Here is a 144179-nt window from a genome sequence, read left to right as displayed (position 1 = left end):
AATGAAATGAGATCCACCAACAAAATAAGAGCTAAACTGGACTCCCTGAAAAGGTTTTTGTATATGCTTAACCATGAACATAGTAATCTTTTTAAATTCCTCGTTACTACATCCATATCTATATATTTATTTCAACAATGTGCATATTTATTTCTCTCCACACTGACCATATAATATATAAGTAGGAAAATACCCCAAAGGACCTTCACTCCATTGCTTAAACCTTGTATTCTCCATCCTTTTGATTAATTCTAGTACTGTTTTCAGCATGCAACATTGCACCCTAAAACACTGTTAAGGCTAGAGTTCTTAAATGGTGAGATAACTTGCAATGGATAAAAAGGTGGCTTGAAGATTATGTGCATTCATTACAAATATCCAGTGGTCAGATCTCCAAAAGTCTAAGGAATGGCCCAAAGTTGATGGAATGAATCAGTGGGGGAAGAAAAGGAGGATGGGAAGGATCATCAAGAGAGTCCCCCTTGATATGGAATTCATCCCTTTAAAAGCGTAGGTGACATTCATGGCTTGCCCTGAATTGCTATTTCATGATCCAAGATGAACCGGGCCGATTTGGCTTTGGCTTGGGACAAGTTAGATCAAGCCTATGGCCTTAAACATGTCTATGCTCTCACACTTCTTCTTAACAACAGATCATTTGTTAAACATCTTTCAAGTGAAGGCTGTCCACACCAAGAAAGCCACCTTTGATGGGATGCAGGGGTTCCATATTTTAACCTAAGGGAAGTGATTTGGTTCCTGTGAAACCAACCTTGAACAGTGAACTGGCCATCCTTTCCGGTTTCTATATCCAGTCCTCAGCTTCCATTGGGTTTGCCTTGATGGTTTGAAATAGTCCTATCAACTCGACCATTGGGTTCATTTCCATTCATTTAAATTTCATCTAAATGAAGGTCCCCATATCACTTCATTATTTACCTGTTCAAAGCAATCTCCCACTTTAGCATTTCTGTTCTGGGCTATTTCAAAAAGGAAGGGAATTGCTCTTCTAGAGTAGACTCTCCACACTATCTGTCAGTCCAGAACCTCCTGAATTTTTGCTCCTTTGAGAAGCTGAGAATTGGATCACCTTATTAGGTTTTAATTTTGAGATCATTCATAATGGCTTCAATTACTTTCTAATCCTTCTAATAAATTGCATTCAGAGTTCAGAGACTGATATATCACCCAAACCTTTTTATACACAAAACCTAGATTTTACATAAAGAAAGGTTTCCATTATGAGGATAACCTCAACATCACCTAAGAATTTATAATTGGAAAGGCTCACATTGAGCACCTTGGGTTGATTCTTAGTTGATTTTCTAAGGCTGGTACTGCCAAATTTTCAATGAACTTTGAAAATGAAACAATGATATATTACAAGGAAAACTACTGATAATAGAAGACCAGTTGATACATCCCAATAAAAGACCTATCTCTTGCCACCAAGAACTTTGAAAATGAAACATCCCAAATTTTCAATGAACTTTGAAACAATGACCGTATTTTCAATGAACTTTGAAAATGAAACAATGACCAGTTGATACATCCCAATAATAGAAGACCAGTTGATACATCCCAAATTTTCAATGAACTTTGAAAATGAAACAATGACCAGTTGATACATCCCAATAAAAGACCTATCTCTTGCCACCAAGAACATTGCTTGGAATTGTCCCTATAACAAGTATACATGTTAGTCATTGACCAATGACCGTATTTCAAATTACAACAAGAAAAATTTTGATAATAGAAAAGCTATTCAGTTTCTTGTTATATAAACTGTGTGGTCTGCATTAGAAAATACTTGTTACCATATTTAGATAAAAACTAAAATGGAGAAGGGAGGAAATTCCAACAGAATTCAACTCAATAAGGGCTTATCCAACTATAGGGGTGGGAAGGGAGGGGGGGGGGACTAAAATAGCCCAAGGCAGAAAAAAATTCAGTTAATAATGGGATTGATTCCTTCTAGATGTTGCCTTTCTTTTTGACATGTTATCCCAAGAAAATGTGGAAATTTATGATATTAGTTCTATTCCACGAACATAACACTTCTTTTTAACAACAAACTAGGTGAGCAGTATGGGTAAAACAATTTTAGTGGAGGCAAATAAGTAATTGTGCTCTCTTTATATATTATATCAAAACAGGTATGTATAGATAATTTGAGATCAATTCAAGAGTATGTACCCGTAGTTCTCAAAATTAGCACAATACCAGGACCCCTTAAGGCTCAGTTTGTAAAGAGTCCAAATACAAATATGTACAATGCAAATACATACAAAATAATACAAAATACAAGGTGTTGCACTCTACATATTTGCATTTGTACTCCTTCCAAACAAAGCCTAAGCAATTGGAAATTTTCTAATTTATTAAAAAGTCAAAACTGAATAAGATACAAAGATAGAGCAATAGATCTACTTGTTTTCATCCCTCTCCTTCTCTCTATCAATATCTGTCAATCATCCAATCCCTCTATATCGGATTTTCTTATCAGAAATTCCTAATCTCATGATCTCAACCAGATCTTGTCCTTTTTTTTTTCTAATCAGGGCTGCTATTCTTGTGATTTAATTATTTAATGGCCTAATTTGCAGTTTAATTGTTTACAATTGGAAGATAAAGGCCATTACCCAACGTTGGTCCTAGCTATCTGGGGTCTTGGGAGGGGTAAACTGGATGTGGTCCTAACCTCTGGCATTTTTTGGACAAAGTGGCCACTCTCAGACTCCAGCTTGTGTTCCAGCCCAAGATTTTACCATTACAACAAATAATGGTTGTGTTTATAATTTCATAATAGTTTTTTTTTTTGAAAGAAGTTCATTGATTTCAATAAAGGAAAGAGGAGTACACAAGAAGGTGTACAAATACAAAGCAGGGGCCAGACCCCTGAGAATTACACATGAGGAAAATTATCACAGTACAAGGACTCCAGAATGACTCCTAATTTTGCTAGACCATCTGCAATAGCATTTAGATCCCTTTGGATCCAGTATAGAGAAGCGTTCTAATGATCCAATAGGTCCCTTGCCTCTGTTAAGAAGTGACTGAGTCTCCAAGGTCCAGTCTCCTGTTGACCTAACCATCTCATAGTATTTGCTGAGTCACCTTCGATGGAGAAGTTCTGAATACCCAGTTTGCTAACTAGGTGAATCCTTGTGAGAGCTGCCAACACTTCTACCTTTGTGAAGTCAGCAATCCCAATCGGTCCACTGTATACCCAGCAGGTGAGACCATTTTCATCTCTTAGGATTCCCCCTATGCCAGCCGCTCCAGGGTTACCAAAAGCACTACCATCAAAGCTTAGAGTCCAAGTTCTTTCCTTTCTTAATGAGGGAACTCGGGGGATGGGATAGAGGAGGAGGAGATAAAAAAGTTGTACACATTTCTGTTAAGGTCGTTAACATTGATTCCTGTGAACTCCTCTGAGCTGGAAGCCCACAAATTGCAGTGATAAGAGATGTGGTTGATCAGCTCACCCTTTGATTGTCTTATTTTCAAACAGTCGATTGTTGCTTTCCTCCCAAATTCCCCAGAGTACAGCATGAAGTATTATCAACCAGTAAGTATTACCTTTCTTGCTCAGACCTCTTCCTTGCCACTGACAAATCAGATCCTGAAGGTGCTTAGGAGCCACCCAACTATAGCCAACTAGCTGTAGGAAGAAATTCCAGATGTTGCTGGCTACCTGGCAGTGTATGAAAAGGTGGTCATTTGTCTCTCCCTCACGGAGGCATAGGATACAGACGTGAGGGGAGATAAAAAGCCTTCCAAGGTTTTTCTTCTGCAATAACTCACAGGTGTTTACTCTATGCAGACAAGCCTCCCAAACAAAGAAACTCATTCTAGAGGGAACAAACATGCACCAGATCTTCTTGAAAGGGAAGCCAGTCTCAGTTTCCTGCAACTAGAGCTTCGAAGAAAGACTTGGACGAGAACTCACCTCCAGGGTTGGGTTTCCAGATTCGGGAGTCTTGGGAGTTTGGGGAAATGTAGACTTCTCTAAGAGAGAGGAGAAGGTCATTAAGCTCACTGATCTCCGGATCCCTTAAGGGTTTTCTGACACTCAGATTTATGTTGCTTTCATTGGGAGAAATAGGGAGGCACTGAGAGATGGTTGCACCTTTGTTTAGGGTAAGGTTGTAGAGCCTAGGATAAGATTCTGCTAATGTGGAGTTGCTCCACCACAGGTTCGTCCAAAACTTTATTCTAGATCCATTACCCACCCTAAATCTTATGAAAGAAAAAAAGAGGTTGTGAATGGAAGTGATACCTTTCCAGGGATTTGAGGAAACTGATCGGTTTGAGCAGAGATAGCAGTCTCAACCGTTTGCATTTAACCCATACTTGCTGGTGATGATAGTTGCCCAAAGGGAGTTTGATTCAATGGGGAATATCCACAACCATTTTCCTAGGAGGGCAGTATTCTTCTCTTTTAGGTGTCCGATTCCCAGCCCTCCAACCTCTTTTGGTTTGCAGACCCGACTCCAATTCACTAAATGCCCTTTTCTAACACCTCCACCTTCCCATAGGAAATCTCTTTGAAGTTTTTCGATCTGTGATCTGATTTTGGAAGGGATCTGAAACACTGAAAGAAAGTAGACGAGCATGTTTACATAGAATACATTTATTTTGATCAACTCATCTTGCTAGGACAAAATGCATAGGCAAACCTAAGATCCTCCAGTCATCTGCTTAGCAGACCTCATCAGGATTTGCAATATTGGACAACTGGGGCCTGAAACTTAGTGGTTGGACTAGTTGTGAGCAAAAGAGAAAAGATCTCATTTCCTTCAATGCCTTATTGATTGTAGTACATAGATCCATCACAAAAAAAAAAAAAAAAAAAACATATTAATTGTTGATTAGGTGCTGAACATATTAATAAACCACTCAAAGTGCAACCCTGCAGTACTAAACATTCCAGAAGAAGGTATAAACTTTTAGTTTAATAACAACACATGCATATTCACAATAAGGAGATTAATAAAAGAAGCCATAGTTTATACTTTATGACGTTTCCACATATGAATTTTCTTGGTCTTAGAGATAATATCGCATTCATACATAGAGTGTTTAACAAAAATCCTTGGAGAAAGGTATAAATAAAAATAGTTTTTCTTAAGAGAATTTATATTCATTTGTCTTCATAAGAGAGAAACGTGGAAAAAATTAAAAGCAGATTGACAAAGTATGGATGATGATAATAATATAATTTACAATACATTTGCAGTGGATAACTTACTTTTTCTTTATCAATAAAAAGGAAGAGATTCTATTAGATAGTGACAGTAAGAAAATATACAAGAAACTAGTGAAAGATGGCAGAAAATGTGGCCACACCACAAGGAAAGAAAAAAAAAAAAAGAAATAAGCTGGGATAGAACCAAACTATGCCAAAAAGAGACTACGGTGCAAGCACATGGTAGTAGAAGACCCACAAAACAACTCTGCTCTAACTGTGACACCCCTGAAACAGAATCAACAATGGAATTATCCAATCATTATCATCATTACCCAAGCCTTATACCAACTATATGGGGTTTACTACATGAGTGCTGTTAACACCATTCCATTATCCATTGTTAAATTATTGGTGCAGCATGAAAAGACAAACCAGTATCCATGATAATGAGAGTTCGGAAACAGTTTTAGTGCCTGAATACAATGTCAGTTATGTGTACAATATCCCACATAAAAGTATAACATCAACAAAATGGAAAAATACAGACACAGGATTTTCAGGATAAAGTCGTCAGTCACATGCTAGTGTGGTAGCAGATAACCAGGAATTTTTGAAATAAGATACCAGCTCCCACAATAATAAACAAATAAATAATAAGTTTTTATGATCTATTATTGGTAAAACAACATACTAGAGAAAATACCGTCCCAGATATCAAATAAGAGTCAATAAACAAATAAACATACTAATTTATCTTAATGTTACTAAAAGTATTGCCTACTTGTGTACATCGTCTCTTCCGGAAAGCATGTAATTGTGAATACTCTGTCATACCAACCACATGATTGCAAACCTGGATAATGGAATTATCCAATATTGCCTTCCAATGGAACAAATTTTTAGACCTGGAAGCAAAGACTTCGTGCTTCAAAACATCGTCTCTTCCGGAAAGCATGTAATTGTGAATACTCTGTCATACCAACCACATGATTGCAAACCTGGATAATGGAATTATCCAATATTGCCTTCCAATGGAACAAATTTTTAGACCTGGAAGCAAAGACTTCGTGCTTCAAAACTTCATGAAAAAAAAAAAAAAAAAACCCTCAAGAGACCCTGTTGACTGACAGATCCAAAATATGACTTAAGTATGAGTTGCAATCCACAACAAACCTCTTAAACTCAGAGGTTGTAACCTCTAATCACCTTAAACCCTGAAAATTTGTTGTACACATGATAGATTATACAGCTTAGTTTAGTGTTATAGCATGTTTTTCCATTAGCGCCAAGACCACAAATCAATATCTGATGTTTCAATATCTATCTATCTATCTATCTATCTATCTATCTATCTATCTATCTATCTATCTATCTATATATATATATATATATATATATATACCAAGAAAGAAACAACGTCCATGGAAATGCACACCACATTAGATTCTGCCACCTTGCACAGTTACTTCAATCATTTAACGAACACAAAATTTAATCAATCAAAACAAAAAAGACTAGTAATGATCAGATGCTACAAAGTAAGCTCAACACAAAATTAGGCATCCAAATAGAACATCAAGGGAAGAATTAAATGAAACAATGACTACACAGGCTTATTCCTTCCCTGCCTTAAATGAAACAAATGACCATGATAAATATTGTGTTTCTCCTAACGATGTATGACTGTTTGATTATAGACTAAATGATTCAATTGGTTCGTTGGCTGAAGTTTTCGAACCAGATACATAATTTGTTCAGGTATGAAATATTACAACAGAATAAACCATTTTGGATCTCATTTATCTTAGTGAAACATCCAGTTGGCACTCCAGTATCACAATCTCAGTCATATTTAAATGCTAAAAAGTTTCCTTTTTGAAATGCATGCAAGGACAAAAGACGAATATTGATAAAAAACATGTACTCCAGTTCCAGTCAGTCAGCTCCAATTTGAAGCACAGGTAGAACAAATTGTTGCCTTGGGATTATTTCAAGTAGTTCAGCATCATCCATGATTTTATTTTGACTAGGACATTATCCATGAAGTTTAAATGACTTTGGTGATTATTCTGTTACAGTACAAGGAAATCACTACTGAAAACACATAAGGCATAGAAAATGGAATGACTAATGGATTGAGGTTGGAGTTTCTTTGCCTTCCCTATTTCCTCATTGGTTAAACCTTGGTTGAGTTTTCAAGGATTGTATTGTCAATGTCATATCATCTATTTTTACTGCCAAATTGAACTGCATCACAGGGCAGCATTTGCAGTTTACTTCTGAATTTGAAATGTGGTTCGACATTTCCAGTAGTTCAACATATGCCATCATAGTCATTTCCCTAACCTTAACCACATCACTAAGACCGACCTATGAGCTAGTAAAAAATATTTAGCATGCCTTCTACCTATTAGCTATTAAAGGTCCAAAGTTAACAGCTGTCTCATTCTTATTTTCAAAAGTTCTCATTAACAGCACACCAGTGAATGGCCAACCAGAATCATTATATACTTGAGCAGGGTTAACAGTTGTTTCCTCTGCTTCAGCTAAATCTGACAACTCTGAAGTAAACTGCAGCTAAATCTAGTGTTTTGCTTACAATAAATGGATTACTTCTAAGTTTAGAATTTCAAGAAAACTGAAGTTTACCCATTATCTTAAGCAGGGTTACTTCTGAGTTCTCAGATTAGTTTTGGGTTGGCAGATTTAGCTGCTAACCCTGCTCATTTTTCTAGTTCTCATTGTAGTTGTTTCCTCTGCTTCAGCTTAATCTGCCAACCTGAATCATAATATACTTGAGCAGGGCTACCTTGTGTTTTACCCATTATTTTGCTTACAATAAATGGATTAATTCCAATGTGAATTGTATGAATGACCAAGTACAAAGGTTTAAACTTCATCAATGCATGGATATTGGAAAAAAGAAGTTTCCTTCAAAACACTACAGAGATTCTTAATCAGATCTTAGTCATTTACACACCATTAATTAACCACAGAAAAGGCCTAATATAAACAAAAAATAATTTGATGAAAACCCATTTCTCCCATTCTAACAAATCATTCTTTCAAGTATTACAAAGAAGAAATAATAAGGAAGCATGGGAATATCTTAAGTTCACCTATAATAGAAAATTCAAACAAAACATCATAAGAAGCAAACCAGGCTGGCCTAAGTAAATCTCTTTTCCTAATTATTTCTTTCTATGCCTCCTTTTTCTCTAGACCAGAAGGAATCATACCAATCCATAAGCCATTGGCAAACCAATTGAAGATTTTATATGGGTAGCTAGCAATCATAAAATTAAAACAATGGACAAAACTTTCTGGTTGCTTTTCAAACTCCTAATAAACAGACAAATAAATAAAATGATTGAATTGAATCGAACCAAAAAAATCAAATTTCAAAGCTTCATACATTTGCCAAATTTATAACTTGGTCCTTAGACCATGTACAAAAATAATAGAAGAAAAGGAAAAACTACTAATCATGTGGCCTTGGATGCATCAGGATATCAAAGTCACTGATAGTCCACTCTACAACTTGATCAGGGTTCATGAAAACCTCTGTACCAACGCCAATAGAGTCCCAAGACCTATCTATAGGCACAGTTCCTGCATCCTGATAGAAAGGTAATGTGAATGCCAATTGTCCAGCCTTTAGCTTCCACTTCCTTGAATCACCGATCCATCCATCTCCTTGCTTCTTTGGGAATCCATATGATTCCCAAACCGGATGAGGTAGTATCTTAATAATCTCCTGTGGCATTGGATTGCTGTAAGGGTCGCATAGTTGGTATAGCTCTTGAAGGTGTCCAGCATTGCTAGGTGCACAGTAACTATGGTAAGCCTCATATGGAAAGTTTGCTGTGTCATTACGATATATGGGAGGGGAACCACCACGAGTAATGTGATATGGAGGACATGCTTTTAAGTTGGTAGGGCTACACAGTGCAGTTGTGTTTGAACTGAGGATCATTCTGAAGTATCGATTTACATCAATTCTACTATTGCCTTCACATCTAAGACCATCATTCCGCCAACAGCTTCTCATCTCTAGCAAGTTGAATTGGCTATTTGCACCTCCTCCCTTGAGCACATTAAGTGTGAAAATCACTTCAAAGTCTGGCGAAATTGTAAGCTGCAATATCAGAACAAACCAAAAGAAGTTAAAACTCTTAACTAACTAAAAAATATCATTGCAAATTACATGATCAATATGATCAGAAATCAGAAATTAATTATAGAAAAAAATAGAAAGAAAGAAACCAGCACAATGATACTTACATCCTTAGTCATTCCTCTGGTACCATAGCCAAATTTTCCACCAGCAGTATCAGATTTCAGGATGAGCTTTAGTGATGGATATTTGTCTGATGTCCTCAAAAAGTGATGAAAAACCCAACTCTTATCCTCTCCAAACTTCTTTTCCCATGACACAGAGTAGTAGGAAATGTTACGTGTTACTCCTTTACCAAAATCAACATCCAAGTCATAGGTGCCAAAGAAACTCCCTCTAAGAAACTTCTCCTTCCCAACAGTTTGCAAGCTGGTATAGTTATGGAACATAAGTGGCTGATTCATACACCCCTTTCCATAACATGAGAATCCATCTTCTGAATGTTCAAAGGGACCGACCTTCCTGCCTTTACTGGGGCACAATCCAGCATGTGTGTCTAGGTTACCATTTCTAAGAGTAATCATCCAGAACTGATAATAGTCAGAAATAAACCTCAGGTCGTTCCCATGTACCTCACACTTGGAACCAAGATACAGTTCCTTCTGAACAGCATACAAATCTGGGTCATTAAGATGAGACAAATCTTGTCCCCTGAATGAACTAGGAAAAGGCTTTCCAACACTTAATCTGTTATCGGCTTCTGTGACTCTATGATGAACAGAGAATGTCTTAGGATGGACATCAAAGCAATCAGCTGCAGCCGGGCTCCCCATCTTAGGAGCTTCATGTCCAACCTTGTTACAGTAGTTCCATGAGTCTATGGCCAATCTAAGGTTAGAATTTCTCATACCAGGATCTCCCACAACGGAATATTCAGGTCCAGGCCACTCGTAATCATCTAATTGACCGAAGGAAACAGTGAAGGAAGAGATTGAAAGGAAAGAAAGAATAGCTAACACCATAGCCATTTTGTTTGTTGCAGACGCACGCACTGCAGATAAACAGAAGAGAAAGAGAAGTCAGTGTAATGAAACAGAAAATGAATAAAGAGAAATCACTGTAAGAACATGAATAAAGAGAAAGAGAAACGAAGGAAGGGAAAAGAGACTTACAGTAACGATTTCTCAGTGTTGAATCGAACGAAGTGTAGTGTTGATGATGCTGTATGTATGCGAATGAGAGGCAGAGTCTATTTACTATTTATAAAACAAGAATCCTACTTAGAGTAGGATTATTAGTAATAACGTGTACTGGATGGAATTCTTAACCGACTTAACTAACAGAGTAACAGACTGCAATAATAAGAAATAAGAAAAGCGGTCAACTAACAAAGTGAGAGGCAGAGTCTATTTACCATTTATAATACAAGAATCCTACTTAGAATATGATTATTAGTACAAACGGCTGCTGGAATAGAATTCTGTTAACCGACTTAACTAACAACTAACAACGGCTGCTTTCGTATGGCGGTTACTAACGCCTCGAGTTCCCACACCGACCAAAGCTCTTTGTGAAGATAGTTAATCTTATCTTAATCATTTAGGGCTGTCACTGGTCGGATCGGGTCTAATTAGAACCAGAACCGTCCCGGTTAATAGTCCCGACGGTTATATTGAAAACTATATTTTTTATTAAATAATAATTTAAATTTTAAATGTTGATAATATAACCAAAATAAAATTGATAGAAAAGTATTAAATTACTTATATATATTAATGAATTAAATAATTTTAATTAATATTATCTATCAAAATTATCATGTCAAACATAAAACAAGATAAAAAATTATAAAAAATCAAATATTTTGATAACATAACCTTAACAAAATTGATAGAAAAATATTTAATTAATTGTATATTAATAATTTAAATAATTTTTAACTAATATTATTCATCAAATTTATCATTTCAAACATAAAACATGATAGAAATTATAAAAAAAAATAAGAAAATGTTATATATTCAAAATTCAATCAAATAATCAGTTTCGGGTCTGAATTGGTTCAGGACAGGCAAGTGTCAGAACCGGCCCAATTATTAACCGGGACAAAACAATGGAACCAGACCCCATTATAATTGGTTCGATCTATTCAGGTACATCGGATAGACATGACCCATTGACAGTCCTATCTAAAGAGAGCTATCTATTGACTAAAGGGATAAGTAGACTGCACTCTCCCTCAGAAATCTGAAAAGATAGCCCCCTCCTAATCTACTAGTAGCTTCCCCCTATAAACTTTATCCTGCCCATGGATTTGGCATCAATCCACGGTCAGGATTCATTCCACCTGTATGGTGGAGCTAAGATTTCTAGGGATGGACTGAACAATAAAAACCCCTTGACTAAAAGGCAACGGGTTGAATGTGAATCCCCTGATTTGTCAGGTTATAGGGTTGGGTGCAATCTAAATCCCAAGTGCTTAGGATGTTCGGTTAGTATCCAGGTCTAGGGCTTGAGGAGGTCCTGTTAATAATTCTCTATGGGCCAATCTTCAGTTTTGATCATGTAGGGAGATGCATTCAAGTTGAATTTGCATTCTATCACCCCTTGGGTCAATCTTTTACATTGACCCTTCAATAAAAACTTGCCACATCATCTTGAAGAATCTAGGTATAAGTGGACTGCATTCCACAGAAATCTAAAATTGTAACCCCCTCCTTGTCTACTAGTAGCCCCTTTATAAATTGCATCCTGCCCATGGATTTGGCATCAATCCATGATCAGGATTTAGTCCTCCCCTAGAAATCTTATTTCTGCCCTAGGGGTGGATTGAACGATTAAAACCCCAAGAATCTATGGCAGGGATAGTGGTGTTCCAATCTTGCTTTCATCATCTTGAACAAGATTTATGATTTGAGATGGATGTCACAAGTAGAGGGTCAAATACCATCTTCACTTGGATGGAGTGGTTCGGTTGTCACTACTCACCAAAAGGAGATCAACTTCGGTCAAGGCAAGCCCGTGCTCACACCGTCCCAACAACCTCTTTCAACCTTGCATCGGGAATCTCCCCATGAAATAAAGCACATGAGTAGGGAAAATTCCCAATACAAGACTGTAAAGGCTGCTCAAACGGGCGTTGCCTTGATGGGAGCCCAAACTCCACCAAAAGTGGAGAAGAAGATGATTTCTTGTGTTTTAAGAGGATCTTCTCCCTTCAAATACACCACTCTCTTTGATACACCTAATTTGTAATTACTATGGATGTCAAAGGGCTGGGTTAAGTGGTAAACCTGCCTTAATATGGTTACATGTAACATTGTAAATATGGACTTTGTTGCTGCTTGGATTAACAAGGAGATGAATGTAAGACCTAGGGTTTTGGCAACTTGTGGTCATGGAAAGGTGTTAGAGGCATTGGAGTTATGTCCCTAGGGTGGTGTCTTTGATACTAAAATGTAGAGTGTTCTCATGTGTTGTACCTTGGGGTTCTGTGCCCTTATATAATTGATATTAATAATCATTTTTAAAATAAAGTTAATAATGAGAAATTAATAAAAATAATGGTAATAACTAACTAATAATATATTATTATTTTAATAGTAAATAATTAAATGATAAAATACTTAATTATTATTATTATTGAATAATTAAAACAATAATAATAATAATAATAATAGTTAAAAATAATGATAATAGAAAAATATTAAATAATTAAACAATTAAATGTTAATAATATAATGAAATAATAAATAAATAAAATAGTAACTAATTATTACTATTTTAATAACAATAATAATATTATTGTTAATTTAATAAATAATAATTATTATTTTAATCATATTTATTATTATGAAAATAATATCTTATTATTCTTATTCTTATTATTCTTATTGTTATTATTATTATTATTATGTTTTAATATAATAATAAGTATTATTATTGTTAATTTAATAAATAATAATTATTATTTTAATCATATTTATTATTATGAAAATAATATATTCTTCTTCTTCTTCTTCTTCTTCTTCTTCTTCTTCTTCTTCTTATTATTATTATTATTATTATTATTATTATTATTATTATTATTATTATAAAGTTTTAATATAATAAGAGCATGTTACTAATAATAAATGATGAATAAAATGCACAAAGGGAAATTGGGGGATAAATAATAAAAATATTGTCATTTAGATGTTTGCAATCTAAAAAATAAGAGGTATTAAAAGAATAACATGATGCCAAGATTCTTTTGCTTTTAAGATATGTACTAAAAGAACAGTGAAAGTCATTTGCTTTGAAGATATTAGAGATCGAAAACAAGTTAAAACAACAAGACCTTGAATATATAGGCTATGCTTAATTACAAATGCCATACAACCCTTTTATCAATTTTGCTTAATTTTTTTTTCTAGTAAACCAAAGTTGCTTAATTGAGTGAGTAACAAAAAAGCTAAATAAAAGAGGGTGTAAATTACAAAAACACCCATTGTACCATGGTCAGTCAGTGATTTACCCTTGAACATACACTTTGGGACAAATACCCTTGACTATTAAGTTAGAGGACGAAATGCATTAAATTATCAAAGTATTCACTTTAACTTTTTTTATTTTATTTAAGGTTCGACTATGATATGGAAAAGATATGATATCTTAAAAATTTCTGACCAATCAAGTGGTATCATAAAAGTGGTAGTCAATAAAGTGTTATTTATCAAAATTCATGGGTGGGTTTTGATTGGTCAAAACTCTTCCGGTACCATGTCTTTCCCGCATCATAGATTTTCCCTTTTATTTTTCTTGCCATTTTACCTTAAACCATAATTGATCCAAAATACTTTCATTTTTTCCAAACGAAACCAACTAGAATAACAATAATCATTTTATTTACATACAAAAAAGTTTCTTTAAATCCTTGTTTATTTTATTGACATGAATGTCTTTATTCATCTAAAAATATAAAAATTATTCATTCCTTTTTCTAATAAATCAAGAAAAACCAAATGAAACCTCAAATACATATATATTGAAAAGAAACCTCTACCATTTTTATTTAAACTAGTAAAAGTGCACGCGCGTTGCATGTGACAATATCAAATGATAATGATGATAGGCAGCAACCAAATGACCTTATTGATTGAACCATTAACCTATTTAACCAAGAAAATGGGCTATGATTAAGACATTAATTCATTTTTTCTTTGTATTTTAGCCATTTGTATCTTTACTAACAATAATTCTTATTTTTCAAATATATTTTTGTTTAATATGAAGAACATATAATATTAATGCATGTTCAAATTTTTTGCTATAAAATTTATAAAAATACTATATTTTTATTTTTTATTATTTAATTTATGAGATAATAAAAATTACTCATTTTCCAAGAGGAAATACAATTCTAATATATTATTTGAATATTGGTTTTTAATAATTATATATATATGAGATTCGATTAGATCTTCAGATCGAATCGAATTCGAATTATCCTGATTCAAATCCAATCCGATCAAACCACTTGCATACAATGACTTATTTAATTAAATCATTGAACCACTTGACATGGTTAGTAGGGTCATGTGCTATACATTAATTCTCTTTATTTTTTATCCCATTTCTATCATTAATGAAAATAATTCTCATTAATCACATTTCTTTTATATGATAAATATATAATATTATAGAATGTACCCAAAATTATCTATAAATTTCTACATTTTTTAGAATTTTATGTATTTTATTGTTTAACATGGATAGTTGAACCAATAAAAATAATTCTTATTTTCACATTTATTTTTACACGTGATAGTATCAAATGATGATGATGATGATAATAATAAACAACCAAATGACCTTACTAGTTGAACCGTTAATCTATTTAACCAGAAAAGTGGAGTATGATTAAGACATTAATTCATTTTTTCATTGTATTTTAGCCATTTCTATCTTTACTAGCAATAAAATTCTCATTTTTTTAAACATATTTTTGTTTAATATGAACAATATATAATATTAATGTATATTCAATTTTTATAATATTTATAAAAATTATATATTTTTATTTTTTATTAATTAATTTATGAGATAATAAAAATTACTTATTTACCAAGAGAAAATTCAATTCCAATATATTGTTTAAATATTGGTTTTTAATATTGTGGTCAAATCAATTATTTATATATATAGTATATATATATTATTTATATATAGTATATGTGTTATTTATTATTTGTTTATAAATATTTTATTTATATTGCATTTTTGTAAACTTTTTATATGATGGAAATAGTTAAAAAAATACTTATATTTTTGTTTGTTTATTTTAATTATTATATTTCCTTTTTATTTTAATAATTTATTATTCAAAAAAATAATCGGATCGTATCATATTCGGATATCCGACATCTTGATCAGATTCGGATTCGAATAAATATTTATGAGATCTGGTCGAGTCTTTGGATTAGTTCAGATTTGAATATACACTAATTCAAATCTAATCTGATTTGATCTCTTTGCATCCCTACCAAGCCACTTGCCTACGATGACCTAACTAATTAAATTATTGAACCATTTGACATGGTTAGTCTGGTCATGTGTTAGACATTAATGCTCTTTATTTTTTGTCCTAATTTTCATCCCACTTCTATCGTTAATGAAAATAATTCTCTTTAACCACACTTTTTTATATGATGAATATATATTATACAATATACCAAAAGTTATCGAAAAATTTATATATTTTTAGAATTTTATTATTTAATAATAACATCATGTGTTGATTCATTTGACATGGATAGTTTAACCACTAACCCACCATTTGGATGGAAAAAACCATTTTGCTTTTTCGATTGATTTTAAATCATGTATTCCATTTTCATCATCGATAAAAATAATTCTTATTTTCACATTTATTGTTGTTTAATATGGTGAATATATAACAATAAAATTGTATCAAAATGCTTTATACAAAGCTTATATTTTTCTTTGAATTTATGTATGTATGTATGTATGTATGTATGTATGTATGTATGTATGTATGTATGTACATATGTATGTGTATATTTAATATTCGTTACTTAGTTATGACATCATAGATTGACCCATTTGACTCGAAATATTAGATCATTGACCTACCTACCATCTAGATATGGAAAATGGTTTCATTTTCAAATTGGTTTTAAATTTTGCATTTCATTTATATCAATGATAAAATAATTAATGTTTATCATACTTAATTTTGTTTATATTATTATAGATGTGCCCAAAATTGTTTCATATTTTTTCTACCTTTCTATTTTAAAAAATTTATTTTTAATTATATATCATAGGATAACTTATTTGACCTGAAAGGTTGAATCACTAACACATTCCCTAGATAAGAAGATGGTTTAATTTCCCATCGGTTTTAAGTTGTATATTTGATGTCCATCATTAATAAAATTATGTTTATTTTATCATATTTATTTTTTAATGTGACAAATATATAATAATAGAAACGTGTCCATTTTTTTTAAATTTGTTCTATTTTTTGTATTTTTATATTTATAAAATTGTATTATTTATTTATGACATCATGCAATTATCCATTTGACCCAAATGGTTGAAGTACTTACCCACGACCTAGATAGAAAATATGATTTCATTTCTAGGTTTATTTTAAAAGTATAAAATTTCATTCTATTAATAATTATTGCATATGGATTTATTAGTAGAATTTAATCATGATAAACAAAAGTATTTTTTATATTTCTAAATTTGTATTATTTATTTATAACATCATGAAATTATCCATTTGACCCAAATGGTTGAACTACTTACCCACCACCTACATGGAAAATATGATCTCATTTCTATGTTTATTTTAAAAATATAAAATTTCATTATATTAATACTTATTGTGTATGGATTTATTAGTGGAATTTAATAATGATAAACAAAAGTATAAATGTTGGATTCAATGAGAGAGAATGTGATTTATTTAATGACTTAAATGTGAGACTTAATGAGAGGTAATTGAATGTACTTAATGGTATTATTTTAATTACATTGTCTGTCATTTTAATGGAGATGAACTAAATTCTAAATGAGGGGTATTTTAGTAAAGAAAAATTCCATAAGCCAATACCGCCTCATTCACACTTTTATAAGTAGTATAGATAGATATAGATATAGATATTGGATCCAATCAAAAATATAAACTAATAGAACTTCAATATTATATTTAGAAAATTAATCGAATCATAAATCGTTCAAATAAATAATAAAAGGGTAGACTTATTCATGGGCCAAGCTTTGTCAATCAAACATAATACATTTTGGCCCAAGCCCGAGCCCGAGCCTGACCGGACCATCGGGCCTAGGTCTTGAGCCCGAGCCTGACCCTCATATAAAGCTCGAATAGAAATTTGAAAATAATTTTTTTCTTTTTTTATTCAATAAAAAATGTTTTATTTATATTAAAAACCTTCAAAACTCAAAAATTATAAACATCTCACTATTACTTGAAAAAACAAAGAGAAGAAGAGCAAAGAAAAAATATTGTATATATATTTTTTATTAAATAAAATATATATTTTATTATTTAATATATAGTATCATGTTGGACTCGGCTTTAGGCCGAGCTTTTTCGAGAAAGCCCAAACCCAACTCGAAAAAAAGTCGGGTCCAATGCTTTAGGCCCGAGCTCGAACCCACAGGCCTAAAATTATGGCCAAGCCCGACTTATAACGGGCCAGGCCGAGCCGAGCCGTCAGGAATCTTTGTGCTCAGGGGGTAATTGCTATTAACGCATATTTTGGGGGGAGTATTTTATAATTTACCTAAAAGAGGGGAGTGAAACAAACAGGCGGGAAAGGCTGAAAGAGAGACGAATACGAACAGACAGAAGTCACAGAACCAGAAGCGAGAGACGGAGAGAAATGAGAGGAGGAGACATCGGTGGGCGGAGACGCCCAAAGGACTCTTTGCAAGATCGACTTCTGATCGAATTCCGATCGACACTTTCCATTTAAGCACCATTCGAAACCGAGACTCCGACGCCAGTTTCTGCAGCAGCCGCCCCTCCAAATCTTCCATCGGGATAGGCCGCGCCACCCCCGGCCCCATTACCGATCGCGCCCATCAGGCCTCCGCCATCCGCGTCATCAACGCCTATCTCGCTTTCCACTCCTCCTCCACTGTCCTCAAACCCCCTCTCCCCTATGCCAAAGACATCACTGACACCATTCGCTTTCTCTTCACTCGCCTCGATTGGCCCTATTTCAAACTCGAAGAAGATCTTCCTCTTCTCCTCAAACACCTCAATTGCCCCTTCAAACTCAACAAATCCGCCCTCAAAGCTCCCGGCACTCTTCACTCCTGGCCTTCCCTTCTTACCATCATTCACTGGCTCGTCGAGCTTGCGCTCTACAACGATCACATCGCGTCTTCTTCGACAACGACGACAAATTCACTCTTCGAGATAATAGGGTTCTTACTCACATCGTAAATAGTTACTCGCTCTACATCCGCGGCGACGATGATGGTGTCGAAGCTCTCGATAATGAATTCAATAGGCAAATAGAACAAGAGAGGGATGCCGCGGCTGAGAAAGTTAAGTCGTTGGGGAAAGAAGTGGCTGATCTTGAAGCCCATCTTGAAGCATTGAGGTCGGGGCCGTCCGAGAGGGAGGTGCTCGGAGAGATAAATCTATGCTGGAGAAGGATGTGCAGAAGTTTCACACAATTGTTGAGGAGCTCACTAACGCAATTGTGATGGTGGAGAAGACTTTGAAGGATTAGGAGAAGGAATTGGACGCCAAGCTCCAGGAGAATAAGAGGATTTCTGAGGAGAATGAGGAGACGAAGAAGAGGGTTGATGCGCAGACTGTGAATGCTAGGGATGCGGAGAGCATGAAGAGGAAGCTCTAGGCTGTGGAAAGAGATATTGCGGAGACAGAGCTTGCGAGGAACGATTGGGAGAAGTCCTGGGACCTTGATGCCACTCTAGCACATAAGCTTAAGGAACTTGAGAACCTCTCAATTGAATGCAATCATGCTCTTAGGAGGTGAATTGCTGAGATTTGCTTGATGATTTGCATTTTGAATTGTTTTTGCCAATTCATCTCTAACTAGTGTGCTGGAGCTGCGTCAATTATTTGATTTTGAAGGTAAATAAGTCAGAAACCATTTTAGTTTTAATTTTATAATCGAAACATTTTGGTTTGTGGGTTTCCTGAGTATTATTTGAAATTCCATTCCATTATAGCTTTTAGGGCTGGTTTATTCCTTGTGTAGAAGTTAACATGAATGTTTTTGTTTTCATTTATTTTTGAATTTTCTGCATCAGCATGCATAAAAAAATACACGTTCTTGAACTGTGTTTTTGTTTTGAATATCAAAAACAAGTTGGTTTTATTTCAAAAAAATTTTCATATTTTTAAAATAATCAAAATGATAGTTTTTAAAACAGAAATGGATTTTGTAGTAAAGATATTATATAATTCATTTCTTTTTGAAAGGTAAGGTAAAATTTTTATTCCATAGAGAAAACACAAGGTACAATAGATTCCAGGATACAGAAAGACTAGTCTGAAATCAAAGATAGATATTATATAATTCATGTAACATGATATTAAATAACCAGATGAAAACATAATCTTTAAATCAGAAATTTAACAACATGTTTTGGTTGTGGTTGAGAGTCTTGAGACTTTGGGAACAAATCCCGCCGACACTAGGGTTGGGGGGTTATTGGTAGGCGGTAGGGGGACAGGCTATCCCTGTTATGTAGCCCCATCAAGAAATAAAAAAAGAGCATATTTTGGTTTCAGTTTTGGAAACAAAGAACACATATAACCATGAATCTGTTTTCTGTATTTTTGCCTTTTTCTTGGTTTTGAGAATCAATTTATTTTCAAATCGGATAGTTTTGATTTGTTTTTGAAACTCACAACATGAAAAACAATCCACATTGAAGAACACTTCCTTCATAGCTACAACATTGTTTCCTTTTTGTCATTTTCCAGGCTAAAGATCGGAGGCAATTATCAATATGCGGAATGCCAAAGGATCAACCCCTGTTGAGGTGTTGGGAATTGACTACAAAGGAAGACTAAAACCTGCCCTTAATGAATTTATGGATAACATAAAGAAAAGCTCCAAGGAAAAGTTGGAGGAATTGATTTCTCTTCAACAACAGTCTGTGGAAAATGCTACTAAGATCGAGGGCAAAAGAAATCATCTTTCAGCCCTTCAATCTAGGATTGATGAGGTATGTGATTGGGATTATACAACAGGGCATGGTATTTGTTTGTTGATGTCATGAAAATTTTCCTTTCGTTTTGTTTAATAGATGCTCAAATTTGTTCTGGTTGTATATTTTGGAACCAAAAAAATTGCAGGTAATTACCTTGTACCTTTTGTTAAGGCTGCAATAGTTACATGATCTGTCTGGTTCCAATGATATTGAAGCTTTTCAAGTTCTGTGGCTTGCTTCATTATTCTGGATTGTTGGAACTTTGAAGTTAAAATTTCGTTTGCTGAAGATAGGAAGAACAAAAAGAAATAAGATGTATATCTACTTTAAGTAAAGTTGAAGGAATGACACAATGTCCCATTTTTTGAATTCTAACATTATATACTTGCAAAAAGGGGTCTAAAATGTTGCTTTTGTTGCTATAATATTTGATACAAAAAATGCATTCATCTTGTACATTAGATATTCATTTATGTCAAGTAAGCAAAGAGATAAAAGGGAAATGTTATGTAAATGCATCCTCAAGAGTCCATTGAGTGTTGGATTCTGACGTGTGCTCCACACAAACATCTTTTCTTTTTTTGGAGATTCCATGCAAGACTGGTATACCCCTCGTCTACCTATCTTTATTTATACCTTTCAATAAACCCATTTGCCTTGTATTTTACCATAAAATCCCACTTGTAACCAAAATGGTCCTTGTCCTTAGAAAGTTCAAACAACTCCCACTTCTAATTTTTAGTTAGAGCATTCATATCTTGTTTCATTGCTTCCTTTCACTTGTTTTTAGATCAATAACAAAACTTTCATTAGAAAAAAGGAAATACAAAGGACTAGGGTGGGGTAAACTCTCTTAACTCTCCCCAAGAAATAAATACATAGCTTCCTTTCACTTAGGATGAGATGTAGCTTTTACAACACTTTCAGGAAAGGAGATAAAAGTAGGTGCAAGTGCAATATAAATGAAATAAAAGATTAATTAAAAGGAACTTAGTATGGAGTAGGCAATACTGATATACCTTTATGCAAAGCAATAGGAAGTTAGGAACATCCAAATCACATGGTTGTGTATTGATAAAAAAGGAATATGATGGTTGTCACAGATCAGCAACATGAGACACTTTGACCTTCTTAGGTTCACTTGCAATTCATTGCATGGCATGATTGTAGTAAGAACAAAAATGAGGATGTTGAGAAATATTTTCTGAAATAGGCAAAGGTGATGACCTCTCTTCCCCAATCTTACAAGTCTCCCCCTAAAGACAGAAAAACAAGGAAAATACTAATACAAGTGATAGTCATAGTAACATAGGATTTCCTAGATGTAGGATCAAAACATCTAGACCCTTTCTGAATGGAGGGATATCCAATAAAGCACCATCAATTGCATCAGATAACTAATTATACATGAAAGAATGGAGAAAGCAGAACTATCAGGAAAGAAGTGTTGAAGTATGGATTTTAATTGAGGGATCCTGGATGGCATGCAATTTATCAGGTCAATAGCATTCTAAACAACATTCCAAAAACGAGAAGGAATGTGAGTTTCAACATCACTTCTAGCTACTTCTAGAACCTGGATTTTTTTTTTCCTTTATGCTACTTCATTTTTCTGAGGGTAGGAACATAGATAAATAACTTTTTAGTTCACTGGATATGAAGTTGTTTCTCAAAGGTTTCCTTGGTAGTAAGTTTATTGCTTGGATACTATGGTTGGTTAGTTGGGAGGCTTCACATTGATGATCTAAAGGAAAATGAACTTAAATAAACCAAGAAACACAGACATAAAATATTTGCATGGGGTCTAACTAGACCGGGCTCTGAAATGTAAAACCAATTTATAATTTTTGTTTGTATTGTCAGCTGGTTGCTCTTCTTGGATGTATTTGTCTCTACTGTGTAGTTGTCAAGGCAATGCCTAGGTGACAAGGCACTCATGGAGGGTCGCCTTTCTTAATTGCATACCTATTTTGTGTATACTGCTATGCTATGAATGAAACACTTATATTCTTTATTTTTTGAGATTATAATTATAACATTGACTATTTTTGAACTAAAATATTCATTTTGTGGGTCTATATGCTAGTTGTTTGTAATTATTTTCTTATTGGTTAGGGTTCTATCAACACACATGTTGGTGTATGCTGTCTTGAACCCTCACAGACTTCAAATCCTGAACCAATAAGCAAGGAAGAATGTAAAATTTTGTCAAATCAACACATTCTTTATCTTTATCACTATTTCACTATCATCTTCTTTCCCTGGGACAAAAAGAGGGGCTCAGCCCCTATATTTTCTTTCTTTTCTTTCTTCTTTTTCTTCTCATGAATATTTGAATTTCTATGCTTTAATATGAAGCTATAGGATAATTATTAATGAAAGATGATTGCTGGTTTCTATGGAACCTAGGGAATTACCCTAGGATTCATGAATTTTATTTAAAAAAATTCCATCACTTAGGTGACTAGGCAACAAGGCACCCCCGTCACCTAGCCTTGTCTTGGCGGTTTGAAAACAATGCTCTATTGTTTTTTCCTGGATTGTTTAGGGACATTTTTTTTTTGATTATGAATACATTTTGTAAATTCATCAGCAAATGGGGGAAAAACAAATATGGGTGGTACAGTGGTTAAAATCTTTGGATTTATTCACAGACTTTACTGTGGATGATCTGCTGAGAAAGTGGAAAGAGATTGTTAGCTTTGCCCAGGTCAAAGCGGGTCTAAATTTGTCTTGGATCCCTCCCCCCACTGGTTTTATAAAGCTGAACTTTGATGGCAGTAGTAGAGGGAATTCTGGGCAATCTGGCATTGGGGGAGTGTTCAGGGATGAGAATGGGACTGTCGCAGCCATGTTCTCAGGCCCAATTGGGGTAGGTGACTCACTCAGGGCTGAGATCTTTATGGTCTTGGTAGGTGTTCAAAGGGCAAAGGAAATGAACATTTTTTTTTATTAATAACAATTTCATTAATTTACCAAAAACGTTACATAAGGAAGACAAACACACTTATCTTCTAAAAACAATAAAGGTCCTCGAGAAAAACAAAAGAATAGGAAGATACAATAAAGTTACAACTTAGCCCAAAACATTGAATCCCTTTCTGCCCCTTGTTTAGCTAAACCATCAACTAAAGAATTGGCTGATCTTTTAACCCAACACATCTTAACTTCCATCTCTCGCACCGGCTACTTAAATTTCCTCCTCAGATTGCTGTACTTCCATAGACCATTGTTGTCTACATTCAGCCACCCTATCACCACCTCCGAATCCCCTTCAATTAGGAGTTTTCTGATGTTCATCTCCTTATCTTTCTGGACTCCTTCCATAACTACAAAGATCTCAACTCTAAGGGAGTCACCCACTCCAATTGGGCCTGAGAACATGGCAAAAATGACCCCATTCTCATCCCTAAAGACACCCCCAATCCCTTATTGTCCAGGGTTCCCCTTACTACTCCCATCAAAGTTTAATTTCATGAATCCAGCAGGTGGAGGGGTCCAATACACACTCATTACTAACTTGGTTTGTGTGCATTTTGCTATTTCACACCACTTCCTCAACATGTCATCCATCGTGTAATCTGTGAATAGTTTCAAAGATTTCAGCCACTAAACAACTCTAATATGAATGATAGCCTTTAGTTCTTCCACCCCTCTCTTAGCTTCTAAAAATATCTTGAAATTTCTTTCTTTCCATAATGTCCAACATACTGTAACCCTCAGTCCTCTCCACATAGTCTTTCCCCTTTTCCTACGCCACCTGAAGAAAGAAGGGGAAAAGAGGCCCTGTAGATCTGATGGAGGGTTCCATCTACACCCAAAGAGGGGAAAAGCCCATTCGCAAATTGACCTCGCAAAATGGCAAGACACCAGTAGATGAAAACCAGTCTCCCCATCCGCTTTACATAAAACACACCAATGGGGTGACAAGCAAGTATTGGGTCTCTTCTTTTGGAGTAGATCACTAGTGTTGAATCTTTCCATATAGGCTTCCCAACAAAAACTATCAACCCTAGGAGGGATTGCTCTGCACCAAACCTCATCAACGGGAAAAGAGGGGGTTCCAGGACTGGTGGACTAGCTTAAGACTTTGAAAAATGAAGCACAAGAAAAGAAGCCAGTGGGGGTAAGGGTCCAAATTCTAGAGTCTGCCCTTGTGGGGTCTAAGACAACGTTATCAAGGAGTTCAAGAAGGCTTGAAATATTGTCGAAGTTTGAATCCCTCAAAGCCCTTCTTAGACCCAAATTCCACCCAAGCCCAGAAGTGGAAGATGATGGAGTGATGAAGGATGAAATTGGCTCATTTTTAAGATTAGATAGAGCATACAAAGAAGGAAACTGATCCTTTAAAGGGGCATTCTCCACCCAAGTTTGTTCCCAAAATATTATGGAGTTACCGGAATTCAGATCATACCTGATATTAGGGGAGAAAACTAGAAGCAGATCGTGAATGGCTTTCCAAGGAGAAAAGCTTGTGGTCCTAGTTTTGATTCCAGCATCCCAACCATTGTGCTCCAGCCCATGTATACTTGCCACTATTTTAGCCCATAGATTCTTCTTCTCCAAAAGGAACCTCCACAACCACTTCCCTAGAAGAGCCATATTCCTTCTTCTAATATTCCCAATCCCCAAACCACCACAAGTTTTACTCCTAGACACTACCTCCCAGTTGACTCTATGATCCCTCTTCTCCTCTCCCGTCTTCCACAAGAAATTTCTCATCAACTTCTCCAATTTGTTAGACACCTTCACTGGGATTTTGAACACAGACAGGAAATAGATGGATAAATTAGCAAGTGTGGCCTTAATCAACGTAATTCTTCTACCAAGAGAGAGGTAATTCTTTTTCAAAGAGACCAATCTCTTTTCAAACCTTTCCACCACTGGGTTCCAAAAACTCTCCCTCATAGGGTTATTGCCTAATGGCAACCCTAAATAATTCAATGGCCACCCTGAAACTTCACACCCCAACACTTCTGCACTCTCCCTGATCTCTCCCTCCTCCATATTCACCCCCACTATGCAACTTTTCCCAAAGTTCACCTTCAAGTTTGACATTTGCTCAAACAGTTGTATCACCACCTTCAAGTTCCTGATATAGCTCACATTACCACCTTCACAGAACTCTCTACCCTCTAATGAGTGAGGGGGGTTTCCGCCCTCCCAACTCTCTACCCTCTAATGAGACCTCTCGAGTCTGTTTTGTGAATCAATTTCCCCAGAACTTCCACAATTAGTATGAACAAGAAAGGAGAGAGGGGGCCTCCTTGTCTTATACCCCTACTGTTTGAAAAGAAATCTACCACTATCTGATTCACTAACACTGAATAATGACAATTCTGGACACAACCCATGATCCAATTGCACCATCTAGCCCCAAACCCCAATTTCATCAAGACTTTCCTAAAAAATTCCCAGTCCACCAAGTCATAAGCCTTTTCCAAGTCCAACTTACAGACCACTCCCTTCTTTTTATCCTTCTTAAAGTTCTCCACACTCTCATTAGTAATTAAGATTTGATTAGTGATTTGTCTTCCACTCACAAAAGCTCCCTGATTTTGTGCGATGATGTCCGGAAAAACCTCCTTCAGCCTCAAAGACAACACCTTAGCAATGATCTTATACAGGCTATTCACCAAGCTAATTAGCCTAAAATCCTTCGGGTGCGAAGCATCTTTCTTTTTTGGAATCAAAGCTATAAATGTAGAGTTTACACCTGGATTGATAATTCATCTCTTGAAAAACTCCTCAAACACCAACAAAAGATCATCTTTCAAAATATCCCAACAGTCCATAAAAAACATAGCCTCCTTGATCTCTTCCAAATCAAACTTTCTTTCCAACCTTCTCCTGTTTTCCACCCCTACATCTGGCTAATCCAATCCTTCTACCCATGCCCTTCTACTTACCGGCCTTCTTAGAAGGGATTTAAAGTGCTCCACATACGCCCCTGCTATCTTCTCTTGTTGTGTTAATTCAACTTCACCTACTACCAATTTGGAGATAAAATTCCTCCTCCTTCCATCTGCCAAAGAGTGAAAACACCTAGTGTTTCTATCTCCTTCCTACAACCATTTACACCGAGATTTTTGCCTCTACCTTATTTCCTCCTTATGCAACTAATCCTCTAACTGTCTTCTCAAGCCTCTCCTGAGTTCCTTATCTTCCTCTCCAAACTCTCCCCTTTCTTCTTTAGAGTCAAGGTTTTCATGTTGATCCATCAGAGTCGTCTTTCTTTCTTCTATCCTCCCAAACTCCAAAAGATTCCACTTCTTGATCTTTGCTTTCACAAATTGTAGTTTCTTATGGAATCTCATCCCCTCCCATTCTACCATTGGGTTACAATCATACCACCACTCCCTTACTTTATTGGTAAACCCAGGATGGAGTAACCACATATTTTCAAATCTAAAGGGGGTGGGTCCTCCATTCCTTTTTTCCTCCTTGCAAATTACTATGGGCCAATGATTCGATGTCACCCTTGGGAGAGCTCTAGAAGCCAAATTTCCCCAGTGTTCTTCCCAATCCAAAGAGAACAGGAATCTATCCAACTTAGAGCAAATGAGTCTAGATTGGAGATTTGACCATGTAAATGTTTTGTGGGTTAGAGGAATCTCTTTGAGCTCAAAGGCATCCACAAACCTATTAAACTTCCTCATGCTTTTTGTCACCCTCTGATTAATCTTATTGGTTTCCTCCGAGTATCTAATCACATTGAAGTCCCCACCCCCACACCATGGCCCATCCCACAACCCTCTAACATCTGCCAATTCCTCCCACAACTCCTTTCTCTCTCTGTAGTCATTTGGTCCGTATACATTTGTAAGGTCCCATACATAACCACCCTCTTACTGCTTAAACTTCATGGAAACCGAATACTTTCCAATCAGCTCTTCCAGGTCTTCAACCACATTCCTCTTCCACATTGTTACAACCCCCCCAAAGCACCCCACGAAGGAGCAGCCACCCAGCTAATCCCCCTGGCTTTCCATACACTCCTTGCCTATCTGTTATTAAACTCCATTTTCTTGGACTCCTATAACAGAATATTATCTGGGTTATACCTCCTTATCACCTCTTTTATTGTCGTTCTTTTCCTTGCACTCCCTATTCCCCTCATGTTCCAACTAATTATCTTCATTTCCACTTCTTTCTTAACTCCCTCTCCGCCTACCCACTACTTTCCCCCTTTTCTTCTATCTCCCGTTACCCCAAACTTCTTGTCCCCTTCTACATCTCTTTTTAGCCTCTTTACTTCACTCAATTTCCTCTTCTGTAAACCTTCTTTCAGCACATTCAGGTCTTCCAACCTACATCCTAACTTCCCCACAAATTCTGCTATCGTGTCCTTATTCACCGACTCCTCCACCCCTATCCTTCCTGCATTTTCCCCTCCATCTCTGCCCCCCTGCCCTTCCCTCCTCTCCTCTGGTCCCACCCCTCTTCTCACCTCTCCCTCCCTTCATCATCTCCTGTTACCTCCCTCCTGCCATGTTCTTTCCTCATATTCCTCTCCCACTCTACCCTCCTTCCTTTCCTTCCTCTCCGCTGACCCCTCCCCTCTTCTTTCCTCCCCATCCCTCCTCCAAGTCAAAATTCCTTCCACTTCATTAAACACTCTTTCAATGATTTCCCACACTTTTTCATTCCTATACCTCCCCTCTCGCATCTCCCTACAGTCCTTCATTCCTCTCTCCACTACCTCAAATAACCCACCATCTAGCTTGGTTGCATATTCATGGGTTACAGGACAAGGATCTGGAACCAAAGACATAGGAAACACATTAGTATCACAAATCGAATTCACTTGGTTACTTGGGATTGATGGAAAGGTTGGAAAAAGGCTGTTCTCGGCCTTCCCCTCTTGTTCCAGAGGTTGGTAAACGTCTATCTCCCTAAGTTGGTTGGAAAGTGCTTCTGTCCTTTAGTCACCCTGGTGATCTTTCCACTCTACCCCTGATTCACCCCTAGAAGGTGTGTTCCTGCTTTGCTTCAGGTTCACCCGATTTGCCCCTTTTGTTGTACCTTGCACACTCTGGAGTCTTGGAGATGAGTTACAACCTTCACCCTGAAATAAGCTTGTAATATTCCACCCATCCATGTCACCTCCAGCATAGTCACCTTTGTTGTTTACACTGCCCACGCTGGTACTATCATCTGCGCTATCGTCTGAATCTTCATCCTCCTCACTGCATTGCACTTTTGCACCCAGCCTTCATCCGCCTCTTCCCTCTCTTTTGCTCTTTCCCTTGCGTATCTTGGATTCGACTTGTCTGAGGATCGTCCCAGGGAGCTATACTCCTCAAAGTTTCGGCATGGGATCCACTGAAAGTTCCCCTTCTCCAACTTCTGCTGCTGCGAACAACACCCATCCACTCTCGCCAATTGGGACGATGATAGACCAATTACACTGTTTAGTAATGGTCTTTGGTGTGTCCCCTTATCCCCGACCCACGTGACAACTTAAGTTATCACGTGGGTCATTCGAAAAACAACTCTGTTCGGTATTAGGCCCGCCCGACCCACCCGCGTGACCAATTAAGTTGTCATGTGGGCCCTTAAATGAATGGCCCAGTTCACTCTCCAAACCTCCCGACCCACCCACGTGACATTTTAAGTTGTCACGTGGTTCCTTCCAAGACTGTACTGGTTTAGACTTGAGCCCGCCCGACCGCCCACCACCTTCTCCGGCTCGGACCAAGCCATTCTGCTCCCAAAAGCCATCTGCTTCTTTGCCACATCAGCATAAGATGAAAAGCCCACCCTAATTTTGTTTAATTCAAATCCATTTGAATTGATTTCCATAAATAGGTTGTATGTCGTTTGGTTTTCCCCAGCCGACACATTAACCCCAGATTTAACCTTCATCTGCTCCACCTTTTCATTGCCCACCCTCTTCCCTCCACGTGTCCACCACCCTGCCATCTCATCATCTTCAACCTTAGAAACTCCTTCCCACCACGACCGTTCGACTTCTGAAGCCACCCACACCTTGTACCAGGCTTCATCTGAACAAATTTCAAAGAACCTCGGCAAGTTCTTGTGTCTAACACCAGCAACCTGTAACTCCACTGCACTCAGGTTTCGTTTATCAGCCTTCACCAAAATACCTCCCAGGCTCTGCACTATGTGCTCAAGAACAGGGTCTCGCCAGAAGTGAAATGAAAGGCCTATTAGCTTCAGTCAAACACACCCGTCTTGAACTTCGACTTCATTGCAGATTGGGCTCTAGTTCTGAACCTGTATCAGACCTCCATCCACCACAACTACTTTAAAGCTTAGTTCCTAGTTGCCCACATCAAGCACGGCTTTTGTCTCCGCAAAAGGGAACAGCATTGCTTCATTCCCAGTACCTAACTCTCCTGCAACTGTACTCGGAACCTTCTTCCAGTCTGTCACCCCTTTATTAGCCACTAACACCATTCTTTTCTTCCAATCATCCTTCCCTGCTCCTACCAGTATTCTTCGATGAATAGAAGAGCAAGCAACCACCATTTCAGGACTCAGATGGCCTTGCACTTCTACATTCCCAGAGGTACCAATCGATGCTGCCTCCTCCTGAGTTTTTTGACCCTGGTCTTCGAACTTTTGATCAGTTGCCTTCCCTCCATCCACTCCCTTATCTTCCGAAGCTACAAGGTAAGACTGCAGCACCTTCACAATAGCCATCCACCCTTTCTGCAATCCCCCTTCTAGCACATAGATCATTTGTTTTCCATTTGTTCCAAAAAACTCCACCACTGTGGCGAACCACCCTTTCTTGTTTCTTTTCAATTCTGTTACATATTTCTTGCCTGGAACTGACATGGAGTTTTTCCAGCCATTCACCTTACTAGAGTTGATAGCCCCATCCACGAAGCCTTTTATCCATGCTATAATCTCCTTTGAGACCAACATTGTCGCCCTATTATTCTCTCTGATTTTCAATGCATCCTTGCTTTTGGTCCTTTCCTCTTCGAACTTGAATGTCTTGGCTTCGATCGACACCTCATACCTCCATCTTCCTACTACTCTGAATCCTCTCTCGCCCTCCATCAGAAAATTAATGCCAAAGTTACATGAATGTTTCACAATTAATGCAAAGGAAATGAAAATTAGGAGGCTTGTAATTGAAGGAGATTCGGAGGTGGTAGTAGGGTGGCTGAAAGAAGACCAGGCTGGGTTATGGAGCTACAACAATGAAAAGAAAAAATTCAAGTGGCTGGCTAAGGACATAGAAATAAAGTACAGTTGGGTGAAGAGGTTTGCTAACTCGTTTGTTGATAGATTAGCCAAGCAAGGGGTGATTAGGGAATCTATATTTTGGGCGCAGTTGTAATTCTGGGTCTTTTCTTTTTGAGGACTCTAGCTTTTGTTGGGGGAGTTAAGATAGTTTATCTACCCTTCATTGTAATTAATTATTCTATTTGATTAATGAAAGTTTTGTTATTGATCGGGGGGGGGGGGGGGGGGAGACAAAGACTTAAAAGAACTAACAAAAAAAAAAAGAATAAGTCTTGCATCCTAGGGAATTACCCTAGGATTCATGGCTTTTATTTAAAAAATTTTAATCACCCAAGTGACTAGGTAATAAGGCACCCCTTGTCACCTAGCCTTGTCTTAGTGGCTTGAAAACAATGCTCTATTGTTTTTCCTGGACTGTTTGGGGACAACTTTTTTTTAATTAAAAATACATTTTGTTAATTAATCACAAAAGGGAAGAAACAAAGACTTCAAAGAACTAACCAAAAAATGCATTAAGTCTTGCATCCAAAGCCTCAACTCATTATTTGAAAGAAAAAAAAGGAACTGGGGTTACTAGATTGATATGCCAAAATTTGCTGAGGTGGAGCATCCAATAATTAGACCCTGCTAGCTTCAGGATCAATGCCAATTGTCTTCCTCATAATTAGGTCCTGTTAAACACTATGACTAGGAAACAAAGTTACACAACAATTAGATCATTCTGTAAGACCACAGAAGAACAAAAGATTAGTAGTCAATTGAGGAACATGAAGACCAAGAGATAAAGATGGATAATTACCAAATTTGATGTCCCTTGGCCAAGATAGGGGCAAGAGATCCATTTGCTATGGTAACCTTGTCCCTGCCAAGGCACAATTGATAAGAATTGAAAAGGGAGGACTCACCACTTAATGGTTGGAAGCACTGGAATTGATTATCTAGGTGGATGAGAATGAGGAGAAAATGCTATATTAGCAGTGGCAATGATATTTGAATGAGCAAAGGTAGTAGAGGGATTGGAACAGTGTTTTAAAAGCGTAAGGCTCAAAAAAGGTGCAGGGGTCAATTTGTGCTTAAGGCACAAGGCGAGGCACGTACCTTTTTAAGCAAGTCGCAAAAAATAAAAAAAAAGCCCAAAAATTCAAAAAAATGCATAAATAAAAATATTAAACATAGTATTAAAAAATATAAACTTTAATTTCAAAATAAATGTTTTAAAAAAACTATTATCTAATATTAAAATACATAAATATAACATGTAAAGCATATTCAAATGAAAATTTAAAAATAAAATCAAATATATAAAACATTTTCAAGCATATAAAATCCCCAATCTCTTTTTTTCTCAATTGCATTACTTCAAGTAGCTAATGTGATGTAAAACATATTACATTCCTGATTGTACGAGTCGCCTTTGTGCCACGCCCCTCGAGGCAATCCCAAACAAGTCCACGTTAGGTCTTAAATTCTTAGTCCTCACACAAAAAATAATGATTTTATAGTTTTTATTGCTTTTTAAGAAGATATTTTATTATGATGAATGAATGAACAACATTACCAAATAGGGGGTTCTTGAAATGCGCCTCGCCTGCCAAAGTTATTGCAGCTGGAATGGAATTATGTAGAATCAACCATTTACAACTTGGCAATACTTTCACTTCAACCTTGGTTATCATCAGTTATTGCAGCTGGTTATAACAAATGGATGGGGGAAACTGTGACATTTTTTCTTTGGTGCCTTTGACCATAATCTGGGCCTAGTAAGCAATGGTGATTCTACCGAAATCTGACCATCTAATCACTGCTGATGCTGAGGAAATGTTTAGCATCTCTATGTTCTTCCCTTTTTAGTCCAATTAGAAGGCTTCTCTAAGTGGTATGATTTCTCTTGAGTCTTGTGTTTATCTCCTTGTAAGAGTTTTTTTTTTGAATTAAACTTAGCAGTCATATTGACAGAATAAATCTGCATGTACGCTAGCCGCCAAGCCAGTGTGGCAGATGTTTTAGTTTGAGGCCTTGAGGGTTGACTATACTGAGAAACATAGCTCCATGTAATTGACTTCAATATGTATTTTCTTAGTAGTCTAATTTGACCAGTGAAGATAAACTTTCATGCTTAATTAGAGCCAGTAGACATGCTATAGTCTCAAGTGCAAAATGCTAATTGGATATCAGTTTATTGGAATTTGGCATGGTTGGTTGATCGATATTTGAACTTTTTTGAATGCCACTTGAGTCCTTTCATTATTGTTTTCTAGTTAACAAAGAAACAAAAACAGCTTAAGCATCCTGACTAACAAGATGAAGCCTAAGGTGCTCACTGACTCACCCAAAATTAGAGTCCTTTTATGCTTTCTAGGATTCTGACACAAGCCTATCTGATCCATGGGGGGATTGGAGGATTGTTGATCTCTTCTAACACTACTCTTATGGAATTGATGCCCATAGGTGGGAGTGAGACATGGCACTTCCCACTTCACCAATTAGCTTCATTTTTATTAATACCAACCTGGCAATTGACAATTGTAAGCTTAGTGCCTGGCCATATAAACACATCAGATTATCAGTATGTTTCGTTTGGAAAGCTAGAAATCAATTTGCCTTCAAGCAGCAGAAGTCAAGTTCTCTGAGGCTTGCGCACTTAACTAAGGTGTTTCATGGCATAAATTACAACTCCGATCAATATATATATATATTGTCTAGAATCTTAGTTTTTCTCCAGGATAAACACCATTGAGCCAAGCCCTCCTTTGTTGCTTTTGTTCTGTTACCTGTCCACAATGTGTCTTCCCCTATTCAGGCAGAAAGTACAGTTGTTTCATCAATGTCCCCATTGAAACTTTTCCTCCTGTAACATGGAAAATAGGAAAAGTAAAATGTAAGAGAGATGCTATTTCAAATGAACATAGTGTGGAATAAGAATAATGATGGTATATACCTGATGTGAATTAGGAGGAACAGTGCACCAAAGAGTGTAACCCCACCAGAGAGAGAGAGAGAGAGAGAATTTTTATTTAAAATGTTGACTAATAAGGGGCTTCTATGGCAATGCTTTGAATGGCTAATTGGTCTCCCATCTGAATTAAAAATATATTGCATGTTGGTCACTCCATCTGTTATCCTTGATGTATTTACTTGGGGCTGTGGGATGATTTTAAACTCAAAGACCTAATAGAACCCTTGTCAAGGCGATCCCTAGGCAGGCAACAAGGCGCCCTTTGAGGCTCGCCTCACCTAATCGCCAAACAGTTTTGTACTATGTATTATAAAGTACTTTTTTATTCTTTATTTTTTGACATTATAATTATAAAATAGGCACTATTAAACTAAAATATTCATTTTGTGTGTTTATATACTAATTTCTTTTTATTATTTTCTTATTTGTTAGGGTTTAATCAATATAAACATTGCTAAATGCTGTATTGAACCCCCAAAGACTTTAAAACCTGAACCAATAAGTAAGGAAGAACTTAAAATTTTGTCTAATAAGCATAGGACTCAACCTTGTTGCAGAAGGAAATATTAACATCATTATGCCATTATAAGCCACCTCCAGAACCAACATTACCAAGGGGCATAAGGTTACAACTTTTTTCACTCCCTGTGCTGTTTCTGTTAGTTCTGCATTCAATGTCTCATGAAAGCAAGATGTTGACAGAAAATTGCTTGAGTGCATTCTTGTATCCACATTGTTCTTTATGGTGGAACTAGATACCTTATTTATAGCATCAGCATGTTTGAAGATTGCATCATCAAGACAAAGAGCATCTATTGAAACATGCACTGTTAAGATAAATAGCATGTGGTGGCATTGGCATAGGTTCCAAAGGAGTAATAACTGTTCTCCAATTTGATATAGTAGCTATTCCATACCTGCTTTAAGCATCCCATATGGTCTGACTACCATTGGTAGGATCAGATTGGCTTGATAAGATATTTTTTTATTGGAAACAATTACTTTCAGTCAATGTTTAATAAGATAATTACAAGACAAGCACCCCATTTAAGGAGTGTTAACCCCACATAGGGAATCCACTATTACAATGCAGCTCAAACAAAAAAAAGGTTCTCCCCTCATTGATCATTGTTTCACTAAGCTATCAGTCAAACCATTGGCTTACCTTCTAACTCATCTAAACCTTACACCAATTTCCCTTGTTAGACTCCATATTTGATATTTCTCTCACAACTTGTGCACGAGTCTAGATTCCCAGATTTCCCACCTGCACCCATCCTATTACCATCCTTGAGTTGCCCTCCACAGCAATCTGTTGGAGGCCCAACTGTTTAGCCAATCTCACGCCTTGAAGGAAGGCCAATATCTCATCTCCTACTGAGTCTCCCACGCCTATAGGCCCCGTGTATAGATTCAAAATTCTTCATTCTCCATCTCTTAAAGCTCCCCCCCACCCCCGATGGCCCTGGATTATTGATGAAGCCCAAGATGATATGCAGGCCCAAGTGGTGGCCCAAGATCAGACCCAGACACGTAGACTCGATGCCCCTATCCTCCGATCAAGTTTGTCTATTATAGAAGGCCATGCCATCAGAAATAACTTTCATCTTCTCTTTCTCTCTCATATTGTATAAATAGGAGGAATTTCAAATGAAAAAGGCATGTGACTTACCATTTGATCACTCTCTTCTTTTCTCTGTCTCTCTCTCTTTTAAATTACCCCTGCGGTAGGTAGCTCCTATCAAATTGGTATTAGAGCCTTCACTAGCAATATCTAATTTGAAGTTGAGATTCAACATAATCTAATCAAATTTGGATAATTCAAATATCATAATTGGTTGAATTTGGATATCCTATTCATATCGTTTATGTAATCAAATCAAATTCGGATATGATCTGATTCAATTCAATAAATATCCAAATTTGGTTGATTATTTAATTCTTATTATATAATATATAAACTATTTAAATTATATAAATAATTTATATATATTTATATATTTTATATAAATAAAATATTTATTAATTACCTAAAATAATTAATTGGTCAAATTCGAATCTTATCAAATATTCTAATATATAATCGAATTTGAATTTGAACATTGATTTTCAATATCTATCGGATACTGAATTTTCTAATCGAATTCGAATTTGAATATTGTTTAATTTGATTTCCATTTACACCCCTAGGAAGATCATATTGACAAGTTAGAGGTGGAATTTCACAAGGTGCCAGGATACCTTTGGGAGATCAATGAGGTTCTTCCCACCATTATGACAACTCAATATAAGAAGATTTCTTCCTCTTCCATTTGTGACAACATAAAGGAAAGCTCGAGCTAGGGAAGTGGAAAGCAAATCACGAACAACTTCAATTAAATAGTTAAATTAGACTTTCTAGTAATTACCAACAATTGCCAAATTTCCTAGAGGGTTTTTTGCATAAAAATTAACAAAATTTGTTGTATTGGAAAAATCAGATACGTTTCAAAATAAGTTGCAAAAGTCGATAGTAGGAAGAAAAAAGTTTTTAGTTGGACCAAATTGCCCTTGGTTTAAAAGTTCACCACTCTCTCTCTCTCTCTTTCTCTCTCTAGGGGATTCTTCTTGCTTTTCCTTATCCTTTTCTTCTCATTATTTCCTATACCTCTCTCCCCCAATCTCCAATTTATCTCTCCCATAAGCAAACCTACTTCATGCCTCTTCGTGCCATTTTTCCATGCCTCTGTTGGTTATTAATTCGCCTCTTTATGCTCAAAGGATCGATTTCTTTGAAATAACATGTTATGCTGTTGAGGGCGTTCTATCTTTCTATCTGTGTGCTCATTGTTTCTAACTTCTTAATGGAATATAAATCCCACACCACCTTGTATTGGCAGAGGTCCCATCTGACGTGAATTCATTGGTAAAAACCACCCTTATTGGATTCTACCTTTAGCATAAATTTTTGTAGAAATCTTAAAAATGATGTCAATACAGGTCAAACAAGTTGTTAAAACTTTGGTACAAGAAATCACTTCACTTGTGCATTATTGCGTGGAAAAGTTTAGGCATTCGGTTAACAACTTGACAACAAGCAGTGCTTCAAAGGGAAAAAAATTTAGGCATCATCCAGCAATAAACAGATCGAATGGTGTTTTACAAGCTTGGCAATAATCTAGTATTATAAAGACTGGATGGTTGCCTGTAGTTTTGAATCATCAATTGCGATTGCAAATATCTATCACTTAGGTGACAATATAGTATTTACACTCGCAAATTCATCTAAAATTCAACAGACCACAAGGTTTTATATAATTCTCACAACTGTACAGACCATTTGGTATAGTGGAGACTAGATGGTGTTTTACAAACTTAGAAACCATTCGTCATTACACATGCTAGATGATTGCTTACAATTTTGAGTCATTAATTATAGTTATAATCATCAATTACACAGGTGATTTAACACATTTAAAACCAATTAAATCACATGGTTATATATGATTCCCATAGACGCATAGACCATCCGGTATGGGGAAGACCGGATAGTGTACTATAAACTTAAAAACCATTCGAGATTGAAAAGACTGGTAATTTTGGAACAACATTTATAGTTGCATACATCTATCTCTCGGATGGTTTAGTTATACTTACACCATCAAATGCACCTAGAACCCAATAAACCACAAAGTTTTGTATGGTTTTCACAGGTATATAGATCATCTGGTATAGTGGAGATTGAATGGTGTTTTATATATCTAGAAACCATCTGGCATTACACAAGTTGGATGGTGTTTCACAATACTAGTCTAGTGAATGAGGAAGCTTCATCTTCCTTGATCATTTGAGATGAGCAGCATGTGCCTTTCACGAATTAATGAGGCAAAACATCCTTTACCGTTCTAGTAGTCTCCCTGGCTACAACAACATGCAAAGTTGTGAGACAACGATGAACTTCTAGGCTTTTTACTCTCTAGTAAGTGTAGAGGGTATTCTTGTGGGAGATATTTGTGGTTGACTACACGAATCCTATCTCCCCATTGTAAAGGGCTCAAGCTATGCTTTTTGCAAATATAGAAGCCTCCAACTTCATTTCAACATACAAGAAAAATACAAATAAATGATAGAGAAATAAACATATGCTCTATCAAAGTAAGAAAAAGGAGATACAAAGAAAGATCTAAGCTAATGGGTGGGATTTTAATAAGGGGCAATTTGGTAAAAAATAATAAGCTTTTTATACAACTCACTATTTTTGCAATTTTTTTTCCAAAGGTATATGATTTTGTCAATAGTTGTAATTTTGTTAATTTTTATGCAAAAGCCCTTTCCCGGATCTTTAGAGCCAAAAGAATTTTTCTTTTTGAAAATAATGAGACCCTAGCACCTTCTTTTTGAATATAATCAGATCCTAGCACATTAGCGTGTACTATTATCAGTGGAAACCAGCTGGCCCTCTAATCTAGAGCTTCCCATGCCACTGGGAAACCATACAAGTACCCTCACTATTAGTAGCTTGGAAATAGAAAAGATAGCCAAAGAACTACTTGATATGGACATAGCTCTAGTCCTTTTTTTGCTCTACTACTCCTTGTTAAAAAGAAATACAGTACTTGTTGGATGAACTAAACACACACAACATAACAGTAAAAGATCTAAGCTATCACCAAATCAGACTTCACTACAATAACATTTAGAGGCATTTGTGGTCTGGTGATCCGGTTTAGAGAATATCTCATACCAAACCAATAAATTATGATTTGAAAAATTCTCAAACCAAATCAAACCTTTTTATTACGGTTTTGTGTGGTTTCTAATATGATTTGAGGACTTTAGACCTGTTTATATTCACTTGGACTGGTATAGAACAAAAAAATTAACTAACTGAAAGGGGTGAGGGCATCGAAGAGAAGAGAGATATATCAATTCAATTATTAATTAAAAGTTAAAATTAAAATTAGAAGTCTTTAGTATTTAATCTTTATTATCATTTTATAAAATAAATATATATTTATAATTTAAAGCTTAAAATGTTCAGTATTTTGTTATATATATAATTATATATATCATTTATATTATATTAATGCGGTTTATGGTTTAGTTTGGTGTATAAAGTTTAATAAAACAAATCAAATGATAACACGCTTGTTCAAAACTTTAAAACCAAATTAAATTGTTTTTTTTTATTATAGATCGAAATCAAATCGCAAATTCAGTTTGGTTCAATTCTGTTTTACAGTTTGAACCATACAATAAACACCCCTAATAACATTTTTGGTCCATTTGGGCCAACCGATTCTCCCTCTCTACTTTTTAGTCCATTATGAATGAGGTATTTTGCCCCTACCTACACCAATATATATACCAGAATTAGGCCTAATCTTGGGCTTATGTTTCAAGTCTGGAACTTGACCGAGCCCAAGCCTAGGCTATAGCCCTTAGCGCTTATCATGTGCCCGATTTGGCTTGACCCATGTCACCCTTACACCCAAAAAGGCCAGTGGGTCACTAGTTCAATTGTCCCTAATAACACTAATAACACTATTGAATTTAATAACACTAATTTAATCGCGTTTGTGTTCACCAGTTTGACTATCCGATTTGTGTTCATCGGTTCACTGGTTCACCCAAAAGGTCATCAGTTCACCGGTTCAACTGTCTGATTTGTGTTCTACAACACTGTCCCTAATAATACTATTAAATTTAATTGCGTTGGGTTAGAATGAATTCGATTGATCCAAACCCAATTAAGGGTGGATTTAAGTTGAGTTGAACTGAATATTTGGCTATTCGAATTCGGTTTGTTGAAATTGTGTTAGGCTTGAACTTAAGCTCGATTTCGAACTAGAGACTTGAACTTGAGCTCGGCTTGTTTTAAAGTTTGCAAGTTCGAGCACGATTCTGTTTAAACTTGATTACAAACCAATTTTTTTCTAAAAAATAAAATTATACATATAAAAACATTTTTTATTTTATATAAAAATTATTTATTATCATACATATAAAAAATAAAATATTTTATATAAATTATTATTATATATAATAAAAATTTATTTATTTATTATATTAGACTCGACTAGCAAACGAGTTTCGAAAGCTTTTTTGACGAGACAACTTCGAATAGGTCGTGAGAAGCTCGGCTCGTCGGCACCCCGGGTCATTACAAAAACGACTCGTTGACATCCGTAACTAACGCATGTAGATTAGATGAGACTAGAACGAGCGAGCGAGAGAGATGGAGACGGGTTTCGTGGTAGTTGAGAAGGTCCAAGGCAAATCAACTGTCACTCGTTGCTTCTCAAAATATCCCCTCAAATTCATAATACCCAGAAAGGTTCGTTTCGATTCTTTTTTTGAAAGCGTTGATCATGATTTTATTGGTCAATCACTAATCATCAGAACCATCTGATTTTCTCTACCCTGCTGATGGGTCTTAGGCGGGCTCCTCCAAAGCTGATGTTGTGTGGATTTACAGTCTCACCTATGGTGGGGGCATAGTTTCTGTATGTCCCTTTCCCTCCCTCTCTGTCTCTGTCTCTCTCGCTCTCCCCCTCCTCTGTTTCTCTCTCTAAATAGTATATTTTAACTAATTTTCTTTCGTATTGGGTATAGGGAGACTACATTTCATGTAGGCTGACTATCGGAGATGGCTGCAGCACCGTCTTAACAACGCAGGCTTCCACTAAGGTTTAGTGTTTTTATCACGACTTTAGTTGACTTTTAGTTTTCTATATTGATTATATGTCAGATATACGGTTCTAAGTTGGGTTTCCTTGTTGCATTTCCTCAGATCAATCTTATTTTTTATTCCTGAATCTCTTGATGGCTTGTTTTAATTCCATTAGTTCATCTTTAGTTGCTGGGATTTTCTGAATTTTTCTGGGTTATTTTTCTTTAATTATTTTGAAATCATAACTTAATCCTGGTTCAGGTATACAAGTCAGTGGGGTCGAAATGTTCGGAGCAATTCTTGGAGGTAAAATTTTCCTTAACCTAATTGAAAAGGGAAGGAAGCACAATTGTTCCCTTTCATGTTTTGTAGATTCATTATCGATCAAAAAATGTTTTGTAAATTCATCTTTGATTGTAAACCAACTGGTTATTAGAGATGTTTATCAGTAATGGTGGCAAATTTATGCCATGCAGTAGGCGCAAATTGGAAGCAATGCTCTTCTGGTTGTCATTCCAGATCCAGTGACATGTTTTTCTACAGCAAGGTACCATCAGAAGCAGGTCTTCAGAGTGGTTTTAGACTCAAGCTTGGTCATTGTTGATTGGATTACAAGTGGGCGCCATGAGAGGGGTGAAAAATGGAACTTTGAGTTCTATAAGAGCATCAATCACATCTTCCTAGAAGAAGATCAGCCTCTATTTCTTGATTCCGTAATTTCCTTATTTTCAATAATGCTTATGAATGTTATTACTTCTTAAGTGGTGTTTGCAGTAACAATTTTGAAGTTCTTGTATGTCTTCTTTTCCTTGGGAATTGATCATTTTTGTCAAATTTAGATTAGATTCTAGCAATAAACTATCACAAAAGAGATCGTTGAAGTGCACTACATAAGGCCATTATTATGTCTAAAGTTTCTGCTGTTTTTTATGTATTTATTTTTTGATAAGTAAGTTTCTGCAGTTCTTAGTTAAGACCTTCTAAGAAGAAATCATCATCCACATTTCAGGTTCTAATATTAAGCATTAAGCAATTCTTCTACTAATAAAATTAGAAAAAGAAAAGCCATTCTTCTGGTTTGATACCTAATGAAGTGATAACATAATTCTTAATCTTACAAAGGTAGTAAAATATGTCTGTGTGTGCATGCTTGTGTGGGTGTGTGTTTTGGTATTGTGACCATTTCTGAAAGAAAAAGTATGAGATCCAAAACCTTACTCCATCCTGGAGATTTAACTTTATAGATTCACATCCTTTCATAGCTTGGAACGAACACTTTTGAAGCTTTCAGCACTGCTTTCAGAAATGTTGTCTGTATTGTTTCTTGTTCTTAGCAAATGATGTAGTTCTTTTTTTCTATTTTTTTTTTTACTTCTGAACAAAATTAAACGGGAAAGGAATTTCTTCAAAAAGTTTTTATAGTGCGTTTCTCAAGCTTTCTTGCAAGCATCCAACCTTCCTTTCCCTTCTACCAGCACAGGCACAATGTAGTGGTGCACAAGGCGGGAATACAGGATGATACGATCTACAACCTTCATCTTGCAACTCAAGGGCTATAAAAACTGACAGTTAGTGGGGACATGGAATTGCCCATCAGGATAAATATGCATCTCTTGAAATTACAAACATATCTAACAATGATGAGCTAATATGTAATATCTCCTCATTGCAAGAAGCATAGATTTATTTAAAGTATCTATTGGCATCTGTGCCTGATTAATGGGAATGGTCCATCCAATGCATCTTAAATTCAAGGTTCTTGTTTTATTTCACAGTATTTTGGAGTTTAGAAATGTATTTCATTTCATAAGGCTTTTCCTATATAGCTTTATTTACTGAAGCAGGTGCTACTAGAGAAAGGAGGTTTTACCAGTATTGCTGAACGCATGCAAGAGTACCAAGTCATAGCAATGTTTATACTCATGGGGTATGTATCTTGTACTTCTGTTTCCCATTTTTTTTGTAAGAGAACTTACATATTTTTATAAATGATTTTCTTTATTTTATTAAAATTGAATGGTGACATGCATGATGCATTCGATTCTCATTTTTGCGTTGATGTAGACCCAAGTTGAAGAATGTTCAAAACCAAGTACAAGAAGATGTGAAGAGAATGATGTCTGACCAATTCTATGTTCCTTCAGGATGCCGCACGATAGTGGATTCTAATCATGTGCTAGCAAAACCAACCTTAATTGCTTCTTGCAGTACATTTGGTCCCAAGGTACATTTTGCATGTTTCTATGTCTTATAGGATCAACTTTAACTGTACTAGAACTTAGTTGCTGACTCATTTTGACTGGTGGCAAATGCAAACTGAGTTGGCATGATCACTCTCTAGTAGTCAAGTATAAGATTTTTACTATCTTATCTTTAGTGCAAATATGGCAATCTGAAAACTACTCAGATCATCCCTACAAAATAATCCTTTTTTAAACATGTTAATTGGAATCAAAATAACCCATTTTTTGTCAATTCAATTTTGATGTATTTCATTCAATACTTGAGTAATTCATTAAGATGATTAAGGACTATTGATTTCTACATCAGTGTTTTTTTTTTTTTTTTTTTGCTTTTTTAAAAGATGACTTTCATTAATAATAAAAAATGGGGCGGGGGATGTGACAAAATCTCCCATACTTCAACAGTAATATTAATTTTAATAATACTGTTGGGATCGATCTAAAAGCTACTCAGATCATCTAGGCTATAAAGCGGATGCTTGGCTTGGTTTTGGTGCAGGTCATAAAAGTTAAAAAAGAGTTGAAGGGGGATTTGGAGATGACGGTAAGAAGTGGGGAAATCTGTTGGAGACAAAAATCAAGGTGTAAGTGGTTAAAGGAGGGGGATGGCAATAACAAATTTTTCCATCTATTGGCAAACGAGAGGAAGAAAAATCTGATTCTAGGGTGGCGATTGATGGTGAAGAATTCAGTGATAAAGGGGAGATTGAGAGCATTTTAATCTCTTATTGGCTTTGTACACCAAGGTGTACACAAAGGCCTATGGTGGAAGGGTTACAGTGGGAGAAACTGCCCTCAGAGGTGGCGACAAGGCTTGAGGAACCTTTCTCTTTGGAGGAGATTAAGAGGGCTGTTATGGGTATGAGTGGTGATAATTCCCCAGGTCCGGATGGTTTCACTATGGTTTTTTACCATGAGTGTTGGGATTTGATTAAGGAGGATCTAAAAAAAGTGTTTGATGAATTCTATGAGAGAGGAAAAGTGGGAAAAGGAATGAATGCAACCTTTGTGTCGTTGATACCAGTGTGTAGGGGCTGCCTCTACAAATGTGTTCAGACCTATTAGCCTTAATTCAAGTCTTTACAAAATAGTGGCTAAGGTTCTTTAGGTGAGACTGAAATAGGTTCTTCATTGGGTGGTATCCAAGGAACAAGGAGCTTTTGTTAGGCATAGGCAAATTTTGGGTCAAACCCTAATAGCTAATGAAGCAGTGGAGGATTTTAGAAAATCAGGGAAAAAAAGGTTTTGTGTTCCAATTGGACCTGGAAAAGGCTTATGATCATGTGGACTTGAATTTCTTACGGCGAGTGATGGGCCAAATGGGTTTTGGTCAGAGATGGATAAGCTGGATGATGGGGTGTTTGGAGACAACTCACTTTTCAATACTGATTAATGGCTCCCCAAAAGATTTTTTCAAGGTTTCGAGAGGTTTATGACAGGGGGGCCCACTTTCTCTAATGTCGTTTACTTTGGTGGTAGAGATTTTCAGTAAACTTTTAAAGAGAGTGGATGAAAGGAATATCTTCAGGGGTTTTAGAATTGGGAGGGAAAGCCAAGTTGTGTCTCACCTTCAGTTTACAGTTGATACCTTAATTTTAGGTCAGTTTAGGGGGGTTCAAGATTGTAGGACTCTAAAAAAGATTTTAGAACTAGTTGGGAGAGTCTCAGGTATGAAAGCCAATTTGTGGAAATGTGGTATAGTGGGTCTTAGCCTGGAGAGTGTGGAGCTGGAAGAGTGTGTTGAAGTGTTGAGTGGCCAATTAAATTTCTAGGACTGCCCTTAGGCGGTAACCTAAGAGACGAGTCCTTTTGGGAGATCATTATTGAAAGGTTTGAGAAAAGGTTGGTGTCTTGGAAAAAGAACTACATTTCCAAAAGGAGGAGAATTACTGTGATCAAATCTACTTTGTCTAATCTCCCAGTCTAATTTTTGTCTGTGTTTAGGGCCCCAGGGAAGGTGGTGAGGAGGTTGGAGAAATTCATTATAGATTTCTTGTGGGATCCGGGGGATAGGGATAGTAAGAGTAGACATTTGTTGAATTGGGAAAAGGCGAGTAGTTCTAAAGAGCAGGGTGGTTTTGGAAATTGGTAGGATTCAAGAACAAAACATGGCTTTGTTAGGGAAGTGGTTGTGGAGATTCCCAAAGGAAAGAAAGGCTTTATGGCATTTGGTGATCAAAAGCATCCATAGGTTACACCCAAATGGTTGGGATTCCGGGTCTGCCAGGGGAGCAACCTTGAGATGCCCCTAGAGGTTGAGATTCCCAAAGGAAAGAGAGGCTTTATGGCATTTGGTGATCAAAAGCATCCATGGTTACACCCAAAAGGTTGGGATTCCGGGCCTGCCAGGGGAGCAACCTTGAGATGCCCCTAGAGGTCAATTCTGACTCTATTGCCTATTTTCATGCAAAATATAAGGTATGATGTGGTTTCAGGGAAAAGCGTAAGGTTCTGGGAAGATACTTTGGGGGGGGGCTCTCCTTTTTTGTCAAACCTTTCCAAGAATTTATAGGCTGTCCAACTATAAAAGCAGTTTAATTGTGGATTTGCTTACTGAATGCAGACAATGCTTCAATCAGGCTAGTCGAAGGTTGTGGCTGCAGGGGGTTCGACTATGGATGGGTTTGTGGCTGCAGGATGATGGAGGAGAATGCTGAAGGTTGAAGCCAAGGAATTTCTGCTTGAAGAGCTGAAAAACAAAGGAGGGGCGAGCTTGAAGATTAGGGAAGGGAAGAAGGCCACAGTGCTGTTGCAAGGTATGGAGGTGATTAAATGGTTCAGGGAGTATGTGAATGAGAAGGAATTGAGAACTCAATAAGGGAAGAGGTATGTTGTAGAATGCAGAAGAAACAGTAAAGGGGGTTATTTAGCTTTTTCTGAATATTTCGAGAAAGGAAGGAGGCAACTAGTCTGCTTTCCTGAAGGTAGACAGGGACTTGGATGGAAGAAAATCAATGGAATACTGGAAGAGTTTATCCAACATCTGGACACCTTGCGTTTGGATCTACTGAAGGAGAATGGAAAAACCAACAAAGTTTCAACTGAAGATGAAGACCAGGTCCAAGAGCTACTAGCCTTTGGACAGAACAGGCTGGTTGGCTATTCTAGGAGAGAAGAGTGGGAAGATAAATGTGTGGAATCCGGTTAGCAACTGGAGGAGAGTTGCAGACCTGCTAGTATTACAGATGATGTTAAAAGGGTTGTTTATTCTAACACCTTTTGAGAACAGTAAAGTGGTGCTTGATCTGACTGAAGATAAGTTAGAGCTCTCAGCTATCAGTTTTCAATCGGAATATGGTGCGATTACAATCTCTAAGTGGAACCCTTCATCTAACTCTAAAGAGTTCTTCACTGAGGACGAGGTGGTGGTATGAGTTCTAGGTCTGCCCTTTCATTTGTGGAAACAGGAAGTGGCCGCATCCATTGCACTGTTATGTGGTGGTCATCTTGCCAGAGCCTTTTGGGGGGACCTTCGATCAGCATCTCTTCTATTAAATGGAGTGAAACCAGAAGACATACCCAGAAAAGTGGAAGGCTGCTTCTACTCAGTTTGGCTGGCCTCCTCCATAGAAGCTACATTGTGGAGGGAGACTCGCAAGGAAGGGGATGAGAAAGTAGAAGAAGAGGCCTTACGTGGAACAAGGAGATTGGTAATCTCAAAGGTTGATGAATCCTTCACCGATTTGTGTAAGCAAAAACTGGAGACTTTAAAAGAGAAGGGGTAGATGGGTGGTCAACTACGTGGAGTGCAAGTTATCAGAAGGGAGGGTAGTAAATCTTATGCTTAGATGGTTAAAGGCGGCAAGAAGGATGTTTTAAATTTAAGTTATGAAGGAAGATTAAAGGTTTTAGACCAGTTCGAACCAAAAAAAGGGTGAACCTGAGCCGGGTGTCCTGGGCATTGAGTGTGAAGTGGTAAAGTCTCACGTGCCAATGCAAGTAAGCACGTGGGCCTCTAAAAATTGTTGGGCGTGTTAATGAAACCAAGGGTGGGCCGTGTTCTCAACTTAAGTCAGCCCAAATCAAGTCTCAATTAAAGAGGGCACTTGACTCACTTAAGTTACATGTGAATGGGAAGGGGGAGGCTCCAATAAATGGTAAAAACCATCTATTATCTTCTCCTTCAATCTCCTCTCGTATCCACACGCCAGTTGCAGGTTTGGCCACTTCATCGCTGCAATGGTTTCCGACCAAGAAGGTAAACCATCTTTCCCTGGATAGGAGGAATCCCAGAAGCATAAAACGGTGGGATCTAGACCTTGTTGAAGACAGTGATTACTTAGATGAAGAAGGTAGTGGTGTTGAAGATGCGACTGATACAGAGAGTTTGGGAAGTCTTGACCTGCAAGAAAACCTAGACATGCTCCAGGAAGGAAGTTTTAACACAGAGATCCTTTTTCTAGAAGGAAGCTCTCAAGAGGAAGATGCGGAGGTGAGGACGATTGGAATTTCAGCTTCGGCAGCCGGGCGTATCACCCCCCCTTTCCATGAGGGAGCAACTCCAACCTCTCAGACCATAAACGGAATCGGTACAAAGTCACAGGACTCTCCGATGATCTGTGAAGATAGGCTAGGAAGGAAGGAGAAGGAACATGCTTCTCCAGTGGTAAGAATAGACAAAGGTGAAATATTAACCTTAACCACTTCATTGCAACTGCCAACTAAAGGGATGGACGGGGCACCACCAGTAATGTCTTAGCCGCAAGCCTTATTTGCTCCTCTTTCTCCTACTTAGCAATTAGGTATGGGTGTCCATTCGGTTTTTGCTATTGATCTGTGTGTTCAACCTGTTGTAGATACTCTAATATCCCACTTGGGGCTTCCGTTAGGGGCAAACCCTAGGGAAAGTAGTTTTTGGTGTCCAATGGTGGAGAGGTTTCAAAAGAAATTGACTTCTTGGAGGAAAAACTATATTTCTTTAGGGGGAAGAATCATGTTGATAAGAGCCACATTAACTAACCTACCAACCTATTTCCTATCTGTGTTTAGGATACCACCTAGGGAAGCTAAGAAGCTAGAGAAGGTGATGAGAGATTTCCTCTAGGATCTGGGAGAAGGTAAGAAGGATCACTTGATAAAATGGGAGATCGTATGCCAGAATAAAGAGGAGGGGGGATTGGGGTTAGGGAATTTGATTAAAAAAATAAAGCACTCCTGGGGAAGTGGCTGTGGAGGTGGACAGTGGAGAGAGAGAGGCTCTGGCATGAGGTGGTGGGTAGTATTCATGGTTGCTTTGATAATGGGTGGGATGCTAGAGTATCACGGCAGGCAACCTTGGCAACTCCTTGGAAAGTTATTCATGGCATCCTTCCTTAGTTTCTTAGTTTTGTTAGATATGATGTTTGTAATGGTAACTTTGTTCTTTTTTGGGAAGATACCTGGGTTGGGGAGGCTCCATTGAAGGACCTCTTCCCTTCTTTGTTCCTTGTTTCAAGGTACAAAAAGGAGTCTGTCTCAAAGTTTTGCTCCTTTATGAATAATCCATTAACACCGAATTGGGATTTTGGGTTTCATAGAGGTCTAAGGGAAGAGGAAATTGTGTCCCTAACAAATCTGCTAAGCCTACTTGATACAGTGTGTTTGGACCCTTCTGAATCCGGCAAACGGATCTGGACACCCAAGCCAAATGGATCCTTCTCTTGCGCTTCTTTCTTTAAATCCATTACTCAATCTAACCCCACTCGGCCTTTCCCTTTTAAGGAAATCTGGTGTAGGCCTGTTCCCCCTAAGGTTTTGGCTTTTTGTTGGGAAGTGCATTATGGGAAAATAAACACCTTAGACATTCTACAAAAGGGAAGACCTTATCTTTGTCTTTCACCTTCTTGGTGTATCCTTTGCAAGTCACATGGTGAGGACTGTAACCATCTACTAATTTCTTGTTCATTTACTGCAGAGTTATGGGAGTGGCTCTTCTCATTGTTTGGGTGCAGGTTGGTTAGGCCAGCGGATGCAAGTTTGATTTTTGGTCCTGCTTTCCTCCCTTGGTAGCACAGTAGAGGAAGAATTATGTGGAGGTGTGCAAGAGCAGCGCTGCTTTGGTCCGTGTGGGAAGAAAGGAATACTAGAACATTCCAAGAGAAGGAGAGAAACTTAGAAGAGATGAAGGACTGCATTCCTCCCTTGGCAGCACAGAAGAGGAAGAATTATGTGGAGGTGTGCAAGAGCAGCGCTGCTCTGGTACGTGTGGGAAGAAAGGAATACCAGAACATTCCAAGAGAAGGAGAGAGACTTAGAAGAGATGAAGGACTGCATTCTAAATAGGGTGAACTTATGGCTAAAATCACTGGACTTATTCCATCATTTCTCATTTAGTGATATTTGGAGGAATTGGTTAGCAGTGGCTAATTGTTCATCTAGAAAGACTAAAGTGAGTTTGACTTGGGAACCCCCTCCTGAAAATTTTTTGAAGCTGAACTTTGGCGGAAGTAGTCTTGGTAATCCAGGTCTGTCAGGGGTGGGAGGGGTACTGTTGAATGAGGCTGGGAATGTGGTTCTTATCTACTTGGGGCCCATAGGAGCTGGAAACTCCACTAGGGCGGAACTTGCAGCTGCTATCCAAGGAGTACAGCTAGCTGTGCGGATAGGTGTGGAACATCTGATAATAGAAGGGGACTCCAAGGTGGTAGTGGGATGGCTACAAAACCCGGACTCTATAGTGTGGTGTTTTAAGAATGAAATTAAAAAATTCAACTGCCTGACAAGGAGCTTGACAGTGAGAATACAATGGGTGGGGAGATCTGCAAACTCTATGGCTGATGGTCTTGCAAAGCAAGGGATAAACAGGGAAAGCTCATATTGGGCTCAATTGTAGATTGAATCTGTTCCCTGTTTTCTGGTTTCTGTTTTCTGTTATCTGTTTTCTTTTGTCTTTCTTCCTGCTATTAGGAGAGGACGCAGCTCGTGCCTCTCCATGGGAAGCTTGTAATTGCATTAATTCTCTATTTATGAATCTTATCTCTTTACTCATAAAAAAAAAATTGTGGATTTGCTTCCCTTTGGAGAGAATGGTTCAGCATGAGATTTGGGTCTAAGAAGGCCATTAAGGGATTTTGAAACAAATGAGTTGGTCTCTCTTGTAACCCTTCTTGAAACCTGTGTTTTGTCTTCGTCAGGGAATGATGAGAGAATTTGGATCCCTAATACAAATGGTTGTTTCCCGTGTGGCTCCTTTTTTCATTCCTTCCCATTTCAGAAGCTCAATCTTTCTCGGTTAAAGAGGTGTAGGGCTGCCCGATTCCCCTAAAGTAAATTTTTTTGTTGGGAGGCTGTTAACCAAATCATCAACACCCATGAGGGACTCCAAAGGAAATGGAAACACTGGACTCTCTCTCCTCATGTGTGTGTTCTTTGCTGGAAGAGCGGGAAAAATACAAACCATCTACTGTTACGTTGTCCCTATGCTTCTAGACTATGTCAGCTATTCTTTTTGCTGTTTGGAAAAACTCGGGTGGCACCAGATGCAGTAGTAGATCTTTTCAAGTAAAAATTTTTTTGGTGGCTCCACTCAAAGACAAAAGGTTGTTTGGCAATGCATTCGTGGGGCGGTGCTATGGGGTTTATGGTGTGAAGAAATGCAAGGATTTTTGAAGAAAATTGTAAACCTGTAGAGGAAGTGTTCGAACTTACCAAAGGGTAGCCCACTGGGATGTGATGTGTGGGCCTTTTAAAGGGGTTTCTATCAATTATCTGCTTAGGGAATGGCAGGTGGTGACAGAGTTTCAGAATACTCAGCAACAAAGGATGGTTGTTTGGTCCCCTCCTAATCTAGAGGTGCTCAGACTCAATTTTGACGGTTGCAGCCTTGGAAACCCAGGGCCCTTGGGGGTGGGAGGAGTTGTTAGAAACCCTGAGGGCAGTATCATTTTAAGTTTCTCAGGCCCGTGGGACAAGGAAATTCCTCTAGAGCTGAACTTTTGGCCTTGGTGCAGGGATTAAAGTTGTTGGTTAGGCAGGATCTAAGGAATGCAGAAGTTGGAAGGTGACTGTCAAATGGTTATAGCTTGGATGACAAAGCAAAATCAAACTCTTTGGAAGCTCAGATCTTTAGTCAGAATGGCTCAAGCTCTAGATGCTGACTTGAATGCTTCATTCAAGTGGGTACCTAGGAATGCCAATATTTTGGCCAATTCTCTGGCTAAGGCTGGGGTTGGGGAATCTTGCTTAGATTGGGGATGCCCAGGACTGGCTACTAATGTGTAATTTGTAATCAGTGCTGTTTCTTCTTTGTTGTTTTTTCTTTTTCTCTGTTGTCAGATGTGGATGGCCTCTTGGGAGGCCCAGTTTTGTATGCTTCTTTGGCTGTACCTTTGTGTGCAGCTTGTTTTTAATGAATTTTCTCCGTGTTATAAAAAAAAAAGAATCTTTATCCTTTACTTTTACATGTGCATAGCACATGCCCTTACACTAGTCTCCATAAGATAATATGCTTAAACTTGTCAATTTGACTCAAAAATCAAAATGACTTATTCTTGTCAGTTCATTTTTTATATATTTCATACAATACATGAGTGATTCATTGAGATTATTAAGACTATTTGATTTCCTGACCAGTGTTCTATTTTTAGTTAAAAGAGTTGCTAAGAGGTATGACAAAATCCCCCATACTTTTACAAAGTTTGAAGTAATATTAATATTTAATAATACCATAGGATTTCCACCTATTTTGGTTTTCATTTGTTTAATAATTGCAGCTAACCATGACAATAATATGGATCATAGTCCAATTATGAAACAGCAGATATCTGAATTATATGCTGGGTTATTGGTTCTTTTTCATGCAGGGGATAGGTATGGTTGTTCGAATAGCTGCCTTGTCTACTGAATCAGTTTACAAATTTCTGCGGCATCAATTAGCTAGTCTGGAGCCCCTGCTTGGGGCATCTCCATATTACCAAACATGTGTTTAACCTTCAACTATTATGATTGTTGCCGTAACCTTCAACTATTATGATTGTTGCCAAGCATTGTTGTAAGTTTAATCTCATTTTTTAAATGCAAATATATTTCTGCAAATTTTTGTTTCAAGTCATTACAAACGTTTGTTATGACGTTATGATCAATAATAACGTTGACCTTTATGTTTACTTACGTGCAATGTAACTGTAAGGGCCATTACCCAATGATACCTCAGCTATCTAGGAGCTTTGAAGGGGCAGATTGGATATAGACCTAACCTTTGGTGATTTTTTTATGAACAACATGGTCACTTTCAGACTTGAACTTGTGTTCTTAGATTTGTGCAATGACCCCTAATGTGCAAGAAATCTGTGACATTGAAACTGGTAGATCGATAGGAATTATCTGTGCTTTATGTTTGTTTTTCATTTAGTTACTGTAACAACTTCTGAAGCAGATTAGGCAAAAAGAGAAAAAAAAGGAAGGAATGGAAATGATTGATAAGTTTTCCCTGCTATAGATAAACTGTTAGTTTTAATGGTTGAAAGCCCTCTATATCTTATATATTTGCCATGGTGAAATCGAATTGACCTAGCTTCTAATCCTATCTCTTATTGGAGGAGAAATCAATTGGTTGTAACCTTTAAGGAGAATATCTTAAATGTCATAGAAAATAGTCAGGTTCAGTGAATCTAATTTAGCATTAGACAGTAAATTTTATTTTCTGAAAAAATGAGATTGGCTACAGGACTGGGGCACAACTATTTTATGTTGTACCAAGGATTTACTTTGTCCAAAAAAGTCATAAGTATTAACTAAGTCATGACTTAATAAAAGGATGCTTCAATTTTTCATTGTACAGTTTTGCATTATGTCAAATCTAGTTAGGAAATCATGCTCGTAAAAGAATGGACTTTCTAACTCTTTTTTTTTAAGATAAATAAAAAAAATTTATTAAAATGGGAAAAAACAGGATACAAGGAAAGGTAATAAGCAATCACCCAAATGAAATGAAAACACCGAAAGGACAACCAACTAAAGCTTAACACCTTTGTATGCCAAACCCCCAAAAATCCAATAACCTTGACAACCAAGCTCCAAAACAAGCAAAAAGCACCGACATGAAACAGAAAAAGAAACCTCAAAGCAAAAAAACCATACAGCACCCAAAACAAAACAGAACCCCCACCCAAGACCCATAGCTACAAACCAGACCCACAGTGGGATTACAAACTACTTACTAGTTTTTTTATTACAATCTTCCTGGTTTCTTCTGGCTGCACTTTTGTTTTTCCTTACTTTCTTGTTGGGTCCAAGGCCAAACAAACCTCCTTTTATTCTTGCGAAAACCTTTGAAGCTAGATCCCTAATATTGTTAATAATTTGATTTATAAGGAGTAGTGTGGATTGTTTATATATCAAAGGCTTATTGGTCCAAAATAATCACCAGAAGTGTCTTTTAACTTAGGAATGGTTGAGCTTCAGGGTGCTTTCCTTGAGGCAAAGCCTCATATTCCATTTAAAACATTCAACTCCACGTGCACAAGAAAACTTAATTTGGAGTAGGGGTGATAATGGGCCAGGCTGGGTTTTGGGCCTATGCCATTAAATACATTATACTTAATATGAAATAATTTATATTATGTGTCATTTTCACCAATACGTTCTGTTTAATTCCATATCCATTATTAAATTATTGGCGTTTAAATCATTTCTTACTACTACCCATATCCTTTTGCTCTACCCCTTGCTTTTCTAGCCCCTTCAACTTGTAACAAATCACTTCTTATGGGTGCTGTTGATATTCTTCTATACACATTTCTACCACACTCATTTTCTGGACATTTTTTGATCAATAACTGTTAATTTTATTAAAATAGAGATGATAATATTGATTGCAAAGTTATAAAGCAGTCAATGAGAGATAAACTCTTTTATCTCTCCCCAACATCTCTTTCTTTCTCATTATTACAACTGAGCCCAAAATATTTTCTCTCCCCACCCCTTGTTTGGCTAAAGTATCTGCCAATGAAATAACAATTCTTTTGGTCCATTGTAGTCTCACTTCTATGACTTTTTTTTATTAATAACCTTGAAATTTTATTAATAAGAGCAAATATTAGTAAGCACAACAGATAAAAGTACAGATCAAAGTCTGTTAGAGATAAAACCTCTTATCTCTCCCCAAAATGTCTCATCTCCCTTGCAGTTGTTCCCAAAACAAAGAACCTCTCATCACCCATCAGCTACAGAATTAGCACTCCACTTAACCCGCCGTAGCCTTACTTCCATGTCTCTAGTTAACCACCTGAATCTCTTCCTTTCATTATTATGCATCCATTTTTTCATCCCCTCATCTTATAACCAGTTGATCACCAATTTTGAATCTCCCTCAACAAAGAGCTTGCTGATGCTCATTGTCCTCGCCCTTTGTATGCCTTCCATTACTGCCATCACTTCTTCTCTCAATGAATCTTCTTCCTCCAGCTGTCCCAGAATATAGAGCAATGATTTTGCCCTCGAATACCTGAAGGTCCTGGATTTTTCCCTCCTCACTTGTTTTTTGTTAGCCATCTGATTTTCTTCCTCTCATTGCTGTAGCTCCACATCTTTGCCTCCTAATTTTGTGGCCAGCCCACAACCAGTTCAGAGTCTTCTTCAGTGACTAACTTTCATATATTCAAGTTCCTTTCCCTTAGTACTCCTTCCAGCCTAGCCGTAACTTCTGCCCTTAGGGAATCACCCACTCCAAGCAGGCCTGTTTATAGAGCAATTATTTGGCCCTCACCATCTTCCCCAAGGTGCCATCAAAATTGAGTTTAATGAATTCTCTTTTTGGTGTAGTATAATAAGGATTGCTAACAACCTTTTTTGAATATGAGTTTACCACTTCCTTCCACTTCTAAAGATATCATTTATTGAGATATGTGAGGGTGCTTCCAAAGATTTCAGCCAATATGCCACTCTAATTGTAATGCTTTCAATTATGGATTCTTTGCTTCTTTCCTTTTCCAAGAAAGTTCTTGCATTCCTTTCTTCCTATATTGTCCAGCTTATGCCACCACCCTTGTGCATCTCTACATAATTATTCTCATTTTCTTTGGCCAAGCAAAAGTTGGTGGAGCAAACAAACTAGACATGCTATCCAGAGGATTCCAACTGTACCTAAACAAAGAAAAAAACGAATCCCAAATACACACAACAAAAGTATATGATATTAATAATTGATAGCAAATCTCACCATTGGCTTTACATAAGACACTACTATGAGTGGATAAATACCACTTAGGTCTCTTCTTTTGGAGTAGGTCACAAGTATTAATTCTCTCATGGACAACTTCCCAACAAAAAGTTCCAACCCTTGGAGGAATAGCTTGCACTATAACTCCCTTAACAAGAAAAGGCTGCATAGAGTTAGTGGATAGTTGAGTTAAGGTCGTAAAGAAAGAAGTGCAGGAAAGGAGCCCGAAAGAGGACCCTAAATCTGTCTATATGATTTAGAAGGGATCAAGATAGATCCTGTCTAGGTACTCCATTTAGATGAGTCCTTGTATATTCCCCAAGTATTTGATTTTTTCTTGCTAACAAGACATTGACATGTTATCATCCAATTGGAATATCATGGTGAATTTAAGTTTCTGCAGTTCCAGAAATTTGGGCAAGAGATGGAGGATGCTTGGAGTTGGAAATGGGAAGCTGATGGTTTTTTCACTGTTAAGTCCATGTTCCTTAATTGTCAGTTCAGGTCAGAACATTCTGGCTAGGCAAATCTGGAACTCAACTAGCCCCTCTAGAGTAAATTTTCTGATTTGGACAATGGTTTTAGACTAGTGTCTGACCAGAGTGAATCTGATGAGACGTGGCATTCAGATTCTGGATATTTCATGTGGATTGTGTGGTGGTTCAGCAGAATCTATTGAACACCTGTCTATTCATTGCCCAGTTTCGGCTTATATCTGGGGGCATTTCCTTAAGGCCTTGGAAGTCAGTTGGGTAATGCCAAATTCAGTGAAGGAACTGCTGTATTGTTGGAAAATTGAGGGCCTCAGCAAGAAAGGTAACTTGGTTTGGAACACTATTCCAGCAGCTGTTCTTTGGACTATTTGGACTGAAAGAAACAACAGAATTTTCCAGGGTAAAGCTAAAACTCCAGAGGAAATGGTGCAGAAAGCTGTGGGCAAATTATTGTCTTGGGTGTCGGCAACAGAGGATTTTAAAAATCAGAATATGCGGTCGTTGTTTAGTTCTCAGTCTTGGATGAGATTGTAATCTGAGGTGGCCCTAGGCAGCCTCTAATGGCCTAGGCTATATTGTGTTGTTCTTTGATTTAATAAAGTACCTTACCTTTTACACACACAAAAAAAAAGGGCATGAGATGGAATTCTTTCCCTGTAGCAAAGAGAAGGAAAGATAAATGTTTAGGGGTAAAATGAACCGAAAGGATCCAATACATTACTCTATCTTCTTTAGACAGGTCCATAAGCATGTCTGTGAGATTCACAACACTGTACAAGGGGTGAAGCTCCACATGGTGAAAGAAATTTGAAGCAGCCTTCACAGATTAACAGTGTCAAAGATGAACATAGAAATAAACGAAGTGTCAAGATGAATGCACATATTTTCCATCATTGATCTTTTCTTTTGTTTTTTCCTTTTTTGGTCGTGATCAGTAACAATGATTGGCATAGCTTTATTTATGATGCACGAAAGGACTTTGATAATGTTACCACTTTGATTTAAGGTTTGGGGACAAAAGAAAACATTGGATCCTAATCAAGGGAGTCGATTAATGAAATACCTAACCATTCAAATTAGTGTTTGTGACAAAGACAAGCAGCCAAGCATCATACCCGTTCCATGTGATGCTGAAGACATACCTCAGCATTTAAACAAGTGATTTGGTGACAAAACTTAAAAATACCAGGTACTTTGTAAATTATTAATGCACATGATTTTCTGCAGTGTGTTGGATAAATACTTGACCTTTTAGACTGAAGCTTCTCTGTTGTAGAACATTTAGTATGTGATGCATGAAAGATGATGTGTGATTAGTCCGCATGCCAATGAGCTTGATAGAGTTTGAATGCATCTTTGCAGCATTGCGGCAAATATCTTAAGAATCTTACTTTGTTTACGCTAGGGCATACAGTGATTGTTGACATCAGATTCTGAGATTTGATCCTTGCGCACTTCATTAGTTTCGGTTACATCTGGTTTGTCTCTGTATTCTCTCTGATTTTGGAACCTACAGTGATGTATCTGGGAGTCCTACATCCCAGGACCAAATGTTGACCCACCAAGGTTGGTGAGTTACAGATCAAATGGTCATTGTTGTATGGAGCATATTTGGGCTTGGCGGCAAGCATGAATCAACCAGGTTTTTTTATTTGAAAGCATTTCTGAATACATCCCCACCAATACCTTTGCTGTATTGCAATTGCAGTTGAAAATGCTTATTGGGTCTTGCTTCTTTATCATTCCACTTCCTGTTAGGTTGGTCTCTTTTATATATCTGATTTTCTTGGGTAACTATATATATGATCTGTTCTGTAGGACGAGTTGAATTGTCGGTCTAACTTCCTAGGCAAATGCAATTGTTTTATGTCCGTTGGCACCCGGCAAGCAAATTGGCCTTTCTGTACACGCTCAAGGAGGCAGTTTTGGAACTTGAAAGTCATCTTTAGCTTATACCCATAATTACACTGTAAAAAAAAAAAAGGCTCGTCCATTAATTACGTCCTCGCCACAAAACGATATGGTTAATAGGGGTGCTCATAAAAAACCGAAAAACCAAACTGAACCGAGCAAATCAAACAAAAAAATGTAGTCAACTGAATCAATTGGTTTGGTATTTCTAGAAAACTGAAGAACCGGTTTTGTTTTTGGTTAACCTAGAAAAAAACAGGCAGTTAACCAAATCAACCGATATATATTTATATGTATATTATATATATATTTTTAATGTCTCACATGTTATCTCTATATTAAATAAATATATGTATTATATATAAATACATACATATATTATATTTATAGTTATTTATTTATATTTATCTATTTAAAAAATAATATTTATTCATAGTAATATTTTATATATTTATTTATATGTTATAAGTATAAAAAACCAAAAAACCGAAGAATCAAACCAGTCAAAAACTAAAATTGATCAACCGGGCAACCGGTGGTCAAGGTTCAAAGTATCGACATGTATCGGTTTGTATCGGCCGATGTGTTTCATGCCGATGGCTTCCCGATATGCCCATACAGGGGTTGTATCGGGTCAGCCACTGGTTCAGAGGGTAGCCGGGCCTTAAAGTGGCCCCTCTGAACCAATTTCAAAAAAAAAAAGTGAAACGGAAAAAAAAAAGCACCGACACGGGCAGCCTGTGTCTATATTTAGAACCTTATTGGTGGTATCAGTTCAATTTCGGTTTGGAGATATAGAAAAACTGGCAGGACTGGTTTGGTTTCAAAAAAACCCCTATGGTTTGGTTAATCGAATCATGAGCACCCCTAATGGTTAATTGCTTAATTGCTTAATTTTGGATAAAAATTAGCACTGGGGCACTTATATCACTGTGGTGCCAACCATCCATTAGATGGCCCTGATTACCACTGTAACTAGTTGTAAATAGTTTCTCTTGATCCTTGAATTTGTTGCATCTTCTTTGACCGGAACAGAAAATTAATCTTAACAAATAACAAAAATCAATGGAAAATGTAGTCCTACCTTTCTTGATCCCTGAATTAGTCGTATGCATCAGAATCTACCCTATTTCATTCATAACATGAACCGAGCAAACAATATTCTAGTGTCAAGTGTAGTTAGCACCATTCAGATCACAGGAATCATTTTGCATTTGCTGCTACCCTTGGACCCGTTAAATGCATTACAGAATATGCAATGGTAGATTTCAAGTGGGCCGGGCAGCTGCCTCATATTCTTACTTTAAGTTCTAATAATTAAAAAAAAAAGATTTTTTTTAATTGTTTTTAAGGGAGTGAGTGAACACAGTGGGATTATTCCCACGGCTTCTTCAAACGAGAGCATATTAATCTGATGACTCAAATACATTAACCCAGCCCATTGGCCAAGAGATGAAGAGATAGACCCACCATATTTCTTAATCAGATGCCAATATGTAAAGCCTTGAATATATATATACACAAAGGAATTGGAAAAGGCAGCCGAATGCCTATACTGAACTGCCTGAACCATACTTATAATAAGCTTGCATATATGGCATCCACAAAGTGATGCTTCTTGGCTCCGGTGTGGGTGCTTTCTGATTCCAATAACAACAAACAAGGACACCACCCCTGTATTTAGATGATTAGATCTGTGCCTGCTTTAAAAGGGTATAGACCAGAGTATGATATATATGCTGGTCAATGGCAATGAATGGCCTATGGTTTTGTTTTTAATGGTTCTATTTTTCCTCAAACAGCAACATGACACCATAAATGTCGTCTGCAACATTTCTATTAGAAACCTGTTTGCTGAGGCAAGGCAATGCCCATGTGGCATTTAAGTGCTTACTGTGCTTTTACTCTTGTTATTAAAAAAAAAAGCTACTCATTTTTCAACGCCCTGTAACACCAAAACCGTATTTCCACCAACACTACCAGAGCTGGTGAGATGTTCTGTTTTGGAGTAAAACAAGGGTTAGCAAACATGTTCTTTTTGCCTGTGTTTCCTCCAACATGCTGATGTGGAAAAATCATGCAGTGCAACAATCAAGACGCAACCATGCCAAACACCATCAAAATATGCACATTTTCAGATGGCTTATAACCTCATTAGCTACCTTGGTCAACCAAATTAGAGAACTTGTTAATCGGGTGAATATACTAAGGCAGAGAGACCAACAGATGTAGGGCCATTCCTGAAAGGCTGAAAGTCGGTGCTTATTTTCAAGTATTAAAGCACAGGAAGAGCATGACTTTTTCATGTTCTTATTGTAAAAATAAGCACTTATTTTATATTGAGTGTTTGATAGTCTTTTTCTACAATAATCACTTAAACAAGCATTTGTGATTATTTTGTCTTTCATTTTCTTTCAAAATTTCAAAATATACCCTTATGAAAGTACTTTTACTAAATAACTTTTGTAAAAACATTTTTATGAAATCACTTTTACAAAAGCATTTTTACGAAAGTACTTTTATGAAAGTATTTTTGTAAAATTCAACTAAGGATAATTTTATAAGTGATATTTTAAAATTCAACTAGGGATAGTTTTGGGAAAAAATCGAATAAATGCTTATTGTTTAAGCACTTTAAAAAAGCTGGAAATTTGGACAAAAAATAAGCCCTTATTTTTAAAATAAGTACTTATTTTGGGTCTATTTTTCAAACACCAATAAGTGCTTAATGATGTGCTCCCAACCCAAATAAGCACATATTTTTAAACACTACCAAACACGGCCGTGCTTAAGTTAAAAATAAGTGCTTAAAAACAAGTGTTTATTCGAATAAGCACTTATTTGCATTTGACAGCCAACTTTTTTCAAGTGCTAAAAAATAAGCACTTACTTTGTATTGGGTGTTTGGTAGTTTTTTCCTCTCATAAGCACTTAAATAAGCATTTGTGATTATTTTGTCCTCCATTTTTATTCAAACTTTCAAAGTATACCCTTTGAAAACACTTTTATAAAAACACTTTTATAAAAGTACTTTTACGAAAGCACTTCTATGAAAGTACTTTTATGAACACTTTTACAAAAGCAGTTTCATAAAGTATTTTTACAAATGCACTTTTGAGAAAGTACCCTTAAGAAAGTACTTTTATAAAGTGCTTTCATAAAAGTTCTTTCGTAAAAGTGCTTTTATAAAAGTGCTTTCGTAAAAGTGCTTTCATAAAAGTACTTGTTTAAAATTCAACTAGGGATAATTTTGGAAAAAAAAGTTGAATAAATACTTATTGTATAAGCACTTAAAAAATGCTGGAAATTTGGGCTTAAAAAATAAGCCCTTATTTTTAAAATAAGCACTTATTTCAAGCTTATTTCCAAAATACCAATAAGTGCTTAATGGCCCAAATAAGCACTTATTTTTAAGCACTCCCAAACATGGCCTAAGTGCTTATTCAAATAAGCACTTGTTTTTAAGCACTTATTCAATAAGCACTCCCAAACATGGCCTTAAATAAGCCTTTTATATGAAGTGTAATCTGTTGAAAAAGGGGATGTTCTCCAATGTATATTGTTTTTCTTGTTGCAAGTTTCCAAAACAAATCAAAACGTTTGAAAATAAATTAGTTCTCAAAACAAAAAACAAAATATGTTGTTGATTGTACAAGTTTTTTGTTTCCAAAAATGTGATCTTGAATTACCAGTTTAAAGAATATGTTTTCGTTTGGTAACTTGATATCATGTTTCATAAATCATACAGTATCGGCATCCAAAATTTGTTTTTGTTTTAAAAACAATTATTTTGATGGTTTCAGAAACATAAATTGTTTTCTGAAACAAAACGAACTTTTTTTTTTTTGCTTCTCAAAACAAAAAACAAACGGTTCAAGATTTTTTTTCTTCTTTTTTTTTCAGATGGAGCAATTTTAAAAACAAATAAATACAGAAACGCTCATGTTTTAGAACACACCCTACGATTACAGCAAGCTTTATAATAGGTAGGCACAAGGATATGGGGAAATAAGTAGAGGCTAGAATAGAATCACATTTCATTTCCTCCCATCAAATTGAAAACGGCTCCTATGCTGGATTCAAACAGAGCAATATACCACTATTCCAATTGCATCATTGAACTTAAAGGACTTGACACTCTTAGAAGCAAAGTGTTCCATGTAAATTCCATAAAATGCACAAGATGAAAAAACACAATACTTGCATGATGGAGTATCTCAGACAACAACAGGAGGAAAAAGGGAAACATGCTAAATTATCACTGCAGTTCATGCTTGTCACTGGCATGAGATGAGGATATTGAGGTCCACAGTTCATGCATGAAATGAGATATAACAAAAGAAGGTCCCAAGAATAAACCTTTAGGTTCATCTATCAAATGTAATGGCTGAAAATACAAGAGGATAGTGAATACAAAATTAACAATAAAGAATAGAATGGATGATGGATGATATATAAATATGCCAATTCTCTCACAAAAAAAAAAATTATACCTATACCTTTCTAATTCACACATCAGATTACAACATCTATAAAGTACTTACCCATATAGGATGGACAAACCTCTAAGTTCATTTAAATCTAACTGAACTTAGATCAGTAAAGTTCCGAACTAGAAAGTAATCTCACAGGGTGCATGAAATGTTCTTCCACGACATATAGCTTCTAAATTTTCTCCCGCATAAGAGCAGAGGGGTGAGATCTCTACACCTGGGTTCAACATAAGAATCCAAAGAAGCAAAAAAAGGTGTTAATATAGAGATAATTAAATTTTAATCAAATCTTGTTTGAGAGTCTATTTCTCATACACTATGTTAGTCTGTTTGCAATAGTTTGAGTTTTAGCAATAAGCACTTGTAGCTTCCCCATTTACACATAAAACCTAAAAGGATTGAGTGCTCAAGAGAATGTTGATGATATAGATAGGGCCAGGCTTTCAGGGGTGTCTAGCACTTCGCTTTTATGATTTGTTGGGTGACATCTGTCACAACCCATGACATGAGCATGAAGGAATTAAAACAGCAAAAATTACCAGTTGCATATAATGGCACTGAATGTGTCAAGAAGCCACCTGCTGCAACCACCCAACGAGTGTGAAGACGGAGAACAAGCAAACGAGCACTATCGGGGGTATCAAAAGTTGACCCATTGGCATTTTTAACTGGTGCAAATTCCTCTTCACGTAAGACCTGATTATAGGAGTAAATCATTCCAAGTCCCAAAAAATTAGTGTAAACCAAAAATGGGCATTATTTCACTTCTGAAATAAAGGATGAAGGAGGACTGTAGGGGTTGGAAGGGAAGAAAGGGATCCACCTCAAAAAGAGCAGTTGAAGGAGCATATGTGAATGCATCAAATATGAATTGTTCCAACTTTAATCCCACGGTATATCCATGAATTGAAGGGATTTTCTTCTCAGCAAGGTGGAAACTGCATTCAATTGCATGGTACCAAGTTTTCCAGCATTAAAATAAATATTAGCAAACGAGTCCAAAAGTCTTCAAGAAAATGTCAATAAATATGAAACTGATTTATTCTGATAAATATTACAAAAAGAAACAAAAAACTTGCTCTGACCAGAAACTTGTTTAGCGATCCCATCTTAACTATAAAGAGAAATGAAGAAAAAAAAATTCCACAAACAAGAAAACAAACTACATCTATGATATGGGCATGCAATGCATTTAAACTTAAGAATTTATAGAGCAACAGAAAACTGCATGAAAAAACTTAAAATTCACAATGAACTGATCATAGATCCATAATTTTCATCCAAGTATAATAGACATATGGAATAGAAAGATAATTTAAGCAATATCCACTATTGACCCTGTAAAGCAATGACCAAATATCAGAGAAGCATTTCTTCATTTGTTGAATCTTTTACAGAGGTTTGTGCTGTTATCATCCATTCTGTTAAAGAAAAACAATTGGATTTTTTTTTTCTTTTACAAAACAGTGGACAAAAGTTTATTAACATTAGGGGAACAAGAAATACATTCAAGGTTTTAAGTGTTGGGTTGACAGCTTTTGTATAAGAGATAAAAACTAGTGTCTAGATAACATCACAAGAAAGTTTGATAATGTTTCAAAAAAGTCCCTCTTTAAGGAAATCCTTCCTACAAGCAACCCAAAAGTAAAGGATTCTTACTGTAGAATGATATATAAAAGAGAACCAACATCCCAGGAAAAAGCCTTCACAGTTTTCCACCCTCTAATTCATGTCACTCATGCAAGTTTCTTTCTTTTTTCTTTTTCTTCATCTATCTTTTCTGTGTTTTTTTTTTTTTTTGGGGGGGGGGGGGGTGCAAGTTTGTTGTTTCTAAAACCTTCATTGCTGATGAGTCATGTGAGTCTCTTACCAATGGAATATGGTGTTCTATCTTCTTTATCAATCCTCCATCAGCATCTACATTAAATTGAGAGGTGAAGCTAAAGGATTTTTGTTGCTTCCAGAATTCATGGGCTGCCAAGCGTGAGAATGCAGATTCAAATCTGAGAGCAGTCACTTTGTGCAAAAAAATGCCAAAGGTCAGGACTGTATCCAGCCACCCCTCCCAAGACCCAGATACCTAGGACCAACATTAGGGAATGGCCTTTTACTAGAGACTCTTCTAATTCCAGCTTTCGGTCCACCCTGAATTGAATATGTTTCTAAAGTTGGAACATTGTTATAATTGTTTTATAATTTGGTGATGTTTATATTGGTGCTATCATCACCCTATTACTTGACGTCAAGGATCAAAATTTCAATATACCCTGATACACCGGCTGGTGTGTCACAGGTGTTTCGACCCCTTGCTTTATTTTTTCAGTTTTTTTTTTTTTTTTCAAAAATTGGCTAGTGCAGTCGATCTAAGGCCTGCCTACCCCCTGAAATGTCTCAAGACCCCAAAAGCTGCTTATTTGGTGTATTTGTGATCTATCAATATGATATGTATTGGCTAATACGTTGTGAAATTTTAATCCTTTCTTGGTGTACCTCTCTTTTTCATTTTAATAAAAATCTTCTACGCTTTACTATCACAATGCTGGACAGCTGGAGGGGTTTTGTCAAAATGGTGTAGTTTCTGATTCTTCAGATGAAGCATCTTCCTTGGGCAGTGATCCAGAAGAAAGTTTGGATAGAGTGATCTAGATGTATACCAGTCCTAACAATTCTTCCATATCCATTAAGCAATTTCTGAAATTAGATAGAATTAGGTATGGGAGTCACAGGACAATTAAGTACTTCAGGCAATTGGATGTATGTGAATGGCTATAGTCTTATACTCTTATAGAGCAAGCTGAATGGATCTGTGCAAAGAAGATAATGTAGTGGGTGCTCTGGTTTTGAGGATACTAACATAGGAGCTAATTTCCTCCAAGGGAGTGTCATATCTATTCAATTTGCTTGGCCTGGGGAAGGTGGTGGGCAGGAAGATGGCCATTAAAGGTTGGGGAAGAGGCAAGTGTAGAATAGCAGTTTGTAAATAAGTACCATTGCTATTGTTTTTGGTTGTTCTTGAGCAGAGTGTGTTACAGAGTGAGGTGGTCACTGTAGGTAGGGATCTTTAGATTCCTAGAGAGGTGGGTGCAAAAGGGATGGGCTTTAGTTAGGCTCTTCCTGACAAATGGCAATCCTTTATTTGCAATAATAAAATGAATGAATAAACTGTGGACCTAGTGACACTACACAAATATTAGGTTCTTTGAACATTCAGTTCCCATAAAAGTTTGCATTTGGAACACACACACACACACACACACGAGAGAGAGAGAGAGAGAGAGAACACTGACATGCTGTCTTTCTCAAGGCCATTTGCCACTTGATTTAGAAAATCCAAAGTAAACATATGTAAGCACACCTGGAAAGCACACAACAAAAAAGTTTGAGAACTCAACATAAGATAAGTAATCTTAGACTAGAAAATTCTTGGGAGGATCTCTTAAGAACACAACTTCATAGAGCACAAACACGACTTTCTATAGTTCAAAAAGTTGACAAAACATTAATAAGGAAGCTTAGCATGCAGTTAGTGACAGGCTAATACTGCCAAACATCCTTAACTTAAAACTTCTTAGGAACAATTCACACTTAAATTTCAAAAGGCTAAAATCCTGTAACTTGGAAATGAAAGAACCAAACCTACACACACACACACACAGGATTGGGGGACAAGAAAAAACAGCTGAGATCACTAACTGCCCACTCTATGTTTGCAGTACCTGAAATATCTACATGTTTTCCATGAAGAAATTGAATGAATGAATTCACCTTTCTACTGCCTTTCTACTGAAACAAGCTTAAGGAACTACCGAGTAAAATCCATGGTAGACTGATAATGCAAACTTCCAAATTGTCAGTAACATGAAATGCAAAGAGGAAATTGTGAACACAATATCTTAATTGAAAAACCATGCAATTTCACCCAGCAAGGATGGCAACTAACATACATGATATCACACTCATCTCTTTAAACATCACTGTGAAATTTTGGGCTTGAAAATGTATGCACAAGTAACATAGAATTACAATCAAGGCTACTGATACTAAATCAAAGACGATGGACGGAAACTATACATTACTCCAACAAAAGCGAAGCCGTCCAGTCTCTTGATTGATTTCAGAAGCCAGCATTGGATCTAACTCACTATACTCAACCACAGCGAGAGGGCCACCTTTACCTCGTCGGACAAAAACACCAACCTTTTCTTGTGGGTATGCCTGCTACAAATTAAATTTTTGAAAGTATATTAGTAAATAATTTGACCATTTTGATAAAATACAATGGTAGTAACATTCTGAAGTAATAGTAAATAGATACAGGTTACCAACATAAGTAATGCAAGCAATCCATATACATTACAGCATTATAGAGTTTAGTAAAAATGGCTTCTAAATGAGTTTTTTAAGTTTAAAATAAGAATCATATATAGTTGTTTTCTGCAGATTCTTGTATTTGCATCTTCTGTTTGTAAGGATCAAAAGTGCTACACTAGCATTTGATAACAAAGTCATTAAGTACTTCCTGGAGAAGATAGAGGCTACAACTGTGGAAGTCATATACCTTCTACACATCAGACCCAAGGTTTAAAATGTTGGTATTGGTGGGAATGAAAGTCATCCAAATATAGGAAATATGTTGGAAATGTTGTATGGAAATAGTGTATAAATTATAGACTATTTTTTTTTCTTTCTTTTATTCCTTCCTTTCTTTCTTCCCTTATTCTTTTCTTTCTTTTATTCCTTGTCTCATATTAAAACACATGTAAGGAGATAACCATCTACAGCCTTGTCTATGAAACTTGGTTGACTATGGCTCCTTACTCCATCTTAACCCATAAAATCACTATTTTACATGTAAGGAGACAATTATCTACAGCCTTGTCCATGAAACATGGCTAATTATGGTTCCTTATTTCATTTTGACCTTGAAAATTATGAGTTTGTGTGGGGTAAGTGTTAAGAGTGTAAGGGCATTCCTGTCCTTTTATGAATATTTGTATTTGGATACCTATTCAAGGGCACATTTGTAATTTTGCTTGTGAAGTAAAACGAAAAGTCTCTTGGTGTGAACAATAACACACCAAGCATTCTTGACACTTTCTTCTTCTTCTTCTTCTCAACATCTCTAAACCTTCCAACTTGGTATCAAAGCATCTCACGATCAAGGAAACTATCTGCTGTTGATTGTGACTCACAGACAGGCCTACTGGCGTCAGCATGGCGCCGGTTGACGTCAGTAGTCCGTACAATCAGCGACATCCTCATGGGTTTTTGATGATCATTGATTCACCTTGATTTTAGGGGAATTTTGGTATAAGTTTCATGGTGGTTTGAAGCTGTTTTAGATTTTTCTTGGATTTTTTGGATGAAAATTGGCGAAAAATCCAGATCTAGAGTTTAGGGCTTGCATGCTAGTATGGTGGGTTGGTTGCTGTTGAAACCTCTTGTATTTGAGTCATGGTAAACCCTTGGAACTATAGGAAATAATCCTGAATTTTTTGGAGCCCTAAAACCTTTTTGGGAATTATTTTTCTTCCCATGTTTTGTCGCCAGTACCTACTTTTCTTAGTTTTTAGTTGTAACTCGTGTCTAACCTTGTGGGAAAGGTGTTTGGGAGTTCAGCTAGTGTTGGAATATTGTGGTGCTGGTGAGAAATATTTTTTTTTGGAGGGGTTGTGATCAATGGACTCACACAAAGACATCCGCATACGTATCTCTTGGGAAGCGATGACAACGCCGAAGGGCAGATCACTACTGTAAAACTTGATGGAACAAATTTGCTTGAATGGTCTCAATCATCCAAGCTTACAATCAGTGGAAGAGGTAAGCTCGAATTTATTACCAGTAAGGAAGCTAAGCCGAATCTTGAAGATCCAAACTGTTCCATGAGATTACTATGAAAATACTCCTTTGCGTTGTTCGACTGGAAAATAAGAATCTCAGTCTGGAATTGAGTAAAAATCATGCGTTGAAAATCTTTTACAATCTTCAGCACCCCATCTCTAGATCGCATAGGATAAATACAGGTATACCTAGAGTAGTCATCAATTAAAGTAATGAAATACTTAAAGCCAATTTCAGAAGGTAAAGTAACAAGGCCCCAAACATCAGAATAGACGATGTGAAAAGGAAATTCATATCTTTTATTTCTTAAAGGAAATAACTTCTACAATGTTTACTCAATTGACATGTATGACATTGCAACTCATTTAATGATAAAGACTTAAAATAAATCTGGAAATATAACCTTTAACGACTCAAAAGAAAAATGACCAAGACGATTATGCCATAAGTAGGCTTGACTCTCACTAGGCAGACTCGAAGACTTTGCAACTATAAGAGTAGCTTGATTCTCTAACACGTAGAGACCATCCACCATACTTACTTTACCAATCGTCCTCCCTAAGGTCAAATCTTGGGACACATAAGAAGGAAAGAAGGTTACTGAGTAATTTAAAGAGTGAGTAATACTACTGATGGAAAGTAAATTTGTAGGCAATTTTGGAACATACAACACATTTGAGAGGGTAAGGCCAAATAGAAGGGAGATGGTTCCTTCATCGGCTATGATAGAGAATCAACCATCATCTAGTCTCACCTTATCTCTTCTAGAGAGGAGGTTATATGTCTGAAACAAATTTGACATACCAGTCATGTGATTTGAAGCTTCAGAGTTAATTGTTCAAGGGATTCAGATGTATGAGATGACACATGGTAGTAGCAGAGTTACCTGATGTAGACGCAAAAAAAGTAGGAGTAGGGCCAGAATCCACCTGACGAAGTGTCCTACCATATAGCTCCAAATGGTCACGAAAAGAATTGATAATCTCTTCCTTGGGATCAGAACTAGAGGGATGTCCTTGAGGTACCGTGGGAATAGTTTCTTGAGAGGCAACATTTGCTGAATTGTATTTCTTCTGATTCTACTGACTTGGCTTTTTTCCTTGATCAAATGCTGATTTTTTACTCAATTCCTTAGCCCACTTAGGCTTCCCATGGAGATCCCAACATGTGTCTCTAGTGTGCCTAGACTTTTGTCAGTGTGTACATTAAAGTTTGTCTTTATCATCCACCCTCTTTTGAAAGTCACCCTTCTTAAAAGAACCCCCTCCATTTCCACTTGTACCTCCCTTGACTACTAGGGCAACCAGTTCCCCGTTTGAACAATTCATCACACTTCTACTCTCCTCAGACTAGACTAAGGCATAGACCTCCTGGACTGAAGATAGGTCCTTGCTTCTCAATACCTGTACTCTGATAGACTCATATATAGGATTCAGCCCCAAGAGAAAAGCAAATACCCTCTGCTAGGAGACAAGGGACTTGTAAGCTTTTGCATCTTCATCACACTTCCAATTCATACTTTGATAATGGTCCAGCTCTTTCCAGATTGATGTCAAATCTGAGTAATATATTAAGAGACTCCTCTCCCCTTGCTTACAAGTGGATGATTTATCTTGCAATTGGTAGATCTCTGCATAGTGTCTTTGTTCTAAATAGGTAGATTTTGCTTGTTCCCATATTTCACAAGCTGTTTGAGCCCACATAAAAGTTTTCCTCACTTGTGGCAGCATGGACACCAAGAGCCACAACATCACCATACTATTCTCTTGATCCCATCTGTCATGTTCAGCACTTCTAGTCTTTGGTTCCTTCACCTTACCATTGATATACCCTATTTTTCCCATGGCAGTAATGTAGAGCTTAATTCCCCTGGACCATTCAAGGAAATTGAGTCCATCAAAGGGAATCACAACCACAAAGAAACTCATATCCATCCCCCCACTCTTTTCGTTTTGACTTACACTAACACCTGAAGTTGCAGAATTTTCAGAGGACATAATTCTGTTCACTATTCAGCTCCAAGTACACACCCAAGGGTCTGTCCTGACACAAATCAGTCCTAGAAACACACTAGAACTACAGTTCACATACTGCAGTCTGGACACAATCTGGACACAAACCAGCTCTATTTTTTCCCAAAAAACAAATTTTAGGTTATTTTTAGGGTTGAAACAGACTCCACAGTCACAGTCCACCACAATTCCAGACCATGTTATCACCTCAACCACCAGGAGGGACCATGAGCAATGTTGCCAGTCAAAAACAGGTCATTCGCGACCTACAGAATTCTCATTCTTAGGTATAAGGATCACACGATTGACAGAAAAAGGGTTAGAAACCGAATACACACTTCCTCACAGCATTTAGAAACTTCAGTATCTGTTTTTCTTGGTACACGACCTAGGGGGAGAAGAAAGAGGTAAAGAACTCTGCTGTATCAGTCAAAAGTTGATCCTTTTGATCTCGGTCTGAAGTAGGAAGCAAGAAGAAGAGAAAAAAATTGATCGATCTGTTCTTAATCCCAGTCGTTATGCTCTGCTACCGTATTAGAAGAAAAAAACAGTAGAAAAAATAAAAAAGAAGAAGAGGAGGAAGAGAGAAGAAAGAGTTGCGATCCAAAAATAGTTCTGGTGGTGCCAGAATTTATTAATATATATAGGGCAGCACTTAAAACAACCATAAAGACATATTTACCCCTTGTGGCACCTAGAACAGATAAAACTATCTATTCTAACACAAACCACCCTCTCAAAATTGTTTCCTGGAATCCCTTTGTGCATCTTAATGATCTCTCTTTTCTAACTCCATAAAAATAACCAATCAAAGAAAAAAAATCCATAGAAGCTTTTTTTTTGATAAATAAAATCATCTTCCATTAATTTAATGATTGGTTACATGAAAATACCCTTAGAGGCGCGAGGTGCCGCCTCTCCAAACAGCAAATACAAAAACTACAACAGAGATTACATGAATGTTGATGTTAAACAAGAGTTACAGTTGTGCCCAGAACAATATTTCCCTATTTATCCCTTGTTTTGCCAAGACAAATCGGCAAATGCATTAGCTGATCTACCAACCCACTGTACTGTTATAGACATATTTCTTGTCAGCCATTTGAATTTCTTTAACTCATTTTTGTAGCCCCAAGTGACATCCTCCGGATTATTTAACCAGTCCACCACTATTTTAGAATCTCCTTCAATCAGAAGCTGTTCCACTTCCACTTCTTTTGCAAGAAGTATTCCTTGTATCGCAGCTAACAGTTCTGCCTGGATAGAGTTCCCAACACCTAAAGGGCCATAGTAGAGTAAGACAACCTCTCCAGAGTCATTCCTCAGTACACCTCCCATCCCAGAGGGACCCGGGTTACCCTGGCTACTCCCATCAAAATTCAGCTTCAAAGAACCAAGAGGAGGGGGGACCCAGCTAGTCAATACCCTTACCTTGTAGGAGGAACAGCTTGCTACCAACTTCCAATCCTTCCAACAATCAATAAAAGAAAAATGGTTAAATAATTGTAGAGTCTTTAACCAATGTATTGACTTGTACATAATGCAGTCCTTTAAGGCTTGACTGCTCCTTCCTTTTTCTTGGAAGATCCTAGCATTCCTTTCTTCCCACTGTCCATAACAATACTGCTTGCGTGCACCTCCACATTTTCCTTCCTCTTTTATGGGGCCAAGAGAAAAAAGAAGGGTTAAAGATTGTGCTTACTTCTGCTGGCATATCCCAACTACACCCAGACAAAGATAGAAGCCAAACCCAGAGCTCTGTAGTTACACTACAAGTTAAAAATAGATGATTACAATCCTCACCATGAGATCTGCAAAGAATGCACGAGTTTGGTGAAATACAAAGGACGGGTCTTCTCTTTTGTAGGTTATCCATTGTGTTTACTTTACCATGCCACACTTCCCAACACAAGCCATAACCTTGGGGGGGACCGGCCTACACCAGACTTCTTTGGAAGGGAAACTTTGTTGAGAGGAAGTTTGGCAGAGGAAATTGAAAATGGAGCCACAAGAAAAAGACCCATTGGGGTGAATGGCCCAAATCCTTTTATTAGGTTTCGAGGGATCTAGCCAAACCTTATCAAGGAGACACAGAAGAGTAGACAAACACTCAATTTCCCCATCCCTTAACCCTCTTCGGAAACCAAAATCCCAAGATAACGCTGACAAATTTAAAATCAACGGAAGGAATTTTGAGATCACCTCTTTTTTATACAAAGAAACAAAGTACAAAGAAGGAAAAAGGTCTTTTAGAGGGAGATCTCCAACCCAAATGTCCTCCCAAAACCGAATAGAATTACTAGAACAAGCATCATGCCTGACACAACTGAGGAACTACAGAAGAATTTTCTGAATTGATTTCCATGGTGTGGCTAGGATAGCCCTCCTTGATGCACTAGCATCCCAACCACTCTCTGTACATCCATGAATACTCTTCACTACTTCGTGCCAGAGTCTATCTCGCTCCAAAGGCCACCTCCACAGCCACAAAGCTGAGTTTTTTTTTAAGCACATTCCCGAGCCCTAATCCTCCTTCCTCTTTGCTTCTACCCACAATCCCCCAATTAATTAAGTGATCTTTTATACCTTCTCCTGGTTCCCAAAGAAAATCTCTCATCAATTTTTCCAATTTCTTTGCTTCCCTAGATGATATCCTAAAGACAAAGAGGTAATAGGTAGGTAGATTCATGAGGGTAGCTTTTATCAAAGGGATCCTCCCACCCAAAGAGATATAATTTTTCTTCCACACAGCTAATCTCTTTTCGATCTTCTCCAAGACTAGGGTCCAGAACCTACTCTCCCTAGGGTTTGCTCCTAACGGAAGCCCTAAGTAGGACAAAGGCCAAGAAGAAATGGAACACTCAAGACAATCTGCAACTGCCTCAACCTCTTCAAAGTCTAGATTTACTCTGGCTATGCAGCTTTCTCCTAGATTGATTTTCAAATTGGGAACTCCTTCAAAAGCTCTAATCAATTCTTTCAGGTTTTCCACCTTCTCATTCGGTTTGTGCCTACTCTCCATCCCCTTATCACATCTTCCCTATCAGCCCTAGTTATAATTCAACTGAACACATCAGCTACCAAGGTAAAGAGAAAAGGTGAAAGTGGGTCCCCAAAAAATTATAAACAAAACTTTATTTCCTCTAGGTTATCATTGGATGGATTACAAAGACAACGAGAGAAGCTTGAGAGACATAATGAAGGACTCCCCCCCCCCCAACCATCAAATGTTTTTTCTTTCAATTTTATTCTTATTTCTTTTCATTTATTTCTTCATCTTGTAAGACAATTTTGGGGGATAAAACAAAAATCATGGGCCTAATTTTCTTCCCATTTTCTTTTCCTTATTAGGTTTTCTACCCAACTGCATTCTTGAAAATATATTTCCATCTTACTTTCTTTTCTTTTTTACTTTCTATGCAACCAAACACAGTCTAAGAAAATAAATAGACGAAAATTCAAAGCCTGAACTGCATCAAGAGTTTACTAAGAACTGTTTCACTAGGAACAATTTGATAATTTTGTGTCAATTACCTTACGGACAACTTTTGCTGCTGCAGCTACTCCTTTATCAATAAAATATCCTAAGGAAGTTGGATCCGCAACACGAACCTGATTTTAAGATATTGAAAACTATAAATCAAAAAAGAAGATGATTATCAGAAACCTTAGCAATGAGTAACAGAAGAAAGAGTCTCACCAATGCATTATCAACTCCATAGCAATCCAAATATCTCACACCTCTCATGGCCATATCCTCCAACAATCTTGAATATTTCAGAGCTGATTAATAAGTTCAATCAAAAAAAGAATCAGTATTTACTCACCAAATAGGAGGAAACCATGGGATTAAGATGCTGTAATAACCTAAAGATGATACCTGAGTAAACTCCCCCATTTCCATCTGGAGCCTTCGCTACCTGGCTTCAAAAAACACATATTAAATGTCTACTACAAGAGAAAAAGTATACTTCGAAAAAACTGTGCCTCCAAAAGATAGCAAAATAACATGATTATTGAATAGCAAAGAGTTATAGTATATATGAATCTCGAATTTTATTTCTCTTGCATGAGACCTAAAACCTGAGATTGGCATTACTAAAGGTTACAATCTATATAGAAGATTAACATTATAAAATTGTCTTCATGCAGTCTGCAGATCCTTATGAAACAGGAAAAATTAAGGAGATTATGAGGGTAAAGAAAGTGTAAAAGGAAGAGAAAGGGAGAAAAAAAAAGACAAATAGAAGAAAGAGGGAAGGGGAGGAAGGAGGAGAATCTCAAAACAAGGTTTATAATAGGAAAAGGAGACAATCAGAACTACTGCAGAGTCAGGAAGAGGAGAAAGGAAAGGAAAGAAATGAAGTAAACAAAACAAGGGAGGGGGAAGGAGAGGAGGTAACTTGCACTCCCCTCAAATTGTTCGAACTGATTCAGAGGTAATACAAGATGGGGAGGTTAATATAGAAAAGTTGGTAGAGAGGGAGGTTCAGATTGGGAAATCACTTGGATTAGTCTTCTGGGGTGGGGAAGGTTTTGCCAAAATTGCATTTGAGAAATTTGAGTAGAAGAAGAAAGAAGAGAAAGAGAGAAAAAGAGAAATCCTAGAGAAAAACAAGGGGTGGAACGAGGAAGAGGAAGAAGAGGAAAATTTGGACGAGAACGAGTAAAGAGGAATAGGACAGTGGGGGAGGGGGGAGGGGAAGAGGGATGAAGATTCTCAGTTGGAAGGTGGGAGGTTTGAGGAATGGAAAAGACGGAAATGGTAAGAAATTTAATTACAAACACCAAAACAGTTGTGGTATTGTTGGAGGAAACAAAATTGGAAAGTTTTGACTTGAGAATGAAACTGGATATTTGGGGAGAGGAGGGTGCAGAGTGGGTGGACTTACAAGCTTCGGGATTGTCAGGAGGGGTTGTGATAATTTGGAGTTCAGAAGTCTCCAAAGTTGATTTATTGGAAAATTTCTGGAATTCACTTGTGTTACAGCCTTGTAATGTAGATGCATTCTCAGTTTAAAATCCTGGACATGTAATTGAAGTATGTACTTGATGTTGGTGTGTCATCTAGACAACCAATGTGATAGGATGTAATCTTTGCTTTTAATAAATTTTCTTTCTTCTTGATTCTTCAAAAAAAATTAATCAGTTCTAGTTAGAAGACACTAACTTGGAAATAGGATCTACAAAATTCCACATCAATGAAATAGGAAACCAAGGTATCAAATCAAAATAGTGGATACCACTAGTAACTTGGAAAATAGGCAAGACCTTGGTTCTTACCAAACTTGGTCAACATTTCTCCTTTTCCACATTTTTCTTATGGAAACTGTTGCAGTCATCACTTCTTTGACAATATGACACTTAAAGGAACTATCCTAATCACTTCTTCCCTATTTCCTACTTATGTTCACTTTAAATTATTTCAATCATTGTTTCTTTAAAATCAACAGGAAGCATAATAATCATCTGGAACTGAAATTCTAGCATGCATAATTGAATTCATCCATGGATGCTATGTTGAGTTGAAAGCAAGCATAACGAGTGAGGTTGAAATACCAAAAGATCACTGGGCCATCTAATTAATATTTTCAGATTGCTCCAAACCATAAAAATAAAAATAGCATGTAAAGAAACAGGTCAAATCATACTTTATATGGACTCTCCATGATAAATCTGCCATCTTTAGAAATACAAGGTATAGTACCTTGTTGGAAGAATGTGACCTGCAGTAAAGAAAAAGATCTCCATAAGATAGAGAGCGAGAGAGCCAATAACAACAATAACGAAGTGTAGATATCTTACTTGATCAGGTTCAAGGCCAAAATATTTATGACTTTCAAAAAACTTGCGTGTAGCATCATCAGTGAATGGGCTAGTCATTATATACCAATGTATTGGCACAAAACCAGCTGAGCCTGCAGATAATAATATATAAGGAAAGAGATGAAAGAAAAACGTTAGGATTACAAGTGATACAAATTGGAATAAACTGAAAGTAGAGAAAGTAAAATCTTACCCTCATTTACAGATTGAGCTGCAAGTCTTTGAACGCATAAAATTCTTTCTGCTTGGAGTTGAAATAATGACTTTCCTGATGGAAGCCCAATGTCTAATATAATAGAAAGTAAAAGGTATAAGCAAATGGAACCATCTGAACTATAAGATGATCCAACATGGCAAACTACATTATTAAAATTTAAAAGCTGCAGGACTCTGTATATTAATGTTTTTTAAACCAATAAACACAGAACTGTCACTAGACTTCTGAAAAAAAAAAAGAGCCAAGATGTTATCAACAGTTTTGGATATACTATGTTTTCATAGTAACTATAAAGCTAATGAATGTTCTGATTTAAGATCCCAGATACAGATGGAATACACAGACGTAAATCTTCATTTCATAAAAGCCAGGATAAATATGTATCTGGATTTCCTACTCAATACTTAATATCATAATTTCTATTTTCAGTTCCCAAGGTACTTATCTTTTTTAAAACTTATATCCAATCAAATTTGAAGGAAATTATTATATTTATTTGTGAAAAATACCATTTGTATTTTTAGGGAGATAAGGCAACTGACAGTATAGGCATGAATTTGCTAAAGTGGACACAATGAACTGCCAACAGTTACACTGATGCATTATCCAAACAAGGAGCTAACAGGGAGAGATTATTCTGGGGTTTGGTCCAATAGGATAAATGATTGGGTGTTTCTGACACAAAACTATGTACATACTATTCTTTTGAAACAACTAATAAAGATTTACAGTTATTAGTAAAAAATATACTGTTTGTATTTTTCTATGGAAACAAATAAGTAAATTGTTATAAATTATGAGAACATTATTTTTTATCAGTAACATAACTGAGACATTATTGATTATGAAACCATTTTGATATACACCACCTACTCTCCAAGTGCATGAGATATAGATCTAGATCTAGATGACAACAAAATCTATCAAAACAGCAATTCAAGTAAGAAGCCAGTGACCTTATAATAAGTCTTAGAGTCCATGGTCCTTCCACCCCCAAAAGAAACCAAGTTCCAGCTACTTGGCAGTCCCCTTGAACAATTAAACACTCCAACCTGCAGCATATGCTAATTTTAATCCTTTGAGTAGTGCAACAAGCTTGGCCCTTGGAGGACTCTCTACTCCAACTGGGATAAATATGCATATGTTTACTGCATGATTTCTGAACTCTCCCCACACGAGATTGTCTTAGAGTACCCAGAGAATTTCCACCAGAATTAAGGTTTCATCATCATATGGGGTTGGCGACATAAATCTTGTCATCCCATTCCATTCCTTTTAGTTCCATATACATTGTTAAATTATGAGCCTTTAAATAATTTCTTATTACTTCAACCCATATCCTTTTTGTTCTTCTCCTTCAACTTGTAATAGATCACTTCTTACAGGTGCTGTACATAGTCTTCCATGCATACCACCAAGCCATCTTAGTCTAATTTCTCTCATTTTATCAACTATCGGAGCTACTCCTAGGCTCCTTCAATTAAATTAATTTCTGACCTTGTCCCTTATAGTTTGCCCCTTCGTCCATATCAAAATTAGCATTTTTTACTACACTCGTGTTTTGGATATGTTGTTATCCTACATTCATTTTCTGGCCTTACAACCATTTTATAAAAAAATTCCTTTTAGCCTACGTGGTACTTGTTTACCACATAAGACTCTCTTGACAGTAAATCTGATTGAAGGTTACAACAAAGAGAAGAGAAGAGAAGAGAAGAGGAGAGGAGAGAAGAGAAGAGAAGAAGGAAGGAAGAAATGTTGAGGCAATGGAACAGTGCTGGTGGCGCCAGCTTCATTATAATATATAGGGTGAAAAAATAAGAAGGGAAATGACCCTTCTGCCCCTACTAAGTGATAGTACAATAATAGATTAAAATAAAAAAGGATTTAATCAGCCAAACAGACCCTAACAAACATAAAATCAATTATTTTAACACTTTCAACACTCCCCCTCAAGTTGGAGCATAGATGTCAATCATGCCCAACTTGTCACACAAATCATTATGCCGCACATCATGAAGGCCTTTGGTGAAGATGTCTACAAGTTGTTCTTCTGAGCTAACATATGGGGTGCACACTTCTCCACTTACAAGTTTCTCTATAATAAAATGCTTGTCCACTTCAATGTGTTTCGTCCTATCATGGAAGACTAGATTAGCTGCAATGTTGATAGCAGCCTTATTGTTGCAATAGAGTGACATAGGGTTGCTAACTATAAAACCCAATTCTCCTAATAGATTTCTTATCCACATGATTTCAGCAACTCCATGAGACATAGCTCTGTATTCTGCTTCAACACTAGACCTAGCCACCACACTTTGCTTCTTACCTCTCCATGTGACTAGGTTTCCCCCTACAAAGGCACAATATCCACTGGTAGACTTTCAGTCATCAACTGCCCTTGCCCAATCAGCATCAGTATATACCTCCACCTTTAAATGTCCATGTTTCTGGAACAGAAAACCAGCTCCAGGAAACTTCTTGAGGTATCTGAGGATCCTTTCTGCAGCTTCAAGGTGAGTTGTCTTAGGATTGGCATGAACTGATTAAGGACACCCACTGCATAAGCAATATCAGGCCTGGTCATAGACAAATACAAGAGTCTCCCTACAAGTCTCTGAAACTTCTTCACATCTTTCAAGAACTCTCCCTGACTGTCTCCCAGATGATGGTTAGGTTCAATTGGTGAGTGAAGAAAACTGAAGAGAAGAGAGTTGAGGGTTTCGCAATGAGGGTCTGAGAAGAGGATTTCGAACTCACTCTCTCTCAGTCCCCTAACACTGTTTTATTAGAAATATTTGAATAATTACAAGGAGGCCCTTAGTTGGGCAAGAAATTGCACAAAATTTAATATTGACTGGATGGACCCAGAATAAGGCCCATTACAGAAAAGAAACATAAATAACAAGAAAGAATAAGCAACCTATGGGCCATTCGGCCCATCTTCTCTACACTCCCCCTCAAGCTGAGCATAGATGTCAATCATGCCAAGCTTGCTGGTATCATGCTGAAGTTTTGCCTTTGGTGAGAAAATCTGCCAACTGTCCTTCAGATGTGATGAAAGGAATACACACTTCACCCGAAGAGACCCTTTCCCTAATAAAGTGTCGATCAACTTCAATATGCTTGGTTCTATCATGTTGCACTGGGTTGTGAGCAATGTTGTTGGCAGCCTGATTATCACAGTACAACATCATTGCCTTGTCATATTCAACTCCAAGTTCTTCCATCAAAGATTTTAGCCATAATAATTCAGAAACCCCATGTGCCATGGCCCTGTATTCTGCTTCAGCAGAAGACCGAACAACAACCGATTGTTTCTTGCTTCTCCAAGAAACAACATTACCAGCTACCAAGCTGCAATACCCAGAGGTAGATCTTCTGTCATCAATGTTCCCGGCCCAGTCAGCATCGGTGTAGGCTTCAAGTTTCATATGACCATGCTTGGCAAACATAATACCCTTTCCTGGGGAGCCCTTCAAATAACATAGGATTCTCTCTGCAGCTGCCATATGAGTGTCTCAGGGAGCATGCATGAATTGGCTAATGCAACTGACTGCATATGCAATATCTGGCCAAGTCATGCATAGGTACAAAAGTTTCCCAAGAAGTCTCTGAAAGATTCCTTTGTCTTCTAACAATGTCCCTTCTGAGGCTGAGAGTTTATGACTCATATCAATAGGAGTAGCAACTGGTCTAGCACCCATCTTTCTAGTTTCAGAGAGTAAGTCAAGAACATACTTCCTTTGGGAGATAAGAATCCCGTCCTTGGATCGAGCCACTTCTATGCCAAGAAAGTATCTCAATTCCCCCAAATCTTTAATCTCAAACTCTGTATGTAGAAAAGATTTTAGATCATGAATTCCTGAGGCATCATTACCAGTCACTACAATATCATCTACATACACAATGAGATATACTACCAGAGGTCCACTCCTCTTCACAAAAAGAGTATGATCAGACTGTGTTTGCACATAACCAAAGTTAACAAGTGCTATTCTAAATCTCTCAAACCATGCTCTAGGGGACTGTTTTAGTCCATAAAGAGATTTTTTCAGCCTGCATACCTTCCCTTTCATATTAGTTCCATACATCCCTGGAGGAAGAGACATGTAAACCTCCTCATGTAACTCACCATTCAGAAATGCATTCTTCACATCCAATTGATAAAGGGGCCAGTCAAAGTGAGCAGCTAAAGATAGAAGAACCCTCACAGATGTCATCTTGGCAACAGGTGCAAAAGTCTCTAAATAATCAATCCCATATGTCTGTGTATAGCCTTTTGCAACCAGCCTGGCCTTGTACCTTTCAATGGTGCCATCAGCTCTGTATTTGATAGTAAAGACCCACTTGCAACCAACAGGATCCTTCCCTTCAGGCAAATCCACCACTTCCCATGTGTCATTCTTGTGTAGGCATCGACTTCAGATCTCATAGCATCCCTCCATTCTGGAATCTTAAGAGCTTCTGACATAGACCTGGGAATAGGATGAGAAGCAACAGAAGAGAGATAGGCAAAGTATGAAGGTGAAAGCAAACTGTAAGAAAGGTGCTTGGAAATGCAGTGTGCAGTGCACTTCCGTTTTCCTTTTCTAACAACAATGGGAATATCAAGGTCAGGAAAGGATGAATCCAAAGGTGTTGAAACAGTATCTGTTGTCTCTTCTGTGATTGGAAGTGTATGAGGCTCATGTGTTGTAGGAGAAACAACCTGCACATTTCTAGATCTTTGCCTGTGATACACCTTGGGATTGAAGATAGGACGAGGAGGTAGAGTACTGGGACAAGGAGAATGGAGCGACTGATCCACCCTTGATTCATTTGAAGGAGAGGCAGATACATCAAGAGACTCAATAGGGACAGGAAGAGGAAGAGCAAACACCTGTGTCAAATTCTCCCCTTGTGGACAATGTCCTTCTAGAGAGGAACCATAAAAGGGGGAAAGCTCATCAAAGGTGACATCCATTGAGACATACCGATTGCCAGACTTTGGATCAAAACAACAATAACCCTTCTGTGTGGGGGAATAACCAAGGAAGATACACTTTTGAGCTTTGGGATAAAATTTATGCCTTTGGACACTTGGAACATGTACATAACAGGTGCAACCAAAGACACGAATAGGAACAGGAAAAAGATCCTTGTCCGGATGAAGAAGAGTGAAGGGAGACTTAAACCCCAAAACCCTGGATGGCATGCGGTTTATAAGGTAGGTAGCAGTAAGTACAGCATCACCCCAAAACCTGGTAGGAACATGTGAGGCAAATAAGATACTTCTTGCAACCTCAACAATATGCCTGTTTTTCCTCTCAGCAACCCCATTTTGTTCTGGGGTCCTAGCACATGAGCTTTGATGAATAACCCCCATGTCAGAAAGATAGCAGGATAGGTTTTTCTCAAAGTATTCTTTTGCATTGTCTGATCTAAAGATCTTAATCCTGGTATCAAATTGAGTTAGAACAAATTCATGGAATTGTTTTACAAGTTTTGGAACTTCATCACGGGATTTCATCAGGAATATCCAAGTGAACCGTGAAAAGTCATCAATAAAAAGGATAAAATATTTGTAGCCACCCATGGAGGGTAAGTGGTAAGGTCCCCACACATCAGAATGCACAATATTAAAAGGAATAGAAGATCTTTTATTGCTCAAAGGATAATTGCTTCTACAATGCTTTGACAATTCACAAGACTCACAATGTAGACTGGACAGACTAATTCCCTTAAACAGTTCAGGGAATAGATGACTCAAGGCAGAAAAAGACAGATGACCAAAACGATAATGACACAACATAATCCGACTAACAGACTCTGAAGAGACAGATCCAAGAGCAACATTCCCAAGATGATCAGTGCATTGTCCCGGAGTATTAAGCAGGTATATTCCGTTCGCCTCATGGCCACTCTCAATCACCTTCTGAGACTCCAGATCCTGAAAAACACAGTAGGAAGGAAAAAAAGTTACACAATAGTTTAGTGACTTGGTTAAACTACTCACAGACAACAGATTTGTATTTAGTTTAGGTACATGAAGGGTAGAAGGTAGGTACAAGGAATTCGTAGCCTTGATGGTTCCCTTACCAGAGATAGGGGCAAGTGAACCATCAACTAAAGTGATTTTATCACGTTCAGGAAGTCATATGAAACAAACAAGGTAGACAGATTGGTCATATGGTCAGAAGCACCTGAGTCAATAATCTAAGGAATCTTGAGATTACCTGAAGAGGTAGCATGATTGGCAGAAGCCCTTATACCTGAATGAGCAAATGCTGAAGTAGTAGAATTTCCTGAAGGGTTGGAAGGAGAGGTCACATCACTCAGCTGGCTGATCATCTTCCCAAACTTTTCATATTCTGCTCTCATGGCTGCCAACTGTGCAGAAGCAGACATCTCTTCACTATCTGGCTCAGCAGCTACATTTGCACTTCCTGATCTTTTACTATCATGTTTTTTTCTGAAACCGAATGGGAACAAGATTAGGATGTAACTTCCAGCACTTGTCTTTGGTGTGCTTCGGCTTCTTGCAGTACTCACATATAACTTCTTTCTTTCCTGTGCCACTAGAAGTTCTAGCATTACCTTTAGGTTTAATCCCCATATTGGCAAAGTGATCATTAATATCAGCCCCTTGAACCTGAACAGCCCTTCTGCTCTCTTCACTACTCACTGCATAAGCTTGTGACAAAGAGACACACTCCTTGGAAAGAATATTCTGTTTTGTGATATCATATTCTGGGTTTAGTCCAGTTAAGAACTCAAAAACCCTGTTCCTTTCAACCAATTTTCTGTAGGTCTCTGCATCATTGGTGGTGTCCCAAGTTACAGCTTCTATTAGGTCAATCTCTTGCCATAGGGACGGACTTAAGGGTTGAGAAATATACAGCAAGAGGTTTCTCTCCTTGCCTTAAATTCTTTACATCACTTCTCAATTTATATGCCCGGGCCACATTGAGTTTTTGGGAATAGGTTTCTGCAACACTGTCCCAAATTTCCTTTGTTGAATTCATCCATATGTTGTGTTGACTGATTTGTGACTGCATTGAGTTCACAAGCCACCCAATGACAGTGTAATTTTCTTGCATCCACTTCTCGTAGGATGGATCATCTTCTGGGGGAGCCTTCTTACTCCCAGAAATGAACCCCCACTTTCCTCTGCTACATACATGAATCTTTACTGATTGTGACCATGCCAGATAATTAGTTCCATCTAGTTTAATTGTGGTCACAGTCAATAAGGAGTCACTTGGAGTCCCCTGAACCAAGTCCATATTCAGCACCACTTTTGTTTTCAAACTCTGAGGAGTACATCATGTAAACACTCCAAATATGATTTCAGATGACTTCTACAAGTATACTGAATAAGGACAAGCAAGAACAGAGTTCAGCTGACCACAAGAAGGCAATACACTGAGTTCAGCCTTCAAGAAGTAAAATAGAAACTTCTAGATACTCAGCCGAAGTACCCTTTTCAAATCTGGACTTCAAAGTAAATACCACTTGGCACTCAGCCGAAGTACCCTTTTTACAAACACAGTGTGGGCAATAGAGACAACCCCACTGTCAAGAGGAGAAAAAAGGCCTCAAGAACAATTCGTACAGCCCCCCAAGAACAGCCAGATATAAGCAACAATCCACAGCCTTGTTACAGGGATGTTTCGGCTGTTTGACAGTCCAATAAGGAGTGAAAAACAGCCTAGAAATTTCTGGGTTAAACCAGATTCAATGGCAGTCGAAGGTAGTACAGAACAACCAAAGCTTTCGAACAGTTCAACAGTCTAAACACAGTCGAAAGCAATAAAGAACAACCAAAAGAAAACTGAACCCAAAAATCTGAGTACAACTTACAGTTTCGAACCAGAAATCTGAGTACAACTTACAGGTTCGAACCAGAAATCTCAGTACAACTTACAGTTTCGAACTAGAAGAAAACTGAACCCAGAAATCTGAGTACAACTTACAGTTTTGAGCTTCAACAGAACCGAACTGTTCCTCTTCCCCTTTTTCTTTTCTCTGATTCTTCCTGGCCACCGAACCACTTCTCCAAGAGATTCAAGTCTTGGGCACTTCCAATGACCTCCAAGAATCAGGCAACACGAGTCAAGCTTCCAGCCCTAGGATACTGAAGTTCAGGTATGCTCTGATACCATGAAGAAAACTGAAGAGAAGAGAGTTGAGGGTTCGGCAATGAGGGTCTGAGAAGAGGATTTCGAACTCACTCTCTCTCAGCCCCCTAACACTGTTTTATTAGAAATATTTGAATAATTACAAGGAGGCCCTTAGTTGGGCAAGAATTTACACAGAACTTAATATTGACTGGATGGACCCAGAATAAGGCCCTTTACAGAAAAGAAACATAAATAACAAGAAAGAATAAGCAACCTATGGGCCATTCGGCCCATCTTCTCTACAGTGAGTCAATTGGTCTCACCCCCAGTTAGACTGTATCTTCTAGTAGATCTAGTACATATTTTCGTTGGGAAATAAAGATGCTCTTGTGAGAGCGGGCAACTTCAAATCCAAGGAAATAACGTAAGGGGCCTAGATCTTTCACCTCAAATTGAGTGGCTAAGAACTTTTTTAGTCTCTGTATTTCAACCTCCCAATCTCCTGTGATCACTATGTCATCCACATACACAATTAGAGCTGCAATTTTCCCTTCACCTTTCTTTACAAATAGTGTGTGATCTGACTAGCATTGTTTGAACCCCATCTATTGAACTACTGAGTGGAACTTACTAAACCAGGCCCGAGGAGATTGTTTCAACCCATATAAAGATTTTTTTAGCTTGCACACTTTCTGTTCACTGCCTTTAGCACAAAAACCTGGAGGTTGGGTCATGTACACTTCCTCTTCTAAGTCACCATTCAAGAAAACATTTTTTATGTCCAATTGGTGAAGTTCCCAGTCAAGATTTGCCGCCAGTGAAAGGAGATTTCTAATAGAGTTCATCTTGGCTATTAGGACAAAAGTCTCTGCATAGTCCACTCTATATACTTGTGTAAAAATTTTTGCCACCAGTCTGGCCTTGTACCTTTCAACAGTTCCATCAGCCTTGTGTTTCACTGTGAACACCCACTTACACCCCACTAGTTCCTTCCCTTCAAGAAGGCCCACCAACTCCCAAGTGCCATTTTTGTGTAATGCATCAATCTCTTCCTTCATTGCATTTGTCCATTCAGGTTTGGATAAATCTTTTGCCACATTCTTAGGAACGGGGATATTGTCAACAAAAGAGAGGAATGCACGATATGAAGATGAAATATGATCATAGGACACAAAGTGAGGGATAGGAACATCAAGATCTAACACCCTTTCTCTTAGCAATAGGAACATCAAGATCATTAATGGTAGGGGAAATCAACATTGAGAGGAACAGGCATATCAATAGAAGCAAGTGTACCTGGCTGATGGGAAGGATCAACCTCCAGTGAAGCCGATGATGTTGGTTGCATAGTGTCAAGTTCCACGGCTCTTGAACTCTGCTAGCTTTTGTGGCGGCGAAGAAAAACACAAAATGGAGGAGGGTCAGGTAGAGGAGGTAGTTGAGTCTGAGCCCGTTTCTCCTCAACCCTATTCCCCCCTTGAAGAGAAACCGAGAAAAAAGGTTGATTCTCAAAGAATGACACATCTATTGAGACATAGTACTTACGAGAGACGAGATCATAGCAATGGTACCCCTTTTGAGATAGAGGGTAACCAAGGAAGACACAAGTAATAGCACGAGGATCAAGTTTACCCCGAGTAGGTGACAAGTTATGAACAAAGCAACGACACCCAAAAACACACATTGGAATGGGAAACAACGGAGTTGTAGGAAACAAAAGTTGATGTGGGGCCTTATACTCTAGTAACTAAGAGGGCATACGGTTGGTGATGTATGTAGCACACAGAACAACATTCATCCAAAAGCGCTTCGGAACATTCATATGGATTAACAAGCCACGAGCTACTTCAAGAAGATGACGGTTTTTTCTTTTAGCAACACCGTTTTGTTGAGGTGTCCTAGCACAAGAGCTTCGTTGAAGTGATCCACTCGAAGCAAAGAATTCTGTGAGATCACTATGGAAGTATTCCTTTGCATTGTCCGACTGGAAAATATGGATTTCAGTTTGGAACTGAGTGAACACCATGCGTTGAAAGTCTTTCACAGTTTTAGGCACTTCCTCTCTAGATCGCATAGGGTAAACCTAGGTGCATCTAGAATAATCATCGATCAAGGTAATGAAGTACTTATATCCAACCTTAGTAGGTAGAGTAACAGGGCCCCAAACATCAGAATAAACAATATGAAACAGAAATTCAGATCTTTTATTTCTCAAAGGAAAAGAGCTTCTACAATGTTTACTCAATTGACATGTTTGACACTGCAATTGACTCACTGACAAAGACTCAAACAACTTTGGAAACATAACTTTTAACGACTCAAAAGAAAGATGACCAAGATAACTATGCCGTAAATAGGCTTGACTCTCATTGGACAAACTCAAAGACTCTATAGCCACAAGACCAGCTTTATTCTCCAACACGTAGAGGCCATCCACCATGCTTCCTCTACCAATCGTTTCCCCGAGGCCAAATCCTGAAACACACATGAAGACGGATAGAAAGTAACTGAATAGTTCAAGGAGTGAGTAATATTACTAATGGAAAGCAGATTTATAGGTAATTTAGGAACATGTAGTACGTTAGAAAGGGTAAGGCCGAGTGGGAGAGATATGGTTCCTTGGCTGGCTATGGTGGAGAAAGAGACATCAGCTAGTCTCACCTTATCTCTCCTAGAGAGAAGATTGTATGCCTGAAATAAATTTGACTTACCGGTCATGTGGTTTGAGGCTCCAGAGTCAATTACCCAAGGGGAATCAAAGGTATGAGATGACACATGGAAGGCAGTGGCAGTGTTACCTGAAGCAGATGCAAAAGAGGTAGGAGTAGGACCAATATCCATCTAGCAAAGAGTCCTACCATATAACTCCAAATGGTCACGGAAGGAGTTGATGATCTCTTCCTTAGGGTCAAAACTGGGATGCCTTTCCTGAGTTACCATGAGACCAGTCTCTTGAGATGCCATATTAGCTGAGTTATACCTTTTCTGATTCTGCTGACTTGGTTTCTTGCCCTGATCAGTTGTTGACTTCTTATCCAAATCCTGTGCCCATTTAGGTTTTCCATGGAGATCCCAACAGGTATCCCTGGTGTGTTTTGCCTTCTGGCAGTGAATGCATCAAAGCTTACTCTTATCATCTGTTCTCTTTTGAGAGTCACCCTTCTTAGAATCACATCCAACATTAGTATCTGAACTTCCCCAGACAACTAGAGCAACTGGCTCCCCCTCTATAGAATTCATCACATTTCTTCTACTTTCTTCTGACTGAACCAAGGCATAAACCTCCTGAACTGATGGTAAGTCTTTACTTCCCAAGATCTGCACCCTAATGGGCCCATATGAAGGATTCAGCCCCAAGAGGAAGGCAAATACCCGTTGTTGAGATACAAGTGATTTGTATGCCTTTGCATCCTCATCAGACTTCCAGTTAACATTCTGATAGTGATCAAGTTCTTTCGATATCGATGTCAGATCCGAATAGTACACTGAGAGACTCCTTTCTCCACGCTTATATGTGGACGATTCAGCTTGCAGTTGGTATATCTTGGCATAGTGTCTCTGCTCTGAATAGGTGGACTTTGCTTGTTCCCATATTTCACAAGCGGTTTCAGCTCACATAAAAGTTTTTCTCACCTGTGGCAGCATGGAAACCAAGAGCCAAGACCTCACCATACTATTTTCTTGGTTCCATCTATCATATTCAGCACTTCCGCTCTTCGGTTCCTTCACTTTCCCATTGGTGTATCCTATTTTTCCCCTAGCAGTGTAGAGTTTTATTCCGCTAGACCATTCAAGGTAATTCAGACCATCAAAGGGAATGACAGCCATGGGGAAACTCATATCCATTCCCCCACTTATCCCATTTTGATTTCTAGAAATCCCTGAAGTAGCAGAATTCTTAGAAGACATGGTCAACACAGATTTTTTTTATCAAAAAACTTCAACTTAGGATCCCTCCTTATATCAAAACAAAAAACTCCACACACAACAAGTGATTAGTCCACCCACACTGCAGTTTTTGGACTTAATCTGAGCACAAGACCAGCACCAATTTCCAGAATAAACAAGATGACAGATCTGATTTTCAGACCTGTACGGAGTAGCAGTCCCAGCCTACTAGTTTTCTCAGCAGGTCTACAAGCAATAATCACAAGGGGAGATCCTTACACACAAGGCATCAAGCCAACAAGTAGAGAAAACAGGTCATACGTGACCTACAGCAGCCTTTCACAGGTACAGGATCACACGATCCAAAACAAACAGAGGAAAAACCTCACAAGGGTGTGCCAACATTCAGTGGTTCAGGTCCATTCATTTTCCTCTTGGTACACAACCAAGGGAAGAGAAGAAAAGAAAAGAAAAGAAATGGGGCGGTACCAGTTGCAGGTCTGATTCGAACAACCCAGATGTACTCCTCTGTTCTGCCCAGATTCAGCAGCTTGGAGAAGACACTTGATCGCCCAGTTCAATGATCACGCTCTGATACCATCTTGACAGTAAATCTGATTGAAGGTTAACGCAAAGAGAAGAGAAGAGAAGAGAAGAGGAGAGGAGAGGAGAGAAGAGAAGAGAAGAAGGAAGGAAGAAGTGTTGAGGCAATGGAACAGTGCTGGCGGCGCCAGCTTCATTATAATATATAGGGCGAAAAAATAAGAAGGGAAATGACCCTTGTGCCCCTACTAAGTGATAGTGCAATAATATATTAAAATAAAAAAAAGCTTTAATCAGCCAAACAGACCCTAACAAACATAAAATCAATTATTTTAACACTTTCAACAGACTCCAAATGCACCACTCCATTTTGACCATCCACAAAAACTGAGTTTTACTTTCCCCATTCCAGTCACATCGCATTGTCAAGATACAACCTATCTTTGATGAAAAAACCAGCCACTGTGGACCATCAAGATTGGGTCCACTGTAACTCCTTTGTACTCCTTTCTAAGCATCACCCTATGTGCCACTCTTATCATACAAAAGTCAATAACAGTATTTGAATCTTGACTTTTTTTCAGAAGTACTCATTATACACTAATATCTAGTATCTATTAATATCAGTATCATGTCTTGTCCGCACAATTATGGTTAAGCATGTTGAGATACCCGGTGTCATAGGTTGCTTCTGAAATAGAGAGAGTTTGTTCATTGAAATTACACACTGTAGTTGCATGCATATCAATGCTAAATCTGAATCATGAGAGGACAATCAGATTAGATTAACATTTGTTCTAACATTTTCTCCCACTCCTAGCTTGGGTTTGAAGTTTACTGCAGTTGTATAAAGGCTTATGTTTTCTAAGATTTTGGGACAATCAGTTAGCATCTTTTCATTCCATTCACTATATCTTAGCATTGGAAACAAATCCATTCCTTGTCCTCTTTATAACATGTAGTCTACACTCTACAGATTATCATCATCTGTTACAAAATCAGATATGTTCTTAGACCTAGTTTATTTTGCTGATGTCCATCAGATGAAACCTACACACTTAAAAAGGAAGATAAAACAATATTCAAATCAGAATTATTTGAAGAGGAATCATGATTCACCCAAAAGGAAGATAAAACAATATTCAAAATCATCTTCACCAGAGCATCACCTCAAAGAGTACCAAAATCAACCCCCACCCCATAAAGAGAAAAAGAAAAATAGAAAATTCTTTGCAACTCTCATTCTTGAATTTCTAATAGTAGTCGATCAAGACTACAATCTGTCTTGAATTTAAGAAGAAACAAATATTAATTTGAAGAGGATAAGAAGAAAAGAAGTACACGAAGAGGAATTCAGAAGAAGAGAGAGAGGGTTATAACTTCTGCCGACCCACTCTTATGATTTATATAAATGTTTGACTAACTGTAAAAGGGCTGAATTGCCCTTACTGCTTACATGGAAAAAAGAATAAAAGAAAACTAATAATAAAAACTGAAATAAGTACCAACTAATACACTGTCATAACTAACTAAAATATTACTGCCATACGAACACAGTGGGGACCACATCAGTGGGGTCCACATCAGTGTTCTCTACACTCCCCCTCAAGTTGGGAATAGATATTTATCATTCCCAACTTGCATAGGTCTACCTCTAACTTCTTCCTTGGAACAACTTTGGTGAGAAGATCTCCGAGCTGCATGCTGGAGGTGATATACGGAAGACACTTCTTGAGATGAAACCCTTTTTCTAACAAAATGTTGGTCTACTTCAATATGCTTAGTTCTGTCATGCTGTACCGGATTATGGGCTATATTAATAGCAGCCTGATTATCACAGTACAACATTAAGGGCTTCTCATAAGCAACACCCAACTCCTCAAATAGTGATTCAACCATAGGATTTCAGCCACACCATTTGCTATGGACCTATATTCAGCTTCAGCACTGGAACAAGAAACAAAACTTTATTTCTTACTCCTCCAAGAGACAAGGTTACCTCCTACAAAAGCACAATAGTATACCTCTACCTGGGCACCTCTTCAAATATGCTAATATCCTCTCAACTGCAAGTTGGTGAGTGGTTCTAGGAGAGTGCATATACTGACTGACAACACTGACTGCATAACTGATGTCTAGTCGTGTGAGACAAAGATAGAAGAGTTTTCCAACTAACCGTTGGAACATAGCTTTATCTTCAAGAAGCTCTCCACCCTCTGCACTGATCTTGTGATTCTGTTCAATAGGTGTGTCTGCAAGCTTAACACCCAACTTTCCAGTTTCTTCCAATAGGTCAAGAACATACTTTGAGAAACAAAAATCCCATGTTTAGACCTAGCTACCTCAATACCCAGGAAGTACCGTAGCTCTCCCAGATCTTTTACCTCAAACTCTTGATGGAGTTCTTTAAGAGACTTAATCTCACTGTTATCATTCCCTGTCACTACAATATCATCCACATATATAGCAAGCAAGATCAAGGAAGAATCCACTCTCTTAATGAACAATGTATGGTCTAACTGGGCCTGCACAAAACCGAATTTTTCAAGGGCTTGTCTGAATCTATCAAACCAAGCTCTGGGAGACTGTTTTAGTCCATACAAGGCTTTATTCAACCGGCAAACCTTCTTTCATGTTTCTGCATCATAAAATGTAGGAGGCAACTACATGTAGACTTCTTCTTGCAAGTCTCCATTGAGGAAGGCATTTTTAACATCCATCTGGAACAAAGGCCAAGAATAACTGGTTGCAAGGGATAATAAAACTCTAATAGTGGTTGTTAGAGTTAGCCGAATAAGGGTAGATTAGTCAACTCACCTTGGTTAAGTTATGAGCTTATGTGGCAGTCTTATTAGAGGTTCTCTGTCCCATACTTCAGTAGGGGCAGTTTAGTCCTTGTACATTTAATTAGAAGCCTAATCACTATTAAGAGGTCGACTGATAGGGTTTAGCTATAAGGTTCGACAGTTCTTTCATCTTCTTCTCCTTCTCTTTCTTCTTCTCCTTACTGGTTCGGACTACTGTAGCTATAGTAGAAACATGGTATCAGAGCGTGACAACTTCAGTTCGTGACCTGTTTTAGTTCGTGCTTCAGTTCTCTCCTTTTCTTCTCTAGGCTGTCAATGGAGAAAAGTGGTTCGTCCCAAGCCTGAAACATCACAGCTCTTCTTTTTTCTGGTGCACAGAACCTCCTTTCCTAAGAAAACAACTTCAGCAGTGAATGGTTGGCTGAAGCTCTCAAATGAAGGTTGGTTATCTCTCCTCTGTGTGCTGTTGGTATTTCTGGGTTGAAAGTCTTCAAGAACTTGAGAGGACTGATCAGAACCTAGAGAACTAGGTTGGTTGTTGCCCTGGTTCTTGGAAAAATTCCAAGAACAGGCTGTGTTTACAGTGACCAAATGGTGTAAGGGCTGCTACTGTAGGTGGCCGAATGGTGCAAGGTGTAATGCAATGGTACTAGTTGAGTTTTTGTTGGTCTTGTTGTGCCCTCTTAAAAGCGTTAAAGCAGGTCTGTATTGTGTGTGACAGCTATGGCTGTGTGGTGGTGCTTGTGATGCACAAACTCTGTTGAGTAGTTGTAAGAGAGCTTGCATGTGGTTAGTAAGTGCTGAATTAATGTCGGTGTAGTCTGTGTTTTTTTTTGTGAAATCAGTAGTGGTGTGGATAAGAACAAAGGCGTGTGTATCTATCATTGTGTTTAGGGACTGCTGTAGGTTCTGGAACATCAAACTCTTGACAGCAGCACTTAGTTGGTGATTGGGAATTCAGATTAGAGGCAGCATTGAAAGAGTATCATGGCAGCAATGGGAGATGGCTGTAGTGATCAGAAACCTAGTGTGGTGGTTTCCTCTGACTATTTAGGTGTACAGATGACCTCAATTAAACTGAATGGTGAGAACTATGTTCCATGGGCCAAGTCGGTGGAAGTTTTTCTCAAGGCAAAGAGAAAAGTGAAGCATGTGAAAGAAGATAAACCACCGGCTAAGGAGGATGCTCAAATCATGACATGGCTATGGAACAGTATGGAACCCAAAATAAGTGCCAACTTCATGTTCTTAGATACAGCTAAGGACATATGGGAACATGCCAAGAAGCTGTATTCTGGGCAAGATAATACTACAAGGGTATATCAGCTCTATCAGGAGTACTTTGGTCTGCAACAAGGAAATAAAACCCTAGAAGAGTACTATGCCAGTATGAAGAACCTTAGAAATGAACTCAATGTCTATCATCCTCTCACTCCAGATGTTAAGGTTCAGCAACAACAGAGGGAACAACTAGATGTCACAAGGTTCTTAGTGGGGTTGAAATCAGAGTATGAACCAGTTAGGGCCCAAATATTGGGGGGCTCTACCCTTCCTACACTTGAGGAAGTGTTTGCTCGGCTTCGCAGGATTTCTTTGGGACAGACAGAGAATCCCACATAGTCTGATAGATCAGCTTTTGTGACAGCCAGAGGAGGTGGACGTGGTACGAAAGGGGGAGGACATGCCTCCCGAGGAGGTTGTGGTGGTTCCATATTTGGCCGTGGTGGTGGTCGTGACTCAGGGGGAGGCCGTGGCAAAGAAAAAGGCAGCTCTACAAGGAAGTGTACCCACTGTGGCAGGGAAGGACATTCCGTAAATTTCTGTTATGATCTTCATGGCCGCTCTCCCTCTAAATGGGCCAATCATGCTGTTGTTGGTGGGGTTGATGTTAGTGATAATCAACAGGCAGACCTAACTCCTTCCACATCTACATCTGTTTCCGGAAGGGAGATGGTGAGTGTACCACGTGATGAGTATGAGCGGTTCCTTTAGTCCACTTCACAGCACACTACTGCTACTCTTGCCCACTCAGGTATAGCTTGCCTGTCATCTAAAACCTCTCCTTGGATTATTGACTCTGGAGCCTCTGATCACATGACCGGGACTCCAGGTGTGTTCTCTTCTCTCTCTAAAACTTCCACATCTCAAACTGTTACCCTTGCCAATGGTTCCTCCTCTCCCATCTGTGGTGTTGGCAATGTTGACATGGCTTCTTTTTCTTTATCATCTGTTCTATATGTCCCCAAGTTTCCATTCAATCTTATGTCTGTTAGTAAATTAACCAAGACTCTTAACTGCTCTGTTACTTTTTTCCCTTCCTCTTGTGTTTTTCAGGATCTCAGGACGGGGAAGAAGATTGGTGGGGGGCATGAAGCTGGTGGATTGTATTACCTTGACAGTGGTGGATCGTCAGTTGCAATTCAGACTTCACTCACTCCTCTACAGTGGCATTGCCGACTGGGACATCCTTCTCTCAAGGCACTCAAGATACTAGTTCCGTCTTTGAGTCATTTGTCAGTGTTACAGTGTGAGTCGTGTCAGTTTGGGAAACATCGTCGTGTTTCCTTCAGTCCTAGAGTTGAAAGTCGTATGTTGAGTCCTTTTGCTTTGGTTCATTCAGATGTTTGGCGCCCGATCAAAATAGAGTCTTATAATGGTTACAAGTATTTTGTCACTTTTATTGATGATTGTTCAAGAATAACATGGATTTATTTAATGAAAGAAAGGAGTGAATTATTTTCCATTTTTCAAAAATTCCATGCTGAAATACGTACACAATTTGGTGTTCCAATCAAAGTTCTTCGTTCAGATAATGGTCGTGAATATTTTCTAACTTCCTTTCAACAGTATTTAGAACAGCATGGCATCATTCATCAAACTTCTTGTGCATCCACTCCTCAACAAAATGGAGTGGCTGAACAGAAGAACCGTCATCTCCTTGAAACAGCTCGGTCTATTCTTCATCATATGAGTGTTCCTAAACGGTTTTGGAGTGATGTTGTACTTACTGCGTGTTTCCTCATTAATCGGATGCCCTCCTTTATTCTTCATGGTCAGTCTCCCTTCTCTACCTTGTTCCCCACCTTGTCTCCCTTTCCATTAACACCTCGTATCTTTGGCTGTGTGTGCTTTGTTCACAATCTGAGTCCTGGAATAGACAAGTTGGATGCACGCTCCATTAAGTGTGTCTTTCTTGGCTACTCTCGGACTCAAAAAGGGTACAAGTGTTACAATCCCATTACTCGGAAGTGCTATGTCTGTCCTGATGTCACCTTTTTTGAGTTTGTTCCCTTCTTCTCAGGAACTGAAGCATCTTCGTCTCCACCTTTACTTCCTCTTCCTCTTCTGGTCAGTGATCCCGTTCCGGGTGTTCCTGTTGGAGTTGACTCATCACCTCATCCAGTGCAGATCCCTACTGAACGACCACCAATTCGGCAAGTGTATACACGTCGAACAACACCGGCCCCTCCTCCAGCTTCTACCTTGTCCGCGGATCCTGTCGTTGCTCCTGTTGCTGAACCTTCAGGACTTGACCTACCCATTGCCTTACGGAAAGGTAAACGTAGTTCTACTCTCCATCCCATTTCCAATTTTGTTTCAGTATCTCGCCTTTCCGCCTCACATCGCCAGTTTGTTTCACTATTGTCATCTATTTCCATACCTAACAATGTCCAAGAGGCTCTTAGTTCACCTGGGTGGAGACAGGCAATGAAGGAGGAACTCTCTGCTCTTTAGCATACTCACACGTGGGAGCTCACTACTCTTCCTCCTGGTAAGCATGTTGTGGGTTGTAAATGGGTGTATACTGTTAAATACTTGTCAGATGGTAGTGTGGAGCGTCTGAAAGCCAGACTTGTTGCCAAAAGGGTATTCATAGTTGTATGGAGTGGACTATATGGAGACCTTCTCTCCAATGGCTAAGATTAGCTCTGTCCGTGTGTTAATTTCCCTGGCAGTTATGTATGATTGGCCCTTATTTCAACTTGACATAAAAAATGCCTTCCTTCATGGTGACCTTATAGAGGAGGTATATATGGAGCAACCACCTGGGTTTGTTGCTCAGGGGGAGGCTGGTAAGGTGTGCAGACTGAAAAAGGCAATTTATGGGTTGAAACAATCGCCTCGTGCTTGGTTCGGGAAGTTTAGTGAAGTGGTGAAGAATTTTGGAATGAAACAATGCCAGGTTGATCACTCAGTGTTCAGCTATGACTCAGAAGCTGGAAAGATTTTATTAGTGGTCTATGTGGATGATATTGTCATAACTGGCAGTGACAAATTGGGGATCGACAAACTCAAAGTCTTTTTGCAAAATCATTTTCAAACAAAAGACCTTGGGACATTGAAGTATTTCTTGGGTATAGAAGTTGCTACATCAAGACAAGGTGTAAACCTGTGCCAAAGAAAATATGTTCTCGATCTATTGGACGTAACAGGACTGTTAGGTGCAAAACCGGCTGAGACTCCTATGGAACCAAATGTTAAGTTGAGCAGTGATACAGGGGAAATATTTGATGATCCTAGAAGGTATAGACGACTAGTGGGGAAGCAGAACTATTTGACTATCACGAGACCAGACATCTCCTTTGCAATCAGTGTGGTGAGTCAATTTATGCAGAACCCTCGTATATCTCACTGGGATGCAGTTCTTAGAATTGTAAGATATTTGAAGGGAGCTCCAGGCCGTGGGCTATTGTATAAACCAGGAGGAAAACTTGAAGTAGTTGGGTACACGGATGCAGATTGGGCGGGCTCTGTGTCTGATAGAAGATCTACTACAGGTTACTGCACATTTCTTGGAGGAAATCTTGTGACGTGGAAGAGTAAAAAGCAGACGGTTGTGGCTAGAAGCAGTGCTGAAGCCGAGTACAAAGCCATGGCACACACTACATGTGAATTAGTGTGGTTGAGGAATCTCCTACAAGAAATCGGGTTCCACATGGATAAACCTATGAAGTTGTACTGTGACAATCAAGCTGCGCTCCATATCTCATCCAACCCTTTTTTTCATGAGAGAACAAAGCACATAGAGATTGATTGCCACTTTGTGAGGGAGAAGGTTCTTACTGGAGAGATAAGCACAGAACATGTAAGCTCAGGTGATCAGTGGGCAGATTTGTTTACAAAAGCCTTAAGCTCAGGGAGAGTGAACTATATATGTAACAAGCTGGGATTATATGACATATATTCTCCAGCTTGAGGGGGAGTGTTAGAGTTAGCCGAATAAGGGTAGATTAGTCAACTCACCTTGGTTAAGTTATGAGCTTATGTGGCAGTCTTATTAGAGGTTCTCTGTTCCATACTTAAGTAGGGGTAGTTTAGTCCTTGTACATTTAATTAGAAGCCTAATCACTATTAAGAGGTCGATTGATAGGGTTTAGCTATAAGGTTCGACAGTTCTTTCATCTTCTTCTTCTTCTTCTCCTTCTCTTTCTTCTTCTCCTTACTGGTTCGGACTACTGTAGCTACAGTAGAAACAGTGGTCATCTTTGCTACTAGAGCAAAAGTCTCCAACTAGCCTATACCATAAGTGTAAGTAAATCCCTTTGCAACTAGTCAGGCCTTATACTTTTCAATGGAACCATCAGCATTATGTTTCACAGTAAACACCCATCTACATCCAACTGGTTTATTCCCTTTAGGCTGGTCAACTAGCTTCCAAGTATTATTCCTTAAAAGAGCATCCATTTCAACCTTCATTGCATCTTTCCACTCAGGAACTGACAAGGCTTCCTACACTGTTCTGGGGATAGGAATATCAGCAATGAATGCAAGAAAGGACTTGTAAGAAGGGGAGAGGTGATCATAAGACAATAACTGGGAAATGTAGTGGGTTGTGGATGTGGTGTAATGCCGTTTGCCTTTACGGACTACAATGGGGAGGTCAAAGTCATCCAATGGAGGTAAGGGCTCAACAGTGGAAGGTATCTCAGTGGAACCTGAATCTGATAAAGGGATTGTGGTACCTGGATCTGGATTTGTAGAAGGAACTGGGGCAGGCTTGGACTGCTGATGACCGAAATCAACCTGCCTCCACCGCCTGTGATAAACTCTCAAATCCCAACACCTCTGACAACCCTCCCCATTACATCCCTCATCACTCAATGGAATAGGTAAAGGAACTTTTGATGAGTTAACCCCACACTCACTACTCTCCCCCTAAGGAGAAACCCGAGGATAATAGGGTACATCCTCAAAGAAGGTAACATCCATAGAGACAAATCTCCTCCCAGAAATGGGTTCATAGCAGTAATATCCCTTTTGAGTTTGTGCATAACCGAGAAAAATACATTTGGAGGCCTTAGGATCAAATTTGGAACGATGAGGACCAAGAATCTGAACAAAGCAAGTACAACCAAAGGTTTTAAGGGGAATAGTAAACAATTCCTTATCAGGATATAAAAGGGTAAATGGAGGTTTCATATCAAGAACCCGTGAAGGAACTCTATTGATGAGATACACTGCTATAAGAATAGCATCTCCCCAGAAACGAATAGGCACATTGGAGTTAAACATGATGCTTCTAGCCACTTCCAATATGTGCCTATTCTTTCTCTCAACAACCCCATTCTGCTATGGTGTACGAGGACAAGTACTTTGGTGGATAATCCCGTGATCAAGCAAATAAGAGACTAATGTGTACGAGGACAACCCCATTCTTGATATGGAGGTTTCATATCAAGAACCCGTGAAGGAACTCTATTGATGAGATACGCTGCTATAAGAATAGCATCTCCCCAGAAACGAATAGGCACATTGGAGTTAAACATGATGCTTCTAGCCACTTCCAATATGTGCCTATTCTTTCTCTCAACAACCCCATTCTGCTATGGTGTACGAGGACAAGTACTTTGGTGGATAATCCCATGATCAAGCAAATAAAAGACTAATGTGTTGGCAAAGTATTCCTTCGCATTATCGGATCTGAAGATTTTAATTTTGACCCCAAATTGGGCTAAAATCATATGATGAAAGATCTGGGTCAAAGCAGGAACCTCATCTCAAGAACGCATAAGGTAAACCCAAGAAAAACGAGTATAGTCATCAACAAGCAATAAGAAATATCTGTATCCCCCCATAGAAGTGATATGATAAAGTCCCCAAACATCGGTATGCACAATATCAAAAGGATTACTACTTCTTTTATTACTCAATGAATAAGATGTTTTACAATTCTTTGCAAGCTCACAACTTTCACATCTCAAACTGGACATTTGAACATACTCAAATAAATTAGGAAACAAACTCTTCAAAGAGCAAAAAGATAAACGACCCAACCGATCATGCCAAAGCATAACCTGACTAACCAACTAAGAAACAAAAGACTTCCTATCTTCACTATCTTCCCAATGAGAACTCTCTCCAAGCAAATAGATCCCATTCGTCTCATGGCCAGTCTCAATCACCTTCTTTGTCTCTAAGTCCTAAAAAACACATCGGTCAGGAAAAAAAGTTATTGAACAATTCTGGTGTTTAGTAATGCTACTGACTGAAAGCAAGTTAGTACTAAGTTTAGGAACATGAAAAACTGAAGATAAGGAAATGGTATTAGACAACTTGATGTCTCCCTTGCTAGAAATGGTAACAAGGGAATCATCAGCAATGGACACTTTATCTCAGACAGAAGATAAGTGATAGGTAGTAAACAGTGATGGCAAGCCAGTCATATGGTCAGATGCACTTGAGTCTATTACCCAACAATGTTCAGTGTTACTTGGAGCTAAAGCATGATAAGCTGAGGCCTGAGTACCCGAATGAGCAAAAGTTGATGTTGGAAGAGCTGATGACAGCTAAGATGATTGAGCTGAATTGCCAACTTCTTTTTCCAACTGAGTTAGGGCAGCCCAGACAGCAGCTAGGGTGTCTAGAGGTGTGCCTTTTGTTCCTGAGTTTTGTTGGAACTAGATGAGGATGTAGCTTCCAACAGGTGTCTTTAATATGCTTAGGTTTCTTGCAATGTTCACATACCAAATCCCACTTGTCTTCCTTCTTTATATCCCTCTCCGTATCACCCCCAGACTTAGGTTTAACTGCTGCCAAGGCTGGTTAGAAGGGCTGATGTCGCATCATAACCTTTCTCCTAGTCTCTTCACTATGCACTAAGGAGTAGGCTTGTGATAGGGTCACACTGTCTCTTGTTAGTAGTTGTTGTCTCACAATATAATATTCAGGATTCGGACCAGCTAAGAACTCAAAAACCCTATTAGTTTCAACCTGCTTTCTATGATTCTGTACATCCTTTTGACTTTCCCACTCAAGTGTTTCTAGGTGGTCAATTTCATGCCACAAAGATTTCAAGGTAGAGAAGTAAACCGAGACTGGTTTCTCTTCTTGCTTAAGGTTGTTAGCCTCACATTTCAGCTCATAGGCTCTAGCAATGTTAAGGGGTTGGGAGTAGTTCTCTTTCATGACATCCCAGATTTCGTTAGTTGTTTTTGCCCACAAATAGTTTCAGCTGATATGTGGCTGCATAGAGTTGCACAGCTGTCATAACCAAATAGTTCTCCTGAACCCATTTGGTACAAGTTTGGTCCTCCTTAGGTGGTTCCTTCACATCTCCCAACAAGTAGTTCAGCTTCCTCTACCCCCAATGGCCATCACGGCCGATTGAACCCATTCTAAATAGTTTGATCCATCAAACTTAACAGTTGTAATCTGAAAGGTATTCTCAGGCATGTTACCTGAACTACTAGTCCCAAAAACACCTTCCCTTTGATTCTTGAACTCCATTCTTGATCAAGAATTAATAAAAAACCTTTTTTTTAACTACTGTAATAAGAGAAACAGCACCCAAACAATTGATAACAGCCGGCCTAGGTCTTCCAAAGAACAAAAAACACAGTTCTGAATGAAACAAATCCAAATTCTGATCTGAAACCAACAACAGTTCTGAATTTTAGGGTTTTCTCTCAAAACCCTAAAAAACACAGGTGAAAAGGCAAAGATTTTCCAGCCGCACCTCTCGGAATAAACCAAGATGATCTTTTCTAAAGTCGATCTCAAGGAAAAAGGCTTACTTTATGAAAAATTTCTGGCCGCCACCTTCTAATTGATGCAAAACCCTAATCTTGAGGATCTGAAGCTTCTTCTGATTCTTCTTGATCATTGGAACTCTCCCAGGCTTCTACAATCTCCTTAATCGCAGCCGCTTACTGCCAATAACCTCCAAGAATCAGCCGATCCACCTTCTCTGTTGAAAAACTTCCAAACCTAGGAAGTTCTCATGTAGTCGGCTTAATTAGACTAGCATAAGAACTCCTAGGTCGGCTCTGATACCAAATAGTCGATCAAGACTACAATCTGTCTTGGATTTAAAAAGAAACAAATACTAATTTGAAGAGGAGAAGAAGAGAGGAGAAGAAGAGAAGAAGTACACGAAGAGTAATTCAGAAGAAGAGAGAGAGGGTCATAACTTCTGCCGACCCATTCTTATGATTTATATAAATGTTTGACTAACTGTAAAAGGGCTGAATTTCCCTTATTGCTTACATGGCAAAAAGAATAAAAGAAAACTAATAATAAAAACTGAAATAACTACCAACTAATACACTGTCATAACTAACTGAAATATTACTGCCATACGAACACAGTGGGGACCACATCAGTGGGTCCACATCAGTGTTCTCTACACTAATGAACTGATGATCCTTGAATTCTTACATGATATGGTACACAGTATTCTTTTTTCAATTTTCCATTTCTACAAGCATCTTCCATGATGCATATCCAAATTGATTCAAGTGTGTTCCATATTAAGATAAGAACTGTCAACCAAGAGAATTTAGTTCTAGGACATTGTTTAAGTAATCAAGTAGTCAGATTAGTTGCTTACTAAAACATCCCTTGGGGTCAGAACTACCAAGCCGTGTCCCCTGCATTCACATTTCAATTATGAGTAAAAATGGCAAAATCACTCAATCTAATACAAAGAAAAGCATAATGGGTATTTAAGTACAAAGGTACAACAACTAATGAGCTAAAGAATAAAATTAGAAAAATAGAAAGAAAATGAACAGAACTACTAAACTAGAATCATACACTATAACATATTCCCCACAGTATTTATTGAAAAAGGTAAGTATTACATCAAAAGGCAAGCGATATATATCTATATATCTAGATACCTATAACATCAATTTTGATGGGGACCAAATATTATCCTCAAATTCCCATATAGAGAGTTGAGGGATCTTACTCTTGGATGAAAAGCAATAATTCTTTTTGCATCATTTGTCCCCCTTTTCCTTAATCTGAAATTGAGGATGGATATTAAATAAATATCTCATATCTTTTTTCTTCCAGTTTCTTCGAAGGCAATATAAATTGAGATAGAGAGGAATAAATAGTCTCATATGTTTCTTTTTTTTTCTTTTTGAATATGTAATTTATTGGGTTTTTTCCTTCAATTTGTAAAGCAGAATTGAGAGAGAGACCCATGTCTCCTTAGTCCTCTTCTCAAATTTTATAATTTCTAAAATAACTTAGCCTTAGTTAATTGGATTAGGAATTTTACTAGTCTTTTTAGGAAAAAATAAATTTAAATTCTCCAACATATTTCCTTAATCTCGTTTTTATTATAATAATTGATTAAGAAGTGTATTATTTGAAACCACATCTCCTATTTTTATAAATTCATCATTATTGATCAGAAATAAAGAAAAGTCTAACCTTGGACTAAATAGTCATTGCATCAAGAGTACCGGGGGAAAGCCTATCACAATCAAAAGAACCCACTTTGCATTTTACTAATACCATACCCCACCCCACCTACTAGTTCTACTCCCAAGTAGCTAGCAATTGCTAGTTTATACATGGGCCACTCACAAGATAGGACAGGACTGTAATCTGATATCTTTATCAGAACTTTGAGAAAAAAAATAGTTGCAGGAAAGCAACCAAAAAGAAAGAGAAAAATCAGAATTTCATCATAATTTAGAGGGAGGGAGGGAGGGAGGGAGGAAGGGAGAGAGAGAGAGAGAGAGAGAGAGAACAGAATTTCATCATAATTTAGAAATTACTTTGTTGTTTCTCAAACAATAGTGATATTTAACAATACATACTTGGCCTGGCTTCCAATACCTATGGAACTGGGTTTAAGGCCCAACATTCCTTACTTAAATCTCTGGCCATGATTTGAAGCAGTTCATATCTTCAACAGATATAACTGAAAAACTGGATAATTATATATCAGAGACCACCTAAGTCCTAATATAAAACAAACAAAGATAATGTAATTATACTCTTATCTCTAAAAGGTAAGGCAGTTGGCATTTTCCATTTTTTCAGATCATCAAAGGCCTAAACATGTATTCCTGAATTCCTTAAGTTGCATGCATTTGTACCATCTCTCTCAAGCTTAAATGAGCTTCAGTTGCCGACTCAAATCTGAACAGGTTCCAGTTGGGAAAAAACTGAAGAACTTATTGGAGCATTATTCAATAGTGTGCCTATATTTGTTTGGTGCCAACTAAAAAGGAAAACAATAATTAATACTTTTCTTCCTCTTTTTTCCTTTATTCACATGCAGAAAGATATAATTCTAAGCGAAGTTGTTATGTGTGGCTATTTATCAGAAAGATGATCCAAGAAAGACAATGATATCCTACAATCTACTTATTAATTAAGAAAAACGAGATCAATGCCATATTATGCGTATGCATGTGTGGATCAGCTGTGCTAAAATGCAAAACCTCAAATCAAGCAGTAACCAACTAATTGAAACAAGAATGGCACCTGCCCTCCAGAGAGAAGCAACACTGCCAACCTCCCTTCTGAGATAGCTTTCAGGCCCATCTTCCACCATCTCTCTCTTTCCTCAAGTGTTCGCTCTTCGACAGTCGATACACAAGACTCCGGAACAGGCTCAATTGCCGGTATGGGAAGTCCTGAATGCGCCCCAAAAGATTTGAAAAAGGATCAGGAAACAACGATCTAAACTAATTTAAAAAAAAAATACAACTTCGAATACTTCAAAAATAAAGAAGAAAAAAAGAAATTCACCTTGAGATCGAAGTGAGCACCGAATTATCCGATCTATTCTTGGAAGATCTAAGCTCTGAGGAAAACAAATCCAATAGAAACAAATCAGAGTTCCTCTTAACTTGAAATTCCGAAAAATATCAAACACATTTCTCCCACTTAGTTATGTAAACCTTCGAATTACTCAATATGCAGCCGAAAACACACTAATTAGAGCACAAATCTGACTTAACAAACTGAAAAATAACTCAGTTCGAATCAAATCAAAAGTAGCAATGCAGCATATGTAGAAGAAAGATCTTAAAAATGCAAATCGAACATGAAGTAGCGGAATCAGATTGCAGGGATCGAGAGTTAAAAGATCTGCATGAATTCGAAAAAAATGCGTTTATAATGTGAATCATACCTCGATATCCTTGACGAGAAGCTCCCGTTCTTCTGGAGAGAGTTCGTCCCAGAGGGAGAAAACGTCTTCTTGGCCATAATCCTTGAGCCTCTCAAGGAGAGCTTGTGGAGGAGACGATGCGTTACCGCCCGGCGTTGTAGTACCCAGTTCGCTCATATTCTCTCTCTCTCTCTCTCTCTCTCTCTCTAGAAGTCTCCCCTCTCACAGTCCCACTCTACCTTGCTTCAAAGCTCTGTCATGTTGGCCATCGGGCTTTTAAAGGAAGAGATAAACAGTGACGAAGAAGACAGACGGAAGAACCAAACGACCAAAACGAACTTGCCATTTGCCGATATCGGATCGCCCGATCCGGATCTCATTGGTCCGACACTGAGACTCGGCGGGATCTACATCTACCTCCTGAATATCGCCCGAGTCACTGTGGGCCCAGAAATGAGAAATCTACGACCCAAAGACTGGGATCGAAAGAAGACAAAAAGGGATTCATTAGTATAAAAGTCATTCAAAAAAACCATCTTGCACTAAGCCGTACAGCGCCTTGAATACCGTCGATCTGGTGCATCATTCATCACCAGTGCACATTGAGTCAAACAGCGATCAAGCTTAAAAGTTTTTTCTTTTTCCTAAGTTAATGTAACTATTTTTTTAGGATTAACTAGTGAACTGAATTCTTAATTTATTTTTTTTATATTTTGGAAAACTAAATCAGAGAAAAAATAGTTAGTATTGAAAATGAAAAATTATTGGACTTTTGCATAAAAAAATAAGAAGAAGAAACAATTAGTATTATTAAATTACTATTAATATTATACTAATTATAAAATCAGAAATAATTATAAGATTACAATAATAATAGTAATAGTAATTAAATATTTTATAATTAATACGAAGTAATTAATTTGTTGTAATTAAATATTTTATTTAATTAGTCAAGTAAAAAATAAACAATTTAATTAATACCAAGTTGAAAATTAAACAATTTAGTTTATAATTGTATTATTATATTATTATATTGTTAAATTTAATGATAATAATATATACAATGATAATGATTAACATTACATAATTATCAGTAATTAATAATAACATTACGTGATTAATAATAAAATTACGTAATTATCAGTAACTAATAGTAACATTACTGAATTAATTATGAGTAATTAATAATATTAATACTTTAAAACAATTATTTTTATTTTTGTTCTTAATTATCAGTAATTAAATTGTAAATAAATAATTTTTAAATTGTAATAAGCAGTAATTAATTACAGTATTTTAAAATGTAATTAACAGTATTTTGAAAATTACAGTAATTATTATTGATAATTACAGTGTTTTAATAAATTACTATAAAGAACGGCATTTATTAACAGTAATGTATTTATTAATTAATAGTATTTTTAATAATTACAGTATTTTTAAATAATTAACAATACTTATTAAAAAACAGTATTATTTAACAGTGCATCATACAGTATAATATATTTATTAATTAAATAACAGTAATTAATAGCGCATCATACAACAATTACCAATAATTATTTTTTAATTAACAAAAAGTGCATTTAATTAAAAATAATTAAAAGTGCATCATACAAAAATTAGCAGTAATTATTTTTTAATTAATACATTATTGTTTTTTAAATAATATATTTTTAAAACTGTAACTAAATGATTTTTAACGGTAAATATAATTTAAGCTATGAATAGCATAAAATTACATTTCATTACCAGAAAATTACATTTAACAATAATTAATTAACACTAATATAATATATATTAAAAAAAATAAGAGTCATCAGTTATCATGAATGTTTATTCAAAGTGGGCCCCATAATAAATACCAAATACAGTAGTTAAACGTTAAATGATAATCAATATTTATTAACAATAATTAAAATTGTTAAGCCAAATCATTAATGTTTATTCGTAAATGCAAAATATGAATTAACAAATCTATTATATAATAATTATACTTGGTTGGAAAAAAATATTTTAAGTAAATATTTAAATAATTACAAATTTAGTTAATATTATTACCCAATAACAAAAAATTTAAATTAAATACTAAAATAAATTAATAATAATAAGAATAAGAATAAGAATGGTTAAATTAAAGTAATAAACGATTCAAGTTGAATTTAATGACCCGTATAAATTTACAGGTTTGACATATAAGTTCATATTTAATTAAAACGTTTTGAGTTGAATTTAATTAAACCGGGTCAGATACTGAACTCGTGGGCCAGACCACAACAGTATTTTATGTTAAACGAATTTGGACTATTCAAATTTAACAGTTATTAAATTTTAATATGTTTTTAACAGTAATTATTTTTAATATGCTTTTAAATTTAACAGATTAAATTTTAAGATACTAATTAACAACAATTAACTGTAATTAAATTGTAAATGAATTATTTTTAAATTGTAATTAGCAGTAAATATAATTACAGTATTTTAAAATGTAATTAACAGTATTTTGATAATTATAGTATTTTAAAAAATTACTATAAATACATTAACAATATTGTATTTATTAATTAACAGTAATTATTTTAAACTTTAATAAATTACATTGAACAACATTTATTAACGGTAATGTATTTATTAATTAACAGTATTTTTAATAATTACAGTATTTATAAATAATTAATAATATTTATTAGAAAAACAGTATTATTTAACATTGCATCATACAATATAATATATTTTTATTTAAATAATAGTAATTAACAGTGCATCATACAACAATTAACTGTAATTATTTTTTAATTACCAGAAAATTGCATTTAATTTTAACTGTGCAACATACAACAATTAACAGTAATTTTTAATAAATACATTGTTTTTTAAAGATAATATATTTTTAAAACTGTAACTAAATGATTTTTAACAGTAATTATAAGTTAAGCTATAAATAGCATAAAATTACATTTAATTACATTTAACAGTAATTAATTAACACTAACACTAATATATATATATATATATATATTAAAACGAAATTAGAATCATCAGTTATTATTAATGTTTATTCAAAGTGGGCCCCATAATAATTACCAAATATAGTATTTAAACCTTAAATAAGAATCAATATTTATTAATAATAATTAAATTTTTTAAGCCAAACCATTAATGTTTATTCATAAATGCGAAATATGAATTAACAAATCTATTATATAGTAATTATACTTGGTTGGAAAAAAAAATTTTAAGTAAATATTTAAATAACTACAAATATAGTTAATATTATTACCCAATAACAACAAATTTAAATTAACTACTCAAATAAATTAATAATAATAATATGAATTATTAAATTAAAGTAATGAACGGTTCAAGTTGAATTTAATGACCCGTATAATTTTACGGGTTTGACATATAAGAGTCAATTTATGTGGACCCAAGATTGTATTAGTGTCTTAAAAATGGTAGTTTATAATTTATTTCCTGTTATTATTATTATTACTATTAATTAATGAAGTAATAATTAAACAATTTAATGAATACCAAGCTGATAATGAAACAATTTAATTGATAATTGTATTATTATGTTATTATATTGTTAAATTTAATGACAATAATATTTACAATGCTAATGGATAACATTATGTAATTATCAGTAACTAATAATAATATCACGTAATTAATAATAACATTACGTAAAACAATTAGTAATTAACAAATAACCTTACGTAATTATCAGTAATTAATAATAAGATTACATCATTAATTATGAGTAATTAATAATATCATTACTTTAAAACAATTATTATTATTTGTGTTCTTAATTATCAGTATTTAATTATTGTTAGTGACTAATAGATGTAATTAATTAATTATAAATTATTAATTACTATTACTTTAGTAATTAACAGTAATTAAATAGTAATTAACAGTTATTAAATAGCCGGCCCACAACAGTAATTAATAGTAATTAACAATAATTAAATAGCCCAATCCACAACAGTAATTAATAGTAATTAAATAGCCCGACCCACAACAGTAATTAATAGTAATTATAAATCCTGGGCCGGTCCTCAACAGTGCCGTGTTTAAGTAATACAAAATTGGACCATTTAATAGCCCGATCCGAAAACCTGCTTTAATCACCATCTTTACCCAATATTAATTTGTTCGCTCGTTAGAGCGACAAACTCAGAGGACGAATAGAAAGTAAATCAACAAACCCATAAAGTGGTGGTTTGCCACCCATTTGAAAAAAAAAACATAAGATAAAATAAATGGAACAATAAAAATTGAAATTGATCAGAAGTTTTACTGCTAGGGGAGATTTCAGTACACCAGAATTGTTTTTTTTAAACATAAAGGCTTGTATAACTGCCGGAGGAGAAGACAGTACATGGCCGATGATCGCCAGTAGTTTCTAAAGAATATGAACATATAACGAACTACAAATCTGAAAAATAATCAACTAAATCCTAATTCATGAACAGAACGCAGCAAACCGAAAAAATGCCAACTAAATGCTCTAACATTAATAAAATAGCAAGGATGGTAATTTAACTAACTTAATACAATCAGTTTCTTTGACATTGCAGTCTCTGTTTGCTTGTTGATACTGTTCGGTTGTAGACAATGTTCAGTTTTAGTTTCTCTGAAGTTGAACAGTAATCTAAATAATATTCGAACTTCACTTTGGATAATCTACTTATGCTAGGTTTACTAAAAGTGAAGAAACATGTATTCTTAGATTTAATAAAGGTTTACTGCACTAACGGAATGAAGGGTTAGTGAAGTTCTCTGAGTTTCAGATATCATTCGGTTGCAGATTTCTGTGCAGAAAGGTTGGTATTTTCAATTGCATTAATTTACAATTTGTTTGTTAATTCATGCTTGAGTTACCTATTTCCTGAACTAATCTGCTTAAATTTTCATTTTCCTTTTTTTAGGAAAGGATTGAAAGTGGGATGTTCCCACTTCACACCACACTACATTGTGAAAACTCCACTATGCATATTAAATGGCTTTATTAAAAGACAACGAATAAGATACTTGTCTAATTTGTTTCAGGGTTTGGAAAGATAGGTGTCTAACCGGGAGACTTTGGCCTGATTTCATTACTTATATATATATATATATATATATATATATTATATTTGAGCTTCACTGCGTTTGGACTTGGAAGGTATCAGCCTTGGGGTCCACATCAAATAACAAACGTCAAAGGCAACAACTTGACTACTGAGTACTGTTCACATCTGCGACTGAACCGGCCCAGTCTGGAATTTTATATGGACTAGGCTTGGATTTTTTGTCCTCAGGCTGGGTTCGGGCCCAAGAAGTTGAGTTTTTTTATTTTTTGGGCTAGTCTCGGGCCTGTCCTTTAGGTAGTTCGAACTTGGCCCAACTATATACATTTATACATACATATATGTATATATGTAAATGTTGCATGCATATTTACATATATACATGTATATTTGTATAAATAACATTTGTATACATATTTATACACATACACACATATATCTATCTATCTATCTATATATATATTGCAAAAATACATTTATATATATATATATATATATATATATATCAAATTACAATGCACGCTGGGCTCAAGCCTTAAGCCCAAGTTTTAGGGATGGGCCTAGGTTGACCATAAACCTGACCCAACCCACCCAACTTACACCCCTACCACAAACAACTACGGATCTCCTGCCCACGAGAACCCAGTCCATGCCTACTCACAATACACCACCCCCCGTGAATTGGGAATATCTCCCCCTGCATAATACTATGCAGAGAATGAAATGTTCTCCATGTGTGGCTACAATAAACATGGGCAGAAGATCCGGACTCACCACAAACGCCCTACATGCGCATCTTAATGTGCATTGAGAACCTCTCTTGTACTTGTTGGGATATTTCCAATGCACTTTGAGATGTGCATGTGAAGCGCTCAATACTAAGTATAAACCCTACTAACATTCTAAAACATGAGCATCCCGCCGCACAAAACCTAGGATACATGCACGCAAGATATTCCCTATCTGTGGCTGGAGTAATTTTTATTTTTAGGAGATTCGGGTTCAGATCAACTACCAGTAAAAAGGCATATTAATATGCTGATAATGATAGCATGGCATCCAGCATAGATTGGGATATAGAAAATAATTATCATACAAAATAAATCCTTTTTTATTAATTAGTGTAAGAGAGCCAACAATTGGTAGAATCTCTTACTCGGCATAGTAGACACCTGAGTAGGGGTGCAAATGCATCGGATCAGAATCGTTCTAGTCATTGGTTTCTGGGTTGACAGTTCAATATCCAGTTTAAACGAATGACCCATTCCAACTAAAAAGTTAAAAAAACAATTAAAATAAAAATGGTCAAAACTATTGAATGGTCAACGATTTGATTCCCAGGTTAGTGGGTTGATTAAATAAACGGTTTTTGACCAATGACCGGTTGAGGGTGAAACCGAATCAATTGCCTAAACGGTTTCCAGATCAAACGGTCCAACCATCTGGGTCAATGGCAGTTTGAAAACATCCATATAAATCAAACAACTGACATGTCTAGACTCCCAAGGAAAATTTTTTTGAGTCCAAATATATATGAGTTGAAGTGTTTTGGCTGGTACCAAGTCTTTGTCATTAATGTTTGTACAAGATAGACCCTTGTAAGAGGAATGTCCTACCCACAACAACCCTATCCACACCTACACACATCAATACTGCTTTACAAGCGAGATGTTTTCAATGTACAGTTGTACTGTCTTGTGGGTAAGAGATATGGATTGGTAAGAGAGAACACATATACTACAGACATAATATCTAGCCCGGATTAACATTTTATACTGGCTTTGGTTCGAGCCTTTAGGCCGGGCTCATTCAAATTTTGGCAAAAGCCTAAACTGAGCCTGCCCAAGTTACACCCCTAACCCAAAACGCTTTTTAATTTCCATTATTGGTGTGTTATGCTTTATTCGGGGATCACAAGGAAGTGCTAAAACCTTGAAGCAGAGATCACATCTCCGCCCCACAGCACATCCCTGCCGTGTATTGGGAACACCTCCCGATGATGACATCATCGGGATTGGTATTATTATCGGGAGATGTTCTCAATATACAGCGAGGATGTGTTGTGGGTCAGAGATGTGAACTCCTTGAAGCATATGTGAACTTTCTGTAAGGTGAGTCAGGTCCACACACTTAGTGATGTTATAGCCGTTTCACATGACTTTACATCTCTACCCCACAAGGGGCCACCCCACAGCACATACCCACCATGTATTGAAAACATCTCTTGATGATAGCACCAAGTCCGATGATATCACCATCGGGAGATATTCCCGATACATGGCGGAGATGTGCTGTGGGGCATTGTGGGGCGGAGATGTGATCTCGTTTTACATAACCTCATATTCCAATTGTGAATCTGGATTTTGTCCTCATAACACTTATCGTGTATTGGGAACATCTAATGAATGAAAACGAGATGTTCTCGATGCACATGCACGGTTGCAAATGTTGTGAGGACTTTGTGAGGACAAAATCCAATCTCTCTAATTGTTACAGAAGTTTTTAAGCATTCGTGAGTTGTTTTCTTTTTTAAGAACAAAAGAAATATGTCCATTTAAAAAATTACACGTGCAAGAAAAGAAAGAAGAAAAGACAAGATGATTAAATTGCAGTAAAGAAGAGAGAGAGATATAATGGTGCTACTTGGAAGCTCGAATCTCCTGAAAGCAAGAATCGTGACAAACAACTGAGAAAACAGCATTTAGCCATACATCGAGAATATCTTCTTTACTTTCTTAAAATAATGAAGAGATATTCCAACCAGGCAATCCAATTTGCAGCATGGCAAGAGAAGAAATGGATTAGATTTTTTGCATGGCTGTCTTGACGTAAAACTAAAGCTAAGTATCAGCATTATATAATAAAGATAAAGATGCATGCATTATCTCTTCTTTATTATAATATCCCATATCCCTTTCATTTCTCTCTGCCTAGTGGTTTCTCTACTATGATAGATTCATTTATTTAGTCTTCCATATTCCTTGCTTAGAATATACGTCTTCTCTTATTGCTTGAAAATGCATTTTACATACACCATAAATTAGGCCTTAGGGATCATTTAGTGAAATGGCCGACCCAAATAAAATAACTTAAGGTCCTATTATAATGTGGAAAAAATGTGATATTGAAAAAATTTACAAGTTATAACCAATCAATTAGCATCATAAAAGTGGTAATCAATCACGTGAATTTTCATCAAAATTTATCCAGGGTAGGGGTTTGATTGGTTGAAGCCTTTTAGGTAACGTCTTGATTTTTCCGATAACTTATTGCTTTGCCTTCCTGTGAATAAATTTTTAAGGAGGTTGGTAACTTCTCGACGGCTGAAGTTGAAAATGCATGGGTTGAGCACTATACCTACCCTCCAATGTTTCATCATTCAATTATTTCATCCACTAATTAAAAGATAAGGCAATAAAATCATTTAGTTCAGTCACTTCTTCAATCATTACCAAACAGTCCCTTAGGTTTGATTTATAATAGAACAACAAATTTGATTAACAAGAATGGAATCCACATCAATGTAGCAACTCAGAAATTGAATTAGGTTTGTTTCCTTAGTAAACGAACAATCTAACCGAATTAGAAAAGAACATGAATTTAAAGATAGAGTGGGACTCATGCCACTTCAAATATATTCTTATTTTGAATTAAAATATACTTCCTACAGTCTTTTCTAGGTGGGTGGGAGACCTAATCATGTGCCTGAAGAAGCCCCCCTCCCCAAACCAAGCCTTATTACAATTGAGAGAGTTTAGATCTGATACCAATCAAATGCTCTCAATATGTCCCAACTGGTTACTGCAACCAGAAACATCTTTTCATGAATGACAAGGGAAATGTTCCCCGAGATGCCTTTAGCTCAGTTCGAGATTTTGGTGTATGGTGCATCTAGGTGCTGTCAATTAGTTGGATCTGGTCCGGTTTAGGGTCCTGACCTGATAAATAAATGTGCAAAACCTGTTATAAATAGGTTATTGTATACTTAGATCTAAGGATCTAGGGGTGTCAATTGGATTGGATTTACCAGTCCAATCCGATCCAGTCTAATGTGAATTTATTACAAATGGACCAGGTCCAATCCAATTCAATGAATATTTTGGACCATTTTGGATTGGTCCAATTCAATGTCTGGACCATCTAATTTATTGAAATTTATTTTAATTTAGATTGGTTCTAACCCGTTTGGATAGTGTCCAATCCAAAACCGGACCATTGACACCCCTAGATGGAGCATATGATTAGTTTGAATCTTGAACTAAAACAAAAATGCTAAGAGGTCAGTTAAGGCACATGGTTTAAACCTTTGACTTACCTTGAAGATCCACTAAAAGGACTATTCTAATGGTTCAAATGTAAATAGTGTAGCCTAAGGATGTGGTTTAATTTGATAGAAAATGAAAGAGAAACAGAAAGTTGAGGGAAAATTCTTAAAGTAATTTCACAACTTTGAAATTTCCCTCAACTTTCTCTTCTCTCTTGGCTTTTGTCAAACCAAAAATAGCCTAAGGGTGATCAATTCTGGCTAAGCCAAGCCTGAAAATTTTTAGGTTGTACTTGCATTAGTCACAGCAAAATTGCAAGTACAATTCTTAGGGTTAGTCAAGGCCAGGTTTAGCCTGCAACGCACACACATATATACACAGTATGTTCAAGGTTCAAAATATTGGCACGATACAGTTAATACATGTCATATCATATCAATATCCAAGACAATTGACACGTGTCATGGTGAATAGACGTGGCACCAAACACTCTATTCATGCCCTTTAGGTATTGACCGTAGTGTATTCTATCACATTAGCATCGATTGATTGATATGAATTGATCAAGGTTTTAAAAATCGATCTGAAAACAGAACCACTCTAGCCACTGGTTTCCTGGTCAGTGGTTTGACCGTTTGGGTTGAATGGATCAAGCGGTTTGGAATATTAGGGCAAATAATATTCAGGCGGTTAGTCTTTTATAAGAAAAAAGAGATGGTTGTGAGGTTGTCGGCTGAGAAAAAAAAAGAAAGAAAGAAAGGAATGAGAAAAGGGAAAAAAAAAGGAAGGGGAGAAGAAGGAAGAGGAGGAGCATCCGACGTTCACCGGCAATGATGATGGCGATGACGACAGCGATGGTGACAGCAACAGCAATGAAAAATACAAGGCAACCAGATCTCTGTGAGATCTCAGATCTGAGATCATTATGGTCTCACTCTTTCCCCATCTCTCCATTTGCTGTGTCTTATTAAAATGCGAACCACTGTCCGGGTTGAATGGGTCGATGGTTTGACCGCTCAAGTTTATTGTTTTTTACTAAGTCAACAGTTTTTTACCCAAGAACGGATTAAGGGTGAAACAAAACCGGTTACTTGAACAATTTCCAGGCCAAACAGTCCAACCACTGGGTCAACAATGCCTCAAAAATAGTGAAATTGATAGAGATCAACCATCCGCCTTCACACCATTTTCTAGGTTCATTTCCTATGCTTGCTGAGGCTGAGACGCCAACCTTCAAAAAACCAAAAACTCTTCACACCAAAAAAGGAAAAAAAAAAAACAACTCAAAATTGCATGAAGAAGGAGGAGGTGGAGGAGGAGGAGGAAAAAGTACTTTATGGGGTTCTATTAGTAGATTATTTTAAGAAATAAAAATTATTATTCGTATAAAAATATTAAGTTAAGTAACAATTTATGTGGAACTTTTGTTCAGATCTGTGATATTTTAAGCTTCTACTAGTAAATTTATGGGGTTCTCCCCCAAAGAATTAGGAAACTATGAAAGTTACAAGTATTATGTATTTATACCTTCTTTATCATTATTTCAATAATAATATATTTTGTGGGATTTATGGAAATTTTCCTAATATATCTAAGTTTATCACCATAAATACCTATTTTCAAGCTTACTAATATGATATGTCATACAGATATCTTGAACCTTAAATATGTGGTGCATGACATTTTGTATTATAAAAAGTATAGCATATATTTTATGACATAATTATTATATATTTTAAAGGATTGGGTCCACATCATCAACACTCTTTGTCCTTTGTGACCCTCTAAAAGTTTTGGATTCGACGTTGATATGGAAAAAAATATGATATCCAAAAAACAATTGACTAATAAACCAGAATCATAAACGTGATTGTAAACATGGTGTTATTTATTAAAATTCATGGGTAAGTTTTGATTGATCAAAACTCTTTTCATACCATAACTTTTCCGCATCATAGATTTTCCCAAAAGTTTTATAATTTTTTGCATTTGTTTTAAAAATAACAGTAACAAAAAACATTAAGGACAATTGTCACTAATTAAAATGTCTATTAATTACTATTAATTTGAGTTAGTATTAATTCAATGATTTATTTATTATATTAGAAAAAGTATTTAATATGAAAACTAAATAGAAAAATTAATATAAGATTAGATGTCTAATAATATTAAAATAAATAAATCAATTAATTTGGATGGTCCATTCCTAACCAAAATATTCTATATATTAGATAAAAAATAAATTTAAAGTATTAATTCTCTCCAAATTCAATTTTATACTAATCCAACATTTAATTATTAGATTAGAAAATTATTTTAATACAAAAACAAATATAATGATCAAGAAAAAACAATTCATGGGTATGTCCATAGAAAAGTATAAACCATTTAAATAGTCCATTTTTCAAATCCTATTACATACATTAAAACAATTAATTCAAATAAACAATTACTATGGAACTAATCAATATTATATATAGAAAAGGATTGGTTCCATTTATAGGTCAACCATATGTGCAAATCATAAATCATATTAGGGGTGAGCAAAAAAACCAAAAAACCGAACCGATGTTTTTAAAAACCGATGGTACCGGTTCGGTTTCGGCTAACCAATATAGAAAACCTGTGGTTAACCGAACCGACTGATATACATATATTTTTATATATTATATATATTTTTTATATATTATAAATTAATAAATATGCATTATATATAAATATATATATATTTATAATATATGATATATTATTTATTATTTAAAATATAATTTTTTATATATTTATATATATTTTTATAATATATATTGTAAAAATTAAAAAACTGAAAAACCGACAAACCGAACCGGTCAACTGGTTAATCGGTAGGTTTCGGTTACCAGTTTTTCAAAAACCGGTACTACCGGTTTGGTTACAAAAAATGCCCCACGGTTCGGTTAACCAAACTGTGAGCACCTCTAAATCATATAATAAAAATAGATAAAAAAAAGAAAAAAATACAATAAAGTTGGCCATGTCTTGATATTATATGCCTTTATCATATTAAACAAAAAATAAATGTGTAAATAAAAATTATGGTTATTGATTATGGAAATAGATAAAAATACAAAAAAAGGGATTCAATATCTAACATGCAACTCACTATGTCAAACAGTTCAATGGATCATTGGGCTTCAAAAAAAAAAAAAACCTAAATGGATCACTGGGTCATTGGCTAAGCGAATATTGTTTTATAAGTAAACGGCTCATGAACTAAATGGTCCTTAGAAGCCTGGTTGAGTGATGATTCACATTGAGAGTTCAACCATATGACCCTATGAAGTCATATATTATATTATAATAAAAATAAATCAAAAGAAAAAACAAAACATACAATAAAATTAACCATGTCTTTGATGTTATATGTTTTTGACATATTAAACAAAAACAAATGTGTAAATAAAAATTATTGTTATCAATGATGAAAATGGATAAAAATACAGAAAAAGGCATTCAATATTTGACCTGTGATCCACTGAGTCTAACAGTTTAATGGTTCAACAAGATGGATCACTAGGCCGTAGAAAATCAAATGTTTTTCATTTTTTTTTTGAGTAAATGGCTCATGAACTAAATGGACCTAGAAACCAGGTTAGGTGACAGTTCTCATCCAGTCATACCTATTGATTAAACATTGGGTTCAAAAAATTGATATTTGGTAAGATTTCAGTTATAAAAGCGAATTGATTTATATATGGATCTGATTCCTATAAATTCTAATCGTATCATTCTAATTATTCAAATATTAGCATAACATTAATATATATTATATATAAAAAATAATTGGGTCATTATTTTCTTGGGCCATGGTAGGTCAGTAGTTTAAGTATGTAAGTCCATGATGTCCTAAATTATACAAAAACATATAAAAATAGATAAATGTAAAATACAAACATTATAGAAAAACTGGCCATATCTATGATATTATGTTGACCATATTAAATGAAAATAAGTATGGTAAATGATGATTATGGTTAACAATTAAAAAAAAAGATTCAATATCTAACCTATGACCCATTGGTTAGGTCAAACAGTTTAATTGAATCAAATGGATCGAATCATGATTTGATCTGATCTGATCTTATTTGGTCGAATTTGGATCATCCCTATTTGGATCTTCGGATTGGGTCGGATTGGATAATATTATCTTATTAGAAATCTGATCTGATTCGGATCACCCTTATATATTTGTATATATATATATATATATATATATATATATATATATATATGTAATTTATTTATTTATAAATATATTATTTTTATTGTATTTTTATAAATTTGTTATATTATTTATTTTTTATAAAAAACATGTATATATATGATGAAAATAATTAAAAAATACTTGTATTTTTTGTTTTTCTTTATTTAAATTGATATATTTTATTTTTCTTTTAATAATTTATTTTTAAAGAAAACAAGTCGGATCGAATCAGATCCGAAGATCCAACTTACCAGTAGGATTCAAATTCAAATTGAGGCCTATTAGATCCAATCGGATCTGGTATGAATAGTGTCGAATCATATTCGAATATACCCCAATTCTAATATGATCCGATCCGTTTGCATCCCTAAACAAAACCTTGTTGTCTTATGTCGTTGGTTGAATTAATGCTTTTTTTTTTATAAACAAATTACCATTGACTAAATACACCTAGAAACTCAGTTAGGTTATAGATCATCGAGTTGAAATCTTCTACCCATAAAACACATTCCAACCCTCTACCAACTTGATCTAACACTGCATATCTCACTATGAGACTAGAACCCACAATAAAAGTGAGACCCACCATTTATGAGATGTGTGGTATAAGATCATGTTGGTAGAGGATTGGGACGTGTTTTGTTGGCAGGTGACCCGGACTCTAGATCATCCAATCATATACTTGCTTTTACGTGGTCTTGCGTGTCGAATCATATACTTGTTAGGTTAACACTAGGCGCCGTCTAAGATTTTGTTGGATGTCACAACTTTTCTATGCTATATATGATATCTATGACTCTTCTGTTTTTTATGCTTTTTAAATTTTTGAAAAAATGAAAATCATCAAAAGAAAACCCCAAGAGGAGTTTGGCTCCCATGGCAATACCCGTTCCAACAGCCTTTACAGTCTTGTAATATTTTCATACTGATGTGCTTTATTTAATGGAAAGATATTCCCGATCCAAGATTGCAGAAGGCCGTTCGGACTAGTGAGCACGGGTTTTCTCTGACCGAAGTCGATCTTCCCCAAGAGGTGAATCCTCCCTGGGTTTGGACAGGACACCTTCATCGATCCATGAACCTAGCTGTCACTGATCCTCAAAGGAAATGTTACTCAAGAATTTGGAAACTTCCACTCCCAGCAACGTTCCAACTTTTCATGGGAAGAGTGTTAAATATTTGTGTTCCAATCAAAGAAAATTTATTTTCTAATCCTTAAGATGCTCAATGTGGCTTGTGTAATCAGAAAACAAAATCTTTGAACCACCTCTACTTCCATTGTCCTTTTGCCAAAGCGATTCTCTTTGCGGCTCCCTGAAACATTTCTCTGCAATCTCTATTCCAGGACTCGTGGTTCAAGTACTGTACATGTTTTTTACATTATCGACCACATATCTAATAAAAATGAATGTTCGTTAATTGTTAGCATGCAATTGTTCTCTATTATATTTGATATGCTCGTAATGAACAAAATTTCAAAGGAATCAAACGTTTCAGTTCATTGGATTATCATGAGAATTGGAAACTTGATAAGCTCTATATCTCCGCCTGAAAGTGTGCCCCCCTCAGATGTGTCCAACCGAAATTCACCTTAGTAGTAAAACCTCCAATGAATATCATTCTTTTAATCATGGTTTTCAAAACTAGATCGGACCGGACGGTCGGACCGAAAAAACAAGAACCGGTCAGGTGATAGTTTCCATTTTTTCTCAAAATTGGATTTTTCCCAAAAACCATTGATTTTGGTAAATAAACCGCTGACCCAGACGATTAACCGTTCGAATGGTTTTGACCGTTTCTTATTTTTTTAAATTTATTTTTATTTTTTTGTTAGAACGGACCGATCGTTTGGTTCGAACGGTTAGACCATTCGACCCGGGAACTGAACCCCTGACTGATTCATTCTCCGGGTCGGTTTTGAAAACCTTGCTTTTAATAGATGGTGGATTGTTAAAGAAAACTACTGTACTTTTGGGGCAATCTGTTATCTGTCTCACCTCATCTCTCTTGTTTAGGGATAGTTGGTGGAAAAAGAAGATGTTGTGGGTTAGTGGAGGAAGCAGTGCAAACTCGGCTTCAGTCAATACAAGGCCGTTTGAACATACTTTAAGGCCTTACATTGGAAATATCTCCCCATAAAATGAAGTACATAGTTGCAAAGATGTTCTCAATGCAAAGCTATAAAAGTTGTTCAAACAGTATTTGAATGAGCCTTGCACTGACTGAAGCCGATCTCGTCATCTGTTCCGACTTGATGCTAGCATTATTTAAAACATTGGAGAACAAGGCTTCGTTGCACACTGGTCTTGCCTATGGCTTTTACAAAGAGTTCAAATCAGCCCCCCACAATATAGTTTTCCATAACATCCCACAGCACATCCCCGCCGTATATTGAGAACATCTCCCGATGATAATACTATAAATAATGAGACATTATTGGAAGATGTTCCCAATACACAGCGGGGATGTGTTGCGGGAAAGTATCTTGTGGAGGGCTGATTTCAACTCATTTACAAAAGACCAAAACTCTGAACCTGGACTTGTTCTCTTTTAATAGTTATCAGCCTTGGATATTGGATGTAAATAACATTATTTCTATAGCGCCGTTATGATATTACTCGTTTAGTTAGCAAAAATAAATAAAACTCATCTACATACTACACCCAATTGAGCTTCCTTTTTTTTTTAAAATAAATTAAGGGAGCCTTCAATTGTTTTTCTTGTTACTGGTTCCAAAAACAAATTCAAATCATCTTCTTTAGAAATCATGTTGTTGGTTGTGTGTATATTTTTTGTTTTCAAAACTAAAACCAAAAACATGTTCTTGAATCTGGTTTTAAAAACATGTTTTTCATCTGATTATTCAACATCTTGTTTCATAAATTATATAATTTCTATACTAGAAAATTTGTTTTTGTTTTAAAAATTAATATTTTGTTGGTTCCAAAAACATGTATTGTTTTTTTTTTTAAACAGAATTCCCTTTGAAAACCCAAACAGATTTAACAAATGAAAACAAAAACATTCATGCTAACGCCCTCCAAATCTAAACATACAGGGCATTTTGGTACAAATTTGTACATCACACGAGTAAATTCTAATTTTTAATCTAAAAGCCTGGCCCATAATCACCCTTATAGCATATATTAAACATGTGCGTTGTTTGGTTTGGGGCGCCTATGGCTTTACTTGTGGATTACTCATGATGGATCTTAGAGATGTGACTGGTGGTAGGGGTGTCAATTGGACTGGATTTGGTCCAATCCGATCCAGTCCAATGTGAGTCCATTACAAATGGACCAGGTCCAATCCAATCTAATGAATATTTTGGACCATTTTGGATCAGTTTAATTTAATGTCTGTACTGTCCAATTTATTCAAATTTATTTTAATTTAGATTGGTTGTAACTCAAACCTGGTCCATTGACACCTATATTCTTATTTTTTATCAATGGACCAGATATTGGCTCAATCCAACCCAATTCGATATAAATTCATTACGAATGGACCAGGTCCAATCCAATACAATAAATACTTTGAACCATTAAGTCTAGATTGTCCAATTTAATATGTCTTGCCGGCCCATCCAATTCATCTAAATTGATTTTGGTTTAGATGGGATCCAATCTAAAACTGATCCATTGACACCCCCAGTTGGTTGAATAGTGGAAAATCAGCCAAGGCAACATTAACGCAAACAGATCCATGTTCAGCCGTTGTGTCCTCATTATGAGGCACACTAGTGTAATTTGGTCATGAAGGGTTTTCTTTTCACCTCGGCTTCACCGTTGCTGAGGTGAATGCATAGTTGTTGGAGAATTTTGGAGGTCAATTTTGAGGTGGTTGAAACCATTGCCTTCTAATGATATAGAAGGTAGGGCTGTTCACGGGTCGGGTTATTGGGATTTTTCAACCAACCCGACCTGGTCGGGTTACCTGAGATGGAAACCGAAACTGATTCAGTCTAAGCAAAACCGACCTGGTCGGTTTGAATCAGGTTGGATCGGTTTGGGTCGGTTTCAACTCTAAGTTCATCCATGCCCCCCATGGCCCATGTGCCTGTGGTGCAAGTTTGGGTTGCCTATCCAAGTGGGAAGAAGTCAAAGTGAAAACCATAGAAAGACAACTCCATTGCCTATCCAAGTAGGAACTAGAAGACTAGGTTAGGTTGTAATTAGGAATTAGGATAGAGGCAACTTAGTTAAGTAGAAACTAAGTTGGTTCGGTTCGGGTCGGTTTCAGTTTTCACACAAGAAAACCAAAACCGATCCGAACCATCGGTTTATGAATTTGTACAACCCAAAACCGACCGATGCTGATGAAAACCCGGCCGACTCGGGTTGGTCAGTTTGGTCGGGTTGGGCCTTCTTATGAACAGCCCTAATAGAAGGAATTGCACCAAAGATTGCCTCTCTCCTATTAGATTGCTCTTTGTCGATCCCTTGGAATTAATTGCCACATCAGCAAAAAACAAAAACATATTCATGCTCTGTTTTTATTTTGAAAGGGAAAAACAAGTTGGTTTTGCTTCGAAAAACAGCATATGTTTTTGGAACCAATAAAATGTTGGGTTTAAAAAAAAAACAATTTTTCTAATTTAAAAATTATATGATTTATAGAACATGACGTTGAATAATCACATGAAAACAAATTTATGATTTTTTGTTTCAATTTTGAAAACAAAAACACACACACGACCATAAACGTGTTTTTTGTGTTATTGTTTTAAGAAACAATCTGATTTCAAACAAGATGATTTTGATTTATTTTTTTGAACTGACAATAAGAAAAACCATTCAAAGATATTACAAGCAACGTTTGTAGAATGCCCCCTTATTCTCCTTCACCTATAGTATAGGTGATCAATTTGTGTGTCATGACAAACTTTGCTTAAAATATCTTTGAACCTTATACCTGCTTTATAAGCACGAACATTCAACCACACATTGAGACCATTTCTATATATGAATTTAGCATACATGTATGGGGTTATTAATTCCTGGCTGGATGCCATGAGTTTTTTGTTGTAGTTGTAGGAGATCCAAGCTTGCTCTGATGCTTCCTCTTTTTTTTTTTCACTTGCATGTACTGATGGAAGATTTGGTGCAATGAAATTGATTACAGGTTTTCCTTAAAAATAAAAAATAGAGTGATCAGTGGGGGTGGATTCGAGCCGAGCCGAGTCGAATAGTATGAGTTTCGAGTTTAGCTCGCCTAGGAAGTACAAGGCTCAAGTTCGAGCTCGAGCTCGATTCGAGCTAGAACCTTGAGCTCGAGCTTGGCTTGAGTCAAGAACTCGTAAGTTTCGAGCTCGGTTCAAGCTAGAACCTTGAGCTCAAGCTCGGCTCGAGTCAAAACTCGTAAGCTCGAGCTCGGCTCGGCTCAAGCTCAATTTGAGAAAAAATATTTTATAAAAATTAAAAAATTATATATAAAAAATATTTTTTATTTGATATTTAAAAAATTAAAAATTATAATATTTTTATTATACATATATATACATATATATATATATATATATATATATATATATTCGAGCTCGTCTATTAGGCTTGAACTCAGCTCGAAGCTCGATTGAAACTGAACTAAGCCGAGCTCGAATAGCTCATAAAGAACTCGGCTCGTGGCCACCCCTAATGATCAGCTATGTGAATAATGTCCCATAACTCCTGAGCTCGAGCTCGACTTGAGTCAAAAACTTGTAAATTCGAGCTCGGCTCGGCTCAAGCTCGATTTAAAAAAAATATTTTATAAAAATTAAAAAATTATATATAAAAAATATTTTTATTTGATATTTAAAAAATTAAGAATTATAATATTTTTATTATATATATATTCGAACTCATTTATTAAGTTTGAACTCAGCTCGAAGCTCGATTAAAACTGAACTAACCCGACCTCGAATAGCTCATAAAGAACTCGGTGGCCACCCCTAATGATCAGCTATGTGAATAATGTCCCATAACTCCACTCTATTCGGTGCCACTTACAATAGGCTTTCAAATCACTTTTCACAATTCTCTTCCATGCCTTGTCCCCCCACCCATTAATTTAGACCCTTCAACCCCCACCATTGATTGTTGTCGGTTGGGCTACTGTTTGGATCAGGAATCCCATTCCCATAGACCCTGCAACTCTACCTAGATGGACTTGATGGTTGAAAATTGAACCATTTGGACAGAGAATGGCTAGCAAAGCCATTCTTGGGATACTCCATCAATATTCTTAGAAATATTGACTTTGTCCAAGTGCCCAAGATACCCTAGAATCATACAATTTTAAGCCTATTAGCTTTAAAAGATGATATAAAACCATTTGTTTATTTGTAATTGTACAATCTAAATTAGATGGTCAACCATTCAACTCATGAACCAATGGCCAAAATGTTCAATCCAAATATAACCACATTGAACTCTATGGTCATTCTAATATAGAGATTTGTTTTGCATTATTCTTCCTAAAGCAGAGATAAATGAGGTTTGTATCAATTTGGCACACCAACTTATAAACTACTAATCTTTGCTAGATTTGCATTATCTTGAAATTGACTACATACCTGATCTGATCCTCCCAGTTTCTACTAAGGCTTTGTGTTTCTTTATGGTGTAAATCCAAGCTAGATGCATGATTCACACCCCATATCAGATTTGCAAGCCTCTGTGATCATGATTTTCAAACCTATTTGATACAAAATTTTATACTTTCCATGTCTCATTCACACTCATTGGTACAAATTTCGGACATGTTTGTATTTTTGTTTCAAAAACAAAATCAATTATATTGCCAAGTATTCTCTTCATATCTCAAAAACCAACGTTGGGTCTAACCCTAGCAGTTAAGACATACTGTTTCATCCCTTGGAATAACCGAATAAGTGTGTGAACCTTGTTAGAATAGACCACCCAAGTTAATATACTGGTTGCTTTATCAAAAGAAAAAGTTAAGAATACAGATAAAGGGTATTTCATAAAAACAACTTAAACAAATGATAATGAGACACATTACATCTGGCCATTTCAACCCAAACACATTTGACACACCCAACCCACCCACCCATTTAATTAAGTAATGGGTCACTATGGATCGAGTGACCCATTTGGGTCAAGACAAAAAGGGTTGGGGTGGATTAGGTCAAGGTACCCATAGGATCATCAACCCAAGCATATAAAGTGGGGATTACATAATTTTACTTCCATTGTTATTCCTCTCAACAAACAACCTTCTTTTGAGCTCGGATCTGCTATGTACCCACAAGACATTACAGTTACATATGATGAAAATCTCCCCAACTCGGATCTGTTACCTATGAGCTGTCCCTACATCTCTACTCTTGAGACATTTCAATTGCACATTGAGTATATTTTCTTTGTCATTCATGAAAAGATATTCCCAATACATAGTGGTGGTAAAAATGATCAAATTCCCAATTTAACAGGAGCATATACAGGGGGTAGCAGAGATGGGCGCCTTTCTTTTACTCCCAATTTCTCTTTTTAACAAACAAACTAAAACGTAAAACAAAAGAAAGAACAAAATTTGCACTCACTCAAACAAACAAAAACTTAAGACTCAGATTGAAAGGAGTACAATTACAAATATATAGAGTGCAAAACCTTATATTTTGTATTATTTTATATGTATTTGCACTGTATATATTTGTATTTATACTTCTTCCAAACTAAAAAATACAAATATAAATATATACAATATAAATACATACAAAATAATACAAAATTCAAAATTTTACATTCTACATATTTATATTTATACTCCTTCCAAAATCCAAATTCAGCCCAACATTTTTCTTTGAAAAAATCTCGTGGCTTCATCTGACTAGCAGTTGCACCAAACTGATGTGGATGGATGGTTTTTTATTGTTTTGTGGGGTCCATTATTTTATATACCAATAAGGTAGACGTGTGAACCCTCTCATTTAATCAAATGGTGAGGGGGCCGTGAGGCAGCCCGTCAACTTGCATTATCACCTTTAATTAATTATTCACAGATCGATCACATCCGCATCTCATCATCTCATCTTCTGTTGGGAGATCAGTTCAGTTCATGTGATGACTGAACCATGCACCTCCCCAAAAGAGGAGATGCCGGATGCATGCCTCCCACCGAACAAGCGATTACGAAATGTGGGCTCACCAATATGCCAAATTAATTTCCCCACTCCCCCCAATCAAGTGGGACCCACATCGCTGGGCCCCACCCACGTTGCATCGTCGCCGTCCAATCAAGATTAGAAACCTCGGACAGCGATTGACAGTCGGAGGATCCGACTTATCATTGGGAATATGTACCTACCGTGGTGGTGGGAAGGTTGGTGGAGAATAATAATCAAATATGAAAGAGGCCTTATTGGTCTATAGATTCGTTCATTCTGGATAAGAATGTATAGATCTACACCAAACTAATAAATGCTCCACCAAATTACTCTCCTAAGTAGGTTCCACACTTGAACCACTTCAGTGAGGAAGAAGAGTATCATTATCAATGCAGTTCATAAAACGGTTATGCTACAAATACATTGAAACGCATAACTGACCCGTCTCTACATAGGGTTGTCAATGGATCGAGTCAATCCGATAGACCAAATTAGCAGATGAATCAATTTTGGTTATGTGATTTTCTCTCTATAAATAATTGGGTTGGACTAATCAAATCAATTACATATAAAGATTTATTGTTTTTGGGATAACTTTTTTATTATATTTTATGTCTAAAAATAATTATGATTAAAAACACATTTTATCAATTTATAAAAAATTTGGTATTTTAATTTCAGTTTTATTGCCCTTATATTGTCAAAATGAAGTTCTAAATTGTTATTATCAATGTTAATTATAGGTGTCAAGTATGATCGGGTTTAATTGAACCAAACCTTATTGTTCCGATTAATATTTGGTTTGGATTTTAGGTCCTTTTTATTGTCCCAATTAATAATCGGAATAGAACAATCAACCCATTGACAACTCTCTCTGTTATCCTGAAGTAGTGTTTTCAACCAGTTGTTGATCCGGCCAGTTGGTCCTTAATGACTTGGTCATTTTTGTGGTTTGGGTCAATATCTGATTCAAATATTTAAACCATTGATCCATTTGACCCATTCCATTGCATGACATCACAAGTTGATCTGGAGGATTAAACCAGTGACATCCTCCAAGTCAACATTTTCCTGATGTGATGCATGAAGGCCTTCCACTGAGAAAAAGAAAATATATGTATGGTGTTGCAGGTCTTACTCTATCTTCAAAATTGTGTTGTTTTCTAGCTAATTCAAATTAAAAGAAGATAATCTCGTATTCTTTAATCACAAATCAAATCCGGTTTAGGCTGTTTTTGGATAAATTGCTACTTTTGAACTCTAGGCTATGGTAAACAAAGGGGGCATTTGGTATAGTTAGGGATGACAATTTTCCCCATAAAATCGGGCCCTACCTTGCCCTACCCTGAATTAGGCAGGTTTTCCCAATCTTGAATGGGGACAAGGTGATAGAGAAAATATTTTTGCCCTGAACCAGGGATGGGGCGGGAATGAAGTTTGCATATAATTCCCTGAATCCATCCTAAATCTGGTGGGAAATTACTAAAATATTCCTAGGTTTAATATTAGTTTTCAAAACATCCCTAAATTTCCCTCAAATTCCTAAAACTTTTAGGATCCCATAATCCAATTTCTAAAATACCCCAAGTTCTCATAGTCTTATTTCTAAAATACCCCCAAATATGATTATTTTCAGGTGGTTGCCTTTGGGTGGGGAAAATTCGGAGATTCTCTGTCCCCGATGGGGAGGAGGTGCCTTGCCCCAAATCCACCCCACCACCATGACATGGTAAGGGAATTTGGATTCGGGGTGGGGATAGGGAGGGGGTTCCCCACCCAAACCCGCCCCGTTGCCATTCCAAGTATAGTCATGTTGTGTTTTGGGTTGATCAATACAAATTTGTGTGTGAGAAAGATTTTTCTACCTGAAATGTTTTGAGTTGATAAATACAAATTGTTATATTTACTTAAAATATCAAATTTGGTGTTTATTACACATGCATTTTTTTAGACTCATAGAATGTGACAACACATATTTCTCACAAATTTGTATTGATCAACCCAAAATGCAATAGAAACACAAGGCTACTGTACCAAAAGATGTGACAAAAGCTGTTGTAATTTTTTCTTTGAAAAACATAAACTAAAGTCAAAACACTTTAGGCTGCATTTGGAAATGATGCAAATGGAGTATAAATCCCGGTCTAGAGTAAATTTGCACTCTGGTTCACTTTTGCCTATGTTTGGCAACATTACATTTATGCACCGACAAATGACAGAAAACACATTTTTCAATGCATATTTACATTGATAATAAGATGTAAAAGTACATCAATAAAAAAGAAGTAAATTTTCTTTAAGTGGGCTTTTGATAAAAAAAGGCATATGCTTTATTGGAATTTGTGTTTTGCATCCATTACAGCTAAAAGTCTATTTGGTAAGAAGGTAAATTTGTAAGTGCAAAACTAACCAAACTTTGCAATTTATATGAACCGTTTACACTCTACATATTTGCATCATTTCCAAACACAGCCTTAAATCCAAAAATAAAAACAAAACCTAATATTAGGGCTTTTTAGAAATACAAATCCTAAGCTTATCCAAATGCAAGCTAATTAATTTATTATGGTCAAATGAAAATAAAAGAAAAAATCTCATAAGGCTTTTAGACATTACATTGAAATCAATTCCATTCTTCTTGAAAAAGTTTATTCTTTTACTTAAAAATATAAATCAAACTTAATGAGGAGGTATTTGCCAATGTGTATGCTTTTGTTTTCCAAAATAAAAGCAACTGCCACATTAGCAAATTCATATTAATGATGTGGTATATTGCAGAAAACCCCATTAGGTTGCGTTTAGAAACGATGCAAATATGTAGAGTGTAAAACGGTTCATATAAATTGCAAAATTGGGTTAGTTTTGCACTGACAAATTTACCTTCTTACCAAATAGACTTTTAGTTGTAATGGATGCGAACATGAATTCCAATAAAGCATATGTTTTTTTTTAATATCAAAAGCCCACTTGAATGCAAATTTACTTCTTTTTTATTGATGTACTTTTACATCTTATTATCAATTTAAATATGCATTGGTCTGTCATTTGTCAATACATAAATGTAATGTTGCCAAACACAGGCAAAAGTAAATCAGAGTACAAATTTATCCTGAACCGGGATTTACACTCCATTTGCATCATTTCCAAAATGCAGCCTTAATGAATTAAAAAACATGTACCTTTTTTGAGGTAAAACCAACTTGTTTTTTTTTATTTTTTAAAACAAAATTAAAGTTTAGGCTCAGTTTGGAAATAGTACAAATACAAATATGTAGAATGCAAATACATACAATATAATATAAGATACCAGGTTTTACACTCTACATATATATTTATATTTGTACCCCTTCCAAACTTAGCCTTAGGAACTTTTTTTCTGGATGTGACCATTTTAAATACAAATCAAAACAAAAAACATTCATGTTGTAGTTGTAGAACGTCCTCTTATTGTTCAAATATAATAGTTGTCAACACAGTTGTAACAATAGCTAATAGCGTCCTACTTAGAAAATGAGAAAAATAGTCGTTAATTTAAGGGAAATTGTCTAAAACTCAACATGACTTTTCACCATTTCTCTTAAATACACCACAACTTTTCAAAATGTCTAAAACTCACAATGTTAGTAAGTTTTTATTTTCTAAAACTCACAATGTTAGTAAGTTTTTATTTTCTAAAACTCACCTTCCGTTAGTACACCGTTAATGTTATTTAACAGAGGTGTCCATGTCAGCATAAATAACATTTTTTATGACCAAATCACCCTTGAATAATGAGTTAGAGGAAAAGGATCTTTTTCATTTTTCAATTTTCTTTTTTTTTTTACATTTTAGTGTTTTGTTATAATTTCTCATGTTTTTTTATAATTTCTGCTTTTTTACATTTTTCTATTTTCTACAATCTATAAATTTTTTTGTATTTTTTTATTTATTTGCAATTTCTGTGCTTTTCTATAATTTTTGGTGTTTTTTTCTACATTTTTTATTTTCTAATTTTGTTTTTCAATTTCTATAGTTTCTATAATTTGAAAATAATTTTTTTTTTATTTTGTGTGCAATTTCTCTAATTTTTTATATATTTTCCAATTTCTGTGTTTTATGTATTTTATATTTGAAAATATTTTTTGAACTTTTTCCTTTTTTTTCATATCTAAATATTAAAATATATGTAATATATTTTATATTTTTCTATGAAGGTTAAAATGGTAATATATTAAGAGCTGTTAGTCTCCTTAACGTCAAGTTAGTGACATGGTGAGTTTTAGACATTTTGAAAAGTTGTGGTGAGTTTAAGAGAAATATTGAAAACTCATGGTGAGTTTTTGACAATTTTCCTTAATTTAAAAATAAAAAGTTGGCTCATAATCAAATATAGTTTTCATTTCCTAGCTCAAACTAAAATCCCATCCTAGTGTTTTATTGATGTGGGTCCCATTATTCAAGACAAAATGGATTGTTAAATTAGAAATCAAACCTATTTTTGAATTTCGTAAATCAAATGAGAAAATAACCTTTTTTGGCTAACAAAAAAAAATCATACAGATTGACAAATAGAACTTTCTTCTTTGATAGTGGGTCTCAAGCAAAATAATTACACATAATTTTCTTAGCACAGGCCATAATAAGCTACTATTGGTGATGGGTGACAACTTTCTATTTGGTAGACATGATGGGTGACAACTTTGAACAGTTGAACAAAAAGAATACAAGGTAGATGAAAAACAAAATCGTACACATTGACAAAACCAGACTGGATCTCCTGAAGGCAAATATCATATACACACCCTGAAGCACAACATGTAACCATACATATGGAATATCTCCCCGATGAATGAAATATGCATGTATGGGCAATATTCCTGATGTGCAGTTGGATGCCTATACTCTTAGGGTGTGCGTATGATTTTTGCTTTCATGAGGCCCATGCTCTTGACAAACACCTCAAAGAAGCTAGGGACTAATTAGGCTTTGTTAATGGATTGGATTTGGTCCAATATCCGATCCTAGATGTTCAAAATCAATCCTATCCAAGGTGGGCATTTATCCAAGTGACTACAATGTAGTTTAATCAGTTGGATTCAAATGGTTTAAACAAATACAAATCTAAGCAAATTCAATTTTAGTCTTAATTGCAACAAGTTACCATGTTGCATTCCAATTTTCAAATATCTTGGTGATTCATCTATCTTATTTGATTAAAATATCCCAATTTTCAAATTTAGTCCCTCTTTAATTGAAAGGATAGAAATGTCATTTGAATAACCACTTTTTTCTTCATTAAAATCCCTCCTTTAGGTCTTATATAACTCTTATTCTTGACTAAAATACCCCTATTTTTGAATTTGATCCCTCTTTAATTGTGAGAGCACTAAATGTAATTTGAACTACTACATTTCTTATCATTCAATTCACTCTGATTAAGTCTTATATTTTGGGTATTAACTCTCATTCTTTCATTGAATCCTATATTAATTGACTATATGAATAAAGAATAAGTGTGACAAAGAATAATTGTTTTTTTATTGATGATAAAACTGAGGGTTATTTAGTTAGTCACCCCTATAGTTTCACATATTTATTTAAACCTTCCCTTTATTTTGTGTATATATTACTAAAACTTCCCTTTAGTTTGCATATGTTTTACTTAAATGACCCTCCTTAAAAAACTATTTGTATGCCACATGATCCCTTAACGTGTTCTGAAATATAAAGGAGCATTGGTGCAAGCATTTTATTTAAAAAATAGCCCTAATGAATCACTTATCAGCTTTTAGAAAAAACAAATAAACCCTCTCCCCACATTATAACTTCGTTTGGAAAAGGGGTGGCCTACATGTGATATGAGAACTTTTACAGTGTTTTTGGAACAAAAAAAAAAAAAGAAGAAAAACCTTAGATCCATGCCCTTTCACATTTTTCCACTTGCTTTAAGAGGTTAAGTAGCCATTCCCAAATAGAAATGCAAAAGGTTTCTGACAGAGGTTTAAGTAAAGTAACTCTATAGGGAGCGTTTTTAGTAAAATGCAAGCTAGATGGTAGGTTTTAGTAAATATGTAAAGCTATAAGGGGTCTCTAAGTAAATGACCCTAAAAATAAAATACAAATTTAAAATCATCAAAAAATGGAGTTCTTTTCCTGCTTGGACAATTCTACCTTTTGGATCAAAATGTGTTAACGCTTGATGTCATAATTAAATTAAGTGTGATAAATAATAATAACTTCTATTGACATAAAAATATAAAAAATTATAGAAAAATGTTGAAATATTTTATTTACTATAATCGTCATCATACAAAAATACCATGTACAAAGCACGTGCACACTTGCTAGTATCTACAAAGAGGCAAATAATGCAGCTCATGTCTTAAGAAAGTTTGCCCTATCTTGTTCAAGAGTCTTAACTTGGGATATCACATCAAATTTCTTCCATCTATCTATCTAAGTTGATTGTTTATAATGAGATGAATTAATGGAAATGCTTACTATGGGCTCAAAAATAAATCTCATCCCCCATACGCACATTTATGTGAGACATCAAGTCTAACTGGGTTAGGTCACCCAATATATCAACCACAAGTCCCTAACAGAAGTGGAGCTAGGATTTTTTATTGAGGGAGGGGGAAGCTAATATGCTTACTTAAATATTTACTCCTAACAATTAAATTCAACCTGTTGTTGGCCTAACCACTTGAACCATTTGTAATTGTCACCGGGCCATGATTTCAATTCCGGTTCTTGTAAAACTCAGAATTTGCTCAAAAATTGTTGACCAAGTCAATCACTTTTTGACTTGGCTGGTCGAACCTTGACCCATTCTACTTGGTGATCGGGTCACGGGTTGTACATTAAATATGTATGCAAATTTTTGGAGGCCATAACTTTGTGCTCGAATGTCTGATTGGGATGATCATTTTTTTGGTAACTTTTTGAGTTCTATATGTCCCAAGGGGCCATAGGCACTTTGCCCCTCTATTTTCACAAAAAAAAGCCTCAAACCATAATTTTAAATATTTTTTGTAAATAAAAAATTAAAGTATAAATTAAATATAAAATAATGCATATATTACATGTAGAATATAATTATTCGTTATCTATTGATAAAATGTCTTTATATACATTTATATTAATATATATATATATATATATATGTATGTATGTATATAATTATATATAGTTGTTGATGTGGCACAGTCTGATCTGTTCAGCTTGTACAGTCAAACCATTGACTCGTGACCTGAAGGAAAGAATTGTTCAGCCTCCGAGTTGATTTTTAAAACATTGTTCCAAATATCAAAATTCTAAAGTTAATATACAAGATTTTTTCTTGTGCTTTCAAGATCTCTGTAGCTCCTAACTAAATTTCGTGGTTTTATTGCTTATTAGATTAGTTCAATAGTTCTAATTTGATTACTTGATTAAGAAAATAACATTTGTTGAGTGTTTTTCTAATTGTTTTTCAATCGCTGTTTAATGTTTTATATATTTTTCTTTTTTTTTTAAATGGACTTCCTTGTGCTTTGCCTTGTTTACAAGGGGGTGGCTATGCCAAGGAAGGTGGTGAGTTGGGTAAGGGCACAAAGTGGGTAGCCAAGTGCAAGTGGGTGGACTGGGCATTGGGCAAGCCTAAGCAGGTGGGCTAGGTAGGGGTGCAAGCCCAGTCGTACAAGTGCTTGCGTACATTGGGTAGGTCATGGCATGTGCCTACAAGAAAGTCCCATTTAGAACTTTTGTTGAGCATATAGGGCCCATTCTTTGCTAATGCTTGGCTATTTCAAAATTGGTCCCTTTTTCTCATTCATTAACCTTTAGGTTCTTTATAGAGTTAAACTAATAAAAAAAGTATACCAATTCCAATGTGTTGAATGAAAGAATTCCAATGTGCACACAATGACAAACTAATAATAAAAATATAGAAAAACAAATAAAAAACAGTCTTAGACTCCTCTAATTAATCAATTACATGATAAAAATAACTTTAAAATGGAAGAATTTCAAAAGGGAATATATATATGATGCCAAAAACCAATCAAACCCCCATGAGATAGAAAAAACACCCGATTGCTTACCACCTGCTAGAATGACATTTCTCCATTTGAGAGAATGGCTATTCTTTATCCCTCTTTTGAAAATAAAATCTCAAAATCTCATTCCAGCTGATTTTAATTTTCATTTCCATTCGTGTCCAAATCAAACAGACTATGAAATAGATCATTCCAATTCTGATTTCAACTGTGAACCAAACGGATCCATAGTGTCACCTCAAAATTTGTAGGCATGTTGGGAAACTTTTGTTAACTCTTGGGGATTGGTGTTTTTTATATATTTTAAGCATGTTTTAAAGCACAAGTTTCTACAACTATCTCAACAAGTTTTATTGGAAAAGTACGGCCCATGGGGCGGGCCCTAGAGGGGCAGCCATGGCCCATGGGGGACGAAGCACTAACAGATGGACAAAGAAGCAATCACTGTCAGGAAACTTTTACATGAGGACATGGGAAGGTTCCAATCATGTTGGTGTCTATGGCTCCACTACATATATCCCATCACCTTAGGAGTAGGGCTGCAACTTGGGCATGCTTGGGTTTAGCATTTGCAAAATTAGAACGGGCCTGACCTAAGGGCCCAAGCCCAATGTTGTGTAACTTCTTCAAGTCAGGTATCCAACTTCCATTCCTACTTAGGAGGAAAAAGAATCATGAACACCCCAAGTTTCAACACTTTAGGGTCAGTTTGGTTTGCAGTTAGAATTGGAATCGGAATTGGAATGGTCTATTCCCATAGTCTGTTTGGTTCAAACAAGAACGGGAATGGAAATTGAAATCAACATGAACAGGAATGGGAATGGAAATTGAAATCAACGTGAATGGAATTTCATTCTAAAGGGAGGGGCAGGGAATGTCCATTCCCTCAAATGAGGGTAATGCCATTCCCAACAGGAATGGGAATGGGATTCCAATTCCGTCTAACCAAACAATTAATCATCCAACATCAGTTAATCTCTCTCTCTCTCTCTCTGTTATCTTCATTTCCATCAATGTTGTGGAGCATGAGCCATGCAGCCTGCCTATGGAGGGCAGGCTTCTCTTCCACATAAGGAGGATATCATGATTCAATGCTTCCCTGGCCCAAGAACCATGACCAATGTATTGGGCCTATCTTGGGCTTGCTCCCACTTAGGCAATGTGCACCCCGCCCGAGAACTGTGGGTTCAGGATATTTATAAGTGCGCCTCGGTGGGTAAACCGGTAAAGCCACGTTGGAAGTGATTTGGTTTCTGGCTTCCCATGGTGGGCCTTTTATGGACAGCCTATAAGCTATGTTTGGTGAAAAACCCATAGAGCCCAAATCAGTTGTCACCTGTCAGATAGTCATTTGAACTTTGAAGGGCTGTCTACCTCAGCCTCTTTTGATAATAATTTGTCTGGGAATCTGGATTTCCTCCTCACAAAGCTTGCAGCCATGCATTGAGAACATCTTCCCATAAATGAAACCATACAAGTATAGAGAGCTGATTTTCTCCTCACAGAGCACGTATCACACCAACCTCACAGTGTATCGCAGCCGTACATAGAGAACATTTCCCATACTTGATGTTGTCATTCATGGGAAGATATTCCCAATGCACAGATGTTCGGATTTGTGGCTGCATCATGCTATGAGGTAGGTGTGAGGATGAAATCCGAACTCCTTATCAGAAGCACTTCAAGACAGCTGAACCAGCTTAGCTTAATCGCTCAGCCCTCCCAAACGGGTGCATAATTTCCAAATACCCAACCCAAACCCAATTTAGTCATTATGTAAGTGGAAAATGAAAAGCTGAAATGTTTATTTCATCTTAGCAGATGAGAGAAAGTTGAATTGTGATCTATTCGTCACAGCATACCTCACACCGATCTCACAACCACATCCCATCATGTATTGGGAATATCTCTCCATGAATAATAAATACAAATACAAGAGATGTTCCTGATGTACGACTAGGACATGTTGTGAGGTTGGTTTTGACCTTTCTGTCGGCATGGATCCAAACCAGCTTTGTAATTTGTGGTCGTTCAATACGTGAATAAAGTCTTGGGGTGGGCTTGAGTTGAGAATTTGTTAAAATTTGAATGCCTTGGCCCAGAAGTCTGAACCTAAGGCCCACTCATGGGCTGGCTTTTTTTATACTTATAAAAATTCCCAACCGACAAACTCTTATTACCAGTAATAGCTTTCTTCCTTCTTGGGTGTTGTTTTTTCCAAGTGGGCTCCATCTTGCAAAGTAAAAAATCACTACGTGAAAGCCCTCCCAAATCCAAAAGGCACTTAAGCAAGCTTTCACCATGCTGCTTTTTAGATTTGCGGTGTGGTATCAAGCCAAAATAAGCAATGTTTGGTGAATACAAAATGGAGAGCCCAAATTAACCCTGTTAGCCATCCTCTCTGTTGAATAAAATCATGTTCTTTGAACCAGAAATTCAAGAGCACAATTTTTTTATTCAGTTTTAGAATGTATCATAAAACACATATAATCAAGAACATGTTTTTCTGAGTTTTTGTTTTAAAATCCAATTTGTTTCCAAACCAGGAAGTTTTGATTTGTTCTTGAAACTTGCAACAAGAAAAACAATTCGCATGGGAAAACTCCTCCACATCTGATTTCACTGCTGGAATGCACAACCAAGAACATGTTTTATGAATAATGTTTTAAGGCCCAGCTTTCATTAAATTACAAAAAAGAAAACAGTGTTTCTTAATGGTGCAACTCGGGTTCATCGAAGTTAGCACTTTACACCGGTTCAGGCTTGGGCCTTTGGGCTGGGTTCATACAAATTTTGACAGAAGCCTAACCCGGGCCCACCCAAGTTGCACCCCTTTTTGCCATAAAAAAATTTCGACGGGGCTTGGCCATATGAAATTGCATTTGTATAGTATTGGTTTTTGTTGGGCTCACACTTCCAGCGCAGGAATAGTCCAAAACTGCCCAATATCAATCACTGGGCTTGGCTATTACCTATTAGACTCGGGTGGCTCATTACTTGTTCCTCAAAAGCTCTGAGGAGTCAGTAACAATCAAAGGTTTTCACATTTATTTATCAAAGGTCCAAGCTTTTATCAATGTACTCTTAGTTGGGGTGTTAATGGATCAGGTTTGGGTTTAACTTCATCTGAATCAAGATCAATTTGAAAAAATTGGACGGATTAATAAGAGATATTGAATTGAACCAGTCCAAATTTAATAGTCTAATATTTATGGGATTGGATTGGATTGGACTGGGTCGGATTGAATCAATGCCCAATTTGAACAGGTGTCAATGGACTAGATTTGAGATGGATCCAATCTAAATTAAAACCAATTTCAACAGTCCAGAATACCCCAAAGTATTCATTGGGTTGGATTGGACCCAAAGATATAAATATCAATATGATACGTCCATTATCGGGCGTATTGTATTGGTATTGGGTAAGGAGATATGGAAAACGCTACAACTAAACCCGTATCTCTTGAATCATGCGTATTGGAACAATTATATCAGTCCTTATCACAATGTATCGGCTGATAGTCGCTGATACGATACGATACAGACGGCGTTTCAACTTCTACGCTGTTTAAATAAATGCTTATTTTAAGTGCATCTTTAAACCACTACGCTAGCCTTTGTCTTGTGATAATCAACGGAATAAAATAAATTTTATCTAAACATGTAAATATAATCCAAATAAATAATATATATTTATGTTTAACAACTTCAACTAAAGATGAAAAAAATAATATTCAAAATTATTATTTTGTAAACTAATGTAATAAATTTATAAATCTAAAGTGGTTTTAATGTCAAGAAATTTATACAAATAAAAATATTAATAATAGCATAATTATCTTAATACTTAAAATTTATAAATTTGAGCATGATGTGTATCTTTAAATTTTATAAATTATTAATTAATATTTTAAATTTCATTAAATAGCAATATATTTATTATTTACAAAAATAAAAATGTTGCTTACCAAATATTTGAGAATATAATATAAATTGAATTTGTCAAATCGGCTAATCTACTTTCATAGCAAAAAAATCATTATTTTATTTCATAAAATTTATATAAATAGAAATATTATTAATGGAATAATTATTTTAGTAATGAAAAATTATCAATTTTCATATGACATTTATCTTAGAAATTTTAATAAATTTGGCATATTTTAAGTTAAAATTATATAAAAAAGTTGTTTACCAAACATTTGAGAATTAATTTTAATTGACTTTTTGTTAATGTTAAAAATTAAAAATAGTAAAATAGGAAATAATTGATATAATAATTCAGATATAATAGTTGCATATATTTTGTGCCTTGAACTTCAATAGAAAATAATATAATAATAACTTTGTGCATGCATTAATTTGTAAAAAGAAATATAATATGTTCTAGCACTCTTAACTAATACATTATCAATAAAATTGTATGATTTCTATGCATCTTGCTATATCAATTGTAATACATTTCTTCACATATACCATTAGAATATGCAATTCCTATGTAGTTATACATTAATTATGGTTATTTTGACCTTAAGTATAATGTTATTAATATATTTGTGGAATTTATATGCATTTCTTAGCGTATCCAAGCATTTTTCATATTTTTCATTTGTATCCATGCGCTTTACAAAGTGTATCCGTATCCATATGTGTATCTGAGTGGTCCGATACAATACCCGATATCAATACTTTAATCCTTGATTGAACCTAATCCATCTATAATAGACTCATACTGGACTAGATCTTATTGGACCTGATGATGCGCAATTTGGCAGCTTCCTACTAGATGATAGCTTGGATGTCGGGTTAATGAGGTCGACTGGACGAGCTGCAAGAGAACAGTTAGAGTGCACGGGGTGGGTACTTCAATGCTTAAAGTCAACAATGAGAATAAAAAAGGCAAGGGAACTAGACTATAGGAGAGATTTTTGTACACAATCGCACGTACCTTTTGTGGCTGAAGGAGGTGCCTTTATATAAGCATGGGTGGTAGGTCTCACATAGCATGTATGAAATCTCCAGAAGTACATGGCTTTTCGGCCTACCACCCTTGGAGATGGTTTTCATGAATAACAACAAAGCTTATCCGATTATCTCTAAAACGGGTGGCATGGGAGTCAACTCTATTGATTAGGTGACGTATATTAAAAATTAGTGCTTCTTACGGGTAATTGTTTTCTATTTACTTGCATTTGTTTTATTTACCAAGTCAAATAAGTCGGTTCCTAGTTTGTAGGAAAGTATCAGTAATGGAGTTAGAGGTAGAGATTTTGTAGGTGGTTGGTTAATGTTAGTGGAGAAATCTTAGGGGGATTAACGTTAGTATATCCCTATTTATATGTGTGTCAGATGTAGTTGAGTTGTCAACAACCAAAAGAAGTCCTAATAGTACTAGTATTTTCTCCAATATTTCCCTTATTTTTCTCCTAGTTATCCAACATATACTGCAATTTTTTCCTCTCTTTTTGTTATAACGTAATCCGAGAGAACTAAAAAACGATAAGTTGCACACAAGGTTCAAAAAATCGATACGATACGCTTCTTATTGGGTATATTGTATCGTATCTTTTCACGTGTTTTGGAATTCCAACCTTTTTTAATAAAAATAAAATTATTTTTAATTCCCCAAAAACTAAAATTTGAAAAAAAAAACTAAAAAAAATGTATTTCAGTGTGTCTTTAAGTACGGATACGCAAAGGCATATCGATACTTTGAACCATGGTCGCACATAGCGGAAGCTGGTAGCCACGCCACGTAGGTCGCTACCTCGGTTCTTGGTCAGGTCGATGAATCCTCAGTAGGTGGTCATCCCTCCTGCTGAGGTTGTCGGGTTGCTCTGCTGAGGCACATATGCCGCATAAAGCCATGCCTTCCTCAGCCCAAGCTGAGGTGCCGAGGTGATGCTGGATGTCCGAGGTGTGTCTATGATGGTTCCGAGGTGAATCCAACTAATTTTGTAAAGATGCATCATTGCCTACGTGGCACCGAAGTGTTGTGCAGTGGTTTAGAAGTGCCACATGGCATGATATCACTGGGGATCTAAATTACCCCTCATTAGAACCAATATTCAACCTATTGACAGCCCTACCCTTAGTGGTAGCACATGCCCAAGCCCAAGATAGATGGGCTGGGTTTGGATGTGGTCTACAATAACACCACTTCCCAAGAAAGGTATTGCATTTGAAAATAAGCCAAAGCATTAGCTAATTAAAGAGAAGTAGGGTCTAAGTGTTCCTAGTTAGCTATGTTTGATAGAAAATAGGAGAGAAACATAAATACGAGGGAAAATTCTTAACAAAATCTATAAAATTCCATGAAATTTTCTTATCAATTTTCTATTTTTTTCTTATTTTCTACCAAACCAAGCACAGTCTTAATGACTGAAGCAGTAACCAGACAATACCGGGGGTGGCAATATTGGGTGGATTATGGTGGATAGGGTTGGGTTGAGGTTAAATAACAATCTGCCCACAAATTATCCATACGCATTAATGATACATTTGAATAGCATGTATATGAAATACAATCCATGCTATAGAATTTGGAAGGACCCCCGATGGACCCGACCCAAATGGACCCATCAAGTAAATTGGTGGGCTTGGATGGGTTAGAACTTACAAGGGGGCAAGTCGGGCCAGGTTAAGTCAAGTTGAAGTCAATCCTAATCCAATCCATGCTCTTCAACCCCAAAACCTAACCCAAAGTTTGTGGGTTGGGTTCAGGGCCTTCAAGTTGGCCTGACCTTTCTACTAGTGCTTCCTCTTGCCACATTTTTTATTTCTTAGATCAAGGGTTGAGGTAAATTCAGCTTTAGCATTATAATATATATAAAAAGACATAGTTATCATGGTTTAATAAAATTTTGTCTTAAAACTTAAAATTGTTGATTTATACACATACATACATAATATACATACAAATATAAAGTTAAATCAATCAGATTCAGATTAACCAAGACTTCAACACTAATCCAACCCAAAGTTAAATCGAATTCATATTTTTCAACCTTAATCCTAATCCAAGCTTCAAACCAAATAGCCAACCCAACTTCTATGGCTGAGTTCGGGATAACCCAAGTTGCAGCCCTACTTACAAGTGGTAAGTTAATTTAAACAAAAAAATTTCCACAGAAGGAAAAACAATTGGTGTCTCAATTGACCTCAAACAATATTAATCTCATTATCATCAATCTTCAAGAAAGAAATCAACGACACCATTTTTTTTTTTCTCTTCTGCAATTGAATTTTTGTTCAAGTATCGGGTTGGGTACAAATTACAAAAAGAAAAGAAAAAAAAAAACAATGGGCAACAAATTCTTTTTTGTAAACAGTTTTGTTTGTTATGAAAGGGAGCAGGAGAGTAACCGGTCCATAGGATATAATAGATGAATAAGGGGTCGTGGTCAGGCTTTCTGAGATGTTGACAGTCTTCTTGTCTGTATAAAAAAGTTTGCATTGTAAGGTTCATTGACTGAATCATATAAACAAAGGTTGCCAGATTCAACCACACCTTTTGTTTTTCCAGACGGACCAATGCCAGCATTTTTATTCTTGGTTGAGTTCACTACTCACAAGGGCTACCCCTCACCCCCAAGGCCTCAACCCTTGCTGTCCTTTTCACCCTCCCAATTTCATTCTTATTTCCATTCCCAAAATTAGATATTATAATTTTTTTATTCAAATTCATGATTCCATGATTCGAGAGAGAGAGAGACATATTTCATGCAGTAGCTTCTGGCATTGCAAGAGTTAAGAAACTCAAAAAGTTCGGTAAGACTTGTTTGGCAAACATCTGCAGAGCTGAGAAAAAAAAGGCTTCCATGAGCTGTAAAATCAACAATTTAATGAAGCTAGCATAGGTATATAGCTTCTCAGAAGCGGCTCATTTCAAGCATTTCAATTACCATAAAAGCCCTCTCAAATAGGCTCCCATGCCCCTTTTTTTGGAAGGCTTTCATATAGCCGCTTCTACCTTTGCAAGGTGGACTCTATATTGGAAAATCTAGTATATGTTTGGTATCAATGCTGCAGATCTCAGAAAACGGTGTTGCTGATGTGTGGGTATCGTTTTTTAAGAAAACGGTGTCTTTTTTGTTTGGAAAAGTTGCTTTTAGGTATGACATTTCCTAAAGCAACAACAGCGTTTTCTATTTGGTACCAGCGTTGGTACCTATTATTCAATGCCACGCCATGTCCTTGTCATTGCTACTTCATGTCTTTGTTGGCATCAACAAGCTGTAGTTCTAGGAAACACCAAATTCGGCATTGCTCCAAACCATGCCTTCCTGATACTCCTTTCAAACTGAGCTGGAAAAATTGTTTCTAACAAATTAGGCATTTCCTGGAGCACCATGTTTTCCGATATAATGCTAATGTGTCGTTGTTTTCTGGAACAACAACATCGATGCCAAACGAACACCTAAAAGCTATGTTTGGTAAAAACTCAGAGAGCCTCAATATGTTTTTCGTTCAGCCATTAAATCGATTATCTCGTGAGACTAACTGCCCATTTGTGAGGATTTTCATGCAATGGTTTTTAGCGTTTCAAGTTAGGTCTCATCCATGAATTAATGTTTGATGAAAAACCCGGAAAACCAGAAATATGCATACATGAGTTGAGAAGTTAAATTCTAATAAAGCTATTTTTGGTAGCTTCTCAGAAGCGGCTCAATGAAAGCTGAAGTTAGTAACTACCTCAAAAGTGGCTCAACGAAAGCAGTTAAATCAAAGCTAAAAGCCTAAAACCCTCCCAAACGAATTCTTGGTTTAAGTGCATTGACTGGAAAACCCCGGCTGAAATCCACTTCAGGCATAATAATTGAGCAGGACCCAACCCACGCCTGCAGGCTAAGAGCATGGGTCAAGCTGGATTAGATTTTACAAGTCCGGATTCAGCTCCCCCACATTGTCGCTCCAAGGGATGTCAGTGGGTCGGGTTATGTGATAAACCCCACTGACCCATTTCCGGGTCGAGAGTCGGGCCATCCGTAATTGGGTTTTCAGTCGGCTTATTTAGCTGATGTGGCAACCCAAGAATTCTGTCTGTCATCCATATCACCCTACCTCCTTTGCCACGTGGCAAACAAAAGCCACACGCCAAATAGATGCACTTCCGAGGGAGGATATATAGACCCATGATATTAGGGTTTTTATTATACAAGATTTGGATTTTGGAGCACCACCGACAAATGAATTCTGAAGGTGGGACCTCCTCCGGGTCATTCAAGTGAGGCTTCTGAAAAATAACAGCAAAAATAAAAAAGTAGAAAAAGGAAAGAAAAACAGAGAAAAGAACGAGAGCAACCTCGTCAAACAACTCAAATCAAAATCGTTTTCCTTAAAAGCATTTCTGATTTTCTGTCACGAAGACGAAAGAGAGAGAGAGATAGATGAGAATATGAATATCGTTATGTCCTAACTCGCAAGTCGCAACTCAGCAGCACCGTTAGGAACCGGGAGTCCGAGTGCGGATCTCCTGCCAACAATATACGTTCCAACACCCTCCCTACATGATCTGACACTGCACATCTACGATGTTAGAGGGTGTTTGGAACGTATTTTGTCAACAGGAGATCCAAACTCAAAATAGGATGGCACAAGCGTAGTTTCGTTCTAATTAAAAGGGTAAAAGTGTTCCTAAGGTTTCACTAAAAAAATTGAGAGAGAGAAAAAAGAGGGGAGTTTTTTATTTATTATTAGAGAGAAAAAAAAACGTTTGTCGTTGGTGAAAAAGTAAAAGAGAGTGCCACTGCGGTAGTGGCTAGTGGTCACGTTCTCTCTACCCGTCCGTACAGTGATATTTTTCGTAATTTACCGAATTTTTTTCCAGAATCAAAGATATGCTCGTAATCAGTAATCTCTTTCTCTTCTCTCTCTCTGCAAGCTAGCTGGGAGCCATACAGTTGTACAAGGCCTACCCTTTGCTGTCCGGCCGTGGGCCGTCGATTCGGGAGATAGCCCCACCGGGTAAGGCGTCCACGGACCATCGGATTGATGGGGGCGTGGGGCCGTGAAGGGACATGTGGATATCAGGCAGCGTCATTGGCTCAGAACATGAAAAGCGGTAAGGTAAGGTAAGGAGCCTGTGGGGCCTACCGTACAAATGGGTGTGTCCAAGGGGGAAGTGGGTCTACTCCCCCCCTCCCCCCCAGCTTTGAAAGTTTTCTTTGACCATCCTCTGCCACATTTGTTTTTATTCTTAACTAACCAATATATAACGTTTGCATCTTCTCAGTGCCAGATGGGTATTCTGGTAATTCTGTCTTGTTTAACCAATCTGGAAACGGGTCAATCTCGTCCTATTTCACTCACCCAATTCAACATGGAAACCAGTCCCATTTTGGGCTGGGCTGGGCTGGGCTGAACCTCAAGTCTCAACCCACTGTGCCTCAGGCTGCTCCGGATTGGGATGTTCTTTAGATTGGATCCGGGTTGAAGCCCCCCGCCACCCCAAGACAACTAGACAAGAAAAGAGGGGATTGGCCCAGTCATTCAGACCGGACCGGATAGAGAACCGTTTTGGTGAACCATTTTATATAAAAAAAAAAGTTTGAAATAATAGATATTAAAGGTAAGATTTAAAATTTCGATATAACATTTTTAGTAACTGATACACCTATTTTGAGGCATTTTTAAGGAAACTCTTATTTAATAAATTAAAGTATAAAATATTAAAAAATGCAAGGTTGAAAATATGAATACAATCCTTTCAGCGTATCACGGTGTATGATATTTCGAATATTGATCAGAGGATAAAGCAAATTAACACATGAATCATAGAAATGGGATAGGTTTTAATAAAACAGCAAATTGTTCAGATGAGAGGATAAAGCAAATTGATTCCCATTTTTAGTGGTCCAACCATCTGGTTCGTTCAATTTGAGCCGGTCAACTGCTCACTGCTGGACTTCCCTACATATATGTCAGTTGCCTTGAACAACCTCAAGTTTCCAGATATTTCACCTTGGAGTAATGGGTGAAGTGACTGAACTAAGTGACTTAATTGATCTGTGTTTAGTGAATAAGTTATTAAGTCGGTTCTGAACTCCTAGTAGCTAAATTATACATTGGATTGAATATTTTATTATAGGACTATTATATATTCATTAAAAGACCAAGCAACAAGTCAGCCACTTCAGCTATTTCAGCTGTTCGGTTACAATTGGCCACATAATTCTGCCACGTGGGAAGTTTCAATTCTATAGCTGGTTACA

General features: G+C 36.6%; 3 protein-coding genes and 1 pseudogene across 5 annotated transcripts; 2 read left to right on the top strand and 2 right to left on the bottom strand.

The window, feature by feature from the left end:
• Window positions 1-8552: 8552 nt before the first annotated feature.
• On the bottom strand, window positions 8553-10727 carry LOC148790518 (uncharacterized). The gene is made up of 3 exons (XM_088892208.1): window positions 10484-10727; window positions 9479-10362; window positions 8553-9332 (listed from the first exon to the last, which is right to left on the bottom strand). The coding sequence occupies exons 2-3, from the start codon at window positions 10337-10339 to the stop codon at window positions 8676-8678; spliced, it is 1518 nt and encodes a 505-aa protein (XP_088748334.1). The 5' UTR covers window positions 10340-10362; window positions 10484-10727; the 3' UTR covers window positions 8553-8675.
• A 7502-nt stretch (window positions 10728-18229) lies between these two features.
• LOC148790517 (kinetochore protein NDC80 homolog pseudogene) lies at window positions 18230-20837 on the top strand (annotated as a pseudogene). The gene is made up of 2 exons (XR_016078850.1): window positions 18230-19458; window positions 20317-20837. The product of XR_016078850.1 is annotated as a kinetochore protein NDC80 homolog pseudogene (transcript).
• An 18959-nt stretch (window positions 20838-39796) lies between these two features.
• Window positions 39797-56995, top strand: URED (urease accessory protein D). 2 transcript variants are annotated; one of them, XR_735554.3, is made up of 9 exons: window positions 39797-40042; window positions 40146-40211; window positions 40321-40395; window positions 40640-40684; window positions 40858-41091; window positions 42223-42305; window positions 42443-42602; window positions 51402-51589; window positions 56657-56995. XR_735554.3 is itself a non-coding variant. In XM_010262330.3 (8 exons), the coding sequence occupies exons 1-8, from the start codon at window positions 39944-39946 to the stop codon at window positions 51525-51527; spliced, it is 888 nt and encodes a 295-aa protein (XP_010260632.1). In that variant the 5' UTR covers window positions 39797-39943; the 3' UTR covers window positions 51528-51704. The 2 variants fall into 2 exon arrangements, 1 of the variants encoding a protein (XP_010260632.1); XM_010262330.3 differs by lacking the exon at window positions 56657-56995 and having other exon boundaries at window positions 51402-51704.
• A 4499-nt stretch (window positions 56996-61494) lies between these two features.
• On the bottom strand, window positions 61495-103547 carry LOC104599693 (UDP-N-acetylglucosamine diphosphorylase 1-like). Its single transcript, XM_010262329.3, has 15 exons — window positions 103277-103547; window positions 102892-102946; window positions 102625-102776; window positions 100724-100763; window positions 75528-75620; window positions 75314-75426; window positions 75160-75234; window positions 73389-73428; window positions 73209-73291; window positions 73043-73120; window positions 65727-65870; window positions 64943-65010; window positions 62479-62593; window positions 62195-62351; window positions 61495-61872 (listed from the first exon to the last, which is right to left on the bottom strand). Exons 1-15 carry the CDS (start codon window positions 103430-103432, stop codon window positions 61775-61777), a joined length of 1467 nt encoding a protein of 488 aa, XP_010260631.1. The 5' UTR covers window positions 103433-103547; the 3' UTR covers window positions 61495-61774.
• Between the last annotated feature and the right edge of the window lie 40632 nt (window positions 103548-144179).

This window comes from Nelumbo nucifera, chromosome 7 (assembly GCF_055504915.1).
Source record: "Nelumbo nucifera cultivar China Antique chromosome 7, China Antique-T2T, whole genome shotgun sequence".
In the NCBI taxonomy this organism is placed as follows: Eukaryota; Viridiplantae; Streptophyta; class Magnoliopsida; order Proteales; family Nelumbonaceae; genus Nelumbo; species Nelumbo nucifera.
The sequence above is the reverse complement of the archived record's forward strand: the minus strand, read 5'-3'. Positions and strand labels throughout refer to the sequence as shown.

Coding starts and splice junctions, on each gene's coding strand:
- LOC148790518 (XM_088892208.1), bottom strand. CDS start 10,339: ATGGCTATGGTGTTAGCTATTCTTTCTTTCCTTTCAATCTCTTCCTTC. Junction 9,333..9,478: donor CCAGAGGAATGACTAAGGAT/GTAAGTATCATT, acceptor CTGATATTGCAG/CTTACAATTTCGCCAGACTT.
- URED (XM_010262330.3), top strand. CDS start 39,944: ATGGAGACGGGTTTCGTGGTAGTTGAGAAGGTCCAAGGCAAATCAACT. Junction 40,396..40,639: donor CAACGCAGGCTTCCACTAAG/GTTTAGTGTTTT, acceptor ATCCTGGTTCAG/GTATACAAGTCAGTGGGGTC. Junction 41,092..42,222: donor AGCCTCTATTTCTTGATTCC/GTAATTTCCTTA, acceptor TTACTGAAGCAG/GTGCTACTAGAGAAAGGAGG.
- LOC104599693 (XM_010262329.3), bottom strand. CDS start 103,432: ATGAGCGAACTGGGTACTACAACGCCGGGCGGTAACGCATCGTCTCCT. Junction 65,871..73,042: donor CAGCAAAAGTTGTCCGTAAG/GTAATTGACACA, acceptor AATTTGTAGCAG/GCATACCCACAAGAAAAGGT. Junction 65,011..65,726: donor TTCGCTTTTGTTGGAGTAAT/GTATAGTTTCCG, acceptor TGTGCTTTCCAG/GTGTGCTTACATATGTTTAC.